The 144,179-nt window shown below is 42.6% G+C and overlaps 4 protein-coding genes across 4 annotated transcripts; 3 read left to right on the top strand and 1 right to left on the bottom strand.

Annotated features, from left to right (window-relative positions):
- Positions 1 to 4,789: 4,789 nt before the first annotated feature.
- On the top strand, positions 4,790 to 11,628 carry LOC133370865 (phospholipase A2 inhibitor and Ly6/PLAUR domain-containing protein-like). Its single transcript, XM_061597744.1, has 5 exons — positions 4,790 to 4,838; positions 8,240 to 8,356; positions 8,659 to 8,808; positions 10,030 to 10,167; positions 11,352 to 11,628. Exons 1-5 carry the CDS (start codon positions 4,790 to 4,792, stop codon positions 11,558 to 11,560), a joined length of 663 nt encoding a protein of 220 aa, XP_061453728.1. The 3' UTR covers positions 11,561 to 11,628.
- Positions 11,629 to 44,776: 33,148 nt separating this feature from the next.
- LOC133370688 (phospholipase A2 inhibitor and Ly6/PLAUR domain-containing protein-like) lies at positions 44,777 to 67,574 on the top strand. Its single transcript, XM_061597338.1, has 4 exons — positions 44,777 to 44,922; positions 58,373 to 58,487; positions 65,497 to 65,610; positions 67,243 to 67,574. The coding sequence occupies exons 2-4, from the start codon at positions 58,439 to 58,441 to the stop codon at positions 67,422 to 67,424; spliced, it is 345 nt and encodes a 114-aa protein (XP_061453322.1). The 5' UTR covers positions 44,777 to 44,922; positions 58,373 to 58,438; the 3' UTR covers positions 67,425 to 67,574.
- A 7,467-nt stretch (positions 67,575 to 75,041) lies between these two features.
- Positions 75,042 to 98,399, top strand: LOC133370866 (urokinase plasminogen activator surface receptor-like). The gene is made up of 11 exons (XM_061597745.1): positions 75,042 to 75,176; positions 77,555 to 77,640; positions 80,209 to 80,325; positions 81,846 to 81,998; positions 83,016 to 83,159; positions 83,482 to 83,618; positions 92,360 to 92,402; positions 93,422 to 93,538; positions 95,780 to 95,932; positions 96,967 to 97,107; positions 98,023 to 98,399. The coding sequence occupies exons 2-11, from the start codon at positions 77,592 to 77,594 to the stop codon at positions 98,160 to 98,162; spliced, it is 1,194 nt and encodes a 397-aa protein (XP_061453729.1). The 5' UTR covers positions 75,042 to 75,176; positions 77,555 to 77,591; the 3' UTR covers positions 98,163 to 98,399.
- A 1,769-nt stretch (positions 98,400 to 100,168) lies between these two features.
- Positions 100,169 to 111,841, bottom strand: LOC133370679 (phospholipase A2 inhibitor NAI-like). Its single transcript, XM_061597321.1, has 6 exons — positions 111,733 to 111,841; positions 110,911 to 111,003; positions 108,110 to 108,226; positions 104,332 to 104,484; positions 103,312 to 103,455; positions 100,169 to 100,517 (listed from the first exon to the last, which is right to left on the bottom strand). The coding sequence occupies exons 2-6, from the start codon at positions 110,957 to 110,959 to the stop codon at positions 100,375 to 100,377; spliced, it is 606 nt and encodes a 201-aa protein (XP_061453305.1). The 5' UTR covers positions 110,960 to 111,003; positions 111,733 to 111,841; the 3' UTR covers positions 100,169 to 100,374.
- Between the last annotated feature and the right edge of the window lie 32,338 nt (positions 111,842 to 144,179).

Raw genomic sequence — 144,179 nt, forward strand, 5'->3', positions numbered from 1 at the left:
CAGAAAGATTTCTACAGCCACCCACATCCAACAAACATCTCTCTGTCCTCCAACTAGGCAAGCAAGAGGTAATATTACACGTTCAAGAGCACATTCCAGCCAGGCAAAAGCACTTGAGGAAGGTACTAAACAGGACTACTGACAGGGGTTTGGCCTGAGAGAGGGTGGCCTAGGAAGTGATCTGAAGGCCAAACAGAGAGGTCGATGTTCCTTGCCCCTGCCATAAAAATTGCAATAAAAATACAAGATACAGTAAACATTTTTGTAATGCTAGAATGAATGCTAAAATCTGTCAAAGATCTTTAACAAAGGAAGGAAGGTGAGGACTGGCTGAGTTTGGTGGGGCAAAGGTCCATCAGCCTAATGGACCAGGCTCCACTGTTGATGCCTGCAGAACTAGCTTGAGATGACCAGCAGCAGAGCTGAAATCTCAGTCCCTTGTCATAACCTCCCCCGTATTATGATAATGAAGGAGACTGTCCCTTTAAGGAACATGGAATCTTATGAGTCTTTGTGACAGTTACTGCAGTTTGTTGGACATGAGTTTGAAAAGCAAGCCGTTCCATTCCATCAAGATGAAGGCATCCATCTAGAGGTGAATACAGATGGCTCTTGATTGGGTTGGGGAGAGTTTGTGCAGCTTGAACCTATTTGGTAAAGTGGTCTGTATTACATTCTTCCAAGCAGCAAGGAGAATTCTGCCATCCTCTGCTTCCTTAGGTTTTTTATGGGGAAACCTGTCCCTGAGGATGGAAGTTGCCAAGGCAGACCATTGTTCCATCTAGCTCAATACAAAGAGCCCTGCTGGTTCAGGTGAAAGGCCCATCTAGTTCAGCATCCTAATTTCACAGATGCCTATAAGAAGCCCAGAGCTTGGAAGTAATTCGTTACAAGTAACAAATTACTTGTAATTCATTACTTTTTTGAGGAATGAGTGGGTAATTCCTTTACATTTTGATTGTAATAGAACTAGGAGTAATTTTATTACTTTTGTGGAGTAATTGTAATGTTTCCAGCATTACTTTTGTGTATTACTTAGGGGGGGGAGCAGGGAAAGTCTTCTGCTCCTCTGATTTGTGGATGAAAATCATGTGCCTCAAACTGGGCTTCTATGCAGCATCGCTATTCCCTCATGCTCTGTGGGTGGGTAGGAGGTGACGAGGGAGGAGGTGGAGAGTGAGACGGGGTGGAGTGGAGAAAACAATTGTTTAAAAAAATGGATGGTGGTGGTGAAGAATGGAGTGGAGGGAGAAAGGAGCCGGATGGATAAAGGAGGAGAAGGAGGCAGCAGCAGAATGGAGATAAAGAACTGTGGAAGTGAAAGTTGACAACGTGTGTGTGTGTGTGTGTGTGTGTGTGTGTGTGTGTGAGTGAGTGTGTGTGTGTGTGTGTGTGTGTGTGTGAGAGAGAGAGAGAGAGAGAGAGAGAATAGTGTGTTTGCACTTGGCACACAAAGTGGCCTCCACCACCCACTCTGGCTACTGTGCTGCATTTGCAGTATTTTAACTTTTTTGCTTCTCGGGAAAATGTTAGCTTGGGTGAGTGTCCCTTAGTTGGTGGCAGGGTCTGGGAGGTGGTTAAGTGAGAGAGATTATACTTGCTGACTGAGTGGGGGGCTTACACTTGGTTTGACGTGCAAAGATTTGAGTAGTGGCCTCCGCCTCCCTCCCCACCTCCCTTACCAGCGGAGAGGCCACCATTGCCATCTTATGGATAAAAAGAATTCTTCTACTACCTCTGTATGTGTGCGTTCATTTTTAATGCTGTTTTAGGCTACTTAGATGTGCAGCAGCCAAGGCCAGCACCTTGTATGCATTTTTTAAAGTAACGGAAATGTAATTGTAGTGATTACTTTTGAGAAAAAGTAATCAGTTACTTTCAGAGCAATTGTAATTGTAGCGGTAATTACTACTTTTGGGGGGCATGTAATTGTAACGGTAATTTATTAATTTTTAAAAGTAATCTTTCAAGCTCTAGGGAAGACCACAGGCAAGGATCTGAGTGCAAGAGCACTCTCCCTGCTTGTGAATCCCAGCAACTGGCAAACAGAGGTATACTGCCTCTGACAGTGGAGGTGGAACATAGTCATCGTGGCTAGTAGCCACTGATAGCCTTCTCTTCCATGAAACCTGAGGCTATCCTGATGTTGTACTCCAGGAATGGGGAACCTTCAGTCTGCAGGCAAATCATGGCATGCCAGAGGGTCCAGTTGGGCCAATGAGGCCATTCCCCCCCCACCATACTCACTTGCTAATCAGCTGATGTCACTCAAACAGGTAGGTGACATCAGCTGTTAGGCAGCAGGGTGCAGTTCAATTCCACATCAGCTGCATGTGCCAGTTTGCACTGAACAAACTGGGTCTTCAAAGTGCAGCATCAACTGATGTCATAATAACATCATAGTGATGTCAGCTGATCAATGGTTGGGCAGCACAGCTCCCCTGTCAAATTTGGCCAGCTAGTGGTAGGGAGATAAGGATCTCACCCACTGGCCTGAAAAGGTTCCCCACTCCCATCAGCCTCAGCCTGCATGGCCAATGACATCTGAGAGGGACACCAGTTTCCCTATTCCTGCTGTAGTGCCTCAGGTACAATTTAAAGTTGGTTTCTCTATGCTGGAGCAGAGGTAAGAATGATCCATGCCTAGCACCAGGTAATATATTTGAAACTGCGGGCTATCATCACCTATCAAATGTAATATAAGATCCATTGAAGAGATGGCATGTTGTGATTTCAGTCACGTATAGCAGTAAAGAGTTAAATACATAAATAGCAGGAGACCGTCTAGAGAGGCAGCTGGACTCTTGGATGACAAGAAAGTTAAAGGTGTGCTAAAATAAGATAAGGACATCACAGAGAAGCTAAATGAATTCTTTGCAGCTGTCTTCACAATGGAGGATATAGGGCAGATTCCTGTGTCTGAACTAACTTCTGCAAGAAAGGAGTCTGAGTAATTGAGGTAAATAATGGTAGCAAAAGATAACGTTTAGGCTTAATAGGCAAAAACTAACAAATTGCCAGGTCTGGATGACATCCACCTGAGAGATCTTAGAGAACTCAAATGCAAAATTCCTGATCTTCTAACAAAAATATGTAACTAGTCCCTCAGATCAGGCTCCATACCCTAGGACTGGAAAGTGGCTAATGTAATACCAATTTTAAAAAAGGAATCTGGGGGATCCTGGAAATTACAGGTTGGTTAGCTTAACTTCTGTCCTGGTAGAAAGTATTGTTAAAGGTAAAATAACTAAGCACATAGAAGAACAAGCTTTGTCTCACAAACTTATTAGAGTTCTTTGAGAGTGTCAGCAAGCATATAGACAGAGGTGATGCAGTTGACACAGTGTACTTGGACTTTCAGAAAGCTTTCCACAAGGTACCTCACCAAAGACTTAGCAGTCATTGAATAAGAGGACAGGTCCTCTTGTGGATCAGGAATTGGTTAAGTAATAGGAAGCAGAGAGTGGGAGTAAATTGACAGTTCTCCCAGTGGAGGAATGTACGAAGTAGAGTTCCCCTGGGAATGGTATTCGGACCTGTGCTTTGAAACTTGTTCATAAATGATCTAGAATTAGGGGGCATGGTAAGGTGGCCATGTTTGCTTATGATACTAAACTGTTCATGGCTGTTAAAAGAAAAAGGGATTATGAAAAGCTCCAAAAGGACCTCTCCAGATTGAGTAACGGATGGTAAAATCACAAATGCCATTCAATGTAAACAAGTGTGAAGTTAAGCATATTGGGGCAAAAAAACGTAATTTCTCATGGGACCTGAACTGGCTGACCAGGAACAAGACCTTGGGGTTGTAGTGGAAGATGTGGACCTACTGTGTGATAGCTGTGAAAAAGGCAAATTCTATGCTAAGGATCATTAGGAAAGGAATTGAAAACTGCCAATATCATAATGCCAACTACACAAATATATGGTGCAACCACATTTGGAATACTGTGTGCAGTTCTGGTTGCTTCACCTCAAAAAGGATATCATATTGCTGGAAACCACAGGAAGGGAGAGTGCTCCTGTGGTTAGATCCTGAACAGGATGTTGGACTAGATGGGCTATTGGCCTGATCCAGCAGGCTCTTCTTGTGTTCTTATATTAAGATATAGATGTCATCTTGGATTTTCAAGCAGCTGACGTTAGGTTCCAGAACCAGAGCTCAATGAGGATAGAGTGGTATACAAACAGCCTCTCAAAATTGTCCGCCATATTCCAACAGCTTCTTGGAGTGGGGCTAGCCATTAGGAGTGGCTGTAGTACAGCCTTCTTTTTCCTCTGTTTTTTTTTCTTTGCCACTGTTGCAGCAAGTGACAATAGCAACAACAGTGTTGGCAGCCTGGACATTATTTCACCTCCTTTGCAATTTCTCAGAGATAGCATTGCAGGGCATTGAGGGAGGGAGGGTGAGTGAGTGGGTGGGTGGGTCGGTTGGAGGGGAAATGGAAGACATGACTAAAAACACAGGTGGAAAATATTATTTGGAGAATAAATGGCAGAGGGAGAGGAGTTTGGGGAAAGGGGTGGGGTGGGGTAAATCTCAGAAATGTCCTCAGAAAAATGTCTGAGAAATTTCGGCTAGAGACTAGTCCTCCAAAGTTTAGTGCTTGTATCAGAATCTTAATGATTCTCAAGGGCTTTAGCCATGTACGGGGTCTACCACTATCAAGCTTTTATAAGTAAACTGAGCAATTACACTTGGAATAAAGACTCCCCCTGGATGTCATTGCAGGCTCTTTGAACCATCGTGGAAGGAGTTTCAGCGCTTGCTTTATCCATCACTACCACTACGATGGAGACTCTTTTGAAACTTAGCCTCTTCTTTGCACTTCTAACAATCGGTAAGGAGGGGCTGCTGGTAGATCCAAAGGAACAGAAGATAACTAGCAAGAATTTGGAGGATGATCCCAGTTCTTCCCATCATTGAGGACAGTTGGGATCTCCTGTGTGCATGTGAGATGTTTAGTATACATACTGAAGAGGGTGTGTGTGATGATGCAGACTGGGTACCAGTCCCAGGGTGGGAAGAAGGGATGGCTGATCATTTCAATTCAGTTCTCTTTTAAAGCTGAATTTATCAAAGCCACACTTTCTGAAGCAATATGAGAACTGAAACAGCCATTCCCCTTTGAAATTTGCACCTATTCAAATTTTGCGATGCAGCTCACAACCAAAAACTGTTTGCAAAAATGCATCTATTAGGGGGAAGTCTGCATAAAAAGGAATGTATGAGTGAAAATAACATGCAAAAATGCATGATATGATGAGAAACGGCTTGCAAAAATGTGTACTTTAGTCAAAAACTGCCTACAAAAAGGAGAAATTCACACTAAAATGCTGGAGAATTTTCATGAGATTTTTTAAAAAATCGCAAATTGTGGCAGAAAGGTGAAGAACTGAATTTAATATGGGGAAAATGAGAAACTGAGAGAACCAGAACTGATAGATCTTTCCATCCATAGTGGAGTGGGGGGAGGTTAGAGTTCTTAAATGAAAAGGACCCTTAGAACACCATACTGGCTCTCAAAAGATTTGCCTCCTCCCCAAGTCCCCCCCTTCAAATTTTCCATTTTTAACACTGAAAAAAAGTTTCCCTCATTGCTGCTGTAGGTCCCTCACTGTGATGCCAAAAGAGTTCTTGTGAAGCCCTCCTAAATTTATTCACTTTTTTGAATGTAATAATGAATGATAAAACATATTTAAACTAGTGTAGAATAGCTGACGGGAATGTCTTTTGGCAGGCAGCCTTGAGAACAGCAGTTCTTGCCATGTCCACTTTGACATTATTGCCACACCCATTTTGACATGCAGCTTCCCAAATGGTTGATCATGAGTCATTGTGACCCTGAAAAAAAGCCAGTGCTGAATGAACAGCTTAAAAGGAGTTTGGTGTGGAATAAGGCAAAGTTATGGATCTCTGACAACCTGACTGCAACAGTTTCCTAGTCCTCATGCTACAGAAATGCTAACAGGATGGCTCAGGCAAGCTCAGACCAGCTATGGTAGGGAGCGATGATGTGGCCTTCATTGGCAAGCTGGGGGTAAGGAAGTCACCCCGCCCCTGATTTGAGCTAGACTTTGAATCAACACCAAGGCACACATGGGTCCTTCATTGGGAATTTGGAAACTCCCCCTCTTCTTAGTTGAGCAATGGCCTCAACAATACAGAGGCAAGGTATCAATAGTACCTGGGACAGATCCATACAGGGCTCAGGCTGGCAGGTTCATAAGAGCAGTACTCAAGTGTTGCTCCAGCAGCAGTCATCCTCAGACCAAGTCTTAAATAGGAGCTGCAGAAACCTTTGGTGAAAGGAGCCTCTTCATTTAAAGGGATTCAGCCTCCTTTGGCAGTCACTGACGCTGAGAGAGGAGGGGAGCTTATGGTTGCACTGGGGCTTCTGAGCTGGAGCCATCAGAGAGGAGAACAACGTTATGTCCTCAGACCAGAGAAGCACTGGCACAATGGGCCCCTGGATGGTTATGCACCTCTGGGACTGTCCCTATGGGCAATTCCCTCCCCAACTCTGAATCTCCATTCAGGAAAGCATTGGGCAGGATCCATCTGAAAGAGAAAGCATGACCCTGGGGTCAGACTTCCTTTTCTGCCCCCTTGCTTTCCCCTTAAGATGGATCTTGCCCAATGCCTCCAGCAATAGATAGAATATTTGTGATGAAGATTAGGAGTAGCATAATGGAACAAAACAAACAAACCCCTGTGTGTGTTTTGGGGAAGGCACCTCCCCTAGATTGCCAGGCTAGTTGTGAATGCAAGTAAAATTCCTTACCAGCCCTGCCTTTGGGTAGCTAATGTGTGTGTGTTGAAGGAAAAACTTTCCAGACCACAGATTGTGCTCCAAAGGACAGAGGTTTATTGATCAATAATACAGATATGCCAGTAGAGCTAATGGGAGAGGGAAGGTTCTTTCGAACCACACTCTCTCTTGATCAACAGGAATACACAACATTTATAAGCATTGATATGTCATACATACATTACACCTTATGACCCCTTTGTGCCAATCCCTACCCTGGTATCCTCCCCTGAGGGCAGGCTTTTGGCCTAGGCATCTGAAACTGTTTTTGACTTTTACGCCTTCCTGACCCATGTTTTGACATCTCATAAGATACAAGACAAGACACTCAGCTGAAGAAAAACATGTTTCAAAACCTCACTCAATATATAATCAGCATATGTAGCTTCTCCAAAGAAAACATACTTGTGCATCAGTTCCTCTTTTTAGTACTGTGTTACCCTGACAATGGACTCAGGAAACATGCCTCAGGAAACATGCAAACCACAGCCTCTTCCCACAAACTATTAGGAGAGTATCTAAATGCATATTCTTCCCCTTTTATAAGCAACACTTCAAACAATATATTTTAACAACCACTGCAAACCATATAAACTCAAGAGATGACTTTTCTGAGAAAAATCAGAATTCCTTCCACATGTGTCTATAGCAAGGCACTTGATGAACACTTGCCAGACAAGGGAGGGTGGGAAGGCAAAGCTGGTACAGTTGGAAGCAAGCCAGTTTTGGCGGAGACCTGCACACATCACCCTTATGCAAATTAGGGGAAATGGAAATGGACTGCCTTCAAGTCAATTCCAACTTATGGCGACCCTATGAACAGGGCTTTCATGGTAAGTGGTATTCAGAGGGGGTTTACCATTGCCTTCCTCTGAGGCTGAGACGCAGTTACCGGCCCAAGGTCACCCAGTGAGCTTCATGGCTGTGTGGAGATTCGAACCCTGATCTCCCAGGTTGTAGTCGAGCAACTTAAGGGGGGGGAGTATGGCTTGCTCATTCACCACAGCTGCTTAGTGCTCTTCTCACTGCCAGACAGATGGTAGATTAGGCCAGGTTATCAGCGATGGTGGAGCTTCTGGGCCCCCAAGATGCCATGTGCCTATGCAAGGTCTTGGCAGTATGCCAGCTTGGGCCTCCTAGTTATGGCTTCAGGAATGTATCAGAAGGGAGAGCCAAACCCCACCGCCTAAGGAGGCCAGCCAGCATGGCTGGTTAGCTAGCACCCGGGAGAAGAAAGGCCTATGACATGGCTGCACGGTGGGCCAGATGGCATCACGGTCTGGCTGCACCAGGGTACCACTCCTCTCTCCAGCTCTTCCCCCGCTGTCAGATGAAAAGTTCAAATATTTGGTAAGCAGAGATCATTCGTGGATGAAAAGTGTATTAATTATGTTTCCTCTCCCCCTCCTCCCCCGCCCCCAACTTTCCAGGTGCTTCACTGGAGTGTGAATTTTGTAGCAGCAATGAAACCACTTGCACAGGCCAGAAGAAGAAGTGTGAAGAGAATGAAGAGACCTGCATCATCATCCTTACCGAAAGTACAGTAGGTGGGTGGGAGCGATCACAAGTCAGATCAGAGCTGTGGATCGGGGACAGGCTCAGACAAGGCCATGGTCAGCTGCTGCATGCATGGACGGCACCCGGGCCTTATGAGCCCAGCATCAAGTGTTACATACCTGGAGTAGCGGGTGCAGCAGACAATGCCAGACATCAGTTGCAGAGTTCTTGTACACTGCATTATCCCTCCTCCAGACAAGCACACCCTGCTTGCCATCACGGTGGAGATTTTTTGAGTTACTAAACAATCCTTTTCCTCTCTCTTTTCTCCATCCTACCTCATCCTGCTTAGATGGACCATCTGTTACAAAAATAGAGAAAAGGTGTGAAACCATGTTTCAGTGCTCCTTACCTCCAATTTACTTCACTTTGGGGAATGGAAGACGGTTCCGCCAGAGTTGGGCCTGCTGCATTGACAACTGCGCTAATGCTATGCCTGTCCGTAGGTATACAGTTTCTGGATAGCCCTTCCCTCTCCCCTGTGCCCCTTCCCTCACCACTTCCTTTCGTCCACCCTCTGTAGACCACTTCTCTGGGTTTATGCGAGATTGCATCCTGGAGGGTACCCCAGTCTGCAAGCTGTAATCCATGAAGGCTGCAGTCTTAAACACTGGCTGGATCCAATCTCGATGACAGTCCCATGCCGAACACAATGGGCCTTCCTACTGTGTAGACCAAAGGCAGACAACTTGTTGCCCACAAGATATTTGTTTATTTTATTTATTTATTTATAGAAAGTTTATATACCTCTAAAATGGCATACAAATACCATATTGGTAACCACCCTAACAATACAAATTATGTCAAAAATGTTTTTACCCAAAATTCACCAAAAAAAATGGACAAAAAAGCCCTTGGGTCACCTTGCATTACTGCACATTTATGAAATTGATTAAGTAACCCTCATACCCAAAAGTCAAATGAATGCTGCCCCTCTCCAGATGAAGCCACATTTCCTCACACCTTCATCGGAAACAAAGGTCTAAGATGGTGGTGGTCTCGGGGACACCTTTATGCAGCCCTAGTGATCTCCCACTTGGCTTAGCACTCTGGATCTTGGACAATAACTAGGCACCACGCCATGACAACAATGTTAAGTGCAGCCCAAGTTGCAGTGGAGGAAAAAACCCACAGTCAAACTAAAAAAAAAAGAATGGGTTGCATTCCACATCGCGCTATGTATTGTCAGTGCAAGGATTTTTCCCTGTGCAGTGACATGTTCTTCCCCCCTCCCCTCCATGCAACTGTGGTGTCAGGAAGGTGGCCCCACATCTCTGCCCCACCGCATGCACTGCTGCAGCTTTTATAGATGAGTAAAGGTAAGATGAGCCTTGCTGGAGCAAGCAAGGTTCCATCTGTTCTGAGTCATCCTCCATCTCCATGTGTAGGGCCAGCTAGACAGGCACTGCTCGATGCGTGGATGAGACGGGCATGTCGGGAAGAGGGGTTTGGGTTGCTTAGGCTATGGCAAACATTTTGGGACAAGCTGGGACTGTACAAAAGGGACAGGTGCCCGTTGAACCAGGATGGAACGAGACTACAAATGTGTCAGAGCAGCTCTTAAAATGATTGCAGGGAGAAAGTCTTAGACTCTGTATTAGCCCTTGGCCCATTCCTCAGGCTGACTGATAACACCTCTTCCCCCCACACCTTCTGCTTTCAGTGATACCCATACAGACAAGAGTGAATGGAATAACGTGCCCTGCCTGCCACGAGTGGAAGGAGACATGTCAGACACAGATGGCAAATTGTACTGGAATGGAAACAAGCTGCTTCAAGATATCCTCGCACATCGATTCCAGTGAGTGATATCAGATGCAGTCTCACTTCTCTATTTGGTCAGTGGAATGATTTTCATGGTGGGGCACCTAGCAGAGCAGGCAGAGGAAAACCACCACAGTTCCCTTCTCCATAGGTATCTCAGGGCCAGCTCTTCTCTCAATCCCACCAACCAAAACAGCTAGGTTGGTGGGTACTAGAGAGAGGGCTTTCTCTGTGGTGGCCCCCACTCTCTGGAACTCCCTCCCGTTTGATCTTCGACATGCCCCTTCCCTGGATGTATTCCGCAAGGCCCTGAAGACATGGCTATTTCAACAGGCCTTTGAGATCCTTGGGATGGGTTAATCTCCATGATTTGTCATCTATTATATGCTGTAAATGTAAATGTTTTATAAATGTATTGATGACTGTCCAGTATTTTATTTATTGAGACTAATGTGACTGCATTTGATACTATTGTATTTTATCCCATTTTAATGTACATCGCCTAGAGTGGCTATTTGCCAGATAGGCGACACACAAATTTATTATTATTATTATTATTATTATTATTATTATTATTATTATTATTATTATTATTATTATTATCATCATTATCATCATCATCATCATCTGTGGAAACAAGTGGCTCCATTTCAGTGGGGCAGTGGTATCCACTCTGGGGTTTTCCAGGAGCTGTCTAAGGTGCTGAAACCTATTCCCAAAATAGGACAGCTCCTGAAAAAACAGCAACACCCAGAGTGGATTCCACTGCCCCACAGTCATGGAGCCACTAGCCTTCACTTCCTGTTTTTGTTTTAGTTATTGCATTTACACCCTACCTTTTCTCCTCACCGACACCCTATCAAGTAGGTTAGGCCGAGAGACAGTAACTGGCTTGGGGTGACCTAGCCAATTTTTGTGGCTGAGTGGGGATCTGAACCCTGGTGTCCCAGGTCTAGTCCAACTTCAGGGTTCCCTGGGAGGAAGGATGGGTTGCTAAATCACTCTGGGAATTGTAGCTATGTGAGATGTGGTCTCCTAACAACTCTCAGCACCCATAACCAACTACAGTTCCCAGGACACTCTAGGGGAAGGAATGACTGTTTAAAGTGGTATGATACAGCTGTAAATGAATAGTGCAGATGGGGCCTAGCTGGAGTGGCTCGGAAAGCAGACGCAAGCAACAATGGTTGTCTGACAACCCATCTTGTCTTCCATGTGCAGATGGAACACACATCGACAGGACCATGATGGGCTGCACTACAAAGTACACCTGTGCCGCAATTGAAAGTGAAACCACAAATTTCCGGCCCAATTCTGCTGAAGCCGTTCAGGCAGCTGAATGTATACCAGACACTTCCAGGGGATCTCGATCCTCTGGGCTCCTCCTGCCAACCTTTTCTGGGCTCCTGCTGCTGAAGATCCTCTTGTAAAAGGGACCTGCCACGAAGGACTGCATAATCTCTGCATTCATTTATGCCTGTCTTATATCCACCCACCACTGTCTCCAAATGCAGCTGAATCTTCCAGGAGGATTTTCTGTTTTCCTCAGTGAAAATAAACACCAGGCTTAACAGAAAAAGGTTCTGGCAGATCTTCTTATGGAGAAAGTTCCACCTCTTGAATGAGAGGGGTGCTTGTGGGTGTCTTTCAAAAGTTGCCCACACCTATAGCCTAGCTCCTGTGCATATATTTCAGGGTTGGGGAATTTGAGACTACCTGGATGTTGTCAGATTCCAACTCCTGTTAGCCCCAACATGGCCAATAGTAAGAGTTGATGGGAGTTTGAATCCAGTGGGCCACAGGTTCCCTATATCTACACACACAGAGACACACAGACACAGACACAGACACAGACACAGACACACACACACACACACACACACACACACACACACACACACACACACACACACACACACAAGAGTTTTAAACATGTATTTGTTAAATAGCATCCTGTCTTTCAATTTAATACATTATCAATTGCTCAAAACAGTAATACAATTTCTGGTTTCATCAAGCACAATTTAAAAACAGAGAAAATAATGAGCTGTATACAATGCTATTCCAATTTAGGGAGGAAGACCCATTGAAATGAATGAACATGCCTGTTAGGCTCATTAATTTCAATCGGTTTACTATGAGTAAAAAGTAGTTGGATACAACCTATTATTTATTTATTTAAAATATTTCTATCCAGCCCTTCTACACTATAATAGAGCACTCAGGAGGGCTTACAATAAAATAAAACACATACATAATAAAATTGTACACAATAAAAATCACAAAAACATTAAAATAAATTAAAACACATAAAATACATAATATATATACACACACACATATAGGGGGAACGATATATTAGGTATAACCTGATATTCCTTCACAGTGTGTTAAAATGATATCAGTAGTCTCACAGCTTGATCCTTTGCATATCGACTCAGAAACTAATGCCCACTGAGTTCAGTGCCTAAAGCTGCATTTCTAAGCTCAATTGAGACTATGCCTGGTTTGGAAACATTTAGTTTGGAAACATTTAGATGCTTTATCTCAGACCATATTTTCTGTTGACATAGTGTACATGGACTTGCAAAAAGCTTTCAACAAAGCACCCAATCAAAGACTCCTAAGTAAGCTTAGTAATCATGGAATTAGACGAGAGGTCCTCTTGTGGATCAGGAACTGTTTAAGTAACAGGAAGTAGATATAAATGGACAGTTCTCTGAATGGAGGGATGCAGGAAGTGGAGTCCCCTCAAGGATAGGTATTAGGGCTGTGCTTTTTAACATGTTCATAAATCATGTAGAGCACTGTTCTTCAAGGGGATGGGGCGACTCCCCTATGAGGAAATGTTGAGTTTTAGTTTAGAGAAAAGGCGAGAAGGAGGTAGCATGAAAGAAGTTTATAAAACTATTCATTGCATGGATAAAGTGGATAAAAGTTTTTCTCCCTCTCTCACAACACTAGTTACGGTTAGGGTAGGGTTAGGGTTAGCATCAAGGTTAGGGTTAGCTTGTGAGTTAGGTACTAGGGTCAGGGTCAGGGTTAGCATCTACATTAGAGTCAGGGTCAGGGTTAGGGTTAGGGTTAGGGTTAGGTTGTGAGTTAGGAACTGGGTCCAGGTTAGGGTGAGGGTTGGTTAAGGGCTAAGCTTAGATTCTGGGTTACTGTTGGTTTATGGCTAGTGTTAGATTCTGATTTCGGGTTAAGGTTAAGGTTACTGTTAGGTTTGGTTAAGGGCTAGGGTTAGATTCTGGGTTAGGGTTGGTTGATGGCTAGAGTTATATTCTGGATTAGGGTTAGGGTTGGTTAAGAGTTGAGTTACTGTTTGGGTTTTGGTTAGATTCTGGGTTAGGGTAAGGTTAGGCTGAGGGTTCCGTTTGAGTGAGGGCTACTATTAGGGTTAGTTTTCATCCAGTTTGGGGTTAGGGTTGAGTCAGGGTTCAGGTTACATTTAGGGTTAGTGCTGAACTATGATTAGAATTAGATTCTGGAATGGTCAGATGGCAAAGGAGACAAGGACTCCTACACCTTTAACAGATATATATATATTTATTTATTTATTATTATTAATTAAATTTCTATACCGCCCCATAGCTGAAGCTCTCTGGGCGGTTCACAACAGGATAAAACATCAATATACAATTAAAACCACATATAGAATTCAAAAACACACAAAAATACTAAATATTAAAATACTAATATACTAAAATACTAAAATTATTAAATGTAAAAGTATGAAGATGTGATAATGTGATAATGTTACATGATTAAAATGCCTGAGAGAAAAGGAAGGTTTTAACCTGGCACCAAAAAGATAACAACGTTGGCGCCAGGCGTACTTCAAGGGGGAGATCGTTTCATAGTTCGGGGGCCACCACTGAAAAGGCCCTTTTTCTTGTTGCTACCCTCCGAGCTTCTCTCTGAGTAGGCGCCTGGAGGAGGGCCTTCGATGTTGAATGAAGTGTACGGGCAGGTTCATATTGGGAGAGGCGTTCCATGAGGTATTGTGGTCCCAGGCCGTGTAAGGCTTTATAGGTTAAGACAAGCACCTTGAATTGGGACCGGAAACATATAGGCAGCCAGTGCAAGCGGGCCAGAATCGGTGTTATATGTTCGGACCGCCTGGTCCCTGTTAACAATCTGGCCGCTGCATTTTGCACGAGCTGCAGTTTCCGAACCGTCTTCAAAGGCAGCCCCACGTAGAGCGCATTATAGTAATCTAATTTAGAGGTTACTAGAGCATGAACAACTGAAGCAAGGTTGTCTCTGTCCAGATAGGGGCGTAGCTGGGCCACCAACCAAAGTTGGTAGAAAGCATTCCGTGCCACCGAGGCTACCTGAGCCTCAAGTGACAAGGATGGTTCGAAAAGAACGCCCAAGCTACGAACCTGCTCCTTCAGGGAGAGTGCAACCCCATCCAGGACAGGACGAACATCCATCATCTGGTCAGAAGAACCACCCACTAACAGCATTTCAGTCTTGTCTGGATTGAGCCTCAGTTTATTAGCTCTCATCCAGTCCATTGTCGCGGCCAGACACCGGTTCAGCACCTCGACAGCCTCATCTGAAAAAGATGAAAAGGAGAAGTAGAGCTGTGTGTCATCAGCATACTGGTGACAATGCACTCCAAAACTCCTGATGACCATACCCAGTGGCTTCATGTAGATGTTAAAAAGCATGGGGGATAGAACTGACCCCTGCGGAACTCCATACTGGAGGACCCAAGGTGCCGAGCAATACTCCCCATGCACTACCTTCTGGAGGCGACCCACTAAGTAGGAGGAGAACCACTGCCAAGCAGTACCTCCAACTCCCAGATCAGCGAGTCTCCCCAGAAGGATACCATGGTCGATGGTATCAAAGGCCGCTGATAAATCAAGGAGAATCAACAGAGTTACACTCCCCCTGTCTTTCTCCCAACAAAGGTCATCATACAGGGCGACCAAGGCTGTCTCGGTGCCAAAACGGGGTCTGAAACCCGATTGAAATGGATCCAGATAATCTGTCTCATCCAAGAGTGTCTGGAGCTGATCCGCAACCACTCGTTCCAGGACCTTGCCCAGGAATGGGATATTTGCTACCGGCCTATAATTGTTAAAGTTTTCTGGGTCCAGGGACGATTTCTTCAGGAGCGGTCTCACTACCGCCTCTTTTAGGCAGTCAGGGACCACTCCCTCTCTCAATGAGGCATTAATCACTTCCCTGGCCCATCCGGCTGTTCCATCCTTGCTAGCTTTTATTAGCCAAGAAGGGCAAGGATCCAATACAGAAGTGGTTGCACGCACCTGTCCAAGCACCTTGTCAACGTCCTCAAGCTGTACCAACTGAAATTCATCCAAAAAATCAGGACAAGTCTGTGTTCCAGATACCTCATTTGATTCAACTGTTATAACATTGGAGTCTAAGTCCCGACGGATGCAAAAGATTTTATCTTGGAAGTGTCTAGCAAAGGCATTACAGTGGGCCTCAGATGGTTTTGCCGTGTCCCTAGGGCCAGAATGTAGTAGTCCTCGGACAATTTTGAAGAGCTCCGCTGGACGGCAGATAGATGATTTAATAGTGTCAGCAAAATATTGCTTTTTTGCTGCTCTCACTGCCCCTAAATACAACCTGGTATAGGCACTTACCAGTGTATAATTGCATCCATCAGGAGTTCGTCTCCATTTGCACTCAAGCCGTCTCCTATATTGCTTCATCGCTCTCAGCTCTAGAGTATACCATGGAGCTGTATGAGCTCTACATAGGAGAGGGCGCACGGGAGCGATCATGTCAACTGCCCGGGTCATTTCTGTATTCCACAGTTCAACCAGGGTTTCGACAGGAGCGCCAGCCCTATCAGCCGGAAAACTCCCCAGAGCCCTTTGAAAACCATCCGGATTCATTAGTCTCTGGGGGCGGACCATCTTAATTGGTCCTCCACCCTTGCAGAGGGGAGAAGCCGCTGTAAGTCTAAACTTCAACAAGCGGTGATCTGTCCATGACAAAGGAACTGATGTAAAGCTCCCCACATTCAGATCACCATCTCCATGTCCAGTTTCGAAAACCAAATCTAGAGTATGCCCTGCTACATGAGTTGGGCCAGTGGCATGTTGGGACAGCCCCATGGTTGTCATGGAGGCCATGAAGTCCTGAGCCGCCCCGGATAGGGTAGCCTCGGCATGAATGTTGAGATCCCCCAGTACCAACAATCTGGGGGATCTCAACAATACATCCGAGACCACCTCCGTCAGCTCAGTTAGGGAGTCTGTTGTGCAGCTGGGTGGACGGTACACCAACAGAATCCCCAATCTGTCACCTTGACCCAACACAAGGTGTAAACACTCCAGACCAGTAGTCACGTGGACAGGGTGCTTGGAAAGGAAAAAGGAACTCCTATAGACTACAGCAACCCCCCTTCCCGACCCTCAGGTCTACCCTGATGCTGAACCAAGTACCCCGGTGGGCACAGCTGGGAGAGAGCAACTCCCCCCTGCTCACCCACCCAGGTCTCAGTTATACAAGCCAGATCGGCTGCCTCTTCCAGAAGTAAATCATGGATGAGGGAGGTCTTATTATATACCGATCTGGCATTTAAAAGCAGCATCCGGAGACCCGAGAGCTGGCTGATAGGACAACCATCAGACCTGTGGATGTGGGGAGGACTGGAACAAGGTACAGTCATTAACTGCCTGGGCCGAGTTCCCCTCACCTGGCAAGTCCTCCGCACAACATCATATCTCCCTCTACCCATCACTATACTGATTGGGGCCCCCTCAAATCTCCCCACTCGGTTCTGTATCCTCTCTCCCAGGCACATAGCATAGGCCTATACTGACATGCACCATACACATACACACACACCCTTACACACACCCAATCCTCTGCAGAAAGCAGGAGCCACTACAATTAATAAATAGGAATGCTGTAAGATGTTGCTCTGGAATTAACAGAGGTTAAAGAACAGTCAGGCTCCTGCAGGAATAGCAGTGCTGGGAGGGAGGGAGAATGTAATGCTGAAAAAATGTTGGCTCGGATCCCTTTTTCAACGCTTCTTGTGATGTCAGGAAATCCATCTAAATCAACAGGCTTTCTCCTGCAAATCGTGGGCAGTAAGCAAGGCTTTCACACATACTTGCAAAACAGTATTGGCAACCTATCCACTGCCTGTGAGGATGGAGACATTGTGGAAGCAGCTTTCCAGCTTGCCTAGGAGAATTGAGAGGAAGCTGTCGGCTGCCAGTCCATTTGCATCCCGTGTGCTCTGGTCGTAATATATAAGAAGGAATTTGAGTAGGTGTACTTGTTTGACAATATATATGCAGAGAACCTTAGTGGTCAGAGCTCCGTGTGCCAGTTTGTGTATTTACCTTAGAAGCAGGCTTTTACCCTGTATTTAGATCACTGAGACTTAAGACTTAGTAAAATAAGAAAAGCTTTTTTATTTATAGACATACATAGTAGATAGGAAAGGCATACCTAGTTCTCACTAACTAACTATGTTGCAGGTGAAATGCCCAGAGTTGGGTATTGCTCTCATGGCTCCAGAGAGAGAGCAAAGACAAGATGTCTCCTCTTTCTTTGGACGGTCAAATAAGATGACAAAGTAAGGAGGGGCAGATCAGCTTCCCTGAGGATATCAGTTTACAACGGAAGGAAGTTAGGTAGAGAACAGCACAGGCAAAGGTAGGCAAGCCTAGCCAGCTGGAGGACCCTAACTCTATCTTCCTTCTGGAATACAAACAAAAAGAACCCAAACAGGAGTTGCTCTTGCCCAGCTTCCAGCACAGAAGCCCTCCTCTCCTTTGCATCTGGCCACTTTAATTGCAATAACCAGAGAGAGGGAGAGGAATGAAGAGACATTCCAGAAAACAAAGTAGGAGAAAGAGAAGGATAGATCTGGATAGATGGATATAATAAGGGCAAAAATAAGATGTAAGGTTTTTAAAAATGATTGAATTCCATACTGAAGGTTTGGATTAATGATGGGTCCTGGATCTTCAACGATCACTGGATCCCATGGCCCATTTGATCATATCTTGTACATGATCAGTTCTTCCACTGGCTCAGTCTCCATCCACCATGCTTTCAAATCCTCTTTGCACTCTAAAGTTCTCAGGGTTCATGGCTATAGTATAGCATGAAATCCACAAAAGGGAGTGTGGAAAGGCAGAGGAGGATTATGACTAGGAATGAGAAATCATACTATTTCATCTCCTTTCATCAATCGGTTTGCCATTACATGTTGCCAACTGATACATCCCCTTGCGGAAAGCAAGAGAAGCCACATTTGACTCATCAGCACTTCTATTTTTCCCTTGCTGCTATCCCCACATTATTGGGGGGAGGGGTCCCATCATTTTAATTATTGGTTACATTCCTAACCTGTAGCAGAGATCTACAATAATGAAAACATTGTGGTGAGATAGTGTTGCTATCTGCCCAGATTAGTTAGGATAGATGGATAGATGATTGATTGATAAATAGATAGATAGATATAGATCGATCGATTTATCAATCAACCAACCAACCAATCAATCCATCAATCAATAGCCTGGGATACAAGGGCAATGCTACATTCTTAAAGATTTGTGCTCCAGACCCACAGACACAAACTTGCCTATGCTATAGTATGCCTCAATGGGTTTTGGAGCTAGAGAGCTCTTTTGTTACTGGACAATTTTGCCAGCCTTTGCAAGCCAGTCTTTCCCAACCTTTGGGTCCCCAGATGTTGCTGGACTACGTCCCATCATTGCTGACCATTGGCCATGCTGGCTGGAGTCGATGGGAGTTGTAATCCAACAACATTCGGGGACCCGACTTCCCGGAAGTGAGTGCCCAGCTGGTGGTTGTCTCTGAGAGATCTCTGCCTCAGAGGAAGCTTTTTTCAGTTTAAAAGCCAGTCAAGAGGAAACTTTGACTGGCTTAAATGTTCTCCAAGGTAAAGGTGAACCGATCAGATTTTACACAGGACTTCGTTGAGCTGTCGGCTGCTGGAATTGATCAGGAATTCCCTGAGATAAGAAGGCATACCGATCGGCTGAAGACGGAGTCAGGACTTCCAACAAGCTGTACTGAAAATAGCAATACATCAATAGAACATAATATATCAATAAAATAATCCAATTCTCAAAATTAAATAATGAATAACATTATTAAAAGAAAACCCCCCAGCAATTACAAGCTTCCAATAGTAGGTATCATACTGTAGGAATCATACTGAATCTTTCTGATCTTGTTGGAAATTCTGGCTTGAGTTGTCATAGCTTCATCTCCTGCATGGTTTTAGGTCCAGCTCTTCCAGCTGTATTTCTGTGGCCCTCGATGGAGATGACGTGCTCGTGAATCTGGCTCTGGAGCGCAAGATCGTTGACGCCCTCAATAAGGTCGTAGATGGCGTAGATGTTGGGGTGTAGATGTTAGGGTGCACCGACTTGAAGAGCCCAATCTCGATGCGGGTGGCCACCAAGTTAGAGAGGCCGAACTGCGGCTGTGGCGCTCTGCCCAGCAATGGGCCCAACAGGCCCTCTGGCACCCCCAGGCTCTGCTGCTGCTGCTGTCTGGCACCCTGCACAGGCCCACCCTGGAAGTTCATGGCCGGCCGGCCTGCGAAGCAGGGCTGGGACCTGGACCGGGACCAGGAGGCAGCGGCAGTGAAGAAGAAGAAATATTGTATGGCCTTTCTATGAATGGGATTTGTGGTTGATTGTAGCTCAGTGCTCACACAAACATTTATTCGCCTCTCCTCACAGCCCTGGCACTTCACCTGCACAGATACCAACTGGCTGAACAAGGTCTCTGTCGCCATCTTAGGAGCAGATTTACTACAGACATTCTGCAGCTGAGCAAAAATTCTGCAATAGTGGTTCTCCATTTTTCAACTGCTGCAGATCTTGCTGAATACTTACCTCATGGAATGCTCTTCCCCTATGTAGGAAACAGCCCTTCCATGAGAAGCAAGCACTTTCTGCTTCAGAAGAGCACCTTTAGATCCAACCTAGTGAGCTCTTTCACATTTGACAATTTTGGTTTAACCCAGTTTCTGTTTTTGTTCCAATCTTAAATTCAGTTTGACACATTTCTGCATCAGTTTGGCCAATTTTCATGAGGACTTTTCAAAACTATGACAACAACGCAGAGATGCACAAATGTGGCAAACTGAATTTAAGATTGGAAAAAATGAGAAAGTGAGGCTAACTGAAATAGACAGATGGGTCCATCCCTAATTGTAGTGTCAAACCAAAGACCTGGACATACTATAAACAATTCTGCCCATGCCCTTGTGACACTAAAATCAATCAAATCCTATGCACTAGCTCTGAATTCCATTTCCCCTTGTAATCCATTATTTTATTCAATAAAAGAAAGAGAACGAAATTCAGTACCAGGAAAGCATTACTGAAGAATGAGTCACGGCAATAGCATCCATTAAGATACATTACACTGAGATTGTTAGCAAGTGAAACTTGATAGTGAATTAGAAAAAGGATTCTGGATGCTCAAGGAGCTTTGTTGGAGTGAGAACAGACTGTACACATTCAGCTTTTGTAGGGATGTTGGAAGTTAGTCAAACCATTAGTCCATCTAGCTCTGCAGTGTCTACACTGACTGGCAGCAGCTATTCAGGGTTTCAGACAAAGGCCTTCCCCAGACCTACCTGGACCTGCCATGGAAATTATTTATATAAAAAATATTGGTGTAATGCTATTTCATTTTTGAAAAGTCAAAGCTCTTTACAACAATAACCAAAAATTACAACAGCTAAAACAAAAGTTGAGACCTAACCAGTCTCAATAATCTAGCCCTAGCCCTTAACCAACCCTAACCCTAACTCTAACCATAATCATAATCCAGCTCTAACCATAAATGTAACCTGAACCCTGACCCAACCCTAACCCTAAACTGGATGAAATCTAACCCTAATAGTAGCCCTCACTCAAACCAAAATCTCAGGCTAACCTTACCCTAACCCAGAATGTAAACATAACCTTCACAGTAACCCAACTCTAACTAACCCTAACCCTAATCCAGAATCTAACTCTAGCCATCAACCAATGCTAACTCAGAATCTAACCCTAGCCCTTAACCAACCCTAACCCTAACCCAGTTCCTAACTGACAACCTAACCCTAATCTGGTCATTAACCCTAACCCTAACCTGGAACCTAATCCTAACCTGGACCCAGTTCCTAAATTACAACCTAACCCTAACCTGGACCCTGTTCCTAACTCACAACCTATCCCTTACCTAGACCCCAACCCTAACCCTAACCCTAACCCTAACCTGGGCCCTAACACTAACCCGAACCTGAACCCTAACCTGCACCATGTTCCTAACTGACAACCAAACCCTAACTCTTACCTGGACCCAGTCCCTAACTCACAACCTAACCCTAACCTGGACACTAACCCTGAATCTAATTCCAAATCTAACCCTACCTGGGCCCTACACCTAACCCTAACCCAACCGTAACTCTAACCCTAATATGAGATACGAGCGGGGATTTGAGCTCACAGACTCTGGACTCCCAGCCAGGCTCTCCTCCCCACTGTGCTATACCAGCTGTTCGTCACTAATAAAAAACATCCCAAATTGATCACATTAACAGTTTCCTCTTCCTGCATTTCCATACTGAAGACACCACTTGCTGAATTTCTTCTTCTCACACAACCATTAAAGGTGTGGGAACCCTACGGGCAAGAAATAACTTGGCAAGCCTACCTGCATTCACCAAAGAGCACCTTCACCTGAAAAGCTCCATATTTCACCTCTAGAGCCGGGAGACCTCCAGTCCAGGAGCCAAATGTGGCTGTCGGAGCCTCTCTATCTGGCCCTTGAGACTCTCCCTAGGCCACCCCCCTCTCCAGCTAGACCTCTCAGGCCACAGCCCTTCCCAGCTCTGCTTTATACCCTCCTTCAGAGTTTTCCCCTATTGGGTACGTGTTGTTGATAATACCTCTTGTTTGTCTGGATAGAGGACAGAGAGGGGCGTGGGAGTATGTGTAAAAACTAGCCTACTGTACAAAGGGAAATATTTACATTCATTGCTCCACCCACTTTTGTCTTTGGCCCCACCCCCAACTGTCATATGGTCCCTGGAAGGTTGCCAGAAGGTAATGTGCCCTCAGGCATAAAAAAAAGGTTCCCCACCCTAAAGATCTGATTTCAGCCCTGCTGGTGGTGGTTCAATTCTGCTTGGTGCTTGTTTTGCCAATGCATTCTCTATGGGGAATATGCTGATGAACCAGACCCCTACAGCCAGCAGAATTGAAGCCTCCATTCACCCAACTGGTTGTACCAAAGGGATGGGGAACCTGTGGCCCTCCAGATGTGGTTGGACTCCCCACCAGCCCAAGTAAGTGTGGCCATTGGCCAAGCATGATGGGATCTGTAGTTCAACAGCATCAGGAGGGCCAAGGGCTCTCCAACTCTGTTGTACTACGTCAATTCAAGTGTGCTTGCATAACTTTCTAAAAATAACAACAACAAAGGGATGAGGGGTGAACCCCAGCAAAGCTCCCTTTCTTCTACCCTACTCTTTGGCATTGCTCTTTGTTCCCTTTTTAATAGAATTGCATGTACCTTGCACACTTCCTCTCTGAGCATTGTTGCACACTTTTCCAGCAGGAGAATTTGCTTCATCGGAGAGAGGTGGTGGGGAGGGAGAGAGGCCTACTATCTTTGAGGATTTTTTCAGTACCCTTCAAAGCATGAACCACTCATTACCACTGAGGCTCTTGTGGGACTTTTCCTCTTCTGACTCCTTTTAGCTGCTGGTAAGGAGTAGCCCATAACTACCTATCGATTTTCTATGAGCTTATGGAGCTGTAGTATAGAGTGCCAGCCCATTGGCCCATCAATCTCAGTGTTATCTACTCTGACCAGTGGCAGCTCTCCAAAGGCACAGCTAATTTCCCTATCCAGGAACCTGACACATTCCACACTAAAATGCTGTTTCCAAACTAGATACCCCATTCCTGGGGCATTCTGCATGGAAATGATGGACTGCATCACTGAGCTAGAAAGGACCATAGCTCACTGACAGAGCACATATTTTGTATGCAAAAGGTCCCGGGTTCATTCCTTAGCATCTCCAGTTAGAGCTGGGAAAGATTCCTGCCTGAAACCCTAAAGAGGGGCCACCAGTCAGTGTTGACAATACAGAGCTAGATTGGCTAATGGTACGACGGTGTAAAGTTAGGTTTTAAGGAAGCTTCTTATAATTTTTTGGTCCTTTTTTGTGGATGTAGTATGGAGGGAGATCTGATGAGCTCTTGTGAGCTCTTCTCACAGGAAGAAGGAAGCTGACCTATACCAAATCAGACCCATTTGGCACATCTATCTCACTGTTATCTTCAATGACAAGAAATGGCTCTCCGGGTGTGCCTTCTGCATGCAAAGCAGATGCTCTGCCACTCAGCTAAAGCTCCTTTCTACATGATCTGGGTTACTTTGTCCCACTACCCTCCCTTCACCCCCACATACCAGGGTGTGTATGTTTCATTCTAATAAGATTGTGCTATTTTGATATTTTTTAGCCATCTTCAGGATACCAAAGGAAAGGTGGAGGGGACTATAGAAGGAATTTGATCTTTGTTAATTTCATTATCATCTGACCTGATCCACATTTCCTGGACTAAGAAATGGATTAAAATTTCATTATCTTTTGCACTTCCCAAATATTCTGTTGCTGTTCTTGAGAGCACACAAACACACAAATGAAAATGCATTTTAAAAATCCAAATTCTGAATTAAAATAAGATACATATTTAAATAGTGTCAATTTTATAGGTTTTTTATATAAAAAAATAAGAAAGCCACAGATTGCAGAAACAGGATGGAATGGGTAGATGAGTGAATTAGTACTGTGCTGTACCTGTCTTCCAGATTCTTGAAATCTTTCTTACCCTGTGAAGAAGGTGTCCATTTTCCTGCTTCTTTCTCAGGGCACTTTAATTTTTTTTGGAGTTTTGGTGAGTGCAGGGTTGACCTTCTCCTTGTAAGGTGGTCATTGGGTGGTTGGATCATTTTTCATTCCAATAAACATTTCTCCAGCATTCTGCAGCTTCCCTTGCTGCCTGCACTTCCTGATCTGAAAGAGCACCATGTGAAGAAGTTAACTTATGACATCTTCCTCTCAGCATTTATTGAAACGCAGGAAGCCAGGGAGTCAGAATACCACGTGCCTGACATCTATGTGATGGTGGCTGATTTAGTGTTGAAGGAAAGTCTTTCCTTTTGTCATATGTCCATGTGTGTTTGTGAGGATGTATCTGCACTGCTTAAAAGGGTTCACCATGAAAAAGAATCAGCTGCTGGGCACTCAGTAGGTCAGGTGCACAGTAAATAGCTTTTCAGACCAGCTGAGGACATCATGGGGTTTACATGGGCAGCCAGGAAGGCTGCAGAGTGCACGCCATGGGAGATGTTATTTATAAATGGAAAGAAAGGACACCTTAAAAAAATCCACTTTGAAAGAAAGGTAAGCAAAAAAACAAACCAACAAACCCTGCACTCCATCGTTGAGTATTTCTTCAAATGTTTTTCTCCCCGTTCATAATTTCTGAATGCAATTTCTTTTCTCATACATTGGTAGAGAATGATTGAAAAACTGCAGGAGAAATTTTTGACATAGCACTAGAATGAATACATGCAAAACTGACAGGGACCAGAAGTGGACCATTTTGTCCATCTCAAGGTTATAGATGGAGTTGTACACATTACTGGGAGCAGGGGTCCCACTCACCTTTACTTTTGCTTTTCATGTCCAGGAATGAACACTGTGCACTACATTTGGAAGTGGTCTGAATGTACTAGCCCACTGAATGTTGATATACCTGAGGCTACCAGTGTCAATACAAAGGTTGACTGTAACAACAAAGGTGCTCCTTCTTCTGGATCCCTCTTCCTGACTGCTTTTGGATTTCTGCTGATGAAGGCCCACTTGTAATATATCCATCACCCATGTCACCTGTCACTGAAAAATGTCTCCTTGCTATTTGTCTGCAGTCTTCTCAAGATCCATTTTTAATTTGCTTATATTACATCGTAATGATTTTGCTATCTGTTGATGGTATGTTTTTGCTGCTATTTCCATAGCTTACTATATGGCTTTTATTGTAAGGCATTGTTCTTTTCTCTGACGTCATGCCATCTTTAATGCACTTACATTTTGTACGTCTCCCAAAGACATATGTGTCAGTTGATTAATAAATTGAAATAAAAATAAGAATATTTCTTCCATCTGCCTTATTGATTCCCTCCTTTCCCCTTCCCTTCCAAATAATGGTCAATGCACAGTGATGCAAAACACTTTACATCACATCAGACCTTTGTCTCAGGGCCAAACTATACTTTTTTAAAAAAAAAAGCTTGCTTAATATTGGCCACATTATTTCTTTTCCCATTGACCCTCCCCCCCCCCACCAAAACCCTACAGGGAAGCAGGCCATAATCTAGATTTGGACCACAGTGAATGGGGTGTAGGGGGTTAATGACAATTCTACTCAGACCTTCTGCACCAGGAATTCTATTCAGACATTCACTTCCATGTCTCTCCACAGCCCTTTCACGTGTTCTTTCTGAACCCCTGCTCGGATCACCTGCTATCACTTACGCGAGTCAAGCTTCTCGTAAAGGCCTGCCTATGGTGGTGGCTGGTCTATTAGGGAAGCCCCCCCACCGGCCTCAATCGGCCCTCAACTAGCCCCCGCCAGCTTGCTTTCTTACAGCCAATGCAGTAAGTCAGCTTCCTTCTCCTAAGTCTAAATGCTGCCATTGTAGAACTCAGCAGAGAGGGGACAGGGACCACTGTAGCATTAGTTGACTCAGCCTATTGGCTCTGGATCCGCCTACTGTTGGGCAGCTTGCTTTCTGCCCCACCAGTCCCAATGGACGCTAGCCGCAGTGCATGTATGTGTGTATATAAACTCCCATCAGTCCTAGCCAGCATGGCCAATGGTCAGTTATGATGTCTGGATTATATTTTGGGAGTAATCCCTTGGAACTATCTGGCAGAATATTGCCATCTAGATCCCAGACCCCTTTGCCTATAAAGGAGTAGAGGGAAAACAGATTGGCTACGCTACATTGGCCTTGCAATGGACCATGGCATTATTTTATTTCATGAGGATCTGGCTTACTTCATTTTCAGATTCACATGTTGCTTCTTGCTTCATTTGGGTTTGGGTTTGGTCAGTAAAGCTTGTGAATAACAACAATAACAATAACAATAACAATAACAATAACAATAACAATAACAACAACAACAACAACAACAACAACAACAACAACAATAATAATAATAATAATAATAGGGTGCAATCCAACTCACCTTTCTGCAGGGCTGGGGTGAGTTGGATACTGTGGAGCACCAGCTGTACTGTGTCCTGCCAGCCTTTGGCACAGCAGGAATGTGGCTCTGCTAGGAGCCTGCTGGCGCTGCCGGGGGTCTGCCAGGGATGGGCAGCTGGGCAGCTGGAGGGTCAGCTGAAGCCGGTGGAAGCCCTCAAACTGGGGTGTTCCTTAGGTGTGGCATGGGCAGAGCTGCAGAGAGGACTCACCTCCAGACCCCTCCCCCAGGTCCCGATCCCCTTGCAAAATCCTCCGGCCAAAAGGCCAGCACAGTAAAATATTTTCATTTGTTTTCCATTGTGGCCTATGGGGGGGTGCTTACAGCCTGAGATACCTGTTTACCAGAGCTTGCACTTCCTGGCTGGCTCATGCATGTGGCTCGAGACAGAGCCGGTGTTCCGTCGGGCTGGCAGCTCCAAAGCAGGAGGAAGATCCTGTGGAGTTTCCTTCTGGCTCTTGCTCCACCGCCCCCCCCCCCCAGCTTCCCAGCACTTGGATTATTCTGCCCAATTCTGTTGAACTGGAGGTTCTCATCAGGAAAGAATGGGCAGTTAACTGTCATTTTAGAGTTGACTGTCACAGAGAAAGGTCACTGAGGAATGGTGGTTTATAATGCAGGTATATGGCAAAGACCAGAGAAAGCTGAGCTATTCTCCCCTGATCTAATAACTATACTTTGCTGGTGAAGATCAGAAGAAAGGAGTGAGTGGCTCTGTTAGACTAAGAGGCTTTCCTTTGTAATGTTTTACCAGAAGAAAGTTACACAAGCAGGTTTTTTCAATCAGCCAAACTTGTCAGAGATATAACCAAAGGAGCTTTGGTACCCAGTAGCTGGAGCAGGTTGTGAGTGAATATGGCTCGGGTGGAGGTTTAGGAAATTTGTTGGGCTGGGTAAAAGACTCTTAGAGGCTGGTCTTAGCAACAGCATCTTGTGAGTCCTTGGAAACTGTCATCAAGCACACCAAGCAAAGTAAATATCAGTATATTTCATTATGAAGCAATATTAGTGAATAGTTCAGTCAGCCTTCAGTGTTGGTGTCAATCTCATAACTAAGCATTGCAGGAAAACATTTAAATTCCAAAACAAAAGCTCAGGAATGGCTCGAGGTTTGTTTTTTTAGGGGGGAGGGATACAAGCTGCCCTTGGTGAACTCAATGTCGGTGAACCTGTTGCAAAAATCCTTGCTAAATCGTTTCCCTGGTGGGAAGCCCAAATTTCCCAACAAGACGAGAGGCGAGTGGGTCAGAAGTTCAACAGCTTTATTATACTTTGCAAAGCAGAGGCACTGACCCACACGCATAAACGCCAAAAGTGAGCTGCCTGCCCGTGTTTAGGGTAGGCTTACATTTATACCTCATCAAACTGAAACCATGTGATCAGTGGAAAGATACAGAATTTCATACATTTTGCCCAAGACACAGCTAATGCCTTTTGGGAACCAGCCAACCCTATCTGCCCCAAACCAGAACAACTAAGAACAACAGCCGTCCTCCTTCTTTGGGCCCAAGACATGAGTCAAGGTTAAGCAACATCAAGTAACTCTCAGTTCTCCTTTTTGCATCACAACATGTTGATAACATTCTGAGGAGACATTCTGGGGGGGGGGTATTTCAATTTTCTTAACACCCTTATGCTCTGAGGTCCATATTAGGGTTACAGAACAACAGGGACAGGCTTGGCAATGTGACCCCTGGTCATTCTCTTTCTTAGCAGAACATTTCAAGGGGGTTCTTAATTTTCATAACAAACCTGCCACCTTGATGCCCTTAACCCAGTGATGAGGAAACTGTGGCACTCCAGAGGTTGTTGGACTCACATCAGAGTTGGAATGCAGCAGCATCTGGAGGGACACAGGCTCTCCATCCCTGTTGTGCCACGTAAGTTCAGGTGTGTTCATGTAGCTCACAAAAGAAAGAAAAAAGTGGACAAGTGGTGAACTTCAGAAATTTTGATTTGTTCCCTTTTAAAGGATTTCATGTACAATGGATTCTTCTTCTCTGAACATTTTGTTGTATACTTTTCCATCAAGAGAATTTGCTTCATCAGAGAGAGAGAGACAGACAGAGACAGAGACACACACACACACAGAGTATCTCTGAGCATTTTTTCAATAGCATTTATAACATGCTCTATTCGTTACCATGCAGGTTCTTGCGGGACTTTTCCTCTTGTCTTCGCTTCAAACTATAGGTAAGGACTAGCTCATAACTGGCTTGAGAGATGGGTTATTCTACTGGGAACAGTTTAGCAAAACCAGATCCAAACCAGCAGTGTTTGGAGACACTTTTGTCACAAACAATTAAACCTATTCTGCAAGATGAAGAAGGCAGGTAAAGAACCAGAAGGATCCAAAGACTGACTATTCAAACCATGTTATGCAAGAGAGGAAGGAAGGGTTCATTGGCCTTCCTCATAAATAAGCCAGAAAAAAGTACACAAAAGAGTACAAAAATGGCATTAATCAATTATAAATTAATAAATTATGCTATAATGTTAGAAATGGTATACATGTTCTCAATTTGCAAAATGTATTCACCTAACCGCATTCAGATGGCATGATACAGAATGTTACTTTGGTTTTAGCACAGAATCTACAGAGTCCTGGTAATGGGAAAGTAGGCACAAAATAGTTTATAAATGCATTTCAAGTAGGAATGGAAGACAAATTTTATTCAGTTTGCATTTAAAGCCACATTTAACAAATTTACACTTTCTGTAACAAAGTGAGAACTGAAGCACAGCCATCCTTCAAAATTTGTACTTCTCTGAATTTTGCAATGCAGTTTTCCAACGAACCAATGTTTACAAACATGGATATGTGGGGGGAAAGTGTGCATAAAAATGAACATAGCAGGAGAAATTGCTTACAAAAATTTGTACATGAGTCAAAACTGCATACAAAAGGGTGTGTTAGAAGGAATTTGCTCTAAAATGCTGAAGAATTTTTATAAGGACTTTTTTTTTAAAAAAAAAAAGAAAATTTGCAAATTGCTGTATTTCAGATTGGAAAAAATGAAAAAGCCAGAGAACTGAAATTGAGAGGGCATTCCATCCCTAACATCATGTGGCGTATCTATGGCAAACAACCTGCCCATCCTTATATGCCTTATGAAACCTTTTTCTCTTCCCTCCTCCAGATGTCATTTCCGCACAGTGTGAAACCTGTAATGCCACCAGTATCAGTTGTACAGGTTGTAATGCCACCAGCATCAGCTGTACTGGCAATATGAAGACTTGCGACGCTGACCAACATTACTGTGTTACTATTTCAGTTGATGCTACAGTAGGTGGGTAAGAGGGACCATAAGACCATCCAGGCTGATGAACAGGTCACACTTTTGCATGAGGTGTGTATTCAGAGCAGGGTAAAGGTGATGGGCCTATTAGTCTAGAGAATATTAATTGCTGATTTGATAGCCATCTTCCAGTACTTGATGAGCTGTCACATAGATAGTGGAGCAAATTTGTTTTCATTGCTCCAGAGAGTTGGACCCAAACCAAGGGGTTCAAATTACAAGGAAGGTGATTTTGACTAAACATTAGGAAGAGCTTTCTGATAGTATGAGCTGTCCAACTGGATAGCCAGGATAAAATGGTTGGAGTGTTGGACTAGGACCTGGAAGACCAAGGTTCCAATCCCCACTTGGCAATGTAGCTCATTGGGTGACCTTGGACCAGTCACTGTCTCTTAGAGTAACCAACTCACAGGGTTGCTGTGAGGATAAAATGGAGAGGAAGGAGAGCCATGTACACCACCTTGAGGTCCTTGGGGAGAAAGTGGGATATAAATGTAATAAAACAAGACAAAACAAATGCAGGGATGGAAAAATGGATCCAGCTCATGGATACTTAGCTTCCCAATTTCCCATGGCCTAAATTCGACAGATAGGCTCTTGGTGTTGCATTGTGCATTGAAGCCTCAATGATCATCTGGTTGTCAATTTTTATGAACTATTGGGCACAATGCTTTGCACCGGTGCCTGCAAATCTTTGGCCTGGCTGTAACTTTACCTGCCCACGCCTGATATCATGTATGGACATGGCCAAGATGATCTTGGGGAGACCTTGAAGGCTTAATTATTTACTAATATTTATTTATTTATTAGATTTCTATCCCACCCTTCTCCCCAAAGGAGCCCAGTGTGGCAAACAATGAAGCAGTAAAACAATACAATTAGGCATGTGGGCTGGATATGGAATAGACAGTCTTGGAAGCTGGTAGATTCTCTGGGGTGGGCTCTTCTTCACTTGATGTTTTTAAGCAGACACAGGATGGCCACCTACCAGGTGTGTTGTAGCAGTGGATTTCCTGCATTTGTCAAGGTCTGGATCAGATAACCTTTGAGGTCCTTTCCAACTCTACAATTTTATGTGAGCATATGGAGCTGCAATATACAAAGCCAGCTGAATATTTCTTGAGTCATTACATTTGCACCCTGCCTGTCTTTCATCACAGAACCCAAGGCAGCATACATGTGGTTCCTAGATGGTCTCCCATACAGGCAATGACAAGACCCAGACCTGCTTAGCTTCAGCAAGCTGGTGGTCTCACGTTCCTTCAGACCATGGGATCAATAGTCCATCTAGCTCACTACTCTCCAGTCTGACTGGCACCAGCTCACCATGCTCACAGCTAATTCCCCCAGTACTGGTACCTAGCACCCTCCAAACTAAAATGCTATTTCCATACTAGATATCCCAGGCACATTCTTCATGCAAATGTTGCCCTCTGTTACATAGCCTAGTTGTAGAAGAGATGCTCTCTGTTTGAAAGGTTCATTCCTTGGCATCTCCAAGTAGGATTTGAAAAGACCCCTGTCTGGAACCCCAGAGAGCTGGCACCATTGTTGTTGACAATATCAGCAGCCAGATTGGCTAATGATTTAACTCGTATAAGGTTAGGATGTAAGGCGGCTTTCTATTGTGTGTCGGTCCTTTGTTAACATTGCATGAAGGGGAATCTGTCAGGCACTTGCATATCTGAGCCCTTATTACAGGAACTGACAGCCAGAGTGGCATAGTGGTTAGAGTGTTGGACTACGACCTGGGAGACCAGGGTTCGAATCCCCACACAGTCATGAAGCTCACTGGGTGCCCTTGGGCCAATCACTGCCTCTCAGCCTCAGAGGAAGGCAATGGTAAACCCCCTCTGAATACCACTTGCCATGAAAACCCTATTCATAGGGTCGCCATAAGCTGGGATTGACCTGAAGGCAGTCCATTGCAGGAACTTATACCAAGCCAGAACACTGGTCCATTTAGCTTGTTCTCATTGGTAGCAGCTCTCTAGGGTTTTAGACAGGAGTCTCTTTCAGTCCTACTTGGAGATGTCAGGGAGTTAATCTGGTACCTTCTGCATGCTCCACCACTGAACTACAGCCCTTTTCTACGTTATCAGGGTTACTTTATTCGTCCACCCTTCCTTCACTTCCGCATATCATTTGTTCTAATATTTTTGTGCTATTTTGTTAGCCATCTTTAGGATGCCCATGGAAAAGTGGATGGGAATATAGAAGGAATTTGATCTTTCTGATTTTCACTATGACACCTCCTGGACTAACCAACAGATTGGAATTTCATTATCTTTTGCACTTCCCAAATGTTCTGATGCTGTTCTTGACTAGAGAAAAAATATGGAAATGCATTTTAAAAATGCAAATTTTGATAGAAAATAAAATACATATTTAAATAGGACAATTTTTGTAGTTCTTTTTTTAAAGACAAGAAAGTCATAGAGTATTGCAGAAACAGGATGGAATGAACATATGAGTGAACTAGTGCTGTCTTCCAGATTCTTGAAAGTATTCTTCCCCTGTGAAAGACGAATCTATTTTTATCCCTTTCTCAGAGCACTTTAGAATCTCTTTAGAATTTTGATGGGTGCAGGGTTGAGCTTATAGGGAGGTTCACTGCCAAGTTCCTGACATCAGTGTGATGGCTGTTTTAGTTATTCATTATTTCTTAATAAAAGTTAAAAAGTTCATTTTTAAACAACAAGTGTAGGTCAGGGGCACAATGGAAACCTCCCCCATGGTCACAGTAATAGCCAGCTGAGGACATCATGGGGTTTTCAGGAAACAGGATCATCCAGAAAGGCTGCGGAGTGCACACCAACAGACAGATGATTTGCAGAATGAAAGTTACCTTGAAAGTAAGGCAAGCATGACATAAACCCTGTATCCCGTAGAAAATTTCTCTGAAAAGTTTTGTTCCCCCTCCCCTTTGATAATTTTGGAACACAATTTCTTTTCTCATTAATTGATGGAGAGTGGTTGAAAAAAATGCAGGAGAAGTTTTCAGCAGAACACTAGAAGGAACGCATGCAAAAGTGACAGGGATCAGAAATGGACCATTTTGTCCATCTCTAGGTATAGAAAGAATAGTAGACATAACTGGAAGCAATAATTCATTTCCTCTTTGCTTTTGGTTTTCATGCCCAGGAACGAACCTCAAGAACTTCATTATCAAGGCCTGCAGCACTGGATCTGAATGCAGTGGCACACTGAATTTTGACATACCTGGGGTCACCATTGTATATTCAAATATTGAGTGTAGGAAGATACCAAGCAAGGCATCTTGTTCCCCTCGATCTTTTTTCCTTGCTACTCGTACACTGCGCTCAACATCGAAGGCCCTTCTCCGGGTGCCTACTCAGAGGGAAGCCTGGAGGATGGTAACAAGAAAAAGGGCCTTCTCAGTGGTGGCCCCCGAATTATGGAACAATCTCCCTGATGAGGTACGCCTGGCACCAACATTGTTGTTTTTCGGCACCAAGTTAAGACCTACCTCTTCTCCCAGGCATTCTAGCATTTTAGCATTTTAGTATTGTAGCATTTTAGCATTTTAGTATTTTTAGTATTTTAGTATTTTAGTTTAGTATAGGTTTTTTGGAAATTCAATGAGTCATGTTTTAAATTGCTTAATATGTGGTTTTAAATTGTATGTTGATATTCTGATGTTGTGAACCGCCCAGAGAGCTTCGGCTATGGGGCGGTATAAAAATTTAATAAATAATAATAATAATAATAATAATAATAATAATAATGACTTAGCACTGAATAATGTGTTCTTGTTTGCATGCATCCTTCTTTGATCCTAATAATTTAGCCTTTCTGAGTGATTTAGCTTCTTTAGGTTACTGCATGAAAACCAATAATAAAAATGGAATGAAAAGGAAATGAACATTCTGTCTTTTGTTTGATTCTGTTTTGGACAGGTGTCTGTTGAACATCTCCCCCCCCCCATTTAATTAATATACATTCAACACCTAATTTCAAGGAACACAAAGCTCCTTGGACAAAACTTGGGAGAAAGCTGTGACACATCAATCAATGTGATTGATACATTTCTATACTGCCAACCTTGAAGGATGTCTCTTTGCAACCATAAGGGTTTGTAGGATACGCTTTTATTGTCCATCTATTAGTCCCCACATCACAGGATCACCACATCACAGGATCACCACATCTGGACAGGGACAACCTTGCGTCAGTTGTCCATGCACTGGTAACCTCTAAACTAGACTACTGCAATGCACTCTATGTGGGGCTGCCTTTGAAGATGGTTCGGAAGCTACAGCTCGTGCAAAATGCAGCGGCCAGACTATTAACAGGGACTAGGTGGTCCGATCATATAACACCGACTCTGGCCCGCTTGCACTGGTTGCCCATATGTTTCTGAGCTCGATTCAAAGTGCTGGTTTTAACTTATAAAGCCCTAAATGGCTTGGGACCGCAATACTTGTTGGAACGCCTCTCCCGATACGAACCTACCCATACACTGCGCTCAACATCAAAGGCCCTCCTCCGGGTGCCTACTCAGAGAGAAGCCCGGAAGGTGACAACGAGAAAAAGGGCCTTCTCAGTGGTGGCCCCCGAACTGTGGAATACTCTTCCTGATGAGGTACACCTGGTGCCAACATTATTATCTTTTCGGCGCCAGGTAAAAACCTTCCTCTTCTCCCAGGCATTTTAATATTTTAATATTTTAATACCTTTAATATTCAATATTGTAATTTTTAACACCTTAACATCTTCACATCCTAATATCTTAACTAATTTAATTTTAATATTTATTATCATGTACTGAGTTTTTTAGTTACTTCTGTGTTTAATTATGTTTGATTTATGGTATAATGAATCTATTTTAAAGTTGTTTAACATATGGTTTTAATTGTATATTGGTTGTTTGTCTGTTGTGCACCGCCCAGAGAGCTTCGGCTATGGGGCGCTATATAAATTTAATTAATAAATAATAAATAATAATAATAATAAATAATGTAATTTAAAAGTGCATGAGCATATGCAAATAATACTGATTTCTCCAAAACAAAGTTAACACAGACAACATTCTCTGATAACAAAGGAGAGACCAGAGGACACACTCACACCATGTCCCAGTGAGGCCTTATCAGTGTTATACTTTCAGCGACCCTCTGAACTAGCCAATTTCTTCCTATAAAAATGCTATGGAGCCCAATATATTCAACACATCATTTTGAGATGGATCAGTCTCCATGTTAAATATAAAGAAACATACATTCTCAAGCAAGAGTCTGTTGATCGGGCTGTATGGAACATTCTAGACTTCCAACAGTAAGAAAAAAATATTGCAGTGAACAGCATAAAATCAATAATAAAATTACTTTCATAAAACAAGTACAGAAAATACATTATTTCATTATTCCTGTTTTAGAGAAAAGGGTAGAGCTAGCAGATCTGGCACAAAACTAAAATCAACAGATTTATCCATCCCTAGTCCTGGCCGGTATTTTTTTCTGGTCAGTTGACAACTCTGTCTGCAGAATATGCTTTCAATCTCTCTCATGTATATTTCCCCTTCCTACAGGTAAAGAATGTAAAACAAAGACAGGTAAATGGTGGCAGAGATTAAGTCAAATGTGGCATTGTGTAGAAAGAAGACAACTCAAGGGGGGGGATAAGGAACCTGTACAGTACAATAATTCCCTAACCATTTGGGCTGGGGAAGAAATATATAATTGTGACTTTACATTTCAAGCAATTTCCCCCTCTCCCCATTGTTACAAACTGCTCCATCTTGCATGGTGTGCAGTAGATCTAAAAACACTTTGGAGGTTAAGGGAACTAGTGTACGGATTCTGATTGTGGGCTCCTGCTGGCAGGAAGGGCGGGATCTAAATCAAATAATAAATAAATGAATAAATAAATGAATAAAAAAATAAAAAACGGTGGCTGAATAGAGATCAGTGTTTCAGAGGAAGATTCCACTAAGACTTGAGACATACCAAGATATTTTGTTGCTTAAGATCAGGGTTTATTCTAAGCTTTTTTTCCTATTGCACAAACAGCCAGCACACTGCTCACCCCTGAACTAATATGCCCCACAGTATTAGCAGGTCTTTTTTGTGATAGTACTCACTGGTACAGAGTACCAGCACCCCATTTTTTACCCCCCAAAGTGCTGCCTATTAGTATAAGCTGATGAAGATTTAAAAGGAGCCAGTATTTATCTTCATTTTCTCTTTTTCTCTTTTCTCATCTATTTCTTTTTACCTTGCTTCTTATGAAATCCCATATGCTCTACTGCACAAACACTTCTTTCACACTACACAGTTTTTTTGACACTGCACAAACTGTGTCTAGCTGCACATGAGAATAAGCTCTGCTTACGACAGAGCAGCAAACATTGCTCCCCCCATCAAGGTATATAGTACTCAAGGCCATTCAAGTTGAGCCAGAAAATCCCTCAGCCACCTCTTTCCACTTCCTGGCAGTAAAAATGCAACAATAAATAATTCACAGTTTGGTGATGATACCAGTAATTAGCAGCCTGAGGCAGAAGCCTTGCAGTCTTCCAAGCTCAGCGTGACACTCCAAACCAAAACATTCCTGAAAGCTAATCACCAAGTAAACAGTTTCCTTTTAAGGACAGAAAAGAGATCAGCGCCAACAGTCTGGGCGAATAACTAGGTGATAGGTCGGTTTGATGATCTGTATTTAGGAACTTCGTTTCAGAGGCATTTGCACTATATATGATTATCCCTTGGAAATGGACTGCCTTCAAGTCGATCCCGACTTATGGCGACCTGATGAATAGGGTTTTCATGGTAAGCGGTATTCAGTGGGGGTTTACCATTGCCTCCCTCTGAGGCTAGTCCTCCCCAGCTGGCTAGGGCCTGCTCAGCTTGCCACAACTGCACAAGCCAGCCTTTTTTTGTCTGCAACTGCCAGCCGGGGGGCAACTGGGCTGCTTGGGACTATGCAGCTTGCCCACGGCTGCACAGGTGGCAAGGTGCGTAACCCCTGAGCCACTCACTGTGGGGGTGATCTTTAGCTGGTCCTTGACACCCAGGAGACATAAGCGGGGATTTGAACTCACAGACTCTGGACTCCCAGCCAGGCTCTCCTCCTCGCTGTGCTATACCAGCTGTTTTGATTATCCCTTAGGAGCAACTATACTTCTGGCCAACTCACTGATTCTCTGTGTTACGCTACACACTGAATAGCAATTGCTACAATCATCAAATGAGTCAAGGCACTAGATTTAGATGAGCAAAGAGCAAATCCTTTTGCTTAAAAACACACACAAGGGGCCTCTCTGTATAGATATCATTACTAAGGTTTATGTTATAAGGCATTTTAAAGGTAACTACAAAAAAATACCCCCAAACCAATCCACTCTTTAAAAAGACCCAGGCTGCAGTCTTATGCACAGTGAATGAAGTGAGCCTTGCATCTGAGCAAACATGCACAGGTCTGCACTGACAGAGTAAAGAAATGCTCTTAAAATAAACTTCTTTTTGCAATTCAGTCTTCAGTACATCCAAGAGTAGGTCTTTTGACCTTACTGGAACATGCCCACATCCTTCCCTTTCTAAATCTGAAAAGGAGAGTCTGCCTTTCATTTCCATAAAAGGACAAGGAAGTTTTGGCTGAAAGAAAGTCGGACAGATCATGCTCTGAACTGAAGAACCCAAGGAGAGCCCTGTTGCATCAGACCAAAGACCCATCTAGTCCCCCATTCTGTTCCCAAATTAGCCAGCCAGATGCCCATGGGAAGCCCACAAGCCGGACACAAGTACAACAGCACTCTCCTGCTGTGATCTTTCCCCTCCTGTGCATTTCACTTGGTTTGCAAGACAGATTTATATGGAAAGAGAAGAAGGCATAGGAGGGGGTGTGTGTGAGAGAGATGTTGCTGCTGAAACAGAGATGTATAAGCGCAGGAAGAGAAGGCATTTCCATGAAAAATCAGTCTGGCTTTGCAAGGAAAGGGCTGCAAGGGCACACAATGTGGTCAACTGCTGTTAGAATTTGTCTTACGTAGTCCTGCTATGTCTTCCCTAAGTAGGGCTGGATGTCTCCGAGTATCCCCAGAACCCCAAGCTCCCTCTCATTCAGTGTGAGGGCTGGGTGACTCTCTTCTTCGTTAAACAGGATTGCAGGACTCATCTCTTCATTGGGTCCCCTTTATTGCTGAACATACGTGATCCTACACGTCTTCCTCTTTGGGGAAGGCCCAGTGGTAGAGCATCTGCTTTCTATGTGGGAGATCTCTCACAGGTTCAGTCCCCAATGGCATCTCCAGGTAGGGCTGGGATTGACTCCCTGCCTGAAACCTTGGAGAGCCACTGCCAGTCAGTGCAGACAACACTGAGCTAGATGGATCATTGGACTGACTCAGTATAAGGCAGCTTTCTACACTCCTATGTTCCTTTGTTCCAACGTTAGTCACCGTCTCTCCAGAAGAGTCCAAGCCAAGTGCCTACGTTGGCCAGTTTCCATATCCTCAAATGCCAAGTTGTAGTCTCAGCATCTCCAATGCAGTAAATTAAGTAAATTGCTTAATTGTAACAAGGATCCCAGCTCTTCCTTCCCTGGCCACTCCCTCCCCCTTTATAGCTAATGCTTCCAGAAGAGGAACTATGAGTGATTCAGCACCTTGAAAAACTCTGACTGCCATCAGGGGTCTCACCACCTCACCACCCTCCAGACCTGAGGAGCCTTCATAATGGAGCTGCTTGCAGAAGAAATCTGAGGGGGCTTTCTGGCCTTTGGGGTTGAAGATGAGAGTTGCGTGTTGCTAATACCATCTGTTTTGGGTCTACTTTGGGATGTGAAGAGCTCAGATATCTTTACTTGGTGAGCTTTATGCTCACTGAAATTTTGCTGTAGGTTAAATGCAGTGGTGGCTGGTGCTCATTGGGACAGGTGGGGCAGAGGGCGAGGAGACCAAAAAGAGGAGGAGCCACAACCAATGACGAGCCACTGTCTGACTATCTGTAAGTAAGGGCAGAGCTTGGAAAAGTTACTTTTTTGAACTACAACTCCCATCAGCCCAATCCAGTGGCCATGCTGGCTGGGGCTGATGGGAGTTGTAGTTTAAAAAAGTAATTTTCCCAAGCTCATTAAGGAGGCAGGCTGGTGAGGATTGGCTCAAAGCAGAGTTAGGTTGGTGGTACAGTGCCCCATTCATTCTAATGTACCAGCAGTTGTTAAATGAAGTGTTGCTTTTTCTTTTTTAAAAAAGTAGTGATATATTTTTATTAGATATTGTTATTGTATTACTGTATTTGGGCTGTGTGGACCACTATGAACCCAGATGTATTTGTGGAAAATGTGGTATATAAATAAATTGACTATGATTTCTATGTTGACAGGGGAGGTAAGAGCAAACTCAAAAACCAGCCATCGCACTCCCAGCCTCCCCATGCTTACATCGCTGTAAACCGTACTTGAAGCTGAATGGAGGCATGCGTCAGCAGCCATAGGGCCCTCACAACTGTGTTGCATCTAGGGATAGAAAGATCTGTCCATTTTGGTTCTCTCCCATTTTTTCCATTGATTCTCAACATCTCTGCAGCAATTTGTATTTTCTTTTAAAAAAAGATCCTCATGAAAATTCTCCAGCATTTTAGTGAGAAGTTCTCATAATAAACATATTTGTGTAGGCACTTTAGACTAATGTACACATTTTTGCCAACCATTTCTAGTCATGTAATGCATTTTTGTATGTTATTTTCATTTATATTTCCATTTTTATAAACATTTCCCCCCTAACATATACATTTTTGAAAACATTGATTAGTTGATGAAGTGCATCACAAAATTCAAATATGTGTGAATTTCGCAGGATGGCTGTGAGTTTTGGGTCTCATATTGTTTTGGAAAGTGCAAATTTGATGTTGCTGAGCTACAACTCCCATTGACCCCAGTGAGCACAGCCGATGACCAGGGATTACGTGAGCTGCAGTCCAGGAACATCTGGAGGATCAATGTTTCCCCACACTTGCTCAATAAGGGCTTCATAGTAAGGGCCAAACTAGATGTGAATGTTAATTCTGTGAATGCCATTAAGAGCCAAGGGGAAGCCTAAGTAGTCCTGACAAAATCCCTCTCTCTGAAGCTGCTATTTGTGTTTCAAGGGAAGCTCCCATTCAGGGCCAGTCCAAGGACCGTTCTAGGCACAGATGAAACTGCCTGTTTAAAGCATGGGGAGGGTGGAAGGCAAGACAGATGATTGAATCTGCTGAATTATGGATAAGTACATTAGTCTAATACAGTGGTTCCCAACCTGTGGGCCAGGACCCCCAGGGGGGCCACGAAGTAATCCAGAGGGGGCCGTGAATGGTAAAGAAATGAATTATGTCTGCTTTCCACTGCTGCTGCAGATGACACCTCCCCCTTGTGAGATGTATGAAAATGTTGCTTTTACAGAATATGTTTTAAGTTTGTAAATATGTGACTTAGCATAGAGGGGCATATAGGTCAGAGGAGGAATGCAACATGTAGTTAAGTAGGGCAACGAAGACAAGCTAAAATAGATACTAGCGTGATATATAAAATGTGTTGCTTTTACAGCATGCCTTGCATAGTATGACTTTGTGTAGATTATATGTTATAGTGTTAGACAAAGGGGCCTCATAAGAAAGTAGTTAAGTAAGACAGAGAAGACAGTGTTGAATACAAAACAGCAGGAAACCGGTGCAACGCAGACAGTTTGCGGTTAAGTTTTGCTTAAGTAGGACAAAGAAGACAAGCACTAGGAAACAGGTGTGACATAGATAGTTTTTAGTTAAGTTTCACTTGACCTAATAACATAGAGAGGAGGGATATTAAGAGGGAGGAAATATACCAAATATGGGTAATTGTAAATATGGGTAGGGGGGAGCTATAATATGGGTAGTGGGAGATGTAAACAGAGGCGGGACTTCCTGTGACAGGGATAGGCGGCACGGATAGGCTGTAAACCCTGGAGTACTCGACCAATGAGGAAACAGGGGAGGGAACGAAGCGACGGGCAATAGGATAAAAGAACTACCAATGTCACTTGGGTGTGCCTACTTTTTTGGACACCCGCTCTTGCAAGAACGTATAATAAAGCTTTAATTACTGCTTCACTAAGAATCTTGTCGTGGGTCTCTTCAGAACCATTGTTTCTTACACCCTTGCTTCAAACGAGAGGGGAGGCCTTATCTGAAGCTCCAGAGCGTCTTTCAGGCGCACTAAGGGCAGGCATCTGCCTATAAAATACATGGCAGATGCCAAAGGAGGCTGAGGGTGGAGCTACCAGGAAGAAGAGGGGATTACTATCACTGATTCCTATCTCCTTGCGCTGCCGCTACCGGCAACACCCTTACTTAGAATGAGAGGAGAGGGCTTTTCATGAAGGAAAAAGAAGCAAGCCTGCACAGAAAGGCTGCTCTCCCCCTTCCTTCCTGGCAGCCAGCCTGCCTCCCTAGGGGGAGGGGGTCACAAACATTTTTCAGATTATAAAGGGGGTCCCGTGCTCATAAAGGTTGGGAACCACTGGTCTAATACATTGGGAAGGTGACGGGAAGCCAGGCTCAACTTGTGGGAATGAGAAATGCAGTGAATCCTTCTTAAAGTGCCAAACCTACATTTTCCATCCCATCCCACCCTCTCTTCTCATGCATACATATCTCGGCTGGCTGTTGCAGAACTAAGTAGGGATCACTCCCCCCAGCCCCCAAAAAGTGTGTGTGTGTGCAGATCAATGGAGCAATCTATTTCTGGCCTTGTCAATTTCTCGTATGTTTATTCATAAGTCTGTTAACATAAGAAGAGCTTGTTGGCTCAGGCCAGTGGCCCATTTGGCCAAGCATCTTGTTTTCACAGTGGCCAACCAGATGCCCTTGGGAAGCCTGCAAGCAGGACCTGAGCACAAAAGCACTCTCCCTCTTGTAGTATCCAGCAACTGATATTTGGAAGTATACCATCTCTGACTGTGGAGGCAAAGCATAGCCATCATGATGTGGAAGCAAAGCATAGCCATTGATAGTCTTATCCTCTATGAATTTGTTTAATCCTCTCAGAGCATGGCCACTGGATTGGGCTGATGGGAGTTGTAGTTCAAAAAAGTAACTTTTCCAAGCTCTGAATCCTCTTTTAAAGCCATCCAAGTTGATGCCCATCACTGCCTCTTGTGGGAGATATATCCATAGTTTAACTATGCACTGTGAAGAGGTACTTTCTTTTGCCTGTCCTGCATTTTTTAAATGCACGTTGGTGCATTTTTTGAATCATGATATGTGTCATACAATTTGGAGAAGGCGTCAAAAGATAATTGCATTCTGTCTGGGAGGTGGAATGAGGTCACTTCACTTAAAAATGCAGGCCAAACAGAATTCCCTTCCATCCCAGCTTCTCCTCCTCACCGCTGGCCCAGCCCACACTTTTTGTTAGTTAGCTGCCATCTGTCTCTCTACCACAGAGGTCAGATTGAAGGAGGTAGACAGGGCACCTGATGCATCAGATCAAGTAAGGGAAGGATGCAATGGTGCTGTCAGTGCTGATTTGCACTGACCACCCATTCCCAAGAGGTGTCCAACGCCTTACAGCAGGGACCTGTAGCCCTAGAGATACTGTTGGTCTCCACTTCCAATCAGCCCCAGCCAGGATGGCCAATGGTCAGGGATGTTGGGTAATGCAGCAGGGAATGGTAGTGCAGCAGTATCTGAAAGGCCACAGGTTCCCTGTCTTACCTCCACCCTTAGAAATTATCTCTTAGCTAAAATGAGATGGTCAGAAATGAGTCCAGTTAGCATCCAGTAGTTGGTTGCCAATCCCAAGGAACTGACATGTCCCCTTGAGCTATGGCAATGCCTCTTGTTTGAGTGGATGGAGGCTGAAGAGGGGTGTATGTGCGTATGTGTGTTGAACTAGAAACTGTTGACATTTGAATGGGTGGAATGTAGCCTATTGTATAAAAGGTGAGAGTCACATCTACCCACTTTTGCCTCAGGTCCTCCTACGAGGGATGGGTGAGAATTTCGATTCAGTTCGCATTTCAAGCAGAATTTATCAAATTTGCAATTTCTTAAACAATAGGAGAACCGAAACACAGCCATCCTTCAAAATTTGCATTTATTAGAATTTGGGGATGCAGTTTGCCAACTAAACAACATTTACAAAAATGCATCTATTAGAGGGAAGTGTGCATAAAAATGAATATGTGAGTGAAAATAACATGCAAAAAGGCATGAAATGGCTTGCAAAAATGTGTCCCTTTGTCAAAACTGCCTACAAAAATGTGTTTATTTGGAGAAATTCACACTAAAATGGTGGAGAATTTTCATGAGGATTTAAAAAAATAAATAAATCACAGATTGCTGCAGAAATATAGAGAACTGACTTTAACATTGGAAAAATGAGAAACTGAGAGAACTGAAACAAACAGATCTTTCCATCCCTACCTCCTACCCATGGGCAAGCCCCTCCCGGGCAGCTTCCCTAGGAAGAAACATGGCCCCCAGGCTGAAAAGGATCCCAGATGCCTGATTTCCCCTCTCCTCCCTTCCTTGAGTGGTAATGAATTTCCAGAGCCAGCCCATTAAAAAGTCATTTTTCTGTTCACACAAGGACATCTGCTTGGTCTGTTTGCAGCTGTGTGTTTGTGGTTCCTGCTTCAAAGGCAAACGTTAGAGAAAGAAAAGCCTGAGCCCCAACAATAATGCCATATTTCCTCTCCCTGCAAAACACAGCTAACCAAGGGAGGCTCAGAGCCCATTGTAGTTGGAGCCAGTAATAGACATGTGCCTTTCTGCCATCAATCCTGGTGGGCAGTAGGGGTACGAACCATTTTTTCCCCAGCCAGGGAGGTCAGGAAGGCAGACTAACAGTTGCTTTATAAAGATTTTAGCGAAATTGAGTTAGCATGTGGTGCTGTGGCCAGTGTCAAAATCATTTCAAAACAGGAAACACTTCACGAAATGTTTTTGCGGTTAGTTGCATAGGAAGTGGGAAACTGCCAAATTCACTCATGAACTGCAGAACAACATAAGAACATAAGAAGAGCCTGCTGGATCAGGCCAGTGGCCCATCTAGTCCAGCATCCTGTTCTCACAGTGGCCTACCAGGTGCCTGGGGGAAGCCCGCAAGCAGGACCCGAGTGCAAGAACACTCTCCCCTCCTGAGGCTTCCGGCAACTGGTTTTCAGAAGCATGCTGCCTCTGACTAGGGTGGCAGAGCACAGCCATCATGGCTAGTAGCCATTGATAGCCCTGTCCTCCATGAATTTGTCTAATCTTCTTTTAAAGCCGTCCAAGCTGGTGGCCATTACTGCATCTTGTGGGAGCAAATTCCATAGTTTAACTATGCGCTGAGTAAAGAAGTACTTCCTTTTATCTGTCCTGAATCTTCCAACATGTCCTGAATCTTCCAACAACAAGCCTCTGCACTGAAACTTTGCAAAGGATCCAAGCCTGGGTCTGGACAGGGAGCACAGCTCACTTTTGCATGCCTCCCAGGGTTTTTCAAACTTTGACACTGCATTGGGTATTTCCTGTGTTGCATAGCATTGTATTAAAATAGAGGAATACATGGATTTTTCAGTCTGGCCTTCTTTGGAGAGCTGCATTGATCTCTGCATTGATCTCTTCTTTGGAGAGCTGCGTTATCTAATAACAGGATCTAATAAATTAATCACAATGAGGGTTGTGAACTTTATATATGCTGTGCAATTGTTACGATTTGAAATCTCACATAGTTAATCTGAGCATTTTATGAATGTTAAAATTGAATTAGAACAATTGAGTGCGGTCTCTGTAAATTCATATTTTATTACCTAATTTTTCATCTTATTTGTGGCCTCCGTGATTTTATATTCTATTACTTACTTATATTTTATTGGTATTATATTATATGCTTGTATTAGGAGGGGTTTGACCACAAAATAAAGGATACTACTGATGCATTGATCTCACCCTTGCCTGGCCTGAGTCCCTTTGACTGGGAGCATGGGCAGGGTGGAGGGAGAGGCAGCTTGTCTGATGCTCCTCCCCTTTTCTGAAAAAAAAATGCTTCTTCCCTTTGATTCTACAAAACATTCCCAGCTGCATCAGACAGAGTCAGAGACCTTGCTATCATCAAGAGTTCCAAACAAGCCCGGATCTCAGTTCTAGGCAACATTTGGAATTGACTCCTTTTACCCTCAGCCTCCTTGCTACCTTTATAGTTATCGGTGAGTATCTTGGACTGCTTGAGATTGGAAACTTTGAAAGCTGATGGGTGGTGGGGATGGTGGAAAGGGTTTGCCTTCTGGTGTTACTGAGAAAATTCATGACATGCTGCCGTTAACACAAATCTTTCTCTGCAAACTGTCCTCTCATTCAGTACAAGAATTCATTAATCGGCAAAAAACCTGGCGGTTTAAGAACGTACCTATAGCCAACAGATATTTCTATCAAACCTTAAAAAGCAGGGAAATTGGGTAGCTATAGTGAAGGCACCAGGGGAGCAGGAGACCTGACCTCCTCTCTGAGATATTGTACTGCCCTACAAATTTGTCGAAATGCAAACCCAATTTGGGTTGGTCTTTCACAGTCCAATGCACTTCCTGTGTAGCTTGGAAGAATTTGGTAACGTGTGCCCCTGAGCATATGGTGAGTGGTGGCAACACCTGCAATCAGCCCAAATAATAGAGTTGGCTATAGGTATGTTCTTAAACCACAAGGTTTTTTGCCTATTAGTGAATTTCTCTGCTTTTTAATCCAGGAGGTAAGAAATGGGATCTTGTGCAAGTTTGCTGAAAATGGATTGATCATTTGCATGCTTATTGAGTTCAGTGGGATCTACTCCCCTGCAATCATGCTTAGGATAGGTGAAACTGACCACAGGGGGATGGGGAGGGAAAGAGGAGCAGGGAGGGGAGGGACGGCAGAGGAGAGGAGAGGGATGGGAGCAAGCAGGAGGGGGAGGGGAGGAGAAGGACAGGTTTGATCATTTGCAAGTTTATTGAGTTCAATGGGATTTACTCTTGTGCAATCATGCTTAGGATAGGTAAAACTGACCAGGGAGGGAGGGCTGGAGTGGGTAGGGGAGAAGGAAGAGGGGAGGGCAGGAGGAAGGGAGAGGAGAGGGGAAGGAGGGGAAAGGCAAGTCTGATCATTTGCATGCTTATTGAGTTCAATGGGATTTACTCTTATGCAGTCATGGTTAGGATAGGTAAAACTGACCATGGGGAAGGAGGAGGGGGAGGGGAGAGGAGAGGGAAGGGAAAATGGAGGGGAGAGGAGAGCAGAAGGAGGGGGAGGGGGAAGGAGGGGATTGGAGGGGGGGCAAAGGAAGGGGGAGGTGAGGTTTGATCATTTGTGTGCTTATTGAGTTCAATGATATTTACTCCCATGCAATCATGCTTAAGATAGTTAAAACTAACCATGGGGAGGAGGGGGAGGGGAGGAGGAGGAGGAAGGAGGGGATTGGAAGGGGGGAGGGAGGGGCAAGGGGAGGGGGAGAGAAGGGGCAACTGCCTGCTCCCCTGTGCTCATCATGCATATTTGGACATTTTAAAATGCTGTAAGTTTCTAGTACTCTTTGTGCACCAGGGAAAATGAGAACAACCTTGGAAACGATTGGCCTTAGAACTATCTTAATAGAAGAAATGCAGAATGCAAAACAACCTACAAGTTTCTCAAGGACAATTGAAGATCATGTGGCTTAATTGGCTAGTTGTGAGAAAAGAGAGAAATGAGCAGAAGTGTTTGGGGGGGAAAGAAGAAGCAGATGTGGAGTTGGCAACAATGTTAGGGAATTTCCAAATCTGGGAGTTGCATCATCTTAACGCACATCTTCAGTGTGGCGCTGTATCTCAGCATTTGACTATTTGGAAGTCTGACCTTTCTGGCTGCTTCTGAAGATTCCACCCAAAGTCACTCCTCTCTATCTTGTTTACTGAAGAAGTGGTTGTTGCCTGGATGGAGGGGGGAAGGGAGAGGGAGGGAGGGAGGGAGGTGGGGAAGTGCTATTCTAGCCATTTTACAAAATGAGGTGTGAGACTGAGGTGGGAGCATTCTGGCTTCATATTGCAAGTGGGCAGCAGCGATATGTGGCTAGAACCAGGGTGACCAGGGTTCAAATCCGTATTTATCCAGAAAGCTCAACTGGGTGCCTTTGGGATAGTCTCTATCTCTCATCTTAACCTACCTCACAGGGCTGTTGTGAGGTAAATTGAACAGGGGGAGAGAAACCTGCCTTCCGAACATGAAAACAAAATGTCAAAAATGCCACCCGTGCAGGTGATGTGCACACCAGGGTAAAAGGGTTTAGCGGAGCTCCTTTTGCAGACAGAGCGTTGGCAACTGTTGATGTACAAAATTAAATTCTGGTTTATAGGTACGGCCCAAAGAAGAGAACCATCGTGGGAAAGAGCCTGTAAATCAGGGGTTGGTAGGGTTCTTTTTTGGCCCAAAGGCTGCATATTCTTCTAGGCAAACTTCCAGGGCCAACTGGCAGTGTTGGGTGTGGCTGTAAACACACATGAGCAGAGCAATGAATGTGAGGTTAAAGGGTGGACTTCCGGGAAGGGTGACTTAGCCTGTGCCTGCTTTTGAGACGGGCTCCTGCCTCAAAAGAAGCTTATTCAGATATATCAGTCAGTTTTTTCTTTTTTTTTTGACTGATTAAACTTCTCCCGGGTAGGGAGAAACGAAGAGATTAACCTCAAAGCCTATTTTTGTTGGGACGACCAGATCTCATTAATTTATGGGACGAGGTCCAGCCGACGAAGGTGGGACGGATTTTCAACAGCAAGCTCTATCTGTTAAAGCGAACGTTCACCTTATCTTCTAAGAGAGAACGCACTAACAGGCAAGCACCCTTCTTTCTATATTTTTCTTTTACTTGACTTAAATTGTTGCTGTTTAAAAGAGATTTGCCAGATTGATCAGTTTTTGACATCTCACTGGGGAGCCATAACTTCTCTCTGCTACGCACTAATTAATAGCTTATCTCTGTTTTTGTTGCAAAAAGCTGTCCTGGATTTGCATTCTAAAGATATACACAGAAGAGGGATTTCTATTCCAGATTTTTATTTTGAAAAATATTATACTGTTTTGAGACTACTCTCTTTTTGGTCTATTTTATTTTGACGAATCTGTTTCTTGACGATTGCCATTAATTGTTTCGATCCTGGGAACTGCATTTTGTTTACTTAACTATTGGAGAGATAAGGCTGTCTGCTCTGTTTATACTGTGATGTCACCAAGTTTGGAGTATTAACCCAATTGTTGCTGAAATAAGAAGTGGTTTTCCTATATTTTTCTTTTAAAATGGCAATTAAGAAAGTGGCTGAAAATCTGGAAATAACTATGTTTCAGAAAATAATGGATGAGATTGAGATAATGAAAATTGAATTGAGTAAAATGAAGCAGGAGATTAAAGATATAAGGGTCCCTGTGAGAGAGGTGACCCTGGAAGGGGTCCCTGTGAGAGAGGAGACCCCGGAGATTGGAACAGGGGTCCCTGTGAGAGAGGTGACCCTGGAGACTGGAATAGGGGTCCCTGTGAGAGAGGAGATCCCGGAGATTGGAACCAACGTGGAACAGGAACAAGATTTGGAGTCTATGGACTTTAGAAATAAAATCTATTGTTTGGAACTCAATGTTATCTCTGAAGAAATGAATGAAGATTCTAGAGATAAAGTTATCAATGGCATGGATAATCTTCTGGACTGGAATGATGTGATGGAGCCCAATATAGAGAAAATCTATGGAATTAACTGCAGCCATGTGACAATGGAAAAACTTTTAAGAGATGACCCAGTGTATTTTGAAAAAAAGAACAGAGATATGATTTTACAGCAGTATTTCAGCAACCTATTCAGAATGGATGGCAAGAAAATATTTGGGATAGAGGTAATCCCCATCAGACTCTTACTATATGACTATGGCTTTGACAGCAAGATTATTATGGAATACTGATAATGGAAGATTGGATATTGAAATTACTGGACTTAACAAGACTACTGAAGATGGAAGATGGAAAATGGAACTAATAGAGATAATAGAACAATGGCTACTGAAATTATTGAACCTAACAGATTCTGATGTGATGGATTAATTGAAATGTTTATTTTGACTATGGTTATGACAATAAGATTATCATAATTAGTAATGAGATGGATTAATCGATATGCTTATCTGGAAAAAAAAATTGATAGATATATTTCTTAAAGAATTGAAACCTCTCTTTGACTTTTTGTGGAAAGAATAAAGTAATGTTTATGAGATTTGATGATTAAGTAAGATAACTACTGGAGGAAAGTGATTTTATAATATGACTTAAGAGACAGGATTGTTATATATTATAGACTTATAACTGATTTGATCTTTGACAAATGGGAAGTCAATATTTTACTCTTTATTTTTTATTTTTGTTTTTTTTTTCTTTTTTTCTTTTTGTTTAACTATTTTTGATTTTGTTTTTTGTCTTTGAATGTTTTATGATTTTGTCTTGTATGTTTTATGAAAATCTGAATAAAAATTATTGGAAAAAAAAAAAAAAAGAATGTGAGGTTAAAGGGTGTAGCCTGAGAAAAATCCCAAGGGCCAAATACAGAGACTTGGAGGGCCACATTTGGCCCCTGGCCTTGAGATCCCCCATCCCTGCTGCAAATATTCTAGGAGTGGTAATAACATAGCAGAGGCGAAGACGAGAGCTCAAATAAGAGTACAGCAAGAGAAATAAGGTTTTTGAATGTTTCTACCTCTCTTTTTTTTAAGAGAAGATCTATGTTGGAAACCTGTAGAGGAAAGGTTAGGACAGTGGCTCTCAACCAACCCCCACCCCGGTAAGCCTCCTGAAAATTGCTGGGGCTCTCAGCAGACTGCTTGATTTTTGTTCTATAAATCCAAGCAGATGCATAATTCATTCTAATGCAATGGATGTGACTGTTTTTGTGAGCCAGGTTCTATGAAGGTGATCTCTGCAATCAGAAATAAATTAAATGACGTGCTGGGCTGAGTACAGATATTCTTGACTGTTCCACAGCCTTTCTGTAGACCACGTAAATGGATTTTGCAGGCCCCAGTTTGAGCATGAGTGTGGTACAGTGGTTAGAGTGTTGGACTAGGACTTGGGAGATGAGACAGGAGACAGCGTCCGAGCGGCCTGCCAGCCTCAGCAGGAGTAGAGGCCAGCCAGGGCCGGCTCCTTCTTAGCCCCGGAGCTGGTTCCCCTGCTCCAGAAAGGATGGCCGGCCGCTTCAACCATCATGCTGTGGGCGCCGCTGGGCTGCAGCGGCTGCGATGGGCCCCCCCAGCCAGAGACTGGTGAGCCCCATCACGGCCGCTGCCGCCCAGCGGCACCCACAGCAGGAGGGGTGAAGCGGTTGGGCCGGGGCTACGAAGGGCTGTGCAAAGCCTCTCTGGGCTACGAAGGGCTGTGCAAGGCCTCTCTGGGCTACGAAGGGCTGTGCAAGGCCTCTCTCTCTCTCTCTCTCTCTCTCTCAGCAAGGGCCTACCACACCAAGAGGCCTGTTTACCCGGAACCGATTCCCCTCTGCGTGACGACGGCCGAGCGAGGGCCTGGCTACCAACGAGCCGGGCCACCCTCTCACCGGCTCCTGCAACCGAGAGGCCTTCTTACCCCACAGCAGATTTGACGAGGTGCTCTACTCGCTGCTGCCTGGCAACGCCTCAAGTTCCCCTCCTCTCTCTCCAGCCACAGTCCCCGCCTCAATGAGAAAGGGCGGGAAGGCGGCCAGCCACATATGTCAATCACGCATGCGTAGCTGGGGGGAATGCTCAAAAGCCGGAGATTGACGTCTTAAAAGAACCTATGGCCGGAGGCCAGAGACGGCCCCCTTTTGCCAGAGACTCTGGCAGAAAACCGGAGATCTGGCAATCCTAGTAGCGTAACACAGAGAGTCAGTGAGTTGGCCAGAAGTATAGTTGCTCCTAAGGGATAATCAAAACAGCTGGTATAGCACAGCGAGGAGGAGAGCCTGGCTGGGAGTCCAGAGTCTGTGAGTTCAAATCCCCGCTTATGTCTCCTGGGTGTCAAGGACCAGCTAATGATCACCCCTACAGTGAATGGCTCAGGGGTTACGCACCCTGCCACCTGTGCAGCCGTGGGCAAGCTGCATAGTCCCAAGCAGCCCAGTTGCCCCCCGGCTGGCAGTTGCAGACAAAGAAAGGCTGGCTTGTGCAGTTGTGGCAAGCTGAGCAGGCCCTAGCCAGCTGGGGAGGACTAGCCTCAGAGGGAGGCAATGGTAAACCCCCACTGAATACCGCTTACCATGAAAACCCTATTCATCAGGTCGCCATAAGTCAGGATCGACTTGAAGGCAGTCCATTTCCAAGGGATAATCATATATAGTGCAAACGCCTCTGAATGAAGTTCCTAAATACAGATCATCAAACCTACCTATCACCTAGTTATTCGCCCAGACTGTTGGCGCTGATCTCTTTTCTGTCCTTAAAAGGAAACTGTTTACTTGGTGATTAGCTTCCAGGAATGTTTTGGTTTGGAGCATCACACTGAGCTTGCAAGACTGCAAGGCTTCTGCCTCAGGCTGCCAATTACGGGTATCATCACCAAACTGTGAATTATTTATTGTTGCATTTTTACTGCCAGGAAGTGGAAAGAGGTGGCTGAGGGATTTTCTGGCTCAACTTGAATGGCCTTGAGTTCTGTATACCTTGATGGGGGGAGCAATGTTTGCTGCTCTGTCGTAAGCAGAGCTTATTCTCATGTGCAGCTAGACACAGTTTGTGCAGTGTCAAAAAAACTGTGTAGTGTGAAATAAGTTTTTGTGCAGTAGAGCATATGGGATTTCATAAGGAGCAAGGTAAAAAGAAATAGATGAGAAAAGAGAAAATGAAGATAAATACTGGCTCCTTTTAAATCTTCATCAGCTTATAGATGAAAGGCAGCACTTTGGGGGGTAAAAAATGAGGTGCTGGTACTTACCTTGGTAAAAGCACAGTAGGTGCCAGTGCAAAATGGCTGACAGATGGAGCAAAAAAAGATGTGCGGAGTCGATCTATACGTGAAAGAAGGCATTGAATCCAGCAAGCTCGAAACCCCAAAAGAGGCAGACTCCTCCACAGAACCGTTGTGGGTGGTGATACCATGCCCCAGGAGGGACTTAATACTGGGAACGATCTATCGTCCCCCTGATCAAAATGCTCAGGGAGACCTTGAGATGAGATATGAAATTGAGGAAGCATCCAAACTAGGAAATGTGGTAGTAATGGGTGACTTCAACTACCCGGACATAGACTGGCCACATATGTGTTCCAGTCATGACAAAGAAGCAAAGTTTCTAGATATTCTTTTTTTTTTTTTTTTTCAATAATTTTTATTCAGATTTTCATAAAACATACAAGACAAAATCATAAAACATTCAAAGACAAAAAACAAAATCAAAAATAGTTAAACAAAAAGAAAAAAAGAAAAAAAAAACAAAAATAAAAAATAAAGAGTAAAATATTGACTTCCCATTTGTCAAAGATCAAATCAGTTATAAGTCTATAATATATAACAATCCTGTCTCTTAAGTCATATTATAAAATCACTTTCCTCCAGTAGTTATCTTACTTAATCATCAAATCTCATAAACATTACTTTATTCTTTCCACAAAAAGTCAAAGAGAGGTTTCAATTCTTTAAGAAATATATCTATCAATTTTTTTTTCCAGATAAGCATATCGATTAATCCATCTCATTACTAATTATGATAATCTTATTGTCATAACCATAGTCAAAATAAACATTTCAATTAATCCATCACATCAGAATCTGTTAGGTTCAATAATTTCAGTAGCCATTGTTCTATTATCTCTATTAGTTCCATTTTCCATCTTCCATCTTCAGTAGTCTTGTTAAGTCCAGTAATTTCAATATCCAATCTTCCATTATCAGTATTCCATAATAATCTTGCTGTCAAAGCCATAGTCATATAGTAAGAGTCTGATGGGGATTACCTCTATCCCAAATATTTTCTTGCCATCCATTCTGAATAGGTTGCTGAAATACTGCTGTAAAATCATATCTCTGTTCTTTTTTTCAAAATACACTGGGTCATCTCTTAAAAGTTTTTCCATTGTCACATGGCTGCAGTTAATTCCATAGATTTTCTCTATATTGGGCTCCATCACATCATTCCAGTCCAGAAGATTATCCATGCCATTGATAACTTTATCTCTAGAATCTTCATTCATTTCTTCAGAGATAACATTGAGTTCCAAACAATAGATTTTATTTCTAAAGTCCATAGACTCCAAATCTTGTTCCTGTTCCACGTTGGTTCCAATCTCCGGGATCTCCTCTCTCACAGGGACCCCTATTCCAGTCTCCAGGGTCACCTCTCTCACAGGGACCCCTGTTCCAATCTCCGGGGTCTCCTCTCTCACAGGGACCCCTTCCAGGGTCACCTCTCTCACAGGGACCCTTATATCTTTAATCTCCTGCTTCATTTTACTCAATTCAATTTTCATTATCTCAATCTCATCCATTATTTTCTGAAACATAGTTATTTCCAGATTTTCAGCCACTTTCTTAATTGCCATTTTAAAAGAAAAATATAGGAAAACCACTTCTTATTTCAGCAACAATTGGGTTAATACTCCAAACTTGGTGACATCACAGTATAAACAGAGCAGACAGCCTTATCTCTCCAATAGTTAAGTAAACAAAATGCAGTTCCCAGGATCGAAACAATTAATGGCAATCGTCAAGAAACAGATTCGTCAAAATAAAATAGACCAAAAAGAGAGTAGTCTCAAAACAGTATAATATTTTTCAAAATAAAAATCTGGAATAGAAATCCCTCTTCTGTGTATATCTTTAGAATGCAAATCCAGGACAGCTTTTTGCAACAAAAACAGAGATAAGCTATTAATTAGTGCGTAGCAGAGAGAAGTTATGGCTCCCCAGTGAGATGTCAAAAACTGATCAATCTGGCAAATCTCTTTTAAACAGCAACAATTTAAGTCAAGTAAAAGAAAAATATAGAAAGAAGGGTGCTTGCCTGTTAGTGCGTTCTCTCTTAGAAGATAAGGTGAACGTTCGCTTTATCAGATAGAGCTTGCTGTTAAAAATCCGTCCCACCTTCGTCGGCTGGACCTCGTCCCATAAATTAATGAGATCTGGTCGTCCCAACAAAAATAGGCTTTGAGGTTAATCTCTTCGTTTCTCCCTACCCGGGAGAAGTTTAATCAGTCAAAAAAAAAAGAAAAAACTGACTGATATATCTGAATAAGCTTCTTTTGAGGCAGGAGCCCGTCTCAAAAGCAGGCACAGGCTAAGTCACCCTTCCCGGAAGTCTCAAGTTTCTAGATATTCTAAATGACTATTCCCTAGACCAGTTGGTCATGGAACCGAGCAGAGGGACGGCAACCCTGGACTTAATCCTCAGTGGGGACCGGGACCTGGTGCGAGATGTAAGTGTTGTTGAACCAATTGGGAGCAGTGACCATAGTGCTATTAAATTAAACATACATGTAACTGGCCAATTGCCAAGAAAATCCAACACGGTCACATTTGACTTCAAAAGAGGAAACTTCACAAAAATGAGGGGATTGGTAAAAAGAAAGCTGAAAAACAAAGTCCAGAGGGTTACATCACTCGAAAATGCTTGGAAGTTGTTTAAAAACACTATATTAGAAGCTCAACTGGAGTGCATACCGCAGATCAGAAAAGGTACCGCCAGGGCCAAGAAGATGCCAGCATGGTTAACGAGCAAAGTCAAGGAAGCTCTTAGAGGCAAAAAGTCTTCCTTCAGAAAATGGAAGTCTTGTCTGAATGAAGAAAATAAAAAAGAACACAAACTCTGGCAAAAGAAATGCAAGAAGACAATAAGGGATGCTAAAAAAGAATTTGAGGAGCACATTGCTAAGAACATAAAAACCAACAACAAAAAATTCTATAAATACATTCGAAGCAGGAGACCATCTAGGGAGGCGATTGGACCCTTGGATGATAAGGGAGTCAAAGGTGTCCTAAAGAACGATAAGGAGATTGCAGAGAAGCTAAATGAATTCTTTGCATCTGTCTTCACAGTGGAAGATATAGGGCAGATCCCTGAACCTGAACTAACATTTGCAGGAAGGGATTCTGAGGAACTGAGACAAATAGTGGTAACGAGAGAGGAAGTTCTAAGCTTAATGGACAATATAAAAACTGACAAATCACCGGGCCCGGATGGCATCCACCCGAGAGTTCTCAAAGAACTCAAAGGTGAAATTGCTGATCTGCTAACTAAAATATGTAACTTGTCCCTCGGGTCCTCCTCCGTGCCTGTGGACTGGAAAGTGGCAAATGTAACGCCAATCTTCAAAAAGGGATCCAGAGGGGATCCCGGAAATTACAGGCCAGTTAGCTTAACTTCTGTCCCTGGAAAACTGGTAGAAAGTATTATTAAAGCTAGATTAACTAAGCACATAGAAGAACAAGCCTTGCTGAAGCAGAGCCAGCATGGCTTCTGCAAGGGAAAGTCCTGTCTCAGTAACCTATTAGAATTCTTTGAGAGTGTCAACAAGCATATAGATAGAGGTGATCCAGTGGACATAGTGTACTTAGACTTTCAAAAAGCGTTTGACAAGGTACCTCACCAAAGACTTCTGAGGAAGCTTAGCAGTCATGGAATAAGAGGAGAGGTCCTCTTGTGGATAAGGAATTGGTTAAGAAGCAGAAAACAGAGAGTAGGAATAAACGGACAGTTCTCCCAATGGAGGGCTGTAGAAAGTGGAGTCCCTCAAGGATCGGTATTGGGACCTGTACTTTTCAACTTGTTCATTAATGACCTAGAATGAGGAGTGAGCAGTGAAGTGGCCAAGTTTGCTGACGACACTAAATTGTTCAGGGTTGTTAAAACAAAAAGGGATTGCGAAGAGCTCCAAAAAGATCTCTCCAAACTGAGTGAATGGGCGGAAAAATGGCAAATGCAATTCAATATAAACAAGTGTAAAATTATGCATATTGGAGCAAAAAATCTTAATTTCACATATACGCTCATGGGGTCTGAACTGGCGGTGACTGACCAGGAGAGAGACCTCGGGGTTGTAGTGGACAGCACGATGAAAATGTCGACCCAGTGTGCGGCAGCTGTGAAAAAGGCAAATTCCATGCTAGCGATCATTAGGGAAGGTATTGAAAATAAAACAGCCGATATCATAATGCCATTGTATAAATCTATGGTGCGGCCGCATTTGGAATACTGTGTACAGTTCTGGTCGCCTCATCTCAAAAAGGATATTATAGAGTTGGAAAAGGTTCAGAAGAGGGCAACCAGAATGATCAAGGGGATGGAGCAACTCCCTTACGAGGAAAGGTTGCAGCATTTGGGGCTTTTTAGTTTAGAGAAAAGATGGGTCAGAGGAGACATGATAGAAGTGTATAACATTATGCATGGCATTGAGAAAGTGGATAGAGAAAAGTTCTTCTCCCTCTCTCATAATACTAGAACTCGTGGACATTCCAAGAAGCTGAATGTTGGAAGATTCAGGACAGACAAAAGAAAGTACTTCTTTACTCAGCGCATAGTTAAACTATGGAATTTGCTCCCACAAGATGCAGTAATGGCCACCAGCTTGGATGGCTTTAAAAGAAGATTAGACAAATTCATGGAGGACAGGGCTATCAATGGCTACTAGCCGTGATGGCTGTGCTCTGCCACCCTAGTCAGAGGCAGCATGCTTCTGAAAACCAGTTGCCGGAAGCCTCAGGAGGGGAGAGTGTTCTTGCACTCACCTGCTGTAAATATACTAGGAGCGGTAATAACATAGCGGAGGCGAAGACGAGAGCACAAATAAGAGTACAGCAAGAGAAATAAGGTTTTTGAATGTTTCTACCTCTCTTTCTTTTTTTTAAGAGAAAATCTATGTAGGAAACCTGTAGAGGAAAGGTTAGGACAGTGGCTCTCAACCAACCCCCACCCCGGTAAGCCTCCTGAAAATTGCTGGGGCTCTCAGCAGACTGCTTAACTTTTGTTCTACAAATCCAAGCAGATGCATAATTCATTCTAATGCAATGGATGTGACTGTTTTTGTGAGCCAGGTTCTATGAAGGTGATCTCTGCAATCAGAAATAAATTAAATGACGTGCTGGGCTGAGTACAGATATTCTTGACTGTTCCACAGCCTTTCTGTAGACCACGTAAATGGATTTTGCAGGCCCCAGTTTGAGCATGAGTGTGGTACAGTGGTTAGAGTGTTGGACTAGGACTTGGGAGATGAGGGTTCGAATCCCCACACAGCCATGAAGCTCACTGGGTGACCTTGGGCCAGTCACTGCCTCTCAGCCTCAAGAAAACCCTATTCACAGGGTCGCCATAAGTCGGAATTGACTTGAAGGCAGTACATTTTTTTATTTAGGGTTTTCAAGGGAACCTTCCAGGGGCCGCAAGCCAGTGGTGGGCAGGGCCAGAGACAAAAGTGGGCAGAGCAAAAGTCTGGGTGGCCCAATGCAGGTGAATTTTACCTTTGCGCAGCAGGCTAGTTTCTACCCCTACTTGCACCCCCCTCTCTGTCCTTCATCCAGACAAGCCAGAAGCATCATTAGACTTCTAGGACTTGCTCCAGCCAGGCAAAAATACTCAGGATGTGGTGTGGCCTGGGAAGAGAGAGTGTGGCACAAGGAGAGTTCTGAGGGCCAGATACAGAGGCTCGGATGGCCACATTCAGCCCCTGAACCTGAGGTTCCCCCCCCCATGCATGCCAGCCTTGAACTCCTTGGGGAAAACGTATTGTAGAAATGCAGTCACAAACAAACCCCTGAAACAGGATACGCCTCACCCTGACAGAGTTAGCAATATTTCTTTTCATAAATAAACAGTTGCCTCTAGAGGGTGCTAAGAGAGAGAAGCAGGCACCAGAGAGTGCTAGGAGAGGGAAGTGCACATTTCAGACCTTTTCTCATCTGAGTTTGGAACTTTTGCCAGGAAAAAAGGATGTCTAATTATTAACTGTTTGCATGCAGCACTCTCCAAGAGGCACTCTCCAAGATACACAAGTCATTATTCAAAGCAAAACAAAGAGTAGACAATATCCCTGCCCTAGAGCAAATATATATATGGGGTGGCAGCGATCTGCAGATGCTCAGAGGCAATTTTGAATTCCCAGGGTAATTTCAACAGTAATCTCATGGTATGGTTTCCATTTCTGCAAGATCAGGGTTATGGTCTGAGGAAAACCTGACATATATAAGCTAGCATCAGGACTTTGTAGCCTTTCAGGTTTTATCTGACATTTTCCAGCAACTTCTTCAGCTTAGGATGCTTGATTCAATTCTTCAGTGCATGCATACTTCCTTCCTTACTGACATATATATATATATATATATATATAGTATATATAAGATCATCCGTGGTGCAGAGTGGAAAGCTCTGCTCACGGCCGGGGTTTGATTCCAATGGAAGGAGCAAGTCGAATCTCCGGTAAAAGGGGTCGAGGTCCACTCAGCCTTCCATCCATCCATGGTCGGTAAAATGAGTACCCGGCATATTGTAGGGGGTAAAGAAAGGCCGGGAAGGAACTGGCAATCCCACCCCATATATATGGTCTGCCTAGTGAACGTTGCAAGACGTCACCCTAAGAGTTGGAAACGACTCGCACTACAAGTGCGGGGACACCTTTACCTTTTTATAGTATATATAGTAATAATATATATATTTCTTCTTTTTTTCCCTCCAGAGGCTTCATCCCAGGGGTTTTCCTTCCTTGAAGAGACTTTGGTCACACAGTGCCTTTTGAATCACCATGCAGGCTATCCTGGGACTCCTTCTCTTTTCTGTGCTTCTCACAAGAGGTATTGGAGATGGGGAAGAAATTTGGTTTGCACTTAAGGTGGACCAACCTAAGTCGAGCTTCATGAAAAATATAGGAAGTGAAACATACCCAACCTTCAAAACTGACACTTTTCCAAATGTTGTTGTGCAATTTTCCAACCAAAAATTGCATACCCCCAACCCATATCTTAGGGGAAAGTGTGCATAAAAATGTATATATTAGTGGAAAGAGCACACAATTACATTGTATTAGGGGAAAAAACTTGCAAAATGTGCATATTAGGGAAAATTGCATAGAAACATGTGTATGTTAGGGGAAACGGGTGCAAAAATACTGATGAATTGTCATGAGGATTTAAACATAAAAATAAATAACCTGATGTGAAATTGTGACAAACTGGATTTAAGATTAGGAAAATGAGAAAGCTGAAATCAACAGTAGGGGTGGGGGAGAAATTCAATTAAGTTCTCATTAAAAGCCAAGTTTATCAAATTTTCACTTTCTGAAACAATATGAGAAGCAAAACATAACCATCCTTCAAAATTTGCACTTGTCCAATTTTTGTGGTGCAGTTCACCAGCTAGCATTAAAAAAAACACATATATTAGGGGAAAATGTGCATAAAAAGGAACATATTAATGATTATAACATAAAAACATGCATTATATTAGGAGAAATCGCTTGCCAAAATGTGTATATTAGTCAAAACAGCATGCAAAAATGTGTTTATTATACAGCCACAAGAGTGGCTGTATACTATAGCCAGCATGGATGTTTTGCATTCTGCAATGTTAAATTGAAAATACTTGCCCATGCCATTCTGCTCTTTCCCATAAGCTTATTTCAAAAGAAAACCTTACAAAACTTATAGCCCTGAACTCAGAAATGCTTGCTTAACAACCTTCTAAATTTTCATGGCGATACACAAAACAGTCAGAGAGAATTGAGAGTTCAAAGTGTGGGGACTTCCGGGAAGTGGTGCTGGCTGGTGGTTGTCTCTGAAGGAGCTCTGCCTCAGAGGAAGCTTTTTTCAGGTTAAAAGCCAGCCAAGAGGAATCTTGGACTGGCTTAAATGTTCTCCAAGGTATAGGAGAACCGATCAGATCTTCCACAAGACTTCGTTGAGCTGTCGGCGGCTGGAATTGATCAGGAAATTCCTGAGATAAGAAGGCAAGCCGATCGGCTGAAGACGGAGTCAGGAATTCCACGCAAGCTGAACTGGAATAAAGCGAAGCGTTTTTTCTTCTCTCAAAAAAAAAACGTTCTTAACCAGCGAGCCCACTTCTGCCTAAACCTTATCATTCGGTTTAAATTACTGCAATAAAAGGGATTTGTTTATGAATCAGCAATTGAGAAACCTGGGTGAGTCATACTTTTTCTCTTTTAAATATAATTAAGGAAGAAAGAAAATATAAACAACTTATATACTTTTTTTACGACAAAAAGCTGGCTTGAATTTGGACTTTTAAAGTTTAAAAACGGATGAGAGGTAATTATTATATTTTGGACTATTTTTCTCTTTGGACTATTTCTTGTTGGATGAATCCGCTGCTCGTATATGCTACTAATTGTTTAGTCTTGGCAACCAGAATTGTTTTGCATTCTTGGAAGCAGATAAGGACTGTGTTGTGCTGGCTGGATTTCAATAATAGGCCTGGAATATTAACTCTTCTTTTTGGTGGAGGGAAAAAAAGAAAAGAAATAGACTGCCCTTAGGTTCTGAAACAGTGATTAATATTAGAAATTAAAGGCCTCTTTTTGAAAATGACAACTAAAAAAACAACCAAGGCCCAGGGGCGAAGAGGTTCTATTGATACACAGGAAGAGGATATACCCCCAGAAATGTTTCAAAAAATAATGGAAGGGATTAATGCTATAAAACAGGAAATGAAACAGGAAATGAAAACTGAATTGACAGATATAAAAGACTATATTAAAACACAAGTGGATGAGATTAAAGGGACAATTGGGCAAATAAAGGAAGATGCAAAAAATACTAAAGAAAAGGTACAAACCTTGGAGAATAGAACAGATATACTAAATCTGGAACTAGAAAAAAATTTGGACTATTTAGCTGTGACTGAAATGAGAAATAAAGAGCATTGTTTGAGATTCCGTGCAATCCCTGAGGAAACAGGTGAAGACATTAGAGATAAAATTGTTAATGCTTTAGTAAAATTTCTGGACTTGAATGAAGATAGGATGGAATTTGAAATAGACAAAGTTTATAGAATTAACTCCAGATATGCAACAATGAAAAAAATTCCAAGAGATGTGCTTGTTCATTTCGTAAAGAAGACGACCAGAGATATGGTTTTACAGCAACACTTTAAATATACCTTTAAAATTGATGGTAAGGAAATACTGGTGATGAAGGAAATTCCTATTAGACTTTTACGTAAGAGAAAAGAATATGCTTTCCTTACAGAAAAACTTAAGCAATGCAAAATTCAATTTAGGTGGGACGTTCCAGAAGGAGTGATTTTTACATTCAGACAACAGAAATACAGACTGAATACTGTTCAAAAAGCAAGGGACTTCTTGAGAAAAGCTTCAAAAGATATGGAAGAAGATAAACTCAAAGATATGGATATAGTTCCTGGGAAACAAAGTCAACAAGGATATGCAGAGGAGGGGAAGGAAGATGATGGATCAAAAGGAGCATCAGGCAAATTTTAAAATACACGCTTAATGATGGATTACAAATACCTAACTTGGAATATAAATGGAGCCAACACGGCGCAGAAGAGAAAGAAAGTGTTTCATTATTTGAAAAAATTAAAATTGGATATAATTTGTCTACAAGAAATTCATATTCAGAAGAAAGATTCCAAATATCTGATTTGTAAAAATTTGGGTGAAGAATTTATTTCAGCTGGACCAAAAAAAAAAAATGGAGTTGTTCTCTATATTAACCCACAATTGCTTCCTAAATTGGTATTATTGGACGATAGTGGTAGATTTGTGGGGGTTGAAATTACTTTACAAGGTACAAACATTTTGATAGTGGGTATTTATGCCCCCAATGAAGATAAAACAAGGTTTTATACAGGACTTATGGAAAAATTGTCAGAGTTTTCATATGAGCATTGGTGTGTCATGGGTGACTGGAATGGGGTAATCTCACCAAAAATTGATAGGTTTTCTGAAAAAAATATCAAAGAGACACAAGGTAAATTACCGAAGATTTGTTTTGAACTCATGGAACATTTAGAATTGGTGGATACCTGGAGATATATAAATGATAATGCAAAGGAATTTACTTATTTTTCAGAAAGACATAAAACATTTTCGAGGATTGATATGATTTGGATGTCAAAAATTTTAGCGAAGGATATTTTTAAAATGGATATATTACCAAAAACTTTTTCGGACCACAATCCTGTGATATTAACTTTAAAAAAAAAAAATCTTGGATTTAGATGGAGACTAAATGAATCTTTATTACAGAATGATAAAGTAGTACAAGAATGTAAGAAGAAATTAAAGGAGTTCTTTGAATATAATTTATATAAAGGAACAAGTGAAAATATTGTTTGGGATACTAGTAAGGCATTTATGAGGGGATACTTTATTAAATGTAATTCTGAATTAAAAAAAAAGAAACAACAGAAAATGCAATTAATTTTGGAAGAAATAAAACAAAAAGAGGAAGAATTGAAAAAGAATCCAGCTAAAGTTTCTATTGTAAATCAAATTAAAATGTTACAGAAGCAAGTATCAATGTTGACAGTTAGAGAAATTGAAAGGAAATTAAATTTTGCTAAACAAAGGACTTTTGAATTTGCAAATAAACCTGGGAAATGGTTAGCATATAAATTAAGAAAAGAACGTCAAAAAAATATTATTTTAAAGATACAAGAAGGAGATGAGACGCTGACAGATAATGTAAAAATCAAAAAGATTTTTCATCAATATTACTCAACATTGTATAAGTGTCAAGAAATTCCATCTGAAAAAATAGAAGAGTATTTATCTAAACAGAATCTGCCGAAAATTACAGATTTTCAGAGACAAGTTATTAATGGCCCTATTACGTCAAGAGAGATATCTGAAGCTATAAATAAAATTAAATTAGGAAAGGCGCCAGGACCAGATGGGCTATCTGCAATGTATTATAAATGTTTGGAGGAAGAACTCTTGCTACCCTTACAGTCTACAATGAATTCTATTTTGCAAGAGGGAAAGATACCGGATAGTTGGAAAAATGCTAATATAACATTAATACCTAAAGAGGACCAAGATTTAACTAAAACAAAAAATTATCGGCCAATATCTCTACTGAATAATGACTATAAAATTTTTACAATGATTTTGGCTGAAAGATTGAAAATAATATTGCAACAATTTATTCAGGAAGATCAATCAGGGTTTTTACCTAAAAGACAATTACGTGACAACGTCAGGAATGTTTTGAATGTGTTGGAATATTTAGAACAACGAAATGATAAACAAGCAGCTTTGATTTTTTTAGATGCTGAAAAAGCATTTGATAATTTGAATTGGAAATTTATGTTCCAGGTTTTGGAGCAAATGGATTTTGGAGACAACTTTATAAAATGGATCAGATCGATTTATACATCACAGAAGGCCCAGATAATTGTTAATGGAGACTTAACGGATTCATGTGAAATACAAAAGGGTACAAGACAGGGATGTCCATTATCTCCCCTTTTATTTATTCTGGTTTTAGAAGTGCTGCTTAGAGATATAAGGCAAGATAAAAGGATTTCGGGATTAAAAATAAAAAAAGAAGAATATAAATTGAGAGCATTTGCTGATGATTTGATAATTGTACTAGAAAACCCTTTGGAAGGAATTCATATATTGATGGATAAATTAAAAGAATTTGGACCGTTAGCAGGATTTAAGATCAACAATCAAAAAACAAAGATGTTGGTGAAAAATTTAACTTTAAGGGAACAGAAAGAGTTAATGGACAAGACAGATTTTACAATAGAAAAAAAGTTGAAATATCTAGGCATCATCATGACAAATAAAAACTCAAAGCTGTTTCATAATAATTACGAAAAATTATGGACAGAGATTAAGAAAGACTTGCTAAGATGGGATAAACTACAACTGTCATTAATGGGTAGAATATCTGTGATAAAAATGAATGTATTACCGAGAATGATGTTTTTGTTTCAAACAATACCTGTAATATCCTCTGATTTACCTTTTAAACAATGGCAAAAAGATATTTCTAAATTTGTATGGCAAGGAAAAAAACCAAGAGTTAAATTTAAATTACTTCAAGACGCTAAAGAAAGAGGAGGACTGGGATTACCAAATTTGAGACTTTATTTTGCTGCCTGCTGTTTAGTCTGGATAAAGGAATGGATCTTATTGAGGAATAAAAGACTATTGGATTTGGAGGGCCACAATTTGAAGTGGGGATGGCATGGATATCTATGGTATGACAAAGTAAGAGTAAACGTAGACTTTAACAATCATTTTATAAGACGTTCTCTGTTGAAAATATGGAATAGATACAAACCAAGGTTTTATTCGAAAATACCATTATGTGTCTCAAGTCAAGAAGCGTTTTATAGAAGAGAAATGTCTGGAAAAGAGAAATGGTTAACTTATCAAGAACTATTAGAAAATGTACATGGAGAATACACAATGAAAGAGAGAGAACAATTGATAAAGGAAGGATATAGTTTTCATTGGTTTGCCTATTTACAATTGTTAGAAAGATATAAAATGGACAAGAAAATGTATGGGTTTGAAATAAGTAAATCTGATTTTGAAATAGGTTTGTATACAAATGATGAAAACATAATTGCAAAAATGTATAAACTTTTATTGAAAATGGATATGGAGGAAGAACAAGTAAAAGAGTGCATGGTAAAGTGGGCAAAAAATTTTGGTCATAACATACAAATGGATCAATGGGAAAATATGTGGAAAAAAGGCTTGAAATTTACATTATGTTATAATCTTAAAGAAAATTTTTATAAAATGATGTACCGTTGGTACATGACTCCAGAAAAGCTGTCAAAAATGTATAGTAATGTCTCTAATGTTTGTTGGAAATGTAAACAACAAGAAGGATCTTTTTATCATATGTGGTGGTCATGTAAAAAGGCGAAATTATTCTGGGCACAGATAGGTAGGAAGATGCAAAAAATTTTAAAGATAAATATTCAGTCAAAACCAGAATTTTTTTTACTGGGTTTTATGGATAAACAAATAGAAAAGAAATATGGAAGAATATTATTATATATGATTACGGCAGCAAGATTATTATATGCACAAAAGTGGAAAATGGAATCAATACCAACAATGGAAGAATGGCTACTGAAATTAATGGACTTAGTAGAAATGGATAAATTGACGTGTTTACTTAGAGAAAAATCGACAGATACATTCCTTAAGGATTGGAAGCCTCTCTTAGACTTTTTGTCGAAAGATCAAAATAAAATGATGATACTGGGATTTGATGATTAATTAAGACAGCTTATGGAGAAAAGGGATTCTGTATGTACATATTAAGGGACAGGTTTGATGTATATTATATACTTATAGCTGATCTGTGACAAATCGGAAGTCAACCATTTTATTTTTATTTTTTGTTGTAGTATTGTTATGTTTTTTCTTACTTTGTTTTGTTTGTTTTTTGGAAAAATTTGAATAAAAACTATATAAAAAAAAAAAAAAAAAAGAGAGTTCAAAGTGTGAAAAGAGAGGGGAAAAATCCGGACCAAGTTTTGTAAGGTTCTGTTTTGAAATGAGCTTATGCAAAGCATTAGAATGGCATGAGGGGTAATTTCAATTTAACATTGCGGGATGCGAAAAATCCATGCTGGCTATAGTATACAGCCACTCTCGTGTATAATATACATCACCCAGACTCTGTGAGAGGATGTTTGTAAGCAGTTTTGATGATAATACTTTTTCTATGTACTCATTCTGATGTTCATTATTGTTTTATGTTGTTTATATTGGTTTATGTTGTTGTTGTTGTGTGTGTATGAGTGTGGCCTGTTCGATCAACAAGCACTGAAATCTCAATCTTCCAGCTAGCTCTTTGGAATGCGAAAGTTGCACATCTACTTCTCAAGATTGTTCCGGCAAGAGAATCACTTGTCCTTCTGGCGCAGATGGCTGTATGAAGATAGTGACTGGAACCGGAGGTGAGAGGGATCATAAGCCTTTCCAGGCCAATGAAAAACTTGTGCTTTGTGTTAGCCTCATGAATACATGGAGCTGCCTTATGGGTCAAATGATGGGTAGATAGGGAGGAGGGAATCTGTAGCCCTCCAGGCATTGCTGTGTGTCCCAACACCCCTGACTATTGGCCATTTTGTCTGAGGCTGAGGGGAGGGGAGCCTTAACATTTGGAGGGCCACAGCAGGCCCACTAGCATTTGGGAGGGAACTGGCACATATGGGTTCAAATAGGGCTTGTATCAATGTTGTTTCAAAATTTTGGTCCAGATTTGGGGGGGCACTTTCAGGGCTTGGGCTTGTATCCAAAGAAGCGCTAGATCTCTCATTCTGTTAGCACAAGGATTTATGCTTGTGCAACACAACTTTCCCCCTCTCCCCTTTCTCTAAATATCTAAATCCTCCAAACACTCCAAACCCACCTCATGTGGGGTGCGCACCGAGGGAGAAAAGCAGGGGAGTGCCATTGTGCAAGGATAGATCCTTGTGCGGAATGAGTGCATTGGATGCCACCCAAACTTTTCAAGTGAAAGTGAAACAGAGGGGATGAAAGGGTTTATGGAGAGAGGAAAGGGCTTATAATTGCAGCGGGGGCTTCATATCTTCCCCCCTTTCCTGTTTTATCATCATCATCATCATCAATTTTCATTGTTAGTGATTCAGAAGCAGAGACTTGGCCAATGCCACAGACATTTACCCTTCCCAGAGAGCCCTGTTGTTGCTGCTGGCAGCTTGAGCAACAGTTAAAACAAGAAAATAAAAAGAAGGATAAAAATCTCCTTTGCCTTATTTGAAATCCCCCTCCCCACCTCCACAAAATCATTCCAAGAGTTGAATTATGATCCCTCCACCCCTCCATGAAACTCAAACATCCACCTCAATTTGTCATCTGTTTTTAGGGAGCAGTCATTTTTATTTATTTATACAAATATTTTTATACCACTGTTCGTCAAAAAAATCAAAGTGGTTTACAACAATCATACATATATTCAATAAAATACAATAAAACCGATGTAAATATCAGAAATCACTGGCTAACTATCACAGAACAATGTTGTCTTCATTGTCTGCATGAGCTAAAAACAATCCACTACTCTCAAAGCCAGTAATTTCAGCAGTTGCTGGGGACAGGACTTTCAGCCATTATAATGCCTGGGGAAACAGGAATGCTTTAAAAAAAAAAAACTCCTAATAATTACTAGTGAGGGAGACTGATGCACCTCACTAGGGAGTGCATTCCACAGACAGGGGACCACCACCGAGAAGGCCCTGTCACTTCTCACTGCCAACCAGGTAACCCTCAGTAGCAGCATCACCAATAGGGCCTCCCCTGTGGACCATAGAGCCCAAGATGGTTGAAACACACACACACACACACACACACAGAGAGAGAGAGAGAGAGAGAGAGAGAGAGAATTGCAGGAATCTTGATATGACTAGAACAACTTCTGGGTTTGTGATTAGTTCGTGCCACTTTGATTTTGTTAGTCATCTTTTTTTTTAAAGGCTAGATGTAAATGGGATAAGTAAGTGTGTCTGGGTCATAACAACTTGGGACACTGATTTTGCTGATAACTCACCTTTACCTTCTATCTCAAGGAGTGTCAATCACTATGAAGGCATGCACTAGGATGGCTGACTGTCAGAATCTTCAGGTAGGAAAGGCTGACCCAACCTCTGGATCTCTTGTTAAAGAGATTGTATGCAGCAAGGCCACTCCATCTTCTGGATCCCTCCTCCTGGCGCTCTCTGGGCTCCTGCTGAAGAAGATCCTCCTGTAATGACACACCTGTGGCAATTCAGCATGGAATAATGCTTCCTCCTCATTATTTGCACGTATGCAATCTTCTCTGGAGCTGCTCAGTTGGTGCTTGGGCCTTCTCTATGTTTTGCTGAACAGAAATGAATTAAAAACCAGTGAGGAAAAAAGAGATCTGAAATAGACTCATTTTCTGCTTCTGTTAATTTTGGGATGAGGGGTGGCTGAGGAAGGAATTTCTGTCACCATTCAAATTGGCTGGCTCAGGGCATAGCCAGCACAAAGTCCTCTTCCTCTTACAGGCCTACTATTCCGAGAATGGTTTAACAACCAATCCCTCATCCCAGTGAACTCTGGGAATTGTAGCTTTGTGAGGAGAATAGCTGTCTTCTAACAACTCCTAGCACCCTTAACAAACTGCAGTTCCCAGGATCCTTTGGGGGAAGCCATGACTGTTTAAAGTGGTATCATAGAACTTTAAATGTACAGTGCAGATGGAGCCTATGTCAGGGATAAGGAATTGTTGACACATAGATCTTAACCCCCTCCATGGCCTATGAGGCCTTTTTTTTACAAACCACACCTACCTGTCACACAGGTGTTACCTCTCAATCACCATGGCCACACCATGTTGATGTTGAAGATTTGCACCTTATGGTGGCACTTCCTGGACAAGCTGTGCTTCGTCTGGCTTTAATTGGGGCTTTTCTCTTTGTTTTCCTTCTTTCTGCATTTGAAATTGATGCCAACGCATCTGTTACTAAGATGGTTCCTAAGGATCCTTCCTGTCTCTGAAGCAGTTCAAGAGATGTTTTGTTTCCATTTGAAGACTGCTTCAGTGAGACTCCATCAAATGTGTGTGCTCCTGTGTGCCAGTTCTTAGCTAGGGACATGAAACAAGCTCTGAAATAGGAGTGATTAAGGAAGACATTTCCATTTAAAGCACTTCCTGATGCTTTGTCTGTTGTTGCTGCTATAAACCGAGCTCAGCTAATAGCAGGAGCCTCATTATTTTGAAGCAGATTCTTCTCGTTTCTTCAACCTGAGCTCCCCTGGAAAGGGAGTTTAGGAATGGGGTTAGGCAGTGCTTTGTGTGTGTGATGGTCCTGAGTATTGGCACCTGTTATTTTCATTTCATGCGGGCACCAATGACACTTTTGCTCAGTTATGAGTACCCTCACCTCATTCAGGGGTGTCACTACCAGGGTGCGGAGGGTGCGGCCCGCACCCGGGTGTCACCATGAGGAGGGTGACACCCAGAGCTGCCCTGCCCCGTGCTGTTGCCTGGCAAGGCTGCTCCAAATCCTCATTGGAGGCGGGTGAGACCGTGTGCAGCGTTGGCGGGGTGAGGGAGGCGCGCCGGAGTTCCCAGGCCTTCTCTGGCTGGGTGCACCTCCGGCGCGCGCCCTCCCAGGGGCATGGATGGGGGTGGCTGGCCTTGAGCGTGCACGTGCTCAAGACCAGCCACCCCCATCCATGCCCCTGGGAGGGCGCGCGCTGGAGGTCCGCACCCCCTCGCACTCCCACTAGTGACACCGCTGACCTCATTGTTTACCAAAAACAGCACTGGGGTTAGGGATTGCTTTCTATTGTAACCACAGCTTGAATTTCCATGCTGTGGCTAGGTTCCAATTTAAACATGGTCATTTCCCCCCAAGTTTGTACCCTTTCCATGCTCCGGATGCCTTTGACAATAAAAATTTATTTAGGAGTGACTCTGTGAGTCTGTGAACTTGGAATACATTGCTCATCTGGACAGGTACCAGCCTTATACATTTGGTGAGAGGGTAATCAACACTTTCCCCCCCAAATGAGCACGGCAATGTAAATTATAATAGACATTACATATCCCAAAGATCCTGAATGTCTACATTTCTCTGCCAACCCCAGTTGGATCTACATCTTACGTCTCAGCAAAAATAGCTTCCCGAAGCTCCATGGATCATAAGTCACCCCAGACCAGTGAATAGGTTTTAGATACATGAGGCAAATGAAGGCATGAAGGTCTCAGTAGGACCATTTGTCCACCTCACCCAGTGTCATCTGCTTTGACTGGCAGCAGCCCTCCCATTGAATCCAGGACCTTCTGCATGCAGTACAGGTGTTCTACTGCTTAAGCTACAGCCCATCTTGTGAACATGACATGGAGGGGGACTCCAGCAATTGCAAACTCTGTTTTTATATTCACTGCCTTACAACCATCTCTAGGGATGATAGAGATGATCATTTGGCCTTCCAGAGAGATGGTGTCATATTTGCTTTATACAAATGAATAAAAACAGAACAAGAAATCAAAATATGGCTTTATCTTTTTGGGGGATGGGGGGGAAGAGAAGGGGCAATCAATAACCTAGTCAATCAGCTTCTTCACAAAGTGAAAAGCTCCATGCCCAGTATCATGCTTCCTAAAAGTAAGACAGGGGAACCAACTGCCTTGGCAGCATTCTTTTTTTTTACCCTCTTCCATTAGGGGTTTAAATAGAGGATGGGTGGCCATCTGCCAGGGTGCTGTAGTTGCATCCCTGATTATAGATCCATTGAGTAGGGAATATTGGACTAGATGACCTCAAATGTACCTTCCAATTCTATGATTCTGTGCCACTGTCCAGTCGAGGTGAGGATAAGCCCACAGTGGCATCTGGAGACAGAAAGTCTGGCAATAGTTTGCAGCGCACAGCAAGAACAAGGTTGGCCAGAGATGTGTCCTTCAGGACCTTGGATAGGTCCTAAGGAAAAGGCAACTTGTGCTCCTTACTAAAGGAGCCCTTAGAGCACAGATGGGGAAACAGTGGGCCTCCAGATGTTGGACTACAACCAGAGCTGGAAAAACCAAGATGTCAGCCCCCAGCCCCTCCATTCCACCTAGCCCCCTGGACTCCATCCAGAATCAAATTGAACTGGCAGTTGAATCTTACTTCAACAATGGTGATGGGAAACATCCCCCATTGTGTCGGTGGGCAGCATGATTGCTTAGGGGGGATGGAGCAGGCTAGATCAGATGAACTCTTCTGCTAAACCTGTCATCTGTTGCCTAAGGCAGCCACCTCACTCTGCCACATGCTGAGATTCCATGCACAAAATGAACAGGGGATTGTGCATTTGGGGCATAAGTCAGCATGAATATGGAGCATATCAGTATTCATGTTATTTCTTTTATATATAACAAAATATGCTTCTAGTTCATATGCCTGCCAAAATGCAGCTGAAAGTATGAGAGAATTACCTGGTATCTCAGGAGCTGGATCAGGGAGATGCCCTTAGGCCTTAGTTGGGTTTCTTCCAGTGATCTAGAGGTGAAACTTCCAGTGATCTAGAGGTGAGACCTCCCCAAGACTATTGGAATACATCACACAAATAAGCAAAGGTTTGTTTCGATTTCTCTTCTGCCTGGCTCTGTACCGCTCCTTCACTCCCTATTTAAACGAAACCACAGGCTCTGCCCTCCCATCCCTTCTCACACCAGCTAGAGCATCAAACTTTTTGCTATTGATTTGGCTCCACCAGGCTCCACCTCTGTCTTGTCCTAGGGTCCATCTCCTGGACCGCCTAAGTATGAGAACATTTGAAATCTAGTGTTAGTTCTGTGAGACAGCTGCACACCTGAACCAGGAGCTCAGTTGAGGACCTTAGCAGAAGGATGGATGAATTTCGCATTTCCCCCCACGTTTCTCTCAATTCTTCCTATTTCCAGTCAGTTCAGTTCACCCCCATTGCACCACACTGCCCTTCCTTCTGCCTCTGCCCTCTGGTAAGCAACAGAGACCATCCCCCAGCTGGGAAATAAGCATCCTAAGCACCCTGGAGGAAAAACTGGGATTAAAAAAAATGGGATGCATAAAGAAATGCAGTTGAGCCAATAATGGTTCTGAGTCTGCCCAATTTGGTCAGGAAATTGCACTTAGCTCTTTTCTTAGGCGAGTCATCCAAGAGTTATAGGAAAGAGTTGAAGGTCTACATGTCACTTAAAAAACTACTTTCCGTGTGCTTGACAAAAAAAGTAAGAAGAGCCCCGCTGGACCAGATCAGAAGGCCATCTCATCCAGCATCCTGTTCCCACAAAGGCCACCAGGTGCATAGAGGAAAGCCACAAAAAGGCATGAGAATTATAGCACTTTCCCACCTCATGTTCCCCAGCCATTGATATTCACAGGGGAGTTGGTCCAGCCACTTGATCATTTGAATTGTCTATCTGCCCCTTTTCCAGCTCTACAATAACCCCTTTGGGGTGCACTAGTATTCCAAGTGTGCACAGAGAGATTACAATATCGGCAGTTTTATTTTTTATTCCTTTCCTAATGATTCCCAACCTGGAATTTGTCTTTTTTTTTTTTTACAGCAACCACACTTTAGATTATCAACTGATTATACAACCCTCTCGCCAGTATTTTGTTTTTGCCTTTCACCAGCATCTCAATAGACAGAAATCAGCAGGTCTGTCTCTCCCATACATGGAAATAAGGCCAGCCCCACCATTAGACAAACAGGTGTCTACCTCAATCGACTGATCGGGGAGGGGGAGACAGGGAGCAGCTGTGAGTGCTGGTGGATAGAGGTATGTGCTGATGTGTTCGTTTTTCAAATCTTGAATTCAGTTCTCCACATCTCTGCAGCAATTTGTGGTTTTTTAAAAAAATCCTCATGAAAATTCTTCAGCATTTTAATCTGAATTTCTCTTAATAAACACATTTTTGTAGGGAATTTTAATTAATTACACATTTTTGCAAGCAGTTTCTCCTAATATAAAGCACTTTTGTATATTGTTTTCACTCATATATTCATTTTTATGTATACTTTCCCCCAAAATATGTATTTTTGCAAACATTGGTTGGAGAAAAGCATTGCAAAATTTGAATAAATTGGAATTTTAAAAGACGGCTGTGTTTTGGTTCTATTGTTTCAGAAAGTGCAAATTTGATAGATTCGGCTTTAAATGTGAAATGGATTGAGTTGCTCCTACATCCCAAACTGCCAGTCCAGTTTGCTTCTGTATGAGGAATGGCTGATGGTGCCGTCTTCTCCTTTGCCATCTTGGGCTAGCTCTGGAGATAAAGCACAAGCGCCTGGCAATTCCTGAAGATACAGCTGCCACCTATAAAGGCAAAGAAAAAAGATCTGCTCCCAAAAGATGGGCTCCTTAAGTGGCTGCATGCAAATGGAAACTTATGCGTGCATTTGGAGGGCTAATCCCCCTTGTAAAGCACTGTCAGCGCTGCCCAGACCCACAGGATCAGGGCTGGAAGGTAACTTTTCCACCCCTAACCATCAGTAAGGTTCCCTACTACAGAATGATACCTTTCGAAAAACAGGGAGCCATTCACAAGATCAGTAGCACACATTCTCTAGGTCTATAGTTGGTTATGGTGACCCACAGCCTAGCCCTGACAGATGGGAAGTGAGGCAGACCTGGAACAGGCCAGTTTCTCAAGCCTTCCTATAACCAGCCACCAGTTTAGGTGCTCTACAAATCCAGTTCACAATCAGGAACATGGAAAGGATCTAGACAATTTGGGCTTGGTGTGCAAAGTGACAGGGGTTTAACCAGGTCATATCATGCTTGTTAACCCACCTTATGACTGAGGTGTGGGCTATGGGCTTCAGGGCTCCACAGCAAAGGCTAACATCACTGAGGAAGGAGGATGTGGAAAGTCATTTCCTGCCAATGTACTCAACCTTGTCCAGATACAGTTTCATAACTTATTTGTTTTCAACAAAAGTATATTTGCTGCAACAAGTTTCTCGTGTGTTTCCCAAATTCCTCAGCTGACCGGACTTTTGTACTTTCTCCTATTAAATAGTTTACTTCCTCTTCTTTCTTTATTGTCCTTTTATTATGTGAGTTACAAAGGTCCAGATTACCTTCTCCCGCAAACTAGGAGAGAGCAAGTTGGCAAATAACTTAATCTAGGATGGGGGCTGGAAAGAAGATCAGTTTAGCAGCCTCAATCCTCAACAAATTGCTTGGGCTGATTTTGCAGGTTTTATAGCAGGCAGTCATGCAGGGTTGCCTCTCTGGGATCCTCTGATTACCAGGAGCAGGAAGAGACGGGTTGACAATGTATGCCAGCTTGATCTAAAGGGATCCTGACAATTGTCAAGAGTGGTTTAATAGTCAGTTCCTCTTCCCAGAGAACTCTGGGAATTGTAGCCCTGTAAGGGCAACAGGAGTATCCTAACAGCTCCTAACAGGATTCTTTGGGGGCAGCCATGACAGTTTAAAGTGGAATAGCAGAGGAATAAATCTATGGTGTGAATGTGGCCTAAGAATGTCACTGACCCCACATCCCAAGCTACACTCCAATAATCTTTGAATGCAATTTCTTTTCTTATTAATTGATAGAGAATGGTTTAAAAAATATGGGATATCTTTTTGGTACAGCACTAGGACAAAGGGTCATTTCTTTCTTTCTTTCTTTCTTTCTTTCTTTCTTTCTTTCTTTCTTTCTTTCTTTCTTTCTTTCTTTCTTTCTTTCTCACTGGGATTTTTGGGAAATCCTTTCCCCTTGAAAAAGCCCATGTTCTGAGCTGTGCTGCTAGCCTGAGATGCATATTTATTAGGACACAAGCTATGCTGATGCTTACTCTCAGGTAGGGATGGACAAATCTGTCAATTTTGCTTCTCTCAGTTTTTCATGTTTCCAACCTTAAATTCAGTTTTCCACATTTCTGTAGCAATTTGCAAATTTTATTTACAATTATCCTCATGTAAATTCTCTAGCATTTTAGTGCAAATTTCTCCAAATAAAATAAGTAGTTTTGACTAATGTATACATTTTTGCAATCGGTTTTTCCTCATATAATGCATTTGTGTATGTTATTTTCACTAATATATTTACTTTATGCACACTTTCCCCTAAAATATGCATTTTTGTAAACATAATTTGGCTGGAACACTGCATTGCAAAATTTGGATAGGTGTGAATTTTGTAGGATGGCTGTGTTTCAGCCAGTAGCGTAGTGGCAAATTCAGAAGTACAGGATCCCTTCATGATAGTCACTGCCATGCCCCTCCTCCTTATTGCTACTGGTTTGAGAATGAGATCCTTGTTAATGCGTTCTCTCACAACAACAGATGTCCCCAGGATCAGAGAAACATAAAAGAGGAGAGTGTTAGCTACTGAGAAAAGTCTTTTCAGTGGTTGACTCACCTCCTTTCACCTTGATTGGCTCCAATCAGCAGGAAAGGACAAAGGAGGCATGTAAGAAATTTCTTCTCAGTTGCTAACTCACTGCCCTTTCATGGTGATCAGCTTGTAATATGGTGGAGGCTGGGACCCTGCTCCCAAAAAGATAAGGAGTCTAAGACCCCCTGAGACCATGGATGACTAAACCCCTGGTTTCAGTTCTCATATTGTTTTGGAAAATGCAGATGTGATACATTTGGCTTGAAAATTTTCTCTACCATCTCTCCTCTCAAGTAAACATGCATAGAAGTGGAGCCTTACTTGGCAGCAAGATGCATCAGAATCAATGCCACTTCTGAGCAGAGATTAGTAAATTGAGCTGCCAACTGAATTACTTAATCACAGCAGTACCCAAAAAAAGGTGTGTGTGTGAGAGAGAAGTGAATGTACAGTCTTGCAGAAACAGAACGGATAGAATTTCGAACATTCTGTGATGGGTGTGGCAAGACAGGAGCTTGGGAAACATGTTCACAGATTTCTCCTTTATAAAGGAGGAGGAGGAAGAAGAAAGACTGAGCCAGAAGAACAGAGATCAGAGGTTCCAAAGGGCCTGCCAGAGTTGCTTCTTCCTACAACATAGAGAAGAACTCTGGGTAAGTCCACCATCCTCCTCCTCTGCAATGTCTCCAGTTGTGTTTGCATGCATTCCCCATTCTTGAAGTAACCTTAAGGATGTGCAAATCTGTCACTTCCAGTTTATCTCAGGTTCTCATTTTTCCAATCTTAAATTCCGTTTTCTACATTTCCATATCAGTTTGCAATATTTTTTTCAAAGCCCTCCTGAAAATTCATCAGCATTTTTTGTGAGATTTTTTCCTAATGTATAAATTTTAGTATGCAATTTTGCCTAATGTACCAAATGTTGTAAAGCAATTTCCGATAATATAATGCATATTTTATGTTATTTTCACTAATGAATGCATAGTTATGCACACTTTGTCCGGCCATAATATCTACATTTTTGTACAAATTACTTGGCTGGAGAACTGCATTGCAAAACTTGGAACATTGCGAAATTTGAAGGATGGCTATGCTACGGTTCACAAAGTCTACAGTAGGTAGTTTCATCTTTAAATGCAAACTGATTGAACTGAACAACCTATGTAAGCTAGGTTAGGTTGAAGATAGTGACTGGCATGAAGTCACCAAGAAGCAGAGGGCAATTTGAACCCAAAAGTCCCTAATCAAACTCTACCACAAAGTGTGTTCATAACTGTTGGGTATCAACCTCTTATGCAGCACAAAGACAGTCCAGGGGGAGGGTTAAGAATATTTGAACATTTAAGACTATTTTCCTGTTATTTATTCAAGGAATATTGCTAACACTGAAGAATTTGTGTGTGCTTGTGAAGTTCTGCATTGATACAAACTGAGATTGCCAACTGGTTAGGGAAAAAATGGGCTAACCTGCCCCTGCACTTTTTAACATTTCAGCAGCTTAATCTGCAGAAGTCAGCAGGTGAAGCTTTCCATTGCATGGAGATGATGAGCATTTGTCACTTTTACAGATCAAGCTGCACAGTTTACAGATTTCAAGCTGCAGGTTGTCAATCCTAGTACGAAAAGCATGCTAAAGGGTAGCCTCCGTGTATATCCCCCCCCCCCGGAATACCTCACTCACTTGCAAATGACAGTCTTGCTGTTTTGTTTTAAATGATTGCAAGGAAGCTAAGTTTGGCAACCTAAAACCAAATCCTGTATCTTCGCAGAATCACTGCTTATACTCAGTCTTGATCAAAGCTTTTCCCCCCAGAGCATTTATTTCCTTCCATTTATTGACAGATGTTAGCTGTGTTGGGGACAGATGCCCATGTGACAGGTTCAGAAATGAAGGTTGGCTAGATTCCCACCTCCTGAAACCTATCAAATTTTTGTGCATTTTGGATGCATGAGAAGAGTATGGGTGGCATTCAAACCAAATCTTTGGCAATCCTTTTTTGGAAGTGCAGGGCACACCTGAACACAGTGTATTATTTAATTCATTTAAATGCACTTTCATATAAAATATTTCAAGGCAGCATACAAGTTAAAAACACAAATGCTACAATAAACACAATGAGAACGTCCAACACATCAGTAGAAGCTAGCATTTGGAGAATGACCAAATCCAGAAAAAGAATGTCGATTCTTTCACGATGTTGTCCCAAGCCTATGATTGGGTGAATATGATGAAAGGCTCCAGTTTAACAAATAGCGCAACTACCATTGTTGGTTCAGATGGAAATCAGTGTGGATAGTGTCATTACGTAGCTTAATCACTGGATGGGGCTCTGAAGTTAGTAGCATCTGAGTGGAGTCAGGTGTTGCCTGTGTCTATTCTCTTCTTGTTGGAGAGAGAGTGAGTTTATATTGAACTTTATGGAGAAAAGACACAGCAGACTCCATTTACTGTAAAAGGGGTGTGTGAATGAAACACCCACATCATATTCTGGTGTGACTGAACACGGTATGTGTCTTACCTGTGAAAACAATAACCAGTTGCACTGTTAGTGCCTTAAGAATCAAGTTCATGTTCTGCCTGATCCACCTTGTAGGAATGGCAGCATTGTTAGTACTCAGATCGCCACTTCCTCTGCTGAGTTTTTGAAAGCCTTTGAGATTTAGGGATGAACACCTGCACTACCAAATGCTCCAACAGTGCTGATTTTACCGGTTTATGTAAGCAAAGGGGTGGAGTTGTGTCAATAGTGTCTTGACATAGTTGGGCCACTAGATGTCACTGGACTTAATTGTATCTGGATGCAGTGAGAAGTCAAGCACACTTGAGGGCAGCGGACTTGTTTAGGGGAAGGCAGGGCTGACAAAGCTCCGCCCACTCCCCGCCCCTCCGCATCTGCCACCTGAAGTGGCTGCCTCCCTCTGCTTAATGGTAGGGCAGGCCCTGGATATGCCCTCTAGGCCTTCCGTAGCAATATCTTTCCTCCTTTTCTGTCAACTGATGCTTGTTAAAATGTATCGATTTACATCACAGGTACAGTTTCATACCAGCTCCAGTCCCCTGTATCATCATGCAGACCCTGCTGGGACTCTTCACCTGCTTGGTTCTTGTAACTACAGGTAAGGGAAGCTCCATGGTCACACTGTGAAGTTCTCCCATCCTGGTATAATCTAGCATTTTGTAGGTGTAGAAAAGATTCCTACCTCAAACATGGGGAACCAATGGCATTCCAGATGCTGTTGGCTACAACTCCCATAATCCCTGGTGCTGGGATGCTGGCTGGGGCTGATGGGAGATGGAGTCCAACAACATCTGCGGGGCTGTAGGTCCCTGAGCTAGAGAATGGTAGATTTTACATCATGCTTGCAGGTCATACAATTATGCCTTGCCCTCTGCTGCCCAGTAAGGGCATGAAGATCAACAAATGGAACCTGGCGTGATGATTATCTGCCTGTGGTGATGTGGAGGCAGGGCTCTTCACTGGTGGCGCTGGTGTTTTGGAATGTACTCTCTAGTAGGAGAGACCCCATCTGTATTGGCATTCCACACCTGCTTACACAGGCACACCTGTTTACACGTCCCCTTGATATCTCCACCAGAGCCTCCTGTTTTAATCGTTATGCTGTGCAAATGGGATTGTTTCATTGTATATTTTAATTATTGCCTATTTTAGCAATCTTGTGTCATTTTTTTCTTATATTTTGTAAACCACCCAGGAGTCTATGTTAGCACTAAATGGTATAGAAATAAAATAATAACTGGGGGGGGGAAATCCACATGTTCCGCAGACCCAAATTCAGAGTCATTTTGTAGTTTCTGGGTTGGAACAACAGTCTGGCCCATTGACTATGATGACCAGCATCTAAAGCAAGGCCAAGTGCGTAAAATGTAGAGTGAGTGATTCCCAAGTCTACTGTATTATGAATGAGGAATGGTGTCAGTTTGATTCTGACATGGACCACTCCCAGTCCTTGGATCACTGTATGGAGAACAGAATGGCCATTGACAATGCAGCATGTACCATACCTATTATGCATTGTTTTTGTATCAAGGCAGAGGATAATCTCCCCTATGAGAAAAAGGATGCATTCGGGGCTATTAATTTTAGACGAGAAACTGAGTAAGAGGGGAAAGGATAGAAATGTATAAAATTATGCAAAATGTGTGGGAAAAGTGGAGAGGGAGGCTTTCTCCCTCCTCTCATATCTCTAGAACCTGAGGCTAAATTGTGGGAGGTTCAGGATGGAACATTTCATACAATACATAGTTTCATGATAGGGTTCAATTCTGCAAGATTAAAGGGGAATGAGACAAATTCATGTAGGACAAAGCTATCAATGGCTACTAGTCATCATGATATGATAGAAGTGTATAAAATGATGCACGGCATGGAGAAAGTCGACAGAGAAAAGCTTTACTTCCTCTCTCAAAATATTAGAACTTGTGGACAACCTATGAAGCTGAACGCTGGAAGTTACAGGACAGACAAAAGAAAATACTCCTTCACACAGTGCATAAACTATGGGATTTGCACCCCAAAGAGGCAATGATGGCCACCAACTTGGATGGCTTTGGAAGAGGATTAGACGTGGAGATAAAGCTATCAATGGCTGCTAGCCATGATGGCTATGCATTGCCTCCATAATTGGAGGCAGTGTGCTTCTGAATACCAGTTGCTGGAAACTGCAGGAGAGGAGAGTGCTCTTGCGCTCATCTCCTGCTTGCGGGCTTCCCATGGGCATCTGGTCAGCCACTGTGAGAACAGGATGCTGGACTAGATGGGCCAGTGGTCTGATCCAGTAGTCCCTTCTTATGTTCATAAGGAATGAGAGGAAGCATCCTACTGAATGCCATTTGCTGGGGACCAACAAAAGAGGGCTGTATTGCCCCTATGTCCTGCTTGTGGGCATTCCAGAGGCAGCTAGCTGGTTGGCCATTATGGGAAACAGGATGTTGGACTGGATAGGTCTGGTCCAGCAGGGCTCTCCTTGGAAAATGGAAATGGAGTGCCTTCAAGTCGATCCTGACTCATGGCAACCCTGTGATTAGGGTGTTCATGGTAAGCGGTATTCAGAGGGGGTTTACCAATGACTCCCTCTGAGGCTAGTCCCCCCCAGATGGCTAGGGCCTGCTCAGCTTGCAACAGCTGCACTAGCCAGCCCCTCCGTTGTCCGCAACTGCCAAATGGGGGCAACTGGGCTCCTTGGGACTGTGCAGCTTGCCCACGGCTGCACAGGTGGCAGGGCACTTAACCCCTGAGCCACTCACTGGCCCTTGCCACCCAGGAAACACGAGCGGGGATTTGAGCTCACAGACTCTGGACTCCCAGCCAGGCTCTCCTCCCCACTGTGCTATACCAGCTGTTCCTTCTCCTTAAGCTCTCCTTAAGTTTGTTTGTTTGTTTGTTTATTTATTTATTTAGACCATTTGTATATCACTTATATTTAAATAAAACTCTAAGCGGCGTACAACAAGTCAAAACTTCAACTACAAAAACAATCGATAAAACACAATTAACTGAATCCTCTTTAGTATCAACATAATATAAACATTGCATATAAAATTAAGTACAACATGTTTGTTCGTTGCTATATGGTGCATTTGCAACGTGGCACTTGTGAAACTGACAGAGGCATCTTGCCAACAAAAAATGGTGTGATGTTCCCCCCCCCTTGTTCCTTCACCAGGCAACTCTTTGGAGTGTGAAGTTTGCTCTGCCCTTGGCACCAGTTGCACAGGCAGCACACAGACCTGCGAGGCTGGCAAAGATACCTGCATCATCACTATGAGTGAACATACTCTAGGTGAGTGAGAGGGACCACAAGTGAGTCTGACAATTGCTGGGCCAGCTCTACCATTAGGCAGAATGAGGCAGCTCACTGCAAGTGGTAAATCTTGTTTTGGAAAGAGTCCATGTGTGGTGCGGCTACAGGCTGTGGGGTGGAGTGGCACATTCCCCAGACTCCTGGTCACCCATGTCGCTGCTATATATCAGGATGGAGAGGGGGAGGGGTGAGGTGGTGGTGTGGTTAGCACAGTGCAAATGTACCAGTGGAGCCAATGTGGCACTCCTGCGGGTGCGTTTGCATAGTGCCAACCTCACAACTGCTTTGCCCTTCCCTTTCCCTGTACTGATATACAAAGTGTAAATCATCCAAGGTTGTGGAGATCATAGACTCCTTACTTTTTGGGGAGCAGGCCCCAGCTAGGACCTATGTACAAGCCAATCATCATGAAAGGGAGCGTGTTAGCCACTGAGAGGAGTCCTTGTCCTTTTGTGCTGATTGGAGCCAATTGGAGTGATAGGAGGTGAGTCACCCACTGAGAAGATTCTTCTCAGTAGCTAACACACATCTCCCCTTTCATGTTGATGGGCTCCTAGGGATGTCTGTTGTAGTGGAGTGTGGGCTCAGGGGTGACACAGAGAACAAGGGAAATGAGGGAAGTGGAAAAGGGGGCATAGTTGTGAGGGGGCATGGGGTGACTATCATGAGAGGCCCCTGCACTTCTGAATTTGCCACTACACTCCTGCTGAATAAAGAAACTTGAGGTTTATTACTACAAAGAGGAAACATCATACATGCTGAAGCAGCCATATGGCCTGCACTCAGGGATCCATGGCTAACTAAGTGAGAAGAAAGGTAGGAAGAGAAGGGAGGAAGGGGAGAAGCAAAGCCTGCAAAAATAACACTTTAGAGGAAGAATCAGCAGAGTGCCATAAATATGGTCTGGAACTGGCAACCCCTGGAGGTCAGACAGGAAGAGTATTATGGGGAGAGCTGTGGATCAGTGCTACCGCCAATGCTGTGCATGCACCATGTTCCAGGTTCATCCCCATGGAGGACTAGCAAAAACAAGCAAACTCCTGCCTGAACTCCTGACTGCCAGTTAATTTAGACCACGAGCGGGGACTTGTGACCCTCCAGGTGTTGCTGAACTACAACTCCCATCATCCCTGACCTTAGGCCATGCTGGCTGGAGCTGCTGGGCGTTGGAGTCCCACAACATCTGGAGGGCCACCGGTTCCCCGCCCCTTGTGTAGACAGAATGGAGCCAAACCGGCCAATGCTCTGATTTGGCATAAGGCAGATTTCAAGGTTTCTGATGGTAATGTTGCTCCTTGTAGGGAACCCCAGAAATTTATAGTTTCAGGATTCTGAATTAGCTGAAGTTTCCAATCAACTTGTCACTGTAGCTCTGTCGTAGTGCTTCTGCAGAATGTCCTGGTTCAGTCCCCAACATCTCCAAGCAAAGGGCACCAATCAGAGGAGCCAGAGTATATTGCATCATCCAATAATCCCTCTTTTCATTCTTTCCCCTGTAGTTGGATACACAATGCAGATGATTGACAAGGGCTGTGCGTCTTCCAATGTCTGTAAGCACGGACCAAAGTATATGGATTTTGGGCAGGGAAAACAATTGAGATCAATCGTCACTTGTTGTGTTGGGGAAGCCTGCCGAACAGCAGCTCCTCAGTGTAAGTCATATTTTCTCTCCGCATCTCGATCTATGCTTGCTCTCATCACTTCCACCTCTTTATTACTATTTCCCCCACTGTACTCAACCTAACATTTCACAGTGAAGTTCCACAAACTTATGCTTTCCAAAAGCCATCCTATTTTTCCTATTTGTCTACAATTTGAGACATTTATGTATGTATGCATTTAAAGCATTTTGCCCACTCTTCGAATAAAAAGGCTTCTGGAGCAGCTTGCAAACAATAATAAAAAAAACAGTCCCTTCCTTCAGTCTAGAATGAAAAGACATGGCACAAAAGGAAAAGGGAAAGAGGAAGGACGAGGAAAACAAGCAAAACCAGGCACCCGTGCTTAAAGTTCCCAGTTTGCACGGGAACAGTACAGAGAGAGGAGGACCCAAATGGAGTTGGTCTCTGAGCTGAGCCAGTGGAGTCATCCTGCTCCTCTTTTTTCTATCTCTTGCAGTCTGATGGAAGAGACGGCAGTTTAAACCACATCTCTATAGCTCAGGAAAGGGCCATAGCTCAGCAGTAGAACAGGTCCCAGGTTCAATCCCCGGCATCTCCAGGAAAGGCTGGGAGAGACCCCTCTCTGAAACTCTGGAGAGCTGCTGCCAGTCAGTGTAGGCCATGCTGAGCTAGATGGACCAATCATCTGACTCGGTAGAAGGCTGCTATCTAGGTTTCTCTTTGGCCTGGCAGGCCAGATCCTCATCTGGCTCCACACCCGCTGGCCAACATTGACAGGTGGGTGGGACAACCCACCTGCCCATCATCTGCTGTCATAATGATGTCAGGTGGCTGACATGTGGTTTGTCCCACCCACCTGCCCAAGTCTGTTGTGGAAGAGCTTCCCAAAGGCCCAACAGCCAGTGGGGTTTTGCCAGCAGGCTTTTGGGCCCATGGGAATTGCAACACAAAGGGTTTAATGTTCCAGTAGCGCCAAGCAGTTCTTCTAAGTGGTATATACATTTTGGGCTGAAAAAAATGGATGGGCTTTCTTCTGATTGGTTGCAGTGCCTCTGACCATCACCAAACCCAATGGGAAGCGATGCCCGGCCTGCTACACTTCATCACCCGGCGCTTGCAAGGATGAGGAGACAGTGGCGTGTGTTGGACCACAGCAAAGCTGTCTCGATTTAGCTGTGACTGTCACTTATGGTAATTCTGGTTTCACCTGTAACGTGCCTTATAGTACTTCACCTCTTACAGCCAGACTGGCTCTACCATTGGGCAGAGTGGGACAACTGCCTCAGGCAGGAAATATTGGGGCAGGAGAAGGGCCACAGCTCAGTGGTCTAGTATCTGCTTTGAATATAGAAGGTCCCAGGTTCCATCCCCAGCATCTCCAGGTAGGGATGAGGGAGACTCCAGCCTAAAACCCTGGAGAGCTGCTGCCATGCTGGAAGTGGCTGGGGGGACAGTTGTTATTGGAGCCCCCTGGCTTTTTTTTTTACTGTCCCATATGATCTTCCATATACAGGAACTATCGTGGTCAACACTGCTCAGAAGGGCTGCGTCAGCAAGTCAGTTTGTGATGATTTAAGAAGAAATGAAACAAACGTATTTGGAGTTCGGTCTGTTGTCACCAAGGCTGAATGCAAAGCACCACTTACCCAGGCCTAATGGGAAGCTTGATCTTCTGCCTCTCCAATGCTGCTGGACTCCTGCTGGATCCTCCTTGAATCCGCCTGTGTTTTGCTGTATGCCAGTTTTCTCCAACCTGGTGAGTTCTAGGTGTTTTGGACTACAACTCCCATCAGCCTCAGTCAGCATGGCGGTGCTGACTGGGGCTGATGAGAGTTGTAGTCTGAAACACGTGAAGGCCACCAGGTTGGAGAAGGCTGATGTATGACTTGATCTTCCATATCGTGCCTTCTTATCATTTACCAGCAAGCTCCCTGAAAGCCATTTATGCCTCCCAGAAGGCTTTGCTGTCCTCTGAGTGAAATCAATAAAAACAACAAAAAGGTGCTCCCTTGTACTGTTGGGCAGATCTAACAGGAAAGAAGTTCAGTTCTGTTGGGCGGGCTCTATCTTGATGCCTCCTCATATGTATCATGCATTGAAATTGCCCCCTTCCAGAAATGCAAGGGATTAAGAATATGTTCCTTCCTACAGGAGCTCGGTCTGATCACATAAGAGCTTAATTCTGTAGGCCCCTGTTCATGTTAAAGGTTATATATGTAGTTACTGGAATGGTCCCAAGACTCATGCCTAGGGATGGGGGAGAAATTCAATTTAAAACTGAATTTATCAAATTTGCAGTTTCCAGAACAAAGTGAGTGCCAAAACACAGCCATTCTTCAAAATTCGCACTTATATGAATTTTGTGATGCAGAACCCAACAATGTCTTCAAAAATGCATGCAGCAAGGGTAAATCTGCTCAAAAATGAATATATTAGTGAACGTTACATACAAAAATGCATTATAGTAGGAGAAATAGCTTACAAAAATGAGTACATTAGTCAAAACTGCATGCAAAAATGTGTTAAAAATTCACACTAAAATGCTGCTACATATGCTTGTGTGTGTATGTTACACAGTCTGTGGGAGGCAGGAGCAAGTAGGGATGGAAGTATCTGTCAATTTTGGTTTTCTCAGTTCCTCATTTTTCCTATCTTAAGATCTTTAAGATTGGGAAAATGAAAAACGGAGAAATCCGAAACTGACGAATCTTTCCATCCCTACTCACTCCTGCCTCCCACAGCCTGTGTAACATGTATTAGCTATGAAGGTGGTGCTGATGTGAGAAAAGTTGTCTTCTGACAAGGGATGGGTTGCATCTCACAAGGACTGGGAAGCATATGTTCGCCACTGCATGGAGAACATCAAGAGGGCTTTAAACTGAATCCTAAGGGGGAGGAAGACATACACTTGGAGGTAACGATTGATGAAGGCTTATGCACAGTAACAGGAACTGAGAGAATGGCTCTAATGGGGCCCAATAATAAAAATGTAGGAAGGAAGGCAGACCATAAATCATATGGTCTTCAATGCCTATATACTAATGCCCATTGTATGGGAAACAAACAGGACGAACTTGAACTCTTAACGCAGGAGGCTAAATATGACTTCATAGGTATAACTGAAACATATAACCTCCACAGAAATACAGGAGCGTGGTAGCCCCAACAAGAGCATCTGAATTAAAATAAATGGGGCAAAGAATAAAAGGGAAATGGTGGTTGGCATCTACTACTGACCACCCAATCAAGGAGAAGATGAGGATGAAACTTTTGAAAAACAAATTGCCAGTGTTTTCAGGAGGCATGATATCGTAGTAATGGGGGACTTCAATTACCCTGATATCTGTTGAGAGACAAATTCTGCCAAGCACCACCCCTCCAAGAAATACTTGACTTGTGTTGCTGGTAAAGTTCTCCAACAGAAAGTGGAGGAAGGAACTAAAGGATCAGCTATCTTTGACTTGCTTCTAACAAACAGAGATGTCTTAGTGGATGCAATGGAAGTTATGGGACTTCTGGGGGGAAAGTGACCATGGTATACTAGAATGCTTGATTTTAAAGGCAGCAAAAGCTGAATGTAGCCATATGCATACCCTGAACTTTAGGAAAGCCAATTTTAATAAACTCAGAACAATGATAAGTAAGGTCCCATGGCAACCAACCTTAATGAGAAAAGGAGCCTACGAAGGGTGGGAGTTTCTAAAAAAGGAAATTCTAAAAGCACAATTGCAGAGGAGGGCCAGGATCTCTTCTCGACTTTTTCAGGGTGCAGGACAAGGAATAATGGGCTCAAATTATAGGAAGCCAGATTTTGACTGAACATCAGGAAAAACTTCCTAACTGTTAGAGTGATATGACAATGGAACCAATAACCTAGGGAGGTGGTAGGCTCTCCAACACTGGAGGCCTTCAAGAAGCAACTGGACAGCCACCTGTTGGGTATGCTTTAAGCTGGAATCCTGCACTGAGCAGGGGGATGGACGATGGCTTTACAGGCCCCTTCCAAGTCCATTATTCTATGATTCTATGATTTATTTATTGATATTCTGCTTAATACCAAAAATAGGCATTTAAGCTGTTTATGAGTATAAAAAGCAGTTACACAAGCATTAAAGTACATGCATCCAGAATTAAAATACACAACAAAACAATCCTATTAAAACACTAAAATATCAAGCATGCAATAAAACATTCCCATTAAAACAACACAAAAACAAACAGGAGGTTCAGGTTAAGCAAGCAATGTCCATATAAACCGACATGTCGTTGAAAGCCAGAGGAATGCCAATACAGATTTCATTTATGCCTTGGATAAATCTACAACCTGGCACCTGTTTAATATTTAAAGGGAGGGAATTCCACAGGGTAGGTGCCACTACACTAAAGGTCCATTTCCTATGTTGTGCAGAACAGAACTCCTGATAAGATGGTATGTACAGGATGCCCTTACCTGCAGAGCGCAGTGATCGGCTGGGTATATAAGGGGTAAGATGGTCTTTCAGGTATCCTGGTCCCAAGCTGTATAGGGCTTTGTACACCAAAACTAGAACCTTGAACTTGGCCCTGTAGCAAATGGGCAGCCAGTGCAATTCTTTCAGCAGTGGGGTGACATGTTGGCGATACCCTGTCCCAGTGAGCAGTCTTGCCACCGCATTTTGCACCAGCTGCAGCTTCCGGACCAACCTCAAGGGTAGCCCCACATAGAGTGCATTACAGTAATCCGGTCTGGAGGTTACCAGTGCATGGACAACAGTGGTCAGGCTATCCCAGTCCAGAAACTGCTATACCTGTCTTAACTACCGAAGCTGGTAAAAGGCACTCCTAGCCACTGAGGTCACCTGGGCCTCTAGAGACAAAGAAGGATCCAGGAGCACCCCCAGACTATGGACCTGCTCTTTCAGAGGGAATACGACCCCATCCAAAGCAAGCAACTGACTAATTGTCTGAACTTGGGAACCACCAACCCACAGAGTCTCCGTCTTGCTAGGGTTCAGACCCAGTTTATTGGCTAGATGGCAGAGGTCCAGGGCTTACATGGCCTCTCATGATTCTGAACTCAAACCAGGGGTCTTAGGGTCTCAGACTCCTTATGTTTTTGGGAACAGGGTCCCAGCCTCCAGCATATTACCAGCTGATCACCATGAAAGAGCAGTGAGTTAGCAACTGAGAAGAAATTTCTTACATGCCTCCTTGTCCTTTCCTGCTGATTGGAGCTAATCAAAGTGAAAAGTGGTGAGTCAACCACTGAAAAGACTTTTCTCAGTAGCTAACACTCTCCTCTTTCATGCTTATAGGCTCCTAGGGGCATCTGTTGTTGTGAGAGAAGGCATTAACAAGGATCTCATTCTCAAACCAGCAGCAATAAGGAAGAGGGGCATGGCAGTGACTATCATGAAGGGATCCTGTACTTCTGAATTTGCCACTACGCTACTGACTGAAACACAGCCATCTTACAAAATTTGCACCTATCCAAATTCTGCAATGCAGTGTTCCAACCAAATTATGTTTACAAAAATGCATATTTTAGGGGAAAGTGTGCATAAAAGTAAATATATTAGTGAAAATAGCATACACAAATGCATTACATGAGGAAAAATTGCTTGCAAAATGTATACATTAGTCAAAAATGCCTATAAAAATGTGTTTTATTTGGAGAAATTTGCACTAAAATGCTAGAGAATTTCCATGAGGATATTTGTAAATAAAATTCACAGATTGCTACAGAAATATGGAGAACTGAATTTAAGACTGGAAAGATGAAAACTGAGAGAAGCAAAATTGACAGATCTATCCATCCCCACTTGAAAGGAAGCATCACCATACTTGCTTCCAAATAAATATGCATCTCAGGCTAGTAGCACAGCTCAGAACATGGGCTTTTTCAAGGGAAAAGGATTTCCCAAAAATCCCAGTGAGAAAGAAAGAAAGAAAGAAAGAAAGAAAAGTGATACATTGATGACCCTTTGTCCTAGTGCTGTACCAAAAAGATATCCCATATTTTTTAAACCATTCTCTATCAATTAATAAGAAAAGAAATTGCTTTCAAAAATTATTGGAGTGTAGCTTGGGGTGTGGGGTCAGTGACATTCTTAGGCCACATTCACACCGTAGATTTAGTCCTCTGCTATTCCACTTTAAACTGTCATGGCTTCCCCCAAAGAATCCTGGGAAGTGTAGTTTGTGGAGGGCACTGAGAGCTGTCAGGAGACTCCTGTTGTCCTTACAGGGCTACAATTCCCAGAGTTCTCTGGGAAGAGGAACTGACTATTAAACCACTCTTGACAATTGTCAGGATCCCTTTAGATCAAGCTGGCATACATTGTCAACCCGTCTCTTCCTGCTCCTGGTAATCAGAGGATCCCAGAGAGACAACCCTGTGTGACTGCCTGCTATAAAACCTGCAAAATCAGCCCAAGCAATTTGTTGAGGATTGAGGCTGCTAAGCTGATCTTCCTTCCAGCCCCTAACCTTGGTTAAGGTAACCTTGGTAACTCACATAATAAAAGGACAATAAAGAAAGAAGAGGAAGTAAACTATTTAATAGGAGAAAGTACAAACGTCCGGTCAGCTGAGGAACTTGAGAAACACACAAGAAACCTGTTGCAGCAAATATACTTTTGTTGAAAACAAATAAATTATGAAACTGTATCTGGACAAGGTTGAGTACATTGGCAGGAAATGACTTTCCACATCCTCCTTCCTCAGTGATGTTAGTTAGCCTTTGCTGGGGAGCCCTGAAGCCCATAGCCCACACTTCAGTCATAAGGTGGGTTAACAAGCATGATATGACCTGGTTAAACCCCTGTCACTTTGCACACCAAGCCCAAATTGTCTAGATCCTTTCCATGTTCCTGATTGTGAACTGGATTTGTAGAGCACCTAAACTGGTGGCTGGTTATAGCAAGGCTCGAGAAACTGGCCTGTTCCAGGTCTGCCTCACTTCCCATCTGTCAGGGCTAGGCTGTGGGTCACCATAACCAACTATAGACCTAGAGAATGTGCGCTACTGATCTTGTGAATGGCTCCCTGTTTTTCGAAAGGTATCATTCTATAGTAGGGAACCTTACTGATGGTTAGGGGTGGAAAAGTTACCTTCCAGCCCTGATCCTGTGGGTCTGGGCAGCGCTGACAGTGCTTTACAAGGGGGATTAGCCCTCCAAATGCACGCATAAGTTTCCATTTGCATGCAGCCACTTAAGGAGCCCATCTTTTGGGAGCAGATCTTTTTTCTTTGCCTTTATAGGTGGCAGCTTTATTTGCAGGAATTGCCAGGCGCTTGTGCTTTATCTCCAGAGCTAGCCCAAGATGGCAAAGGAGAAGATGGCACCATCAGCCATTCCTCATACAGAAGCAAACTGGACTGGCAGTTTGGGATGTAGGAGCAACTCAATCCATTTCACATTTAAAGCTGAATCTATCAAGTTTGCACTTTCTGAAACAATAGAACCAAAACACAGCCGTCTTTTAAAATTCCAATTTATTCAAATTTTGCAATGCTTTTCTCCAACCAATGTTTACAAATATACATATTTTGGGGGAAAGTATACATAAAAATGAATATATGAGTGAAAACAATATACAAAAATGCAATATTAGGAGAAACTGCTTTTAGTATTATATAGTAATATATAATTTATGTATTTTAATGGCATTTCATGTATTTTAATGTTTTTGTGATCTTTATTGTGTACAATGTTTATTATGTACATGTTTGATTTTATCGTAAGCCGCCCTGAGTGCCCTAATATAGGGTAGAAGGAGGGGATAGAAATATTGTAAATAAATAAATAAACAAACAAACAAACAAATAAATAAGGCTGGCTCCCCTCATTGCCAGCTTAGCTAAGGTCATTTTGTGATATCATAGTGTGCTGAAATGTCTCACTGAAACTACCCTCCAAGTTCTTTCTGTTTGGGGGTGGGAAATTGAACTAATGGAAGAGGAAGTCCTTTATTTCTTGGGAAGGGAAGAGGGAGATGTGAGCTTTACGGGGTGAGGTTAGGTCACGGACAATACAATGTTGTTGAGGCATATCTGAAAACTTCCTGCCTTTCACATTTCTTGGCTGAATCCTAAGAGTAATGTGGAAGGCTGATCAGATGGATGGCATCATGCCCAGGGAACAAAGAAGGGCGAGTTTGCCTGCCACACCTACTTTTAGGAGGAAAGTGGCATGAGAGGGGTGAGTGTATTGCATCCCAATGAAGGAAGCTGTGTATGGGGCAGAGCTTGGAAAAGTTACTTTTTTTGAACTACAACTCCCATCAGCCCAAACCAGTGGCCATGCTGGCTGGGGCTGATGGGAGTTGTAGTTCAGAAAAGTAACTTTTCCAAGCTCTGGTATGCGGGCAGGGGGAAGAGCCTCATACTTTATAAGGAAGCCCCTACTGGCCTTCCTTCTCCTCTTTCCCTCAGCACCCAATCAACCTATGGATGATAGGACTGGCTACATCTGGCTGCCATTAACGGGGCCCAAATAAGAATCATTTAGCAGGCCCTGAATTGGCTACTGGTCCAGTCCGTTCCACCCACTCTTCCCTGGGCTTGTGGTCACTTTAGAACACGTAGCTCAGGCACCAGATGGGGAAGTGTAGAATATTTTGTGAGAACCTTGAGGCAACTGGAAGATGAAAGGATGTCAACCCAACCTATTTCTTGTTGCCAGCCAGCTCAAGAGGATGTAGGAAATAGGTGGACCTTGGCCTGGATGGTCCTCTTTCCTGTCAAGCTCTGACCAGTGGTGATGCAAACATTTTTGTACATATTACTGTCTGATTGTTTTGCATTTATAAATTGTGGCTTGTACACACACCCTTATTATTGGTTCCAGCATTTTTCGTTTTGTGTTTTATATGATATCGTTGGGAACCTCTCCTTTGTTTCTTGAGTTTCTTCTGCTGTTCAGAAGCTCCTGCACAACTATAGCCACATCTCCAGCCTCTAGGATGTACTTTCCCCTTCTCTCTTGTGCAACCTTTTTTTTTTTAAAAAAAAGATGTTTTTAAAGCTTTTTTTTTAAAAAAAGTTTTTAAAGATGTTTTGTTTTAATATATTTTAAAGTCTGCTTTTATCATGTTTTTAAAATGTTTTTAGTGCTTTTGTTTACCCTCCTGGGCTCCTACTGAGAGGAAGGGCAGGATATAAATCACATAATAAATAAATAAATAAACTTCCTAAAGCTGATAAGAAGTCACAAGAATGACCTCTCTGCCTTTGGTGTTTGCCCTTGTTGTGCCAAGCTGTTGGTCGGCTTTCTTTTGTCTGCAGAAAGAAGAAAGGATTGTGGGAGAAAGAGTGGGAGGAAAGGGAGAAATCACAGGTACTGTGGGTGTCACCACCACCCCAAGAACACGGCAAATAAGATTCCTTTATAAATGGAAGGTAAGGCAGGAGAGAATCAGAGCGCAATCTCCACAGTTCAGAACAGCTGTTCCTTAGGACAAGAAAGCAGTTTTTCTGTAGTTCAGGATCTTTTGGTAAGCCTTCCTCAACTTTATGCATGTGTACTCTCCAATGTACTCAATAACCTCAGTATCTGTCTTGTCATATGTACCAGGTGCTGGTATATATTAGGAGTGTGCACTGGTCCCAAGTTTCTGTGGCACAGATTTTGTGCCTTTTTAAAACAATCTGGTCAGTATCTGACTCACTCTCTGTCTACTTTGATTTCTGCTTCGGTTTCCAAGCCACTCTTTTTAATTGAAGCCTTGTGTTCCTCATTTGTTATGATGGGGGATGTAAACATGGCTATTAAGTGTATCTCTAGAATGTAAATGCTAGAGGCAAATAACAGTGAAGACATATCTCCTTCATGCCCTGCCTGTTAGCTTTCCAAAGGCATGAGGCTGGCTGTTGCTGAAAGACAAAAGCTGGTCTCAATGGACTCTTGTTCTGACTGAGTAAATTATGGGTGTATTCCAACATAGGACTAAGGAAATTGTTCACATCCCTGGTCGTGTCTCCTGGGTGTCAAGGGCCAGCTAAAGATCACCCCCACAGTGAGTGGCTCAGGGATTACGTGCCCTGCCACCTGTGCAGCCGTGGGCAAGCTGCATAGTTCCAAGGAGCCCAGTTGCCCCCCAACTGGCAGTTGCAGTCAAGGAAAGAGCTGGCTTGTGTAGTTGTGGCAAGCTGAGCAGGCCCTAGCCAGCTGGGGAGGACTAGTCTCAGAGGGAGGCAGTGGTAAACCCCCTCTGAATACCGCTTACCATGAAAACCCTATTCATAGGGTCGCCAAAAGTTGGGATTGACTTGAAAGCAGTCCATTTCATTTTCAAGTGATACAGACTCCAACAATAGTATCTAGATAAATAACTCATTAGATGTCAATATCATTGCAGATACTCCAAACTTTTTGTGTCCTCTGTGATCCTTTCCCACCAATATGCAGGCTGTCCTGGGATTTCTCTTCTTTGCTGTTTTTCTAAGTAGAGGTAAGTAGAGGCTGGCCAGCACCCCTGTGGAAAATTGCTTCATTGGTAGGAGAAGGTCATTCTCCACTCCCTGGTAGATAGCTTCAGAACTTTAGTAGGAACAGGTAACTCTATCAATTTCTGTGTTTCTCATTTTTCCAATATCAAGTTCTCCACATTTCCTCATCAGTTTGTGATTTTTTTAAAAAAAAGGTCCTCATGAAAATACATCAGTGTTTCAGTGTGAAATACCCAAGTTTGTATGCATTTTTGCCTAATAGACACATTTCTTTTGCAGAGCCATTTCCCCAGTATAATGCATTTGTGCATGTTATTTTGACTAACATATGCATTTGTATGTACACTTTACCTCCACATGTACATTTCTGTGCACATTACTTGGCTGGAGAACTGCATTACACAATGTACAGAGGTGCAAATTTTGAAGGATGATTACGTTTCAGAAAGTGAAAATTGAGTAATTTGCCTTTAAATGTGAGCTGAACTGAATTTCTATGCCAGCATCATCATGTTCTGTCCCTAATCAATAGCCTTTCCCTTTTGCCAGAGAACTCTGGGAACTGTAGTTCTGCACAGGGAGCTAAAGCTCTCCAAGAGAGAGACAATTCTCAACACCCCCACCAAACTGCATTCCTTAAGATTGTTTGATGGAGGCCATGAAAGCTTAAGTTTTTAAATTGTTTTTTTTTATTTTAAATTGTGTTTTTAAATCATTTTTTTTAAAAAAAATGTGTTTTTAAATTTCTATATTTGTTTTTAATGTTTTTAATTGCTGTAAACCACCCAGAGAGCTTCAGCTATGGGGCGGTATATAAATGTAATAAATAAATAAACAAATAAATAAATTCCCCGATTTTAGTTTCTGGTGTGCCAGGGTATACCCTTTGGGGTCTACCTTGCCATGTGAGTGAATGAATGAAGGTTTGTGGTGTGGGAAGGAATGAAGAGCAAGCTTGGTGTGCAAAAGCTGTGCTCACCTGCCCAAACGGATATGACATTGTGTCCCTTTCCTCTGCCAGGCACCTCTCTGGAATGTGAAATTTGCACTGGCATTGGCAGCAGCTGTACTGGCATGATGAAGAGCTGTGATGCTGGCCAAGACACCTGTGCCGTCACGTTCACCGAAGTCTCGTTAGGTTGGTGTGCTAGACCAGACAAGTGGGCTGTCCAAAAACGGCATCTGAAGGGAAAGCTGGTGTGGCCCCAGGTTTCTATACTCTAATGCACTGGTTCCCAACCTGGGGGCCGGGACCCCCAGGGACCCCCACGAAGTAATACATGCCTATAAAATACATGGCAGATGCCAAAGGAGGCTGAGGGTGGAGCTACCAGGAAGAAGAGGGGATTACTATCACTGATTCCCGTCTCCTTGCACTGCTGCTACCGGCAACACCCTTACTTAGAATGAGAGGAGAGAGCTTTTTGTGAAGCAAAAAGAAGCAAGCCTGCAAAGAAAGGCTGCTTTCCCCCTTCCTCCTTGGGGGAGGGGGTCACATTTTTTTTTCAGCTTATAAAGGGGGTTCTGTGCTCATAAAAGTTGGGAACCACTGCTCTAATGTAGATCTACAACTCAAACAAGAAGCAAGTGTGCTGCACATTTTCAACAAAGCAAAGATATAGGGAGACATTCAATGACTGTGTCCCATCAGTTGAAGGATTTCTACTTGCACAACAGGCCTTCTTTCCCTCTCCCGCCTGTGTCTGCCCTCCCCCTCCCCAAATCTGCTGCAGACGGTTGGGGGAACCCCTAGAACAGATTTAGGGGGCACCTGGGGGGAGGACAGGAAAATAACTTTCCACTGCACAAGCAGAAATCTTTGTGCTGATGGAACAATTTCCTTAGTTCTATGTTGGAATACACCCGTAATTTACTCAGCCAGAACAAGGGTCTGTTGAGACCAGCTTTTGGCTTCCAACAACAGCCAGCCTCATGCCTTTGGAAAGCTAATAGGCAGGGCATGAAGGAGATTTGTCTCCACTGTTATTTGCCTCTAGCATTTAGTTTCTAGAGATACACTTTTTCTGAATATGGAGGTTCCACATAGATCAGGCATGGGGAACCTGTAGCCCTCTGGATGTTGTTGGACTATAACTCCCATCATCCCTGGCCATGAGCCATACTGGCTGGGGCTGATAGGAGTTGGAGTCTAACAACAACTGGAGGGACACAGGTTCTCTACACCTCCATTAAGTATCAATCAATCAAATGTTATTATGGAGTCACAGACCCATTAAAAACAAAACAAATAACCGGAATCATACAATTTACAACATACAATGAGTTAAAATATATGGTATGCATGTAAGAGAGTAAAGAGAAAAACCCAGGCTAAACTGGCAGAATCGCTTTACAAATCTTTTCAGCAGAAAAGAGAAATCTAGCAATGCCGCTTAAAGTCCTTCTTTTTGAAGGGCTCAGGAGATGGGCAATAGTGCAGCTGTAAAGCATCCACTTCGCATGCAGAAGGCCCCAAGCTCAATCCCTGGAATCTCCAGGTAGGGCCGGGAAAGGATCTCTTGAAACCCCGAAGAGACCTGCTGTCAGGCAGTGTAGACAATACTGAGCTAGATGTACCAACGGCCTGACTCACTATAAGGCAACTTCTAGTTAGTCGGGAGCAAACAATATATTCTGCTCATCTCTGTAAAAATTACATACAAAAAACAATCCAGTAAAAAGAATTTGCATTAGTGTATTGCTCTATCCTCACAGGGATACTGCTTGAAATTATTATGGCTCATAACAGCTGGTGCTTGGCTACAGGGGTGTAGTCGTCCAGGGTCTCAGGGGGTCTTAGACCCTTTACTTTTTTGGAAGCTGGGTCCCTATGTCTCCACATCCTGTGAGCCAATCAGTATGACAGGGGAGTATGTTAGCCACTGAGAAGAGTCTTCTAACATGCTTCCTTGACCTTTCCTGTGGATTAGAGCCAATCTGAGTGAAAGGAAGGTGAGTAAGCCACTGAGAAGACTCTCCTCAGCAGCTAACACTCTCCCATTTCATGCTTATTGACTCCTAGGGATATCGGATGTTGTGGGAGAAGGAATTAACAAAGATCTCATTCCCAACTCAGCAGCAAAAAAAGGGGGAGGGGACATGGCTGTGACTAACATGAAGGGACCCCGCACTTCTGAATTTGCCACTACACTATTGCTTGGCTACCTTCTTTGAGATCACCAAAGCCAGAGAAAGAGGGAGGGAGGGAGGAAGGGAGAGAGATTAATTGGAAGGATCCCTTGCTGGCAAGACACCTGTTGGAATTTCCCAGAGGATTTCCTCCCCCTAAGAATTTTCCTCAAGCTTTACAAGGCTGACTTGCACAGGGATAAGATGGCTGGCAAATCTAAGCAAATTGGATTTTTTTCTTCCTGCACAGCTGGAACGACCACGCAGTCGGTGGTGAAGAACTGTGAATTCTCCAGTGTCTGTAACTTACCCCCGACATATATGAATGTTGGACAGGGGCAATATGTAAAGTCACATATTGCCTGTTGCATGGGGGATGATTGCAAGACAGCCTTTCCTCAATGTAAGTATTCTTGAGTTGCCAGTTTATACAACTTGGAGATATCTACTGTCCCTTTGAAAAATAGGTGTGGGGAGCTGGAGCTAGTCAGCTGGCCACATTCTTATCTCTCTTACCCCCGTAGACCAAATTTGACAGGAGTGTGAGGTGACCCACCTGCCTGTCACCTTCTGTCACAATGACATCCGATGGGATGGCACTTTGAAGACTTGGCAATCAGCTGACTGGTGGGATTCCCAACTATCACTCAAGGCTCTTTGCATGCCCTTTGGAAAGAGCCCTGTGCTGCACTTCGAAGCCCCAACAATCAGCTAGTGATTGGGAATTCAAAGTATCATGCAGGGCTCTTTGGGGGGACTCGAAAGGTGCCCTGGATTGTGCTTTAAAGTCCTGATGATCAGCTAATCATTGGTGATTCAGAAGACCAGTGCTTGGGGCTTTTGAAGCACTGGCAATCTGCTGATCATTGGCTCTTCAGAAACACTGCGGTCGGGGCTGCTGAAGCACTGTTGATCAGCTGGTCAGCAGCTCTTCAGAAGCTCCTTTTGGCCCAGCCCCCTTTTACCTGCTCACACCCAGTGCCATATATGATGGCAGGTGGACATAGCTTGGTGAAATGGCAAGGCTTGTGGACCCAATTAGGCTGGTGAACTGAAGGTTCCCCACCGTTTCTACAGCAGGTAATTCACAAGTTCATTGATAGGCTGTAGCTTGGTGGTTAGAGCAACTGCTTTGCATGCAGAAGGTCCCACATTCAATCCCCGTCATCTCCTGGTAGGGCTGGGAGAGACCCGTCTGAAGCCCTGAAAGGCAGCTGCCAGTCAGTGTAGACAATACTGAGCTAGATGGACCAAAGATCTGACTCAATATAAGGTGGTTTCTTATGTTCCTAACTTCAACATCTAGGGAAAAAAATGGACGGGGAAATTGGAAGCATTCATACATAAGAGTTCTGTGGGGGGGGTAGCTTAATGTGTCAACTCTCACTGATGCTTTTGCCCAACATGCTGACCATTTCTTTTTCTGCTTGGTTTCAGTTCCACCAGCGATGGACAAACCTAATGGCAAGCGATGTCCGGCCTGCTACTCTTTCTTCTTTGGTGGGTGTGAAGCAGAGATGGTGGATTGTGTTGGAATCGAGGACTACTGCCTTGATATGGTGGAGAAAGTAACCTACGGTAATTCTGAACTGCAGATCTGCAAGCGAAAATTAGCTGGAGTCTCTCATCAAACTGGCTTCACAAGAGCAACTTGTGAAAAGTTAATTATTAAAAGGAACAAAGAGCCTTGTGGCACCTTACATGCTGACAAATGTATTGTGGCGTCACAGCTTGCATGGACTTCATCAGATGTATGAAATGTTATCTCGAGTTGCACGTACACAAATCTGCCGTTGGGGTGGGTGGGAACTGTAAACAGCAAAGTCAAAAGGACGGAGATGGCGTTATTAAATGTGACCTTTCCAGTCCAGGAAACTGACATAGATGGGAAAGAGAGTTGTCTGTTCATCCTAACCTTCTGAGCAGGGATGGGGATTTTGTGGCCCTCCAGGTGTTAAAAACATAAGAAGAGTTTCGCTGCCAAAGGCCCATCTAGTCTAGCATCCTATTCGCACAATGGCTTTCCTCTGGGAAGCCTGTAAGTAGGACCCAAGTGCAACAGCCCTTTCCCCGCTTGTGATTCCCAGCAACTGGTATTCAGAGACGTATTGTCTCTGACAGTGAAGACACAACATAGCCCTTGTGGCTAGTAGCCATTGATAGCCTTATCTTCGATGACTCTGTCTGATGCTCTTTTAAATCTATCCAATTTGGTGGCCTCCGGGTCTTGTTGGACTACAGCTCCCATAATCCCTGACCATTGGCCATGCTGACTAGAGCTGATGGAAGTTGGAGTCTAGCAACATGGGGAGGGCCCCATCCCTATGCTAAGGGCTTGCATCCTTGGCTGATCTGGGATAAACATCTTAGTGCATCTTGTCCACTGTGCCATGAACCAGGCCTCTATTGACTTGGATGAGAAATAGTTATCATTATCAGGCCACTGATCTCTTTCTCTGTTTACTGACCATCAACTTTGTTTTTCATATCCAGGTAAATTCACAATCAACATCATCATGAAGGGCTGTGTTTCTAAACCTGTATGTGCTGCAAAAGTGGGTGAAGTCACTGTTGCAGGGGCTCATTCTGATATCACAAAAGCTGAATGCACACCAGCTTCCGTTGCAGCTTGAATTAATTGTCAGCCACCCTACCGCCTCCTGGCTATGCTGTGATTAGAGATTCTGTTATATTCTAACTACATTAGGTTGCAAGGAGAATGTTTCTGAGAAGATAAGAAGACCATTGCTAAATCAGACCAAAATCTCAGGAAAGCTGTTCCCTTTCTGCTTGTGATCTTCTCAAAAGCAACTTCCTCCTATAGAGGACATTGATTGCTGCTTTGTGTTGTAAAGTGACGTCTAATAAAAACTAGCTAAAAAGAGATGTACGCAAATATCTTTCTCTGAGTGGCTTGATCAGTTTTATATAGGAAAGTCCCATTCTGTTCAACAGCACTGCTATTGCTGACCGTCTTTTGATACAATGGTGAACCTTAGTGTTGGCTCTGGGTAGTGCAGGTGAAGGTCTTGGTCTATCATGGAATTCAGACTGCACTTGCAGAGAGATTTCAGAGGGTTCCTTTGAGCTGGTGCACTGTCAGGACCAATCAGCTGATTTACACCGAGAGCACCGCCCTTTGAAGTTGTTGCCTGATTTCATAATGGTGTCAAGTGATTAACAGATGGGTGGTCCTACCCCCCCGACAAAGCTGGCCCATTGGGGTTTGGGGGAGATAAGGATCCAGAACACCAGCTAAATCCAGTTCCCTATCCCTGATCTTATTGACCTTCACTTAGTGGAGATGAGAAGGGGGTGTGAACTGACCTTAAAATGGGTTTGAAGTGTGGCTGTACTGAAATGGCTAATGTATATCATGCTCCCTTTCATGGGCCATACATCTGGAATCGATTTGTGTGTGTGTGTGTGTGTGAATGCATACTGAAATTTTCCCTTAATTTTTGCTCAGGTGGCCAATGTTTTTGTGGAAACCATCATGCTCCTCTAATGGCCTTGAGACAATGTTTTTTAAAAAGCAAGTAAACACAACAATTTGAAGAAACTGTTCTGGTCACCCAAAGGTAGATAGAGTTCAGTGCACAGTCTTCCTTCCCACTCACCCCATAACCCTAACAGGGTTCACCTTCCTTGTTTCCTCCTCCCTCTCTCTCTCCCCCCCACTATGATCTTCCCTTGAATGATATGTCTGAGTGACCCTACCTCAGCCTAGGTTTGGACCAACAACAGCACGGTCATCTTTTGAAGAGAGAAGAAAAAGTCAGGGAATGAATAAGATGAGAGGGGCGAGAAAGTGTGTGGGAGCTATTTTAAGAGAGAAAGGAGTAGGGCAGATCTTGAAAGATATAAAGAAAAAATGAGATATATGAACAAAAAACTAAAAGTGAAGCCAATATTGTGTTTTGGGACGAAAGGTCCTGGATATGGAAGAGCCAATAACCACTGTACACATGCGTGATGGATCAGACTAAAAGAAAAGGTGCAGGAATCCCCTGAAATGTCTAAACGTTGAATCAATCAGAACCCTTGTTAAAACCTCACAAAGCAATGAAGGAAAGCCGATAGGGAGTCTCAGATTCTTTGGTAAAAGAAACCCTTAACTCATGAAGAGTTCAAACCTCTAAGTCATACTAGCCAACTGAGCGGGAAATTGGAAAGACTTGGCACAGAAGTCAGAAAAATAAAGTGATCCAGGAAGGAAAAGTGTTTTCATCAAAACTAATCAGAGTTTACATAGGGGTGTATGTGTAATGTTGGTTAGTTAATTAGATTTTATTTATACATGGCATACATTATTAAACTACTACTTTAAAAAAAACTGCGTTGGTTTTCCTTGATGGGGAAAGGTATACATTTGAATACGAGTACATACCAGGAAACTTCTGAGACCACCAGGGTGGTAGCCAATAGAACTGGACTTCTTTCTGATTAAATCACCCTAACACAGGGACAGGGTCATCGGTGGCTCTCTAGATGCTGTTAGACTCCAACTCCCATCATCCCTGACTACTGCCCATGATGGCTGGGGCTGATGGTAGCTGGAGTCCAATAACATCTGGAGGGCCCCACAGGGTCCCTATCCCTGTCCTAACTGTACAAAACAAAAACACTTTTCATGTGCTTTCATGCAAGTTACATTTATTGGTTTCCCTCAAAGAGGACATCAAAGCCCTTTGGGAGGCAGAAATCATTTGGGAAGAAGTTGCAGAGAAGTGATGCAAGGTATTAATGCAGAGTCCTGAGTCATGCAGCTACACACAGGTGGATTGGAAGAAGTTGTTCATTAGAAGAAGCCCAGAAATCCTGAGAAGGCTGCTGATCATGCCATCATTCTGGTTGTAGGGCTGGTTTACATTCAGCCTTTGTGATGGAATAGCTAATCCCTGCCATATTCGGTTCTCTTTGGGCTGAGTCACTACAAACCCCCCTAGTGACACAGCCCTTCTGAACAGTGTTGATGACGACAGTTCCTGGAGATGGGAGATAAGATATAGTCAATGACAGTCATGAATTCATAACAATAACAATAACAACAACAACAACAACAACAACAACAACAACAACAACAACAACAATAATAATAATTTATTTATTGGTCGCCTATCTGTCCAGGTTAGTGGACACTCTAGGCGACTTACAATAACAAAAAGCTATACATAATATACATATATAAAAACAAACCACAGTCCTAAACAATTTAAAACTAATTTCCAATTAAGACATCATAAAATTAATCCTCCTTAATCCCACCAAAAAAAAAAAAAAAAGCAGCACACAAAAAACAAACAAACTCCCAGGCCACCCCAGCCAGCCGGCTTATGTATCCCTCCAAAGAGGGACAGGTGGTAGCGATCAGTCCCAGCTGGCTGGGTACCTGGGGCCTGGTCCTGCAGGATGCAACTGCCCTCTGTGCCCCAATTTTACACACTCCAAGACATTACCCATCCCTTATCAAAGCAAGCCACTTTTGCTATAAGAATTTGCAGTCATGGGTTAACCTATAGACAGGGCCAGATTAAGCTGAGGAGGGCCCCTAGGCTGATTGGTGTTTGGGGGGGCCTATCCCCACGCTTCACTTACCTTTCTGTTGTATTTTGCAGCGCATGCAGGTTTGCCATCAATCAAGATGGTGGCAGAGGTTTCCCTAAGCATCTGAAGCCTCTGCCGCCACCTTGTTGACGGCAGCAACGCGCGTGTGTAGCATGCATGCATGCCATCAGCCAAGATGGCGGCAGAGGCTTCAGTCTCTTAAGGAAACCTCGGCCGCCATCTTGATTGATGGCAAACCTGCACGCACCGCAAAAACAATGGAAAGGTAGGTAAAGCGGGGGGATAGTGGGGGGATGGCAGTCCGCGGATGCTTCCACGAGTCGCGGAAGGCGAGCAGAGGGCCCCCGGTAGCTCCAGGGGCCCTCGGGTCCGTGCCCCATGGGCTCCCAAGAGCTCCAGGCCCCTAGGCTTCAGCCTACTAAGCCTAATGGATAATCTGGCCCTGCCTATAGAATTATCACAGACTATATCTCTCTCGGTCTCTAACATTTCATGGCCAGTTGACCCCTCTTGCAGCAGACCCACACAACTATCCCTCTAGAATCTAATACTTAATGTTGCTGTTATTGATGTCTTATGCTTTGCATTTTAAAGGCTAATTAATTTCTTACTTTTAACAGAGTCATTAACAGTGCAGTCTTATACATGCAATCCCATATAGGCCTGCTCAGAAGGAAGCTTTTTTTCAGTTTGGTGGGAGCCACTCCCAAATTTATATATAGGCTTGCTGCATGGTAGTGCAGTTCTATACATTCTACTCAGAAAGAGATCCAAGTAGGTCTCTGTAAACTTATTAGCGTAGCTGGTTTTAAGATTATCTGACCTCTATGTGACTATTTGTGAAACTGTGTGGCTCTTCAGCATCCTTGTAGAGAAAAAGGCATCACTGCATTCTATTAAAAGTGTCTGGTCAGCTGCTATAGAAGCCTGGACACACTCTTCCCACTGCATCATTCTCATGTATTTTGCCATTTCCCCTGAGCCTCTGCTTTGTAGTTTACTTATCCTAAGGAGAAATCTGGCCATGTGGATTCTTTAGTCCCAGAGAGGGCATGTGGAGTGAACCTGCTGAATGGGAGAGAGTAAGGCTGTGTGTGGGGGTGGGATGGAATGGAAACTTGTGATGGGCCATTGTGTGAGCTACATGGAAATGACAAACTAGGGCCCTATTCATATTTCTATGTACTACTGATTCCAAAAATGCATTTGCACCCAGACCATCATTTGCAAAATGATGAGGCAGACACAGCATGTGGGATAGAAATGGGCAACAGTTTATTAAATCAACTTAAACCAATTAGCCTCTTCATTAACTGAGCCAATTTAACCAAATAACCTGTTAAAGCAGATCAAGCCAAATATCCAAATTAAGATCTGTTGAGGGAAAGTAATTAAATATCAATGACCAGTGTGGGCTGCTAAAATCAGAGTACTATGTTAAAGCAACACCTCAGATTTCTAGGCAAGCAACCTTGGCTCAAGGCCCCAGGGTGGTGTAACTACCTACTCCCAGCCCTTCATTGCTGGCACACTAACTGCCTAGGGAATTCTGTCCATCTCACCGTCTGCTCCAGCCTTGATGCATTGCCTCTGTGATCTGGGCAGACTCTTTCCCCCACCACCTGGCCTTGAGCCATTTATGGGCAGGTCTGAGGAAGCCCCCTTTCATCTTCTGGAAGGTGCCTCAAGGTGATCACCAATTTCACCACTTACCTCCTTCTACTCTAACCCTGCACTGACCCTGCCAAAACAACTTTTAACTCATCCCAATCACTGAATTACAATCCAGTATGACACAGGCAAAGAAAAAATCAGTCAAAGAAGACACTGGAAAGAAAGAAAAATCCTTTGTGACCCTCTAGTGGCAACCAGCTAAGCCCACACTGAAAAGATAATGGGTGGGAGGGCAGAGAAGGGTGAGGCGTGAGAGCCAGCTAATCAGGCAGCTCTGCACACCACCCCAAGCAGACTAAACATCTGCACCCAGCACCAAGGGTCATGCCCCATCAGTGTTGGGCTGGGTGCAAAAGGTGCTCCCCCTTCCCAACTGTGAAGTGGGGGGAGGGGAGGATCACTGTCCTACGAACTGCCGATTCCATCAGATGCTTTTCACCCTGCATTTCAGTTTGCCTTAAGAGAGCAAATGCCTCTTAAGTGCTATGCCGCAGGTGATGAAGGCTCAATGGCATGTGATACACATGAAACTGGAATTACCGTAAGTAACCGTCGCAGCCAGATCAAGGCAGTCATTCTGTGGTCCGACACAGTTCACCACCTCATGCGGATTGCAACCACCAGAAATCAAAGAGTAGCAGGCTGGGCATTGCTTCCCATTGGTTTTTGTTATGCGCGGGGGTACTGGAACCAATGAGTAAAAGCCCATTAGTTGGGAAAGTGAAGCCAGCAAGGAAGTTGATGCAGAGGATAAACAACATATGCACATAGTTTTAAACCAGCTGTCTCATACTTCACTAGAAGGTTGTTTAACAGCCCCAGGGTCAGACATCGCCAGGAGATAATGCCATGGACTTTGAGGAGGTGACGGGGCGGGGGAGATGAATTACCCACAGCACCAGTTGTTGATGCCACCACTTCCCCAGAAGCCCTCACAGGTGAGGAATCCATATTGTGACCATCTTCCCAGTCGGAGGAGGCTGAGCTGCCATTGTTGGAAGATTCCAGTCCAGAAACCACAGAGAATCCACAACCCTCCCAGTTGGAGTCTATGGCTTTAATGCAGGCAAGACCCTTTCAGCTACAAAAGACTTCTCCAAGCAGAGGCAGTTAGCCTCCAGGCTGAGCTGCGTCCCTGTTTCAGCCTCTGTCCAGCATTTTCTGTTGCTGAAGTATCATTTGAGCCAGCATGCCTGCGTACTCAACCTGAGCTCCACTTGGAGCTAACCAGGGTCTTGCCTTGAACCTGAACTCCTTCTGGAACCCCTTGCTGAAGCTTGAACCATCAGCTGGCTATGACCATGACTTGGAACAACACATTATACCTTGCATTCTGTAATCATAGACACAACTTCTGGATACTACTGGGAATCCCTGGGAAGAGGGATTCATCTGGGAATTGTAGCTCCGTGAGGGGAATAGGGGTCTCCTAACAGCTCTCAGCACCCTTAACATGCTACAATCCCCAGGATTCTTTGGGGGAAGCCATGGCTGTAGTATCATAGTGCTTTAAATGGACGGTGCAGATGTGGCATATGAAAGATTCAGAGTTCAACTTACATTGAGCACTTGCTGTTCTACAGGCCTCCCCGACACAACAAGCAACTTCAGTCCTTACTTCTTGCCCATGCCCAAAGTTCATATATTGTGGTCCCAAGTTACAGTCACTGGAGAATCCACAGCCTTTAACTACTGTCTGAATTGGGAATTCACCTGCAGGAGAAAGAATGATGAAAGTGTTAGCTTTTGCCTCCGCTCATCAGTGACTTCTGCAAGTTTTCTTAGAGAGAAAGTCCCAGTGGGGGCTGGTAGCTCCACATCGGTGAGGCAATGGAATCAACTCTGGGTTTTAGTCTGAACTTTCAAAGATCTGCCCAAGGGGCTCAGCAACCAGAGATCTCAAATCTAGCTCTAATTTAAAAAGAGTTCAGTTCCCCTATAGGTAAGGTATTTGCCCCCACGCCAAAGAAGACTCGTGACACAGTTATGGATTAATGTTATATTTATTTAAAATATAACAATTATAGATTAAATCCAATTCTTCCAATCAAAGTAAACCTACTTCGGGCAGGTGAGGATACCTAGCTGAGAGGGTTTTATCCCTCCTGTTCACTGGGCATGTCAGTCTCTACAGTCCATGACTCCCTAGCAAAGTATGTGGGTGAAATTATCCCTACTGTACAGCCCCTCTGTACAGGCGGTCACCCTGATGTGCAAGTTAGTCCCACAAGGGCACCCCCCAAGATCCCCACCAGCCACGCTTGACTGGCAGTTCCCCAGTGAGTGCCCTTTAATACAATGCCTCAGTCACCTATTATTTATTTATTTATTTATTTATTTCATTTCATTTCTAGACCGCCCATAGCTAATAGCTCTCTGGGCGGTGTACAAAACGAGATTAAAATACAATATAGGATAAAATCAGTAACAGAAAGGAACACATTAAACTAAAACATTAAACATAAAACATTAAACATTAAAATGCCTGGGAGTATAGCCAGGTCTTAACCTGGCACCTAAAAGAAAGAACCGTAGGCGCCAGGCGTATTTCCTCTGGTAAGCTGTTCCACAATTCTGTACCCCACCTTCCTCACCTGCCTGAATTCCATGCCAGCCAAAGCAAAACAACCCACATCCTCCCCCATTTAGCCAATTGAATCAAATCCCAGCAGTATGGAGTAGGCAAAACGAAAGGGATTCTGAAATCAGAATCCCCCCCCAAATTCCTACTCAACCACAACAGGTGACTAGCGAAGCCCATACTGACCGGGGGGGGGTGCCACGAGGCAAAGAAAGGCACGATTCAAGGGAGGAGTTGGATTATATACCCTGCTTCTTACTTACTCAAATTGGCCCAGAGGCCCCATGTGGTCCAAATCTGAACCCTTCGGGAATGTTCCCGAGCCTTCTAGAAAGTTGGGGTGGCGGCAAATATGCCCCCGCTTGGGGGGGAATGCCATTGTTTCAAAGATTTGCAAGGCTCCCTTTCATTATAACAAGCAGCTCAAAGGGGTTACAATCAGAGCTAAAACAATGCAAGACATAAACAATTGTTAAAAATGAAAAACCTTTTTTTAAAAAAGCCAATAATATTAAATACAAATTATAGCCATGGCTGCTACAGGTTTTTTTATTATTATTCCTATTAAAGGGCTGGACAAAAAAAGATGGGCTTGGTCTAGCATCTATACGGCCACGGAGATGGTACCAGGCCTGAGCTCAGTGGTAGAGGACATGCTTTGCATGCAAAAGATCTGTCTGTTTCAGTTTTCTCCGTTTCTCTTTTTTCCAATTTTAAATTCAGTTTCTACAGAGATCTGCGATTTTTTTAAAAAAAAATCCTAATGAAAATTCTCTACCAGTTTAGTGTGAATTTGTCCAAATAGGCCCATTTTTGTAGGCAGTTTTGACAAAGGTGCACATTTTTGCAATCCATTTCTCATCACTTCATGCCTTTTTGCCTGTTATTTTCACTCATGTATTCATTTTTATGCACACTTCCCCCTAATATATTCATTTTTATAAATGTTTAGTTGGCGAACGGTATCCTAATATGTTAATAAATGTGAATTCCGAAGGATGGCTGTATTTCAGTTCTGATATTGTTTTGGAAAGTGTGGATTTGATAAATTCTGCTTGAAATGAGAACTGAATTGAAATTCTCACCTATCCCTAGCTCAGGTTCAATTCCTGACATCTCCAGAAAGGGCTGGAAAAGATTTCTCTCTGCAGCCCTCAAGAGCCACTATTGCTCAGTGCAGACCAGGTGCCCTCCAGATGTTGTTGTACTACAGTTCCCAACATCCCTGACCAATGCGCATCTTGGCTGGGGCTGATGAAAGCTGGTGTCTATGACATCTTGTGGGCACCACGTTGACTACCCCTGGTGTTAGAATATACTGAGCTAGGTGGACCAACGGTCTGACTTGTATCAGGCAGCATAAGGATGGAGGTATAGTGAGAGTCACAATGAAATCCTAGTTAAGTATATATACGACTAATTATTTTTTCTCTCTTTATTAAGATGGGATCCAGGCTGGGAGGTGGACTTGTCTCTACGTTTGGTCAGTTTCTTGACTGGTTCTACACAGAATTAAGTTAAAACTAAGACCATGTTGGTTCTGCTGCTATTTTCATGGCTATGAACCATGAGCCTTTTTGCCAGAGACAGACGATGCTATTTTGGTGCCTCGGGCAGAGAATCCATATGGTTTCAGCACCCACTCTTGGATTCAAGACAGCATAGCTGAACTATGAAATTTGCTCCCGCAAGAGGTAGTAATGGCCACCAACATGGATGGCTTTTAAAGAAGATTAGATGAACCAGAGCTTGGGAACGTTACTTTTTTGAACTACAACTCCCATCAGCCCAGTCCAGGGGCCATGCTGGCTGGGGCTGATGGGAGTTGTAGTTTTAAAAAGTAACTTTTCCAAGCTCTGCTAAGAACATAAGAAAAGACCTACTGGATCAGGCCAGTGGGCCACCTGGTTCAGCATCCTGCTCTCACAGTGGCCAACCAGATGCCCATGGGAAGCCCCAAAGCAGCAGCTGAGCGCAACAGCACTCTCCCCACTTTCCCAGCAACTGGTATTCAGAGGCCTTTGACAGTGGCAGTAGAACATAGCCATGATGGTTAGTAGTCATTGTTAGCAGAAGATAAGGCTATCATTGGCTATTAGCCACGATGGCCATGTACAACCCCCTCTGTCAGAGACACTAAGCCTTTGAATACCATTTGCTGGAAATCAGAAGCACAGAGAGAGCTGTTGTGATTTGCTTGGAGATCTTTGCTTGTCAAAGGATTAATTAACCTAACATTATTATTAGTTAGTTAGTTATTCTTTATTTATATCCCGCCATCTTTCCAATACTGGAACTCGCGGCGGCTTCCAGATAAAAGCACATATAATTAAAACATACAGAATCTACATTAAAATAAAATTAAACTACATCCAATATTAAAACCAATCATACTGCTAGATAAAAAGGAATCAAAACCAATTTAAAAATAGTAAAAGTCGGCATTAGTAGTGCAGTTCCCAGCAGTCCCAACTTTAGCAACCGTCAGTACCAAAAGCTTGTTGGAATAGGAAAGTCTTTGCTTGACGCCGGAAGGACTGCAGGGAGGGGGTAATTCTTATATCCCTAGGAAGAGCATTCCACAGCCTAGGGGCTGCCACCAAGAAGGCCCTATTAAACAACTGGCTGCTTGACTGACAATTTGCTGCTGGAACAGTATCCCAAGATCTGCCACCTTCTGTGGGCTGCTTCCTCCTGCCCAACAGTAGAGCTGGCCCAGCTATTCAGAGCCTCAGATTTGTGATCCCTCTCACTCACCTAGCAAGTTTTCAACGACAGTGACAAAACAGGTATCTTTGCCAGCCTCACAGGTCTGCATTCTGCCAGTACAGCTGTAGCCAATGCCGATGCAAACTTCACACTCCAAAGATGCGCCTGGAGAAGGGAAGAGAAAACCATTTGTGCCATTTTGTGAGTCTTCCAAGGTTCGTGATGCAAAGCTGTGCAGAAGTTACCATTCTGCTTAGGATGGGAAAAGGTGGTGTCTCTGTGGCAGAGCACCTGCTTTGTATGCAGAAGGCCCCAGGTTCAGTTCAGGTTCAGGCAGGTTCAAAAGAATTCCGTTTGCACAGCAATTATGCCCTTGTGATGCAGGGGTAGTAGAGTCTGTGGGCCATGTTTTACTTCATTGTGTTTTCTACCGTGACCTTCGACTCGCTCTAATTACCCCAATTTTACAAAAGATCCCTGGCAGGGATGATGCATTTTATGTGGAATACCTCTTGTCCGATCGAATTCCTCAAGTCTCAGCTAAGGTAGCCAGTTTTTGTGCTGCAGCCATTATATGCCGAAGTGCACTGATAACTCAACAGTTCACATAGGCTTCAGAACTGGCTTTTAAATAGAGTTTATTTAGATTTGTCAATGTCCGAATTTTATTGATATTTTCCTGTTTTGGTGATATGTATTTGTATGCTGGTCTTTGACTGTAGTAAATTTCATTCATTCATTCCTGACAATTCCAGGTAGGACTAGGAGACACTCACTGGCTGAAATCTGGAAGAGTTGCTTCCAGGCAGTGTAGACAATACTGAGCTAGATGGCCCATTGGTCTGACTCAGTATAAGCAGCTTCCTATGGACCTATGACCAGAGTCAAAGCAGGACAAGGCTCCTACACCTTTCATTAGGAATGGGGCAAGTATTCAAAAGAGGGACTTCAAAAATGCAAGCTTCCCGTTTGGATAATATAGCCCCAGTTTGAATTTGTCATATCTCCTCTTTGAGCAGAACCAGACTCAAATTTGTGGCTTGCAACCTGCCTACGATACTGCAGTGATCTCCCTCCTAGGAGTTAGCAGAGGGTCTACCACAGGGATGGAGCACCTATGGTCTTCCAGATGTTGTTGAACTCTAACATAAGCCACCAGCCTAAGCCAGCATGGCTAGAGAACCTCAGGTTTCCATCCTTGCAAGAAAAACTCATCCTTCACTAGCATGTAGGAGTTATGCTAGTTTTCCAAAACAATGAAACACCAGATTACACCAGCACGGGAGAATTCTCCCAGGTGACCATGAGTTGGTCCTAACCTGTATGCATGAGAAAGAAGGTTGCTTTGGTTCCAGAGCTTGGAAGTAATTCATTAGGAAAAATGAATTATTACTTTTCAGAGGAGCAAGTGGGTAATTTCTTTACATTTTGATTGCAATACAAGGAGTAATTTTATTACTTTTGAGGTGTAATTCTAATGTTTCCAGCATTACTTTGGGGCATTACTGGAGGGGGGAACCAGGGGAAGTTTTCTGCTCCTCTGATTTCTAACTGAAAATGATGTGTCGCGAACTGAGCTTCTCCGCAGTGTCACTCTTCCCTTGTGCTCTCTGGGTGTTTATGGGCAACGAGGGAGGGGGTGAAGAGAGAGATGCAGGGTACAGTGGAGAGAAAAAATGTTTTAAAAAAGGGACAGTGATGGTGAAGAATGGAGTGGAAGGAGAAAGGAGCTGAAGGGCAAGGACATGGATGAAGGAGGAGAAGGAGGCAGCAGCAGAATAGACAAAGAACTGTGGAGGTGAAAGATGACGACGTGTGTGTGTGTGAATACACCGTGTTTGCACTGGCACACAAAGTGGCCTCTACTGCCCTCCCTGGCTACTTTGCTGCATTTGCAGTGTTCTAACCTTTTTGCACCCCAGGGGAAAATGTTCGCTTGGTGGCAGGGCAGGGTCTAACCTTTTTGCACCCCAGGGGAAAATGTTTGCTAGGGCGGGTGTCCCATAGTTGGTGGCAGGGCAGGGTCTAAGAGGTGGTTGAGTGAGAGAGATGACTCTTGCTAGCTGAATGTGTGTGTGTTGCACTGAAACACACAAAGCTCTGAGTGTTGGCCTCTGCCTCCCTCCCCGTCTTCACAGCAGAGAGACCACCGTAGCTATCATACAGATAAAAAAGGTATTCTACTACCCTCTGTGTAAATTTATATTTAATGTTGTTTTAGGCTACTTAGGTGTGCAGCAGCCAAGGCCAGCACCTTGTCGGCATTCTAGTTTTTTAAACGTAGCTGTAATTGTACTGATACGTTTGAGTAACAGTAAAGTAATCAATTCCTTTCAGAACAATTGTAATTCTAATGGTAATTTACTCCTTTTTGGGGCCATGTAACACTAACTGTAATTTATTCCTTTTTAAAAGTAATCTTCCAAGCTCTGTTCAGTTCACACTTTAATGTAAACTCACCTAATTCACAATACACAAACTGAAACACAATTATGTTTTAAAATTTGCACTTTTCCAATTTTTTGTGATGCAACTTACCATACTGTACTTGCTTTAAGGTGAATTCCTGCACTGAGCCTTACAGGTCCCTTCCAACTCTGCTATTCTATGATTCATACAAAGAATGCATACAAAAATGCAACAAAAGGGGAATTGTAGATTAGATAGATAGATAGATAGATAGATAGATAGATAGATAGATAGATAGATAGATAGATAGATAGATAGATAGATAGATAGATAGTGTAAAATGCATTATATTAGGAGTAATGGCTTGCTTAATGCCATTTATACTAATCATGACAGCCTGGGAGAAAATGAAACTAACAAATTCTTCCATCCTTACTTACCTGTAGTTATAAGAAGAAAGCCAAGGAAGATTCCCAGTAGGATCTGCATAGTGAAGTCAAATGCAGAGGAGTAGCTCTGGAAACAAACTGCCCCTGTAATGTAATGTGTTAAGAGATGAACTGATAACATTTAACAAGCTTCAGGTGAGAAACTGGAAGGCACCCTTTCAAGTTATACAGATCTGAATCTAAAAATGAATATTAAAAGAATACTGTATCAAATATCCCCCCCACTGTAGAAAAGAAAGCAGTGCATATTGCATTGGGCCCATCCAGTGTGCCATAGTAGTTAGAGTGTTGAACTATGATTTGGAAGATTCAGGTTCAAATCCCCACCGAGCCATGAAATGTGCTAGGTGACCTTGGAACAATCACCCACTCTATCAGCCTAACCCTCACAGGGTTGTTGAGAGGATAAAATGAGGGCAGGGGAGAACACCACCTTGGTTCTTTGACAGAAAGCAGGATATAAATGTAATAACAAAATTATTACCAAGCTTGCCTGTTTCATTACCAAGGAAAAAGAGCTTATCACAGAAGGCTGTGTGACTGGTCTAAATCCCACCAGATGTAACCTTGAACATAAGAACATGCCGGCTGCATCAGGCATCATCTAGTCTATTAGATAGTTATAATGCCTGAATAGCAGTAGATAACTAGATAATTGGATCAAACTGGGAATATGAACCAACTCCTAGGTTCTATTCTTACTTGATACTCGTTTGATGGACTTTAGCATTACATACAATTTTTTTACCTTAGTTCAAGAATGGGATGCGCAGTTCAGACTAGAGACATTACAGAGGATGGTGGTGGACTTACCTAGACTTCTCAGGTGTCACGAAGATGATGTCTGCAGGAAGAGCCAGAAAAGACAACCTCAAGATATGTCTCTGTTTTCATTCATTGCTTTTTCCTCCTTTATAAACAAGAATTTGAGCACGTATTTCCTAAGCTCCTGCCCCGCCCCACCTATTACAGTAGATTTTTCATTCCTTCTGTGTGCTTTCACTTCCATATTTCAGTAGTGCCATGAACCAATTAAAATACGTTAGCCCAATCCTTTCTATCCATATTCAACATCTGGAGTAAATTTGTCTGTTTTTGAAAGCCAGAGCCTGGCTGGGAGTCCAGGGTCTGTGAGTTCAAATCCCCACTCGTGTCTCCTGGGTGTCAAGGGCCAGCTAAAGATCACCCCCACAGTGAGTGGCTCAGGGGTTATGTGCCCTGCCACCTGTGCAGCTATGGGTAAGCTGCATAGTCCCAAGGAGCCCAGTTGCCCCGCAGATGGCAGTTGGGGACAAGGAAGGGGCTTGCTTGTGCAGTTGTGGCAAGCTGAGCAGGCCTTAGCCATCTGGGGAGGACTAGCCTCAGAGGGAGGCAATGGCAAACCCCCCTGAATACCACTTACCATGAAATCTGTATTCATAGTCGGGGTCAACTTGAAGGCAGTCCACATTTCCATTTTCAAGCTGGAGGTAGAGATGAGTAAATCTGTCTGTTTTGGTTTCTCTCTCATTTTTCCATTCTTAAGTTCAATTCTCTGCATTTCCATATCAGTTTGGGATTTCTATTTTTTTTAAAAAAGTCCTCATGAAAATTCATCAGCATTTTCGTGTGAATTTTTTCCTAATATGCTCATCTTTGTATGCAATTTTGCTTAATATCCATATGTTTGCAAAGTAATGTTCCCTAATATAATGCACTTTTGTACTTATGTCACTAGTATATGATTTTTTAATGGACACTTTACCCTAATATATGAATTCTGTACATATAACTACCTTGGAGAAATGCATTGCAAAATTCAGAAAAGTGCGAATTTTGAAGGATGGCTGTGTTTTGGTTTGTGTATTGTTTGCAGAGTGCAGAGTTGCCATTTTGTTTTTTGCCTCAAGCAGCAAAATCTTTTGGGCTGGTTCTCCGAGCACTGATGAGCATCCTCATGATCCCAGGAATCAGGTGATCCTGGAAAGTCAATCTCTTACCTCTGCCTGCTATAAGGTTTCAAAGCACTCCCATCAGTGTATGCAACACATTGCTAGACATGTTTTATTTCATTTATAGGAGTATTTACGTACCACCATCTCATGCAAAATTTCAAGGCAGTATACAACAATCCAATGAAACATAAATTATAAGACAATACAAAATAACCATTCAAGTGACTAGTTAATCTTAAGAAAATGTAAATTGAATACCCCTGTCAGTATAAAAACGTTTTCAAGAGACCCCTGACAGTTGCCAGATCTCTGCTGGAAGAGTATTCCATAACATGGGAGTGGGACTGACAACATTAAATGTTTTTAGATGAGTCCAGTTGGGGCTATTGATGATGGTAATATCCTCCCAAGCCAGGTTTGGGGACGACAACTTTGTGAGGCAGAGGTTTATTAAATCCTGACTCAGAGGTGATTCCCTGAATTCTTCTCCCAGTTTAGATTTCAATCTGAGCTGCAGAAGAATTGCTGGCATGACTCCTGAAATTTCCTCCACCTATAGAACCTAATGGAGTTGGGCATTCGGCAGACCCTTATGGGGGGAGTAGAAGGAGGAATCTCTGGAGGCTGAATTCAGAGGATAGGGAGAGGGGCCCATTCCCTGCTGAGGACCAACTAGGGATCAATCTTCTTCCTACTCCTAGACCTTCCAGGGTCCCACTCATGGAGCCTTGCTGCATTGCATATGGAAAAACAGAGGCTGAGGTACTAGGTCATGGGCCCTTCTCCCCCATTCCTCCATTTTCACTCCCGCAGGGTCTCCTTCCCCAAAACAAGTTAATGGAGTGACTTAATTTGGGACTAGATTTGGGAAGCTCACCCATCTCTACTACTACGGGTTGTTTTATCTGCTGATAGCACAATAGCAGATCATCCGATTTGCAAGCAAAAGGGTCTCAAGTTCAAATCTAAGCATCTCTAAGTAGAGCTGGGAGAGACCCCTCTTTGAAACTGTGTAGAGTTGCTGCCAACCAGTGCAGACAATATTGAGCTAGATGGACAAATGGTCTGATTCAGTAGAAGGCAGCTCCCTGTATTCCTATGTTCCCCTCTCTGCTTGAGGCACTTGTCCTCTCCCAAGGTCACCAAGCCCCTCCCCCCATTCTTGCTTAGTGCCTAAAAGTCAGAAGAGGAAGTTAGCTGTTAAGAACACATCTATTTTTGTTGAGGACAATCAGTGTTGATCCTGAAACCGGATGAAGGCAGAATACATTGGCAGGAAGTAGCTTTGCACAACTCCTTTTTCTATTATCCCTCGTTATGCAACCTTGAACCTTTTGCTCTGCTCATGAGATGGGTTGACAAATATGGCCTGAAAACATTTGAAGCTTATAGTTGTACATAGAAGCCCAAATTCTCTAGGTCCCTTTCATTTCTCTGTAGGAAGTCTTGATCTCTTTGGGCATTCTACTTATGTGTAAAAGCAACAGATAAGCAGAGATGAACACCCTAAGATCCCTCCCTTTGTTGCCATCCAAATCCCCCTCGATGGCTCAGAGGGTGGACTTCTGGAGAGGGGAACCTCCTGTACTTGTGGAGAGTCTCCTAAATGATTTAGAAGCCTCAAGCCACAGACTGATGACCTGAAGCAATGTTGGGGAACCTGTGGCCCTCCAGATGTGGTTGAACTCCAGCTCCCATCAGCCCCAGTTCAAACAGCCAATGGCCAGGGATAATCAGCATAGGAGTCCAACAGCATCTGGAGGGCCCCAGGGCCCCGATCTCTGACCTAAACAGTAGGGAAACTCATATGGGGAGATGCTCTTTTCCACCTGCCAAGTTTGGACCAGTTCCAGGGCCATGGATTGCCATACTGAAATATAGACCTGGAGGACCCATTCTCTAGGTCTGGCATCCAGAGGTATGGGGTTTGACCTCAGTCCCTGTGCTTTCTCCGATACAGAAGTATGACTGCTGTTCATTCCAATGGGGAAAAGTAAAACAGTGTACTGGGGGAACATTGCTGCAGGAAGAGGGGGTGATGACCACCAAGATCTGGACCAGCTGCCAGGTCCAGAGCTAGATGTCGTTGTCTGGACACTGCCTAGCACATGGCATAAGACCACAGAAAGGTGTCTTATACTAAATCAGACCATGTGTCCATGTAGCTCAGTACTGTCTACATTGGGGCGGGGAAGCTCAGGTTCCGGGAGCAAATATGGCCCTCAGACCTTCTCCTCATTCCATACCCTTCACTGGCCCTGCTTTGCACTCTCCTTGAGTGTTTTTGCCCTGCTGAGATGTGCCGCTGGCTGTGACAATGCCTCTCGCTTGCCTGGACAGAGGATAGAGAGGGGTGCGTGAGTGTGTGCAGGAACTAGCCTAGTGTACAAAAGTAAAGTTTTTTGTTTGTTTTGTTTTTAAGATGTTTTAAGATGTTCTGGGAGGAAGGGTGAAATTAATATTATTATTATTATTATTATTATTATTATTATTATTATTATTATTATTATTATTAATAATAATAATAATAATAATAATAATAATAATAATAATAATAATAATAATAATAATAATAATAATAATAGTCTCTGGCACCAGTCACCCTAGCATGTGTCCCCAGAGTGTTGTCCAGAAAGGAATGTGGTTCTTGGGCTGACAAACATCCCCATTCCTGGTCTACACTGATTAGAAGTGGCTCTCCAGGAGTTTGGACAGTGTTCTCACCCAGTCCCATCTGGAGATGCCAGGGATTGAGCCTAGGAGCTTCCATATGCAAAGCAGATGCTCTACCACTGAGCTGCGGCTTTGTGCAAGCAAATCAGGATGAATGCTCAGTAAAAGCCAGCTATAATCTAATCTCCCTGGAAGCTTTGTGCAAGCAAATCAGTGCGCACACAGGTCATCTGGAAGAGCTTCTGATCTATCTCACTGTCCTCTGATGGTGCTACTTGGTGCAATTATCTTCACCAGTTGGTGTAGCAGGGCCAGCCCTGGGAAGCAGCAGCAGGGGGCATTATAGCATGATCAGGATCTAGCAGCCCAAGGACCCCATCTGTAAACCTCACCCGTCTGCCATTTTGGAAAAGATTTGTTGAGACACGGTGGAACATTTCAGACAGAAGTTGTGGGAGAGCTAGCCCAAAACAGGAGATGAGAAGAGGACATAGAATTACACTGCTTCAGAATATTGGCATTGGCTATACACTGCAGCAGAGTGCAGAAATGAGTAACCTGGTTGAACTGTCAGCCGAAAGAATGAAGAAATGTAAGGTTTATTACAACTGGGAATAAAAGCCATTCTGTGTACAAGCATACATGTAACCATTATAGAGTCATGAGGCTAGCACTCATACACACTATCTGTCTAACCCTAAGAAGGATGGAAGGAAAGCCCGAGAAAAAGAATCAACAAGTGGTTTTTAAATGAAGAATCAGTGAGAGAAGAATAAATTATCTTTCTGTTGATGACCTCCCCTCCCCCCGTTCTGGTTACTTGTGTTGGTGCTTTACTCTCAACACTGAAGGCTGTTTTTTTTTTAGGGGGGTGGACTGCCTCTGAATACAAAGTGAAAGACCAACCATGTACCCCACAAACACAATGGTAGACTTCAAACTTGTTTGTTAATCAAAATTCTACTTTACTGGTCTGTTTTTGCTGTTGCCAGAGTTTTCCACAATCAAGGAAACCGCTTGCTCAGTCATTTCATTGACTTTCAGTGTCAGCAGTTCAGTTATTTCTCCTGTTTGCTCTTTTGCTTCATATAACACAGATATAATCCTTAAAAGTCACATGCTTTTTTTCATATCACCAACTGTTCACCGCTTCCTTTTTATTTTCTCTCCTATCCCCTTTTGGAGTGAGTGTGTGTACGCACACTGCAGATTTAAAAAAAGATGTTAAGATGTTTTGTTTTAATATGTTTTAACATCTTTTTTTTTTTTTAAGATGTTTTAAAATGCTTTTAGTGTTCTCATTTGCCTCCCTGGGCTCCTTCTTGGAGGAAGGGCTGGATATACATTTAATAAATAAATAGATAAATCATAGAGTGTCTGGGCAGACTCAATATCTTAGATGTTAGGATCCTTTGTTCCTTTAATCCAGGCTCAGTCAGCATGATGCCTCTGGGTATTATTGGACTACAATTCCCATCAGACCCATCAGATGCAGCCAGTCTCTATGGATGATGGGAGCTGTAGTCATGCTTGGAACAAACTAGTTCAGTTTAATGAAATTCACTGAACTAGTTCAAAAAGCTGTGAACTACACCTGAAAATAGTTCCCTTAATTGCCAAGTGAAGTGAACATGAATTAAGTTTGCTTTGGGGTAGAAATTTGAACAATTCCTAGTTCGTCTTCAAATTCATCCTCTTATATGTGTTTTTTACTCTTTTGGCTTTTGGGGCCTTTAAGCTTATAATTATTTAAGTTTATAATTGTTGTGGGGGGATTAAATTAAACCATTCACATTCCACTGCATGTGCATGTGTTTTGATGTATATATTTGATTGCGTTTCTCCATCTGAAGGAGGCGGAGGAGATTTACATAACAATTACGGAACCTCTACTTGCTCATACCATCTCCTTTGTCATTCCATTTCTAAGCATTTGGGAGACATTTTCTAGGGCTGGCTTTTCTAGCCATGAGCTCATCACAGCCTAGCATGCTGCTGAGACAATTTGGCAAACATTCTGGGAAATCCAGGCAAACCATTGGTCCATTTAGCTCAGCATCCTCTACACCAGAGGTGGGGAACCTGTATCCCTCCATGTGTTGCTGGACTTCAACTGCCATCAGTCTCCCCCCTTTTCATGGCCAGTAGTCAGGGATGATGGAAGCTGCAGTCCGACAACGTCTGAGAGGTCGTAGGATCCCCATCCCTGGTCTACATTGACTGGCAGAGGTGCTCCACGGTTCTGGATTGGCTCATTTCTTAGACCTACCTGGAGATGCTGAGAACTGGAGCCTGGACCTTCTACATGCAAAGAATGTGCTCTGCCACTGAAGACCTGAAAATTCAGGCTGGGAGATTGCTTTGTGAGAGCCATGATCAAACCGCTTCTACAGCTCCATGACACTGCAGTTTTACGAGCTGGAATTGCTATGGCTGAGCAGGGCCAGAGAAAAGCAGCAGGAGCAGCTGCTCCAACAAGGTAATGGAGACACCGTGTCTTGTTCAGGTGGCATCAAGAGTCAGCATCATCGGGCATCTGCCAAGGGACGATGTTCTAGCAGGAGGGCCCACTGATAAAAACTCCCTGGAACCATTGCAGTGAGAAGACAGAATTACTGAAGGGTTCATGGAAGGTGTCTTGTCCAAGTAGGTGCAATCCCTGAAAAGGGGGTGGGATAGTGCGATGCCTGTCAAGACTTCTGGCAAGCAGTTATAGGTAGCCATGGGTGCGACTTCCCGGAAGTGAGTGCTCAGCTGGTGACTGTCTCTGAGAGATCTCTGTCTCAGAGAAAGCCTTTTTCAGGTTAAAAGCCAGTCAAGAGGAAACTTTGACTGGCTTAAATGTTCTCCAAGGTATAGGAGAACCGATCAGATTTTCCACAAAACTTCGTTGAGCTGTCGGCAGCTGGAATTGATCAGGAAAGCCCTGAGATAAGAAGGCATGCCGAGCGGCTGAAGACGGAGCTAGGATTTCCATGCAAGCTGTACTGGAAAAAAGCGAAGCGTTTTTTCTTCTTCTTAAAAAAACGTCCTTAACCAGCGAGCCTACTTCTGTCTAAATCTTATCATTCGGCTTAAATTACTACAATAAAAGGGATTTGTTTACGAATCAGCAACTGAGAAACCTGGGTGAGTCATACTTTTTCTCTTTTAAATATAATTAAGGAAGAAAGAAAATGTAAACAACTTATATACTTTTTCTACGACAAAAAGCTGGCCTGAATTTGGAGTTTTAAAGTTTAAAAACGGATGAGAGGTAATTATTATTTGATGGAAATATATTTTGGACTATTTTTCTCCTTGGACTATTTCTTTTTGGACGAATCTGCTGCTCATATATGTTACTAAACGTTTGGTGTTGGGAACCAGAATTGTTTTGCATTCTTGGACGTAGATAAGAACTGAGCTGTGCTGGCTGGACTACAATAACAGGCCTGGAATATTATCTCTTTTGTTGGTGGAGGAAAAAAAAAGAAATAGACTGCCTCTAGGTTTTGGAACAGTGATTAATAACAGAAATTAAAGGCTTCTCTTGAAAATGACAACTAAGAGAGCAACTAAGGCCCAGGAGCGAAGAGGTTCTACTGAACCACAGGAAGGGGCTATACCCCCAGATATGTTTCAAAAAATAATGGAGGGGATTAATGATATAAAACAGGAAATGAAAACTGAACTGACAGATATAAAAGACTATATTAAAACACAAGTGGATGAGATTAAAGGGACAATTGGGCAAATAAAGGAGGATGCAAAAAACACTAAAGAAAAGGTACAAATCTTGGAGAATAGAACAGATATATTAAATCTGGAATTAGAAAAAAACTTGGACTATATGGCTGTGACTGAAATCAGAAATAAAGAACATTGTTTGAGATTCCGTGCAATCCCTGAGGAAACAGGTGAAGACATCAGAGATAAAATTGTTAATGCTCTAGTAAAATTTCTGGATTTGAATGAAGATAGGATGGAATTTGAAATAGACAAAGTGTATAGAATCAATTCCAGATATGCAACAATGAATAAAATTCCAAGAGATGTACTTGTTCATTTTATAAAGAAGACGACCAGAGATATGGTATTACAACAACACTTTAAAAATACCTTTAAAATTGATGGTAAGGAAATACTGGTGATGAAAGAAATTCCTACTAGACTTTTACGTAAGAGAAAAGAATATGCTTTCCTTACAGAGAAACTTAAGCAACGTAAAATTCAATTTAGATGGGATGTTCCAGAAGGAGTGATTTTTACATTCAGACAACAGAAATATAGATTGAATACTGTTCAAAAAGCAAGGGACTTCTTGAGAAAAGTTTTAAAACTTAAAGATATGGATATAATTCCTGGGGAACAAAGTCAACAAAGATATGCAGAGGAAGGGAAGGAAGATGATGGATTAAAAGGAGCATCAGGCACATTTTAAAATACACGCTTAAAGATGGATTACAAATATCTAACTTAGAATATAAATGGAGCTAATACGGCGCAGAAGAGAAAGAAAGTGTTTCATTATTTGAAAAAATTAAAATTGGATATAATTTGTTTACAAGAAACTCATATTAAGAAGAAAGATTCCAAATATTTGATTTGTAAAAATTTGGGTGAAGAATTTATTTCGGCTGGACCAAAAAAAAAATGGAGTTGTTCTCTACATTAACCCACAATTGCTTCCTAAATTGGTATTATTGGATGATAGTGGTAGATTTGTGGGGGTTGAAATTACTCTACAGGGTACAAACATTTTGATAGTGGGTATCTATGCCCCTAATGAAGATAAAACAAGGTTTTACACAGGACTTATGGAAAAAGTGTCAGAGTTTTCATATGATCATTGGTGTGTCATGGGTGATTGGAATGGGGTAATCTCACCAAAAATTGATAGGCTTTCTGAAAAAAATATCAAAGAGACACAGGGTAAATTACCGAAGATTTGCTTTGAACTGATGGAACATTTAGAATTGGTGGATACCTGGAGATATATAAATGACAATGCAAAGGAATTTACTTATTTTTCAGAAAGACACAAAACATTCTCGAGGATTGATATGATTTGGATGTCTAAAATTTTAGTGAAGGATACTTTTAAAATGGATATATTACCAAAAACTTTTTCGGATCATAATCCTGTGATATTAACTTTAAAAAAAAAAATCTTGGATTTAGATGGAGACTAAATGAATCTTTATTACAGAATGACAAAGTAGTACAAGAATGTAAGAAGAAATTAAAAGAGTTTTTTGAACATAACCTACATAAAGGAACAAGTGAAAATATCGTTTGGGATACAAGTAAGGCATTTATGAGGGGATATTTTATCAAATGTAACTCTGAATTAAAAAAAAAGAAACAACAGAAAATGCAATTAATTTTGGAAGAAATAAAACAAAAAGAGGAAGAATTGAAAAAGAATCCAACTAAAGTCTCTATTGTAAATCAAATTAAAATGTTACAGAAGCAAGTATCAATGCTGACAGTTAGAGAAATTGAAAGAAAATTAAATTTTGCTAAACAAAGGACTTTTGAATTTGCAAATAAACCTGGGAAATGGTTAGCATATAAATTAAGAAAAGAACGTCAAAAAATATTATTTTAAAGATACAAGAAGGAGATGAGACGTTGACAGATAATGTAAAAATTAAAAAGATTTTTCATCAATATTATTCAACATTGTACAAATGTCAGGAAATTCCATCTGAAAAAATAGAAGAGTATATATCTAAACAGAATTTGCCTAAAATTACAGACTTTCAGAGACAAGCTATTAATGGCCCTATTACGTCAAGAGAGATATCTGAAGCTATAAACAAAATTAAATTAGGAAAGGCACCAGGACCAGATGGGTTATCTGCAATGTATTATAAATGTTTGGAGGAAGAACTCTTACTACCTTTACAGTTTACAATGAATCTTATTTTACAAGAGGGAAAGATACCGGATAGTTGGAAAAATGCTAACATAACATTAATACCTAAAGAGGAGCAAGATTTAACTAAAACAAAAAACTATCGACCAATATCTCTATTGAACAATGACTATAAAATTTTTACAATGATCTTGGCAGAAAGATTGAAAATAATATTGCAACAATTTATTCAGGAAGATCAATCAGGGTTTTTACCTAAAAGACAATTACGTGATGACGTCAGGAATGTCTTGAATGTCTTGGAATATTTAGAACAATGAAATGATAAACAAGCAGCTTTGATTTTTTTAGATGCTGAAAAAGCATTTGATAATTTGAATTGGAAATTTATGTTTCAGGTTTTGGAGCAAATGGATTTTGGAGACAATTTTATAAAATGGATTAGATCGATTTATACATCTCAGAAGGCTCAGATAATTGTTAACGGAGATTTAACGGATTCATGTGAAATACAAAAGGGTACAAGACAGGGATGTCCTTTATCTCCCCTTTTATTTATTCTGGTCTTAGAAGTGCTGCTTAGAGATATAAGGCAAGATAAAACAATTTCAGGATTAAAGATAAAAAAAGAAGAATATAAATTGAGAGCATTTGCTGATGATTTGATAATTGTACTAGAAAATCCTTTGGAAGGAATTAATGTATTGATGGACAAATTAAAAGAATTTGGACCGTTAGCAGGATTTAAGATCAACAATCAAAAAACAAAGATGTTGGTGAAAAATTTAACTTTAAGGGAACAGAAAGAGTTAATGGACAAGACAGATTTTACAATAGAGAAAAAGTTGAAATATTTAGGTATCACTATGACAAATAAAAACTCAAAGTTGTTTCATAATAATTATGAAAAATTATGGACAGAGATTAAGAAAGATTTGCTAAGATGGGATAAACTACAACTGTCATTAATGGGTAGAATATCTGTGATAAAAATGAATGTACTACCGAGAATGATGTTTTTGTTTCAAACAATACCTGTAATATCCTCTGATTTACCTTTTAAACAATGGCAAAAAGATATCTCTAAATTTGTATGGCAAGGAAAAAAACCAAGAGTTAAATTTAAACTACTACAAGATGCCAAAGAAAGAGGAGGACTGGGATTACCAAATTTGAGACTTTATTTTGCTGCCTGCTGTCTAGTCTGGATAAAGGAATGGATTTTATTGAGGAATAAAAGACTATTGGATTTGGAGGGCCATAATCTGAAGTGGGGATGGCATGGATATCTATGGTATGACAAAGTAAAAGTAAATGTAGACTTTAATAATCATTTTATAAGACGTCCTCTGTTGAAAATATGGAATAGATATAAACCAAGGTTTTATTCGAAAATACCATTATGTGTTTCAAGTCAAGAAGCGTTTTACAGAAGAGAAATGGCTGGAAAAGAGAAATGGTTAACTTATCAAGAACTATTAGAAAATGTACATGGAGAATATATAATGAAAGAGAAAGAAAAACTGATAAAGGAAGGATATAGTTTTCAATGGTTTGCCTATTTACAATTGTTAGAAAGATATAAAATGGACAAGAAAATGTATGGGTTTGAAATAAGTAAATCTGATTTTGAAATAGGATTGTGTACAAATGATGAAAATATAATTGCGAAAATGTATAAACTCTTACTGAAAATGGATATGGAGGAAGAACAAGTAAAAGAGTGTATGGTAAAGTGGGCAAAAAAATTTGGTTATAACATACAAATGGATCAATGGGAAAATATGTGGAAAAAAGGCTTGAAATTTACACTATGCTATAATCTTAAAGAAAATTTTTATAAAATGATGTACCGTTGGTACATGACTCCAGAAAAGTTGTCAAAAATGTATAGTAATGTTTCTAATGTTTGTTGGAAATGTAAACAACAAGAAGGATCATTTTATCATATGTGGTGGCTGTGTAAAAAGGCAAAATCATTTTGGGCACAGATAGGTAGGATGATGCAAAAAATTCTAAAGATAAATATTCAGTCAAAACCAGAATTTTTTTTATTGGGTTTTATGGATAAACAAATAGAAAAGAAATATGGAAGAATAATATTATATATGATTACGGCAGCAAGATTATTATATGCACAAAAGTGGAAAATGGAATCAACACCAACAATGGAAGAATGGCTATTGAAATTAATGGACTTAGTAGAAATGGATAAATTGACATGTTTACTTAGAGAAAAATCGACAGATACATTTCTTAAGGAATGGAAGCCTCTCTTAGACTTTTTGTTGAAAGATCAAAATAAAATGATGATACTGGGATTTGACGACTAATTAAGACAGCCTATGGAGAAAAGTGATTCTGTATGTATATATTAAGGGACAGGTTTGATGTATATTATATACTTATAGCTGATCTGCGACAAATCGGAAGTCAACTATTTTATTTTTATTTTTTGTTGTATTGTTATGTTTTTTTTATTTTGTTTTGTTTGTTTTTTGAAAAATTTGAATAAAAATTATTAAAAAAAAATAGGTAGCCATGGGTGAATATGACAATTGTGATGTCTCTTAGTTCCTATTTTTTCCAGTCTTTTTCCATATCACAGTTTGCATTTTTTTTAAAAAAAGTCTTCATGAAAATTCAAAAGCATTTTAGTGCATTTTTCCTGATGTATCATTTGTATGCAATTTTGCCTAATCTAGATGTTTTTGCAGAGTAATTTCCATAATATAATGTGCGTTTAATGTAATTTTCATTAAAATGCCTTATATTCTATGCACACTTTACCCTGGTATATGCATTTTTGTACAGATTTCTTGGTTGGAGAAGTGCTTTGCAAAATTCAGAGAAATTCAGATTTTAAGGGGTGATTGTGTTTCGATTTTGGGTATTGTTTCAGAAAGTGTGGATTAAGGATGTCCACCTTCAAATGCAAACTGAATCAAGTTTCTCCCCATCCCTATGTGTAGGAAACATAGGAAGCTGTCTTATACCAAGTTAGACCATTAGTTTGTCTTGTACCCAAACATGGGACTGGCACTGAGTATGAATCTTGAATCTCCAGCACTCCTAGGAGCAAGAAGAGTGCATTGAAACAAGCGAAGGGGGTTGCAGTATTGCCTGTAGTGTATGAATGGATTGAATGCATATGGGGGTGCATGAGGTATCTATGCTATATTGCAACCTGTCCCAACCTTTTGGTCACCAGATATTGCTGGACTACAGTTCCCACAGTTTCTGACCATTGACCCACCGGCTAGGGCTGATGGGAGTTGTAGTCCAGTAACATCTGGGGACTCAAAGGTCGGGAAAGGCTGCTACAGTATATTAACCTAAAATAGCTTTGAAATCAAGGACTTCATAGATTCTTCATTCTGTGTCCGCAAGAGGGAGCCAGAGCTTAGTGCTAGAGTGCATGAAAGCCACAGGTTCAATTTCTGGTGAAAGCAGGACAACTTGTGCTCCTCCAGAAACTGTTGGACTCTGACACCCATTAATGTACGTCAGGACTGGAGGTCACATGACTGACCTGAATGGATGTAGGATAGGGCATAAGTCTCCCTCGGTTCCTCCCCTGCCATATCCCCAGAACACCCCCCTTTTAATGCTGCCTTAACTTATACCTGTCTTGGCTGAGCCCTGACTGAGCTGAGATGGGGGATTTACACTGGTATAGCCCAGCTCAGCTGGGACCGAGCCAGCTCAGCCAGAGATCTGCCATATCCTAATTCCCCTTAGCCTGGTGTAAATACCTATAGGATTGCATCCTATCTTGATGTTTGTTACTAGTGTGTTGCCAATGCATCCCGTGGCTTCATTTCTGGGGGGTTGTTTTTTCCTTGTTTTGTTTAATTGTATGATGTATTTATATTTGTGTTTTAATTGTGTTGTAAGTCTCTTGCAGACCTTTGGGTAACCACTAACTAACAAGTCTGAATAATGATAATGAAGATGATGATTCTAATGTATATTCTCTCAAAATACACATTTTAAGTGAGTATCGGTACCTTTACCGCACCCCAGTCTCTGAGTGGTGAGAGACTCCAGGGGTTCCAGTGCTTACCCAGGGTTCAATTTCCTTGGAATGAAGGTCAGTGGAGACTGTGGTGTCTTTAGGATATATGGTTTTATTTACACATATATACAACCTGATGGAAAGGGCTCACAGTCTGAACAGTCCAACAGATCTTGCTTCCCCATTAGGCTTCCAGGGAGGTGTCCCAAAGCCATAGCCTTGGATTCAGCACAGAGAGCAAGCCTCTGTGTCTTGTCAGCTACCAGATCCACATCAGACTAAAAACACACAGGCTGCCTTTTTGCCCTAGGATGGGGAGGGGGGGGGTCTACAGTTCTTGAAAGAGCATCATCAGCCTTTGTTCCTATGACAATACATCTGCTCTTGATCAAGCCTTTAGACATGTGGATTGGGTACCTGACAAACTTAACAAAGAAACTGACTTGACCAGTACAGCAGGTTTCTCTCTTACCACTCCATCTCTACAGATTCAACATCACAGGCTGGAAGGGTACCCCAAGACATCATCCAGATCAACCCCGATCCTATAACAATATATTTAAACGTGTGTTGCTTGTGGTGGCTAACTGCACCTACACAGCGTTGTGGGATTTGGAAGGAGGAACCTAGAAGGAATTGTGACCGCTGAAGAGACCTTGAACAAGAAATGGATCTCAAGGTTAACCCTCACAAAATACCAGGAAGAAACTCTGTAATTTGTTTTATACAACTGTTTGTTCATGTTCCCTTCCTTTGCACATGGCATTTTTGGGAACCTAACATTTTATTGCACTATTATGATATGATATTACTCACCCTGCAATGGACCTAACTTCCGAGAATGAAATCATAAGACAGCATTAAAGGTCACACATTTTATTTGCACTGAGCAGCAATGTATTAGTCATAAAGTAACTTTTCTGGTGTGGGCCACTCAAGGAGAGGTCTGTGGGAAGAACGACTGATTGTTAAACCGTTTGGAATTGTAGCTCTGTGAGGGGAATAAAGGTTTCCTAACAAGTCTCTGCACTGTTAACAAACTACAGTTCCCAGGATTCTTTTGGGGAAACCATGACTGTTCAAAGTGGTATGATACTGCTTTAAATGTATAGTGCAGATGGGGCCTCTGTCAGCAGCAACAGCTAGGGTGGGAGTCAGTTGATCAAGGAAACTTAAATCAGAAGGGAAGCTGTTTTGCACTCACTTTTTGTCATCCTGGAATACATCTATGCAGAAAGGTGTCCGGTGCATCATGTGTGTTAGTAAGTGGGGTCTTGAAGGACCATGGGCTGAGGCTTTGTCTTCAACTGGTGGGGTTGTGATCTGATCTAGTGGATGGATTGCCCTAACTCTGACATGTGGACATATGTTAGGAAGGAGAAAGAGAAAAATAATCAGAAAGTTATGGGGGAGAGAGAGAGAGAGAGAGGCTATCATGCCAAGGAAGAAGAAGAAAGGGAAGAATAGGGCCGCATGTACACCATACATTTATTCCACTATTATTCCAGTCATGGCTTCTCCCAAAGAATCTTGGGAATAGTAGTTTGTGAAGGGTGCTGAGAGATGTTAAGAGACCCTTATTCCCCTCCCTAGAGTTCTTTGGGAAGAGGGACTTCCTGTCAATCCACTCTGGAAAGTGTAGCTTTGCAAGGGGAACAGGGGGGGTCTCCTCTCAGCACCCTTCACAAACTACAGTTCCCAGGATTCTTTGGGAGAAGCCATGACTATTTAAAGTGGCATAATAGTGGGATAAATGTATGGTGTGAATGTGTGCTAGATCTTGATCAGGTTTGGGAGACCTTTTTCAACCCAAGGGCTGCATTCTTTTTTTGGCATGCTTCCGGGGGCCACATGCCAGGAGTGGGCAGGACCAGAGGGCAAACGTGGGTGGAGCAGTGAATATGTGTTTTACCTTTGTGCAGTGGGATCATTTCTACACACACACACACACACACACACACACACACACACACACACACACACACACACACACACACACACCTCTTTATCCTCCATCCAGGCAAGCCAGAGTCATTATCAAAGTTTAAGGACATATTCCAGCCAGACAAAACCACCACTCAGGGAGGATGTGAAGCAAGGCCAGTTGAGGGCTAAAGCCCAGGGGAGGGGAGGGTGTGGATGGTGATGGAATTTGGCTTGGGGAGAGTCCAAGGGACAGACAGAGCCCCGGATCTAGATGCATATATATAACAAAGAGCAAAATAAGACATACATTTTTTAAAAAAGAAAAGAAAAGCAATTTCCTTATTACGTAAAGAGTTAATCACGGGACCTGGATAATAATAATAATAATAATAATAAATAATAAAATTTTATTTGTTAGTCGCCCATCTGTCTGACTTAACAGACACTCTGGGCGACTTACACAATATAAAACACAATTTAAAACATTCATACAACAGTAAACCACCTGTTAGTAATAGCCTAACCCACCCCAGAAATCCCATAGGCCTGCCTGAATAACAAGGTCTTTAAGGCTCGACGAAAAGCCATCAGGGAGGAGGCATGTCGAAGGTCAAAAGGAAGCAAGTTCCAGAGGGTGGGGGCCACGACCGAGAAGGCCCTCTCTCTGGTCCGCACCAGCCTAGCTGTTTTCACCGGCTCAAAGGCCACTAAATCAATTAGAGCAACCAGCTAGATCTTATTTTACACATAGTAAATTTGTCTGCTGTTCTAACTTCTTACGCATGCTCCTACCAGTCGCGACTGAAAGCTTCCCTTACTTGCCCGTCCAAAGTCCTTTGAGAAGGGATCACAGCTACTGTGCACAGCATGGGACAAACAAATGCTTGAGAGTTTGTGGCAGGTCAGGGAGGGAGATGAGGGCTCAATGAGTTTCCTTCCCTGGCTCCGTCAATCAATGCATCATTATGTGATGGATCAACTTCCTTCTTTTCCTCTTGATCCCTCAAGGCCTAGCTAGAGACAGGGGAGAAATTCAATTCAGATCGCATTGAAAGCTGAATTGATCAAACGTGCACTTTCCAAAACAATATGAGATCTGAAACACAGCCGTCCTTCAAAATCCTCATTTATCCGAATTTGGTGATGCAGTTCTCCAGCAAAGAGTGCACGTATTATATAAAAGTGTGCATAATCATGAAAACAACATACCAGTTGTGTGCAAAAACGTGTACGTTAGTCAAACCTGCATACAAAAGAAATCCCAGCCTTTGGAGCACGATAGTCAGACTGGTGCAGGTACAGCAGTGGTGCCAATCCAATTCTTCTCCTGCTGCGCCCACTCTGTGCTGATCTCCCTGCCACCTCCCCTTTCCCCTGTCCCTCTCAGTTACCAGCAGTGACCTCCATAGTTGGAAGCCAGGTGATTAATGCTGCCCCACCCTGCTCATTTGGTTCATGTATTTAAGCCAACCAACTTGATCTGCACTTCCTGCAATAATGTGGCTTGAAAGACAGTTACCCTGTGTTTTTGCACTTCCCTGAATTTTGACATTCAGTTCTCATAGCAAAAGCCTGTCACAACGCATACAAAAAAGTGCATTTTGGTATAAAACACATTAAAAATGCACACAATGGGTTGTATCCAATGCTAGTCCTACTCAGAGTAGACCTGCTGAAATTAATGAACATAGTAAGTTAAGGCTTTGATTTTAATGTGCCTGCTCTGTGTAAAGCTTAGTCGGATACAATCCAATTGGTACAAAAATAATGCAAATATTCATGCAGGTTTCTTTTAAAAAAGTGTAAACTGATGATTAAATGGCATGGAAGAGATTTATGAATGAACACATGCAAAACTGGCATGTACTACAAATAGGCTGATCCTTCCATCCCTATTTATGTCCCGCCTTTCCTGCGGCATCCTTGAGCTGGCAGCTGAAATCAAACATACAAAAAATAACTCCAACTAGAGAGCATCTGAATCACTCAGAAATTGCTGGTTCAAATTATTTGGGGGGGGGAGGGAGAAAAAGATGTGCAATCTTGGGATAGCTGGAGGCAAAATGATCCACCTGGCTTTGAGGCATGAGATAGGGTGCTGGAGTGGTGCTACCCCGTTTTTTAAAATGCGGAAAAATGCTGTCACTGCTGGTACTGAAGCAAAGGTGATGAAACAGGTCGCTGCTTTGCCATCATATTTTCCTCCAGAATGATCCTAGATGGCACTAGCAATAGCCAAGAAATGCTAGGATAATTCAGGGTCATTCAGGAGGGAAACAGCTGTAGTTGGCAAGAAGAGCTCTTGCTTACTGCTGGAGCACAGGTGTCTCTCTTATTATGCATTTAACATGTATTCTGCACCCTACTTCAACAAAGATCTCAATAGTTTACATATCTCAATGGAAATCAATACATAAATACAATACAAAATTCCACCTTCTATGCCAGTATGTACTTAGATCCACTGGTGCATTGAGACACAACAATGGTGCCCTGTCTTTATATAGTCCTTGGAGCTGGCCAATGAGTGTCAAAGAAACTCCTTTAATGTTGGGGGTGGGGGACTCAGCTAGGCACTTGGTTGGTTGGTTTGTTCGTGTGTCTGTGTTTTGAAGTTTTCTACTTCAACAGAGAATTGTGTCTTCATTTTTATTAACTGGACACTGATAAAATTTTGTCATTTGGAATGAGATCTAAATCTAAATTCATTGCTTCCCAGGTTGCATCATCGGAACATAGGAAGCTGCCTTTTACTGAGTCAGAACATTGGTCCAGTTAGCTCACTGTTGTCTACACTGACTGGCGGAGGCTCGCCAGGAGTTCAGACTGGGTCCATTTCCAGTCCTACCCGACGATGCCAGTGATTGAAACTGGGAGCTTCTGCATGCTTGGCAGATGCTCTGCTACGGAGCTATGAACTTAAAAACCCTCTATCTGAAGATTTGTTTCATTTTTCACTCTAACCATTCTTAAAATGAAAAAAATGTTGAGATTTCATTAACTATGCTCTGCAAGCATTTTAAGCCCTTATTATCTTGAAGGACTTTGTTCCTTCCTTTCACTTTCTCTAAAGGACACAAGGCCTATGGCCACACTACCCTGAACAAGCCCAATCTTGTCTGAGCTCGGAAGCTAAGCAGGGTCAGGCGTGGTTAATACTTGGATGCAGAGCTTGGAAAAGTTACTTTTTTGAACTACAACTCCCATCAGCCCCAGCCAGCATGGCCACTGGACTGGGCTGATGGGAGTTGTAGTTCAAAAAAGTAACTTTGCCAAGCTCTGCTTGGATGGGAGACTGTCTGGGAATACCGGGTGCTGTAGGCTTAGAGGACGGCAATGGTAAACCACCTTGGAATACCTCTTACCATGAAAACCCTATGAATATATCCAAAAGGACCCATAGGGTCTTCATAAGTCGTAATCGACTTGAAGGCATATAACAGCAACAACAAATGGACAGAAGACTTTGATATTTCAGTGTTTAAGCACTGCAAGCACTTTAACATCTCATGATTAATTTCATTTCCTGTGTTTGATTGCTGTAAAAGAAAAAAAAACTTTTTTCAACTTTTATGCATTGTAAGGGGCTTATTACTCTGATAAATATGGAGTTTCAGTTTCAGTTTATTATTACTACTTGGGCCAAAGGCCATTGCAGATACAAACAGAAGGATTAAAAGAATGAAAACATAGAGCTATTTACAATAGATACGACATATAAAACTAGAAATCTAAATACTTAAATAAAATTAACAGGGAATTTGAAAACTTATAAAATTAAAATAGGTTATAATGTAAAATCAGAGCATTTAGCAAAAATGTTACACTCTGATATATATGGCTTCTTGCTTCTGATTCTCCAAAGGACAACATATTTTCTTTCAATTTTTAAGTGCTGTAAGCAGATCAGGATATTCTTATCCCAATGAATTTGGCTTTCGGCTTCTGATGGTCCAAAAAATAAAAGACTTTGGGAGTTTAACTCTTAGGTGTTGCAATAGGTAGATCTATCTATTGAGACTGATAGGTAGATCTGTCAATCAAGAAGAATTCAGCTGGATCCTGTTTTTTGTGAGTTTCCCCCCCCCTGAAAATTGGGAGGGAGGAACCCATTTTTTCCTGAATTTCCATTCCCCCCCCCCCAGGCCTTCACATCTCTAGGGCCAACCCAACCTGATCCAACTGAAGCTTGGATGCACTCAGATAGAACTAATTTAGTTCAGGATCCAGGCTTCAGATGTTTGCTGGTGAAGATCAGAAGGGAGCCAGTAGCTGTGTTAGGCTAAGAGGCTGTCCTGTGTAAAGGTCTTATTAGAAAGTTTCATAAGTGGTTTTTGTTTTTTAAACCTGTTAAATTGTTCAGGCAGTCACAGGTACAACTGGAGGAGTTTTGGGGTCAGAGGCAGATTGCAGGAAGTAGCTGGACTGCAGGGCTGGCCTCAGGCATGCCAGGGCTCTTGGGTACCAGCCTGCCCTGGGTCTCTCCGCTCCCCCTCCATGATCCGCAGAACTTAAGCATCCGTAGACCACAAGACAGGAGCTTCCACACCACCCGCCATCCCCCACTATCCCCACGCTTCACCTACCTTTCCGTTCTTTTTTGTGGCACACGCAGGTTTGCCATCAATCAAGATGGCGGCCGAGGTTTCCCTAAGGGGCTGAAGCCTCTGCTGCCATCTTTGTTGATGGCAGCAATGCGCGCATGTAGCACTCATGTGTGCCATCAGCCAAGATAGCGGCAGAGGCTTCAGCTTCTTAAGGAAACCTCGGCCACCATCTTGATTGATGGCAAATCTGCGCGCCGCAAAGAAGAACGGAAAGGTAGGTAAAACGGGGGGATAGTGGGCGGATGGCGGTCCACGGATGCTTCCGCTTATCACAGAAGGAATGCGGAGGGCCCTCTGTAGCTCCAGGGGCCCTCAGGCCAGTGCCCCACCTGGCCGCCCTTTAGAACCGGCCCTGCTGGACTGGATTATGAATGAATTTCACTGGGGTGAAAGTTTAGAGCATTTGGCCTTAGGTAAAAGCCTCTTAAAGACTGCTGTCAACAACAGTATCTCTTGAAATCTTAAAAACTGTCATCAGGCACATGTAAGACCACTAAATAAATACCACTTTCCCTTATGTACACTTTTTTCTTTTAATTAACTATCTTTGTTAATAGTTCATATTGTCTCCAGTGCTGGTGTCAATCTCCTATCTCAGCCTATTATTGGCAGCAGGAATAGTAACGCTGAGAGACTCTTGAGTTATTGTTGCCCAGAGTTCCATGGACCCTGGAATGTACAAATTAAAGAAGTACAAATATCTAAACTTGTATTTATGAAAAGTGGGACTGGGGAAACAATTTCCCTATAAGTGGTGGCATATTAAATTTATTGGAGCCACACTGAGAAAGAAAGAAAGAAAGAAAGAAAGAAAGAAAGAAAGAAAGAAAGAAAGAAAGAAAGAAAGAAAGAAAGAAAGAAAGAAAGAAAGAAAGAAGGAAAGGTTTTAGAACCAACTCTACCACAACTGAAGATAGAAATGGCCGAAAATGTATTTATGGATAGGGAAGCTTTGGTCCAAGCTTTCCAAGAGCCTTCATTATGATGGAAAGCCAGTAAAAGAATGGAAAGTTATGCTTATTAAAAGTGATGATGCAACCATGCCAAATGTTAATCATTACCCAGTTTACCACAGCTGAGTCAACAACATATGCAGCTGGAGAAGGTGAGCTCTCAGTTCTTCCTTTGAATTTGGTTGTGGCTTTACTTGTCCCATGCCTACTATCAGCTGATGGACAGGTGTGTGTGCTTTGGGCCAAACCACATCACCAACTAAATGTGGAGGTTCCCCACCACTGCTATAAAGGTTTAGATGAGCACTCCTGCACTTATGTCAAGGTTTACCAACCCAATGCCCGCAGGTGCCATGGCCCTCTGTGAAGGCCTTCAGTGGCTCTCCCAGCTGGTAACCCAGAATCTGAGCTTGCCAAAGACTGAATCTGGGAGTTTCTGCATGCAAAGTAGGTGCTCTACCACTGAGCTGCAATCCCTTCCTTGACCACAAAGATGACCAGCACATTTCTTCAAGGTTTTCTTCAACTTCAGTGGTGGCTGCACTATTAGGGAGCTGCCTCTTTAGGGTGTCTTGTAAGGCCTGAAAACTGATCTCTTACAGCAAGCCTTGTAGGGTACCTAGGAAAGGGCTGTAACTCAGTGGTAGAGCATCTGATCTGCATACTGAAGGCACCTAGTTCAATCCCTGGGTTTTCCGAGTAGGGCTGGGAGGGGCTTCTACCTGAAACCCCAGAAAACCACTGCCGGTCAGTGTAGACAATACTGAGCTAGATGGGCCAATGTTCTGACACAGGATAAGGTAAGCAGCCTCTTGTCTTCCTGTGCTGCAGTTTTTAGATCTTATAGCTGTTGTTTTTTAAATAGCTTTATTATATCTTTTCATCTTTGATATCAAGCCTGTTGCATTTTACAATTTGTGCTTCTACTAACAGTAGTTTTTCGTTATTTTTTCAATAGCTTAATTATATGGGTATCCTCACAATAATCATTTGATTTCCAAAGAGGGATGCAAACATTTCCCATGAACTTTAAAGATGACGATGAGGATATTGAACTTGTCAAGGATTATCAATACCTCGGCACAGCCATTAACCAAAATGGAGACAAAAAAGAAATCAGAAGAAGGCTAGGACTGCGGAGGGCAGCCATGAGGGAACTAGAAAAGGTTCTCAGATGCAAAGATGTATCGCTGAACACCAAAGTCAGGATCATTCAGACCATGGTATTCCCGATCTCTATGTATGGATGTGAAAGATGGACAGTGAAAAAAGCAGATAAGAGAAAAACCAACTCCTTTGAAATGTGGTTTTGGAGGAGAGCTTTGTGCATACCATGGACTGCGAAAAAGATAAATAACTGGGTGTTAGAACAAATTAAACCAGAACTGTCATTAGAAGCTAATATGATGAAAATGAGGTTATCATACTTTGGACACATAATGGGAAGACATGATTCAGTAGAAAAGACAATCATGCTGGGGAAAAGAGAAGGGAGTAGAAAAAGAGGAAGGCCAAACAAGAGATGGATTGATTCCATAAAGGAAACCACAGACCTGAACTTACAAGATCTGAACAGGATGGTTTATAACAGATGCTATTGGAGATCGCTGATTCATAGGGTCGACATAAGTCATAATTGACTTGAAAGCACATAACACGCACAACACACACGACGTCAGATTAAATTTAAAATGAACTGCCAAAGCCCAAGGATTAAATAGCTAATCAAATGACTTTCCCCTTTCAGCAAAGCAGCCACATAATAGGCTAATCCACCCCAGGAGTGCCCCATATGTCTTGAAAGATTTGGAGGAACTACAAGAGTTTTTATTTATTTATTTATTATTTGATTTATATCCCTTCCTTCCTTCCAGCAGAGCCCAATTATACACAATTCTATTTCCCCTCCCCCAACTTGGCAGCACCCAGTTCAGTAATGGGGATATTTCAAAAGCCACCTAGTGTGGAACTAGAATTGAATTCCATTTAGATTCTCCTTAGAGCCAGTGTGGTGTAGTGGTTACAGTGTTGTACTATGACCTGGGAGACCCCGGTTCAAATCCCCACACAGCCATGAAACTCAGTGGGTGTCCTGGAGCCAGTCAGTGCCTTTTAGCCTCAGAGGAAGGCAATGGTAAACCACCTCTGAATACCGCTTATCATGAAAATTCATGGGGTTGCCATAAGTCGGAATCGACTTGAAGGCAGTCCATTTCCATTTTCCAAAACCTTCAGTCCCACTATTTCACTATGGCTTGCGGAGCTCATTTGGAAGTTGAAGCTCACTTGGGAGGGCCAAAGAGGGTTACAGATTGAAGGTCTGAGGTTGTCTTATTTTCTTCACCAGCTCTGGCGATCAGTTCCTTAAAAAGCTATATCAACTTGATACCATCGTTGATCTGTACACCCAGCAATGGGGGTTAGCTTATCATTTATAACAGTGTCCCAAAGACATTAGTTAAAGCCTTTACAGTTAACAAACCATGGGTCTGCCATGGTATTGATGAGTGATGCACTCTCATCCTCAAGCTGGCATGCAAGTTCCTCCTGGCTCTCCTCATTCTTTCTTTCCTGATTCACCTCATTCTCCTCCGCCAGGGGAGTCGTCAGGACTGAATAATGATTGGAAGTGGGAAGAGAGAATGTTGAAGTGCCAGCTTTGCCAAGCATAAAGATGTTAATTTTTGTATGGAAATGGGAAGGGCTGGAGACTCTGCTTGGCCTCTTGGCCTGTTTTTCTTACACACGCGCACACAATCTGATATGATATATAATGTAGCTTACACAAATTCCACTCAGACGCTGCTCCTCTGCCTCCTCAGCAGAACCAAAAAAAGGAACACGCAAACACATGAGCAAACAGAAACATTCCTTTGGTCCTTTAGTTCAGTCATGCCAATATCTTTCTCTCACCCAGTAACTTCTTCCTCTTAGTGGCTTTAAATATGAAACCTTCTTCTTGACTGATTATCACTGACACGGAATAAAGTGAGGATCAAAAGTCAGCCAAAGAGAAATGCATGTAAGGTCCACAGTTTAAAAGCCCACTGAGGTGTACAAAATGCCGTGGTTCTGTACAGAGCTTGGAAGTAACTAGTTACAAGTAACGAATTACTTGTAAATCATTACTTTTTTGAGTAACGAGTGGGTAATTCCTTTACATTCTGATTGTAATAGAACTAGGAGTAATTTTACTACTTTTGTGGAGTAATTGTAATGTTTCCAGAATTACTTTAGGGCATTACTTGGGGGGGGAGAGCAGGGGAAGTCTTCTGCTCCTTTGATTTGTGGATGAAGATCATGTGCCTCAAACTGAGCTTCTGTGCAGCGTCGCCCTTTCCTCATGCTCTGTGGATGGGTAGGAGGCGACAAGGGAGGAGGCTGGGAGTGGGACGGGGTGGAGTGGAGAAAACAATTATTTGAAAAAACAGATAGTGAAGAATGGGGTGGAGGGAAAAAGGAGCCGGAGGTCAAGAACATGGATGAAGGAGGAGATGGAGGCAGCAGCAGAATGGAGATAAAGAACTGTGGAAGTGAAAGATGACAATGTGTGTGTGTGTGTGTGTGTGTGAGAGAGAGAGAGAGAGAGAGAGAGAGAGAGAATACTGTGTTTGCACTTGGCACAGAAAGTGGCCTCCATCACCCTCTCTGGCTACTGTGCTGTATCTGCAGTATTTTAACTGTTTTGCATCTCAGGGGAAAATGTTTGCTTGAGTGAGTGACCCTTAGTTGGTGGTGGGGCAGGGTCTGCTAGGTAGTTAAGTGAGAGAGATTATGCTGGCTGGCTGAGTGGAGGGTGGGGTTGCACTTGGTATGACGTGCAAAGATCTGAGTAGTGGCCTCTGCCTCCCTCCCCACCACCCTTACCCGCAGAGATATCACCATTGCTATCTTATGAATAAAAATAATTATTCTACTACCTCTGTATGTGTGTGTTTATTTTTAATGTTGTTTTAGGCTACTTAGATGTGCAGGAGCCAAGGCCAGCACCTTGTAGGCATTTTTTTTAAAGTAACTGAAATGTAATTGTAGTGATTACTTTGGAGGAAAAGTAAAGTAATCATTTACTTTCAGAGCAATTGTAATTGTAACGGTAATTACTACTTTTTGGGGCCATGTAACTGTAACTTATTACTTTTTAAAAGTAATCTTCCAAGCTCTGGTTCTGTAGTGTCTTTGTAATGGTGACCTCAACTGGATTAATAATAAATAATAATAAATTTAATTTCTATGTTATCTGTGTCTGCAGTTTATTCTACGTGGAGCTTCCCTTGCACTTGACCTGGAAATTGCTGTTGGTGCAGAATGCTGCAGCGAGGTTGTTGACAGGAGTGAGATCCTGTCAGCATATAACACCTCTGCTCACAGATCTGCACTGGTTGCCCATTTGTTACCAATCCAAGTTTAAGGGGTTACTATTGGTACATAAAGCCCTTAACAGCTTGGGACCAGTTTACTTGCAGGACCTCAACTCATATATGTCCACTCAACTGCTACAATCTGCAGAACTAGCACTGTTACAGGTGCCACATAATACTAATTCTGCACTTGTAAAAAATTGTTCATTTAGTGTGGCAGCACCTACCCTTTGGAACTTCCTGCCAATTGACATTCAGGTAGGTGTCTTCAATGTATTCTTTGTGGTGCCGGCTTAAAACATTTCTGTTTACAAAAGCCTATCCAGACACATAGATGTTGATATGTTTTAATTTGCTTTAGTCTACTGTTGTTATAATCATTTTTGTAGTGTTTTTAATTACTTGTTTAACTGTTTTGATAATTTTAATGCTTTTTGTAAACCACTTAGAGTTGTTTTACAATCAAGCAGAATGAGAATTCCTGAAATTGTTTGTTTATTTAAAACTTTCAAAACTGGGTTTCGGCCCAGTTTATCTGAAGGACCACCTCCAGTATCATCAATCAGGCCGCCTTACAAGATCAGCCACCCAGGACCTCCTCTCGGTCCCACCGGTCAAAGCAGCTAGACTGGTGCGGACCAGGGAGAGGGTGTTCTCGGTGGTGACCCCCACCCTCTGGAATTCTCTCCCTTATGACCTCTGACATGCTTCCTCCCTGATGGGTTTCCGCAAAGCTTTAAAAACCTGGCTCTTCAGGCAGGCCTATAATCTCGGGGTGGACTAGCTTTTTGCTGTATGAATCAGATGTTTTATATCAGATGTACTGTATATTGTAAATCATTTTATATATGTAGATTGTAGATTGTATTTTAACTATTGTTGTGAGTCGCCTAGAGTGTCCGAATAGTCGGACAGATAGGCGACTAAAAAATAAAATTTATTATTATTATTATTATTATTATTATTATTATTATTATTATTATTATTATTATTATATACCACCGAATAAGGTAGCTTCTAGTTTCTAAGCATTGTACAATAGGAATATAGCACACATTATACAATCAGTTAAAATTAGCCATGAGATAAGAACCCCTCCCTTAAAATGCCTGAAGATGTTTTTTAAAAAGTCTTCAGCAAGAACTAGAAGTTCTATAGGGAGGGGGGCTGTCTGACCTCCAAACCCAAGACTGAAATTAAGTGTTTCCAACCTTTATTTTATTTGTTTTAACTCGAGAAATAAAAGATGACAACAAATTCTTTAGAATGACTACTTGATCGGCATCAGAGAGGGTTTTGTGGAAATTGGAAGGAAATCCTTCAGTCCTGATTCACTGCATGTGGTTCATTACAGCAGGATTTTCATCAGCAGGAGCCCAGAGACAGCCAGGAGGAGGGATGCAGCTGCTGGAGGGGCCTTGTTACAATCAAACTTTGTAATATTCCCCCCCTTAAAAGGATTCCCTACTTTCCAGTTTTCACAGTCGGTCCTATTAGCACAAAACTTCATGATGTGATTTACTAGATATAAAAAAACAAAGAGAAGTGATCAGCTGAGTCACAGTTCAGAGTTATTACAACCCAAGCAAATTCACCCAACCCAGTTCTGTCTATGGACACTCAAGGATTTGATTCATCCACATTTGAATCATCCATAAATAGTATGTTTTGAGAATAACAGAAGCTAAAATAATGTGAATTTTCATGCTTTTATAAAACAAATACAGATTTATTCAGAAACTGGCTGGAGTGGACTTATGAATGAACACATGCAAAACTGTCATGCACCAGAAACAGACTGCGATGAGCATCCCTGTTAATATTGTGCCTTTTAACTGACATGCTCAAAGCGGCTAGCCAAATCAAAACTGCACAAAGAAGTTCCAGTTACATGGAGGTGGATCACCCTGAAATTGATGATTCATCCAATTTCGGAGACACCTTTGGGGGAAGTACGCTTCTGAGAGGCAAAATTATGCATGTGGCTTTGAGGCTGCCGTATTAGTGGAGAGGGTTTGTGACATGGAGATGGGAACCCTGGTTAGTCAAGAGTCCCCATGCATGTCATTGAAACCTTACACATGAGTATAGCAGCCTCTTCAGACTAATGCTGATCACACATCATCTGAGAGGTTGTGCTGAGGAGTTGTGCAGGGCACAAAATGCTCCTTTATATATTCAGATTGATCGTCTCTAGAGGGTTCAGCTCTCCTTCCATACTATATTCACGAGGAGGGAACATAGCTGAGCAGTAGAGCCCATGCTTTTCATGTGGAAAACCTGCCCCCAACCCTTGAAATCTTGATGTTAAAGGATCTCAGGTTGCAGGGCTCAGAATGATAGCTGCCTGAGACCTTGGGGAGCTGCTGTCAGTCACAGCAAACTTATTGGACTGCACAGTAAAAAGTGAGCTTCTGTGCTCGTATACTTCATGTGAATAGGGAGCCTATTTATTTACCTGGCCTGGCTTATGTTCCCTCTCACTCACCTGATGTCTCTTCATACCAAACAGTGGAACAGGTATCTGCTGCTGTAACACAATCCGTTTTATCACTAGAACATGTTATACCGGTTGTACCGGAGGCTGTGCAATTTTCACACTGCAAGGAGGCACCTGGAGGAGGAATGATGTGCAGATGTCTTAGTTATTTGTCTGGCGAAAGGAGTAAATTTCATTTAAGTGGATAATGGGATTCCCCTCTGAACTTGAGGTGGGGCTCAGCAGTACCGAGCCCTGGAACCTGCATTCAGTGGCCTGCCCCCAAGACATGAATGGAGTAGGATGTTAGGAAGGATCTCCCTTGCCTTAGATAGTCTTTTGCACCTTCCTGGTCTAAACCTGGTTGAGACAAACCAAATTTCCTAGGCTTGAAGGAGTTATACTTTGTTTTTCCTCACTTGAAGTGAACAGAGCCCAGTTTAATTCTTATTCCATGCTATTAGCCTATAAGGATCATTCCCACACTAGGGGAGAGGGGCGGAAATTGACTAGCAAGTCCTCACCTGTAGTGAGAAGCAAAGAGAAGAAGAGGAGTCCCAGGAGAGCCTGCATGATGAAAGAAGTGCACAGTCCAAGACTCATCCAAGAGGTCCCTCTCTGATAAAGCCAATTTTCTGGGCTCAAGGTTCTGCAAAAAACATTTAGAGAGGAAGCAGGCATGAATGTACATTCAAAGGGGAACTCTTGAGAATTTCTGAAATGCCAAATCATTTGGGGGGTGATGGAGCAATGGATGTAGGACAGCCTTACCAGTGTTGCCCATTTTCTCATATTTGAGCTGTAAAAGATTACATGAGCATTTATGTGGTACAGGAATGATGCATGCTACCTCTTTAGTATAGCTACGGCAAATAATAATGCAGTGTTATTTCTCAAAAAAGTAGAAAAGCTATGTAGGTGTAGGTTTTCTCTGTGAGTGAGGTTCTGTGTGTATGTGGGTGAAGGGGAATGTGGTGCCACCAGAATGCCACTCCACTATGATCAGCAGGAAGCAGAGTTGTCCCTTCCTCTGTGGAGCCAGAGTGAAGATTGTATGGAAGGGGCATGTTCCACCCTGACACACATGATATTTAACTGCTGGGGTGAGGAGATAGCTCCAGTATATAAGGTGGTGCCACCCAGGCCTGCTCCTCTTTGCCTCTTGGCATGGCAGCCCACCCGCCTGCACTAGTGGTCAATAGGAACATCAGGCAGTCATTTCTAGGAAGGCTATGTAAGAATATTTTGACTGTCCCTGATTGCCCATAGGTCTTCCTTTTCCATATACCCCATTACGTGTTTGGATAATTCAATTGGGCTAGTCTGGTTATTCGTAGTTTGGTCATGGGTGGTCATAGGCAGGGAAAAATCAAGGTCATTAGATTGGCAACTACCCTTCATCTGGGGGGTGAAGAGTAGTTTCCAACCAATCTCTTGTGGCCATACCGTTTGTAGGGGTTTTGGAAGGAGGGATGAACAAAACTGTAAATCTTAAATTCAGTTCTCCACATTTTTGCATTTGTTTACATTTGAAAATTAATAATTAAAAACAATCCTCATGACAATTCATCAACATTTTAATGTGCAGTTCTCCTAACATACAATTTTTTCAGTGCAGTTTTCCCTCATACATACATTTTTGCAATCACTTTTCCCAAATATAATCTATTTTTCCAGGTGATTCTTTTACTTATATATGCATTTTATATACATAATTTACCCTAACATGCTCCTTTTTGAAGATATTATTTGGTTGGAGAACTGTTTTGCAGAATTTGGGGAACTGTGGCTCTGGAGGCTGCTTCAGTTCTTGTGTTGGTTTGCAAAGTGTGAATTAGATAAGTTTGCATCAAAATGTGAAGAGAAATGAATTTCTTCTCCATCTCTAGGTGAAAGGAGGCTGCCTTTGGAACTACGGTACTGAACACCTGTCAGAGGAGGTTGGGTGGAGCTTTGGACTCAATCGACTCACTCATTGTGAGCAGGCAGTTGGCTGGTCATGCTTGTACCCAATGACATTCCGTTAATGGAGATGGAGCCTTGAGGTGAGGTTTAACACCAACTAGGTCTCCAAACAGGTGGCTGCCAGCACTGTTAAATTATTAATTGTTGGTTTTTTTGTAGATTTGAATGCAATAAATCGATTAACCCTTTAATTTCACCTGTCTTGGGTCTTCATTCTGGTGTGACACCGTATTCACACCATACATTTATTTCACTCTTATTCCACTTTAAACAGTTGTGGCTTCCCCTAAAGAATCCTGGGAGGTGAAATTTGTGAAGAGAGTTGCTGTTAGGAGACCCCTATTCCCCTCACAGAGCTACATTTCCCAGATCTCTGAGAAGAGGGACTTACAGTTAAACCACTCATACATATAGCTGTATGAGGGCAATAGAGGTGAGGTCTCCTCTTTTCACACATTACTCTTCCCAGGATTCTTTGGGGGAAGCCATGACTGTTTAAAGTGGAATAAGAGTGGAATAAATGTATGGTGTGAATGTGGCCTCTTTGTGTGTGTGTGTGTGTGTGTGTGTGTGAAAGTAATCATTCAGTAAATTCTTATGACACTAGCCTAACATTGTCTACTTAAGTGCTATGCCAAAAATTCTTCCTGCATTTCTCTCTCCCTCAACCATTCTCTGTCAATTAATGAGAAAAGACACTGTGTTCGAAAATTATCAAAGGGGAGACAAAATTCCAGTGAAATTCTCAGGGGTGGAGTTCAGAAGTAGTAATCCCTCTTAAAAATGGTATTATACTGTCTGAACAAACGAACAAGCCTACACGTGCCTAGGATTACAAGGGAACATACATCTGTATCAGGGGCCTCTAACTGGTGGGATGAAGAGACTCTGGGAAATCTGATCTATGCAATTTCTGGCATGAAATGACCTGATCAGTCCCTCCTGGACTAATACGCCAATTGGAACTAAAATTATCCCCCTGCTATCACATTCCCTGAATGTTCCGACACAGTTTAGAAAACATTAAGATACATATGGAAATTCCTACTTCAAAGGTTAAATACGGATTTCAAAATACCATTTAAATACATATTTGAATGTGATTTTTCATGTGGATTTTTTATTTAGAAAAAATGCAAATTCATGCTGAAACAGGGCTGAACAAACTTATGAGCAACCTCATGTAAGTTCCACGGAACACAAAAAGAATTCGGAATTCTGCATCCCTATTACAATGCACTCCCTGAATGTTGCAAAAAACTTCTCAGTTTAAGAATAACGTTTAAAATGCTTGTAGAAGTTCCTGCATTAAAGTGTGTAGTTTTTAACATGCCACTTAAATATATATTTAAAATGCAATTAAAAAAAAAAAAACAGAGCAGATTACAGTGAAAATGGGATGGAACCAGTTTATGAATCAATGCATGCCAAAGTGCCACAGAACAGAATTATTGTAAATTAAGTATTCCAATTACAAGCATATCTTCAATTTTTTTATATATAACTGGTTTTTCACAGAGATTGTTAGAAGACATTCATATTAATACAGAAATAGAAAAATACAGTTTTATGGATAAACACATGCGAAGGTGTTTATAATTTTTTTTCTAAACACATTTTTAAGATTCTTTTTCAGAATATTGCATCCAGGGAAAAAAGGGATAATATCCTGAACAAGCTGGACAACAAGAAAGAATAAACAAAAACAGATGAAAACAATGTCATAGACGTGTTTTCCACTGGAATATTTGCTAGATGAACCATAGTTTTATTTCCCCACCCCAAATGGGATGGGGGACTTACCACAAGATTGTAAGGACTGCAAGTAGGGTGTTCCTCAGAGACGGGATGACTGTTTTGAACTGTTCCCAAAGTTCCTCACTATTCTCTAAGAGGTTGATGGAGCCTATCTGTAGAACCTCCAGGTACAGAGCACTTATTGTCTCACACACACCTTTATAAAGGAGGGAAGGGCTTGTTATAAAACAGCAACTAAGTACAGTGGCTCATTTCCTACAGCAAGTGCAGGAAACCTTTGCCCACCTCTACCGCCCCTCCCCAGTGATGTTACTGAGTTACAACTCCTGTCAGCCACAGCAAGTATGCCCAATGGCCAGGGACGATAGGAGCTATAGTTCAGCAACATCTGGAGGGTCAAAGATTCCCCATACCTGACCTACAGTTTTATTTCCCAGTTTATATTACCCATTGTTATACAATTTCATGCGTCCATGGAGTTGCTGCCATGGACTGAGATTGCCATAGCATTGCCCACACATCTTCAAAAGCAGCTTTGAAAACATATGGACTAGTTCTTTCTTTAGAAACTGAGATTGTTAGAGGTATTCAACCTTTGTTCAGCACTTTGTTCTAAGGGGCACGTTTTCTCATTTGATACACAGCCCTATCGATATGTTGCATAACTTACACTGTAGGAAACTTGGGGTCTTCTTGCATGCCAGAAGGTCTCAAGTTCAATCCCTG

This window comes from Rhineura floridana, chromosome 15, assembly GCF_030035675.1.
Source record: "Rhineura floridana isolate rRhiFlo1 chromosome 15, rRhiFlo1.hap2, whole genome shotgun sequence".
Taxonomy (NCBI): Eukaryota; Metazoa; Chordata; class Lepidosauria; order Squamata; family Rhineuridae; genus Rhineura; species Rhineura floridana.

What these genes read in the sequence shown, in the direction of transcription:
- LOC133370865 (XM_061597744.1), top strand. Translation starts at nt 4,790, where the DNA reads ATGGAGACTCTTTTGAAACTTAGCCTCTTCTTTGCACTTCTAACAATC. An exon ending in CTTTGCACTTCTAACAATCG is followed by an intron (nt 4,839 to 8,239) that starts GTAAGGAGGGGC and finishes CCAACTTTCCAG; the next exon opens with GTGCTTCACTGGAGTGTGAA. An exon ending in CGCTAATGCTATGCCTGTCC is followed by an intron (nt 8,809 to 10,029) that starts GTAGGTATACAG and finishes TTCTGCTTTCAG; the next exon opens with TGATACCCATACAGACAAGA.
- LOC133370688 (XM_061597338.1), top strand. Translation starts at nt 58,439, where the DNA reads ATGCAGGCTATCCTGGGACTCCTTCTCTTTTCTGTGCTTCTCACAAGA. An exon ending in TTCTGTGCTTCTCACAAGAG is followed by an intron (nt 58,488 to 65,496) that starts GTATTGGAGATG and finishes TCAATCTTCCAG; the next exon opens with CTAGCTCTTTGGAATGCGAA. An exon ending in GATAGTGACTGGAACCGGAG is followed by an intron (nt 65,611 to 67,242) that starts GTGAGAGGGATC and finishes TTCTATCTCAAG; the next exon opens with GAGTGTCAATCACTATGAAG.
- LOC133370866 (XM_061597745.1), top strand. Translation starts at nt 77,592, where the DNA reads ATGCAGACCCTGCTGGGACTCTTCACCTGCTTGGTTCTTGTAACTACA. An exon ending in TATGAGTGAACATACTCTAG is followed by an intron (nt 80,326 to 81,845) that starts GTGAGTGAGAGG and finishes TTTCCCCTGTAG; the next exon opens with TTGGATACACAATGCAGATG. An exon ending in AGCTGTGACTGTCACTTATG is followed by an intron (nt 83,160 to 83,481) that starts GTAATTCTGGTT and finishes TTCCATATACAG; the next exon opens with GAACTATCGTGGTCAACACT.
- LOC133370679 (XM_061597321.1), bottom strand. Translation starts at nt 110,959, where the DNA reads ATGCAGATCCTACTGGGAATCTTCCTTGGCTTTCTTCTTATAACTACA. An exon ending in CTTTCTTCTTATAACTACAG is followed by an intron (nt 108,227 to 110,910) that starts GTAAGTAAGGAT and finishes TCCCTTCTCCAG; the next exon opens with GCGCATCTTTGGAGTGTGAA. An exon ending in TGTCGTTGAAAACTTGCTAG is followed by an intron (nt 104,485 to 108,109) that starts GTGAGTGAGAGG and finishes TTTCTCCTGCAG; the next exon opens with GTGAATTCCCAATTCAGACA.